Below are 144,179 nucleotides of genomic sequence, written 5' to 3'. Positions count from 1 at the left end.
CCTTCCATAGCCCCCCTTCGCTGCCACTCTGTGGGCTCAGACAACTTTCAGTGGCTCCCGCACCCCATACAAGTACCCTCACCTTATTCCAGACAGGGGTCCATGAGGTTAGCACCTTCGATCATGGCGTTCTTTGCATAGTGCGTGCTCTGCCAGTGCTGTCTCTGCTCTGCCCTCCACGTGCTGTCTCTCGGACCGACCTTCCGCAGGTCACCTCCTGGGTGCGCGCAGTGCACGTCTTCCGTCAGTCACATCCGCACTTACAACGCTGTGTGTACCGGACCCGCCCTTCTGACGTCGTAGGTCAGACCCGCACTTACGACATTGTTTGTTAGTTCTGCGCCTCTCACGTCATCCACCCGACCCGCACTTACGACTGTTAGACCCGCGCGTCTGACACCGTCAGAGCCGCAAATCCAACGTCGTCTGTCGGGTTTACATGTCAGACGTCGTCTGGATCTGCGAGTCGGACAGTGTTCATTTTGTTATTAGTGAGGTGCACCCCATGCAATCAACTCAAAGCTTTAAGTTTTATGTCTGCTTGTATTAGCTGCTGAAATCTGTATTGGTTGATAAAATCCATTACGTCCATGAACATTTACATGAAAAATGACTGAGGTGGGGGTCAAAGAAGTGAGAGAAAATGAGTTCTAATGTGAATTTGAAAAAGAATTGTCTAAAGAAAATCTGTGAGGGGCGCCTGGGTGGCTCAGTTGGTTAAGCGACTGCCTTCGGCTCGGGTCATGATCCTGGAGTCCCGGGATCGAGTCCCGCATCGGGCTCCCTGCTCGGCGGGGAGTCTGCTTCTCCCTCTGACCATCCCCCCTCTCATGCTCTCTCTATGTCATTCTCTCTCTCAAATAAATAAATAAATAATCTTTAAAAAAGAAAATCTGTGAGGATACTTTAAAAAGTTAAAATATCTCAGTCTGCAATTTGATAATTTTCGAATCGGAGTTTCATAAACTGAGACAGACATTACAAACACAGAACTTGCATTGTTTTATGGATATAATCGATGGCATTTTATGCGGGCAACAAAATTCTACCCATTTCCTTATTTATGTGGAGAAACGATGTAAGGAAGGAGACACAAATCCCTACAAGTACTAACACCCATGAGACTTTTACTTTTTACTCTATTTTATGAGTTGTCAGAGAAATCACACTCTGTGATAATTTAAGAGATAATGAAAGGCATCCTGAGGATTACAGTTGTCCATTACTGTGGACATGTTGGCAGCATGGTTTCCTGGAAATATTTTTTTTTTTAAGATTCTTTTAACTTATTTATTTGACAGAGAGAGAGGGAGGGAGTACGTGTAGGCAAGCAGTAGACAGAGGAAGAGGGAGAAGCAGGCTCCCCACTGAGCAGGAAGCCCAATGCGGGGCCCAATCTCAGGACCCTGGGATCATGACCTGAGCAGAAGGCTGACTTAACCGACTGAGCCACCCAGGTGCCCCAGTTTCCTGGAAATATTTTAAAAGCAAAAGTATTGTAAACATTTTGTATTCACTGCTGATTCTTGCTACTAGCTGCCTTTTATTTTTATTTTCTGACTAGAAATTCCTACCCTAAATGTTAGAGAAATAAAAGTAGTATTTTCACCATTAGTCAAAGATACATATTAATACTTAAGATTAAAAGTAACCATTTTTTGTTCTAGACACTGTTCTTCACTTGAGATTATAAATGAAGTTACATTCATTTGAAATATATAGAATATTATAATCCTAGTTAAACTATGGCATAATTTTGTAACATGGTATTATTATACGAAGTTTATAAATTTCCTGATAGGAATACTTGATTTCGTTTAATGTGACTAAGTCATTTCTCAATTTCTCTGAGCCTCTCCCCCCAAATAAATAATTATATGATAAAATAAAAAAATGATTTATTAAACAGGCATGTTCTAATGGAAATAATATTTTTCTTGTCATAGGTTTTTTAAATCTAGATATAAATACCTATCATGAATACCAAGACTTCTTAATGGAATGTCTGTCAACATTGATCAAGTGATTCACGCATTTTTAGAATCACAGGAAAGATACCTAAGTGAACAAGAAATGTAGAAGTCTCTTTGATTTATTTTAATTGCTTTATATATTTTGGATTGAATTATTTAAAAGAAATATGTTAGCATTTAGTTCATGAAAAAAAGTTCAATAGCTAACTTATCTTGGTATCTTGTCTTAGATACCTTATTTTGTAGTCACTTCAATGTTCATTTATTTTCAGCTAGCTATTTGTTTTCCAATCATAAAATATTTTACTCCCATAAATACTACCTTCATTAAAAATTTTGCATCCTTCAGGCCATAGATGAGACAGACCCAATCTTCTCCTCAAAAAACAATCAATTTAAGAGTATGTTCATGAACATAAAACTTTAAAATACTAAAGGCATATTATAATACAAAAATTTACAAAACAATTATAGAAAGTAAAAAGTCCTCTGTAAATCTCCCCAAGTAGAAAAAGATAATTATATGAAATGATGCTTCCATTGAAGTGAAAATATCCTGAGGAAAATCATAATTCTAATTTGCTGGATGCAAGATTTTATTTTTCAGGTTGTGGGAGAGGGCGAGTACAGCCAGGACATGTAAAGCACTTACTATGTGCCAGACACTTTAAAGGACTTTGAATTTATATGTATTGTAGTCTTCATAACAACGTCGTGACATAAATACCATTATTACCTCTTTTTACTAATAAGGAGATAAGTACAGAGAGGTTAAATAACTCGGCAGTTACCATACAACAAATAAATGGCTAAGCCAGAGTGCAAACCCTTAGATCTAGATCCAAAGCTTCTTTACTGAACTACTGAGCTATGACATCAACTCACATATATTGGATTGATACACCCATATTTTAGGGAATCTAAGATACTCTCATGCTGGCTTTTTTTTTTTTTTCAAAGATTTTATTTATTTGACAGAGAAAGAGAGAGAGCGGGAGGGAGAGCACGCACAAGCAGGGGGAGTGGCAGGCAGAAGGAGAGGGAGAAGCAGGCTTAGGCTTCCCGCGGAATGGGGAGCCCAATGTGGCTCCGTCCCAGGACCCTGGGATCATGACCTGAGTGGAAGGCAGATGCTTAACCTACTGAGCCACCCAGGCGTCCCTGGCTCGCTCTTATTCTTACCACAATCAACAGAATTTTTCACACAACCATGTTATGTCAGCCCCTTATCCAATTAGGAATTGTAATCATATAAACCACAAACTTTGGTAACATGTATTCTTATTTTAGAGAGGTTAAATTGTGAGAGGCAATGCATGTGAGAATTTATGAAATAGAGAGACGGTAGTATTTAAATATATTTAAATATGCCTTATTAGTTTTGATAGGACCAGACATTTAACATTTTCGTAGAACCTGTTTCTCCAAGCCTGTTTCAAGTCTTTGCTCAGCATTCACCATCAGTGGCACCTCTGGAGCACTCTAATTTAAAATTTCAGTGTCACCTCCCACCCACAGTATTCCTAATTCAGTATGCCCTGCTGTGCTTTTCTTCCTTTTTATAGTTTTTATAATTTTGTAACATGCAACAGGTATAATTAATTATGTGTATCATTAATGTCTGCCTTCACTGATCACTGCCTCTTTAGAATACAGAATCCTTGAGGGAAAGACTGTTGTTCACTGATGTATATCTAAACGCATAAAACATTGTCTGGTACATTACAGGAATTCTTTATATGTATTTGTTACATGTTCAGAAAAATCAATCAGTAAACATTAAAAAATAAATTCATACTGTATGATCAGTGTTCCTGTAAAACATGACCAGAAAGACATTTTTTTACTTTTATCTGGGATGTATTTGTACAATTTTCTTGAGTATAAAAAGTGTACACTTACTTCTATGTATTTAATGTAACATTAAAACTGCCAATACAAATCATCAGTGATCATCTATAGAATAATTCTTCTATCAGTTTACAATCTGATTAGGGAAAAGTCACTCACTAAGCTGAACAGTGAAAAAATAAACCAACTGACACATTTACTTAATGTCTCTGAGCCTCAGTTTCCTCATGTATAAAATGGAGATAGAAATAGTACACATTTCATAGAGTCATCATGAAAAATATGTGACATAACTTACATAAAGCATTTTTAAAAATAGTGTTCACTATTACGGTGTTACAGAAGAAAGGATGACAACTTCATCTGGATGCTTATTTGAGAGATATTTATAGAAGCACCTTGATTTTTTTTTTCTCAGATTCACTTAGCTATTGATTACTTCCCTTTATTTTTTTTTTTTAAGATTTTATTTATTTGGCAGAGAGAGACACAGCGAGAGAGGGAACACAAGCAGGGGGAATGGGAGAGGGAGAAGTAGGCTTCTCGCTGAGCAGGGAACCCAATGTGGGGCTCGATCCCAGGATCCTGAGATCATGACCTGAGCCAAATGCAGACGCTTAACAACTGAGCCAACTAGGCACCCCTACTTCCCTTTAAAATATCTTAGAATGGCAATATATAACATATGTAAATAGACTATATCTGTTTTTATCACAACATCCTAACCAAACTGCAAAAATATATCTGCATGAACATTTGTTTTCCCCACCAATAAAATTTCACTAGTCAATTTCATGCTAGTTGAAAATGATGTCTTTGAGACTAGTAGACATCAAAGGTGTAAATAATGTAGATTCTACTTGCAAATGTGTAGTACAATTATGATAAAATCATAATCTGATTTGTATAATAAACAAAATAATTTTTCCAACTTTGCCATGGTAGATCAACATCAATTTGGATGAAGACCTCATACTGTAGTCCCTAAACAATTCTGAGAATGGAAGGATGAGAAGCAACTTATTACATCTCATACAATGAAAATGATATGATTGTCTTAAGAATTTGACAACCCACAGTGTCGTAAGAATTTGACAACCCACTGATTATATTTTTATGTAAATTCGACATGGTCACCATTTTGAATTCTTTGGATACAGAAAGACATAGAAACAATTTAACAATTAGCCTGTAGGCAAAAAATTAAACCAGACAAAACTGTTCCAAGCTTTCAGGACCATGCAAAGAAAGATAGCCTATTTGTCATATAAAATACTGTCTATTGACCCAGTTTTATAAGTTTATCAATCATCAGTCCTCTTAATACCAGAAGTTACACAAGTTGGCTGATACTTTAGTGCTCTAAATAAATGTGATCATTTTTTTGTATAAAAATATTCCGTAATGCTGTGATTCTCAAACATCGGTATATACTAGAAACAGGTGGAGAACATGTTTAAAATGCTGATTTTCTGTACAATCTCAACTCTTTTGTGATTCAAATTCAATAGTTCTGGCATGAGGTTGGGAGAATTTACATTTTAATAAGCAAATTCATTAATCTTTGTGCTGTTGATGATAGACCACACTTAAAGCAAGACTGCACTAAGCCTACTAAGCCTACCATTCAAAAATTTACCTTTTTTTTGGTACAAAGAAACAAGAAGCTGAACTAATGTGAAAAAAAAGATATATAGGTGCTTTGGGGACAGTAACTTCACCTGATATTGGAGCCCTTGACACAAAATATCACTCCTCCAAAACAATATGCTACTGTGTCTGTGCAAAACAAAGTACTATACTCTGAGGGATAGAAAACCAGTTTGAAAATCATGGGTGATATGGGCTAGAGCTGAGGATTGCTGCAGTAGCAAACAACTCTAATATCTGAGAGGCATAAAACAACAAAGATTTACTTCTTGTTTATGCTCCTTGTCTATCATGGATCTTTGCTTATTGCAATCACTCAGGGACTCAGGATGATGGAGGAGCTGCTGTTGCACTGGGATTTTGGCCTCAATGTCAGACAAAAGGGGAAGGCTCTAAGAGTTCTTGCTGTTGCAAGTAAATACCAAATCCTGGCTTCAGCAATTAGATACTTGTGACTCATTGGCCAAAGCGAGGTACCTAGCTATTTCCAAACATGAGAGAGGAGTGCAATCCTTTTATGAGTCTGAAAGGTGGTGAGATGGAGGAAAATGGGAATAGTTGGCTAACAGCAATTTTGACTGCCACAAGTCACCATATTGTCTTCTGAGAACTGCTCCTAAAGCCTAGGGCTTGAACATCAGTGAACCATTTAGCTGTCGCTGAAGACACTTTATGACTCAGGGAAATCTATACGTGAAAAATGCTGTGCATGAGCTGTTTAAACATCAACACTGTCTACTTCAAACAGATGGCAGAAATGTAAAATCTGCTGAAATGGAAGGAAGAAACTTTAATTATTGAAAGCTATTGTGCATATTATTGACATAGAAACTTGTCCTATTGACTAATTTTTTTTTTACTAGATAATGACTCATTTTCTGACCAGTGCAGCTTCACTAGTTTTTCTGTAGACAAAATTCATCATCCCAAACTGCCTTTTGATTAGTTTAATTAGAATTTCTGCATCACTGTCACTAAACAAGAGAAACTTACGGAGTGGAAAGAGGTCAAAGATTTGCCTTAACACTCAGTTATTCAACACAGAACAATATAAAATTTGTTCAGATAGTGGAAGATAACTGATTTTTTAAAACATAATTTCTTTCCTAAAAAATACATCTTTCCTCTAAAATTTTAATAGACTCCATTTAAAATTTTGTGATATTCTTTATCTTTTGAAGCAATACTTTCTTCTTCACTCTTTTAAAATAATGCTATTGCTTTTATAATTTTGTTTAGTTTTATTTTATGATTATCAAGACACTACCTTTTCACTATAAATGAGGAGTCAGTATAACAACTGTCTGTTTTTGTCTTATTAATGTGTATACCTGAATCTGTTCAGTTCTTTAAAAGAAACTAATGTCAGTAAAAAATTGGAAAGTTTTCATTTGAATTTCCCTGATGGCTAATTATGATGAACATTTTTTCATGTGTCTGTTAGCCATTTGTATGTCTTCTTTGGAGAACTGTCTGTTCGTGTCTTCTGCCCATTTTTTCACTTGATTATTTGTTTTTTGGGTGTTGAGTTTGAGAAGTTCCTTATAGATCTTGGATACCAGCCCTTTATCTGTATATACCCAACTTTTACATCAACATGGATGGGACTGGAGGAGATTATGCTAAGTGAAATAAGTCAAGCAGAGAAGTCAATTATCATATGGTTTCACTTATTTGTGGAACATAAGGAATAACATGGAGGACTTTAGGAGAAGGAAGGGGAAAATGAAGGGGGGGGAAATCGGAGGGAGAGACGAACCATGAGAGACTATGGACTCTGAGAAACAAACTGAGTGTTTTAGAGGGGAAGTGGGTGGGGGGATGGGTTAGTCTGGTGATGGGTATTAAGGAAGGCATGTACTACATGGAGCACTGGGTGTTATACGAAAACAATGTATCGTGGATCACCACATCAAAACTAATGGTGTATTGTATGGTGACCAACATAACGTAATAAAATAAAATTTAAAAAAAATCGGAAAGTTTTCACACTGTGCTTACAAAGGGATAATTTTAAAATGTTTATCTAGTTTAAGAGGAGCTTCAGTTTCTACATTCTAAGAATTCACATGCCTAATATATGAAATATATATACAAGTGATTCTATTTTTTTATTTTATTTTTTTTAAGATTTTATTTATTTGCGAGAGAGACAATGAGAGACAGAGAGCATGAGAGGGAGGAGGGTCAGAGGGAGAAGCAGACTCCCTGCTGAGCAGGGAGCCTGATGTGGGACTCGATCCCGGGACTCCAGGATCATGACCTGAGCCGAAGGCAGTCGCTTAACCAACTGAGCCACCCAGGTGCCCCTCTACAAGTGATTTTAAAGGGTCATTTATTTGAATAACCTCTTTCATTGTTTTATTAATTGCATAGCATCATTTGGTCTCAGGTATTTAAAGGAAAACTAAAAAGGTAGAAAGGTGACTAAGATATAATGTTAGTAATTATGAGTTCAAACAGATTATTGATGAACCTGAAACTATGCCATAGGGCTAATGGACAATTTAGGATTCTGTTTTCTTCATGCTGATCAAGCATGCTGACCTAATATACATTCCATTTAATACTGAAAGTGAATTCAGTTTTATATGGATCAGATTATTAAATAATCCTTATAGAAACCAAGAGAACAAACCATATGACGATTTTAGTCATAATCCCATATTTCATATTAGTGATAACAATTTCTACAGTGCATTCAAATTCACCAAGAAATACATTGAGGAGGTTCCAGAATTTACTAAGTCACCTGGCAGCCCTGCCAGCTTCTCCTTATTGCTGAGTCTCAGATTCGATGTATTATGTTTCAGATTTCTGTTATGGGACCATACTACTTTTAGTATCAAAATCTCTGCCAGTCAGCTATTGCTGCATTTAATAAAACAAAACAAAACCCAAAAATATTATATCACAATTTTGAGATTCAGAAATTCAAGTAAAGGAAACTGGGTATAGCTTATTTCTGCCCCTTTGTGAATATTAAAAAGTTAAAATACACAAAATAATTTTTAATAAGGTAAAGGATAAGTGGAAGTAAAATGTTCCAGTGTCTTTGCTGAGAAGTGATAAAAGTACCAATTTCTATATTAAATAGCAGTGAATCAGGGATATGACATGGAATCTCTAATATAATCATTAAAAATTGTTAAAGGTTGTTAAAACATCAGGATAGTAGAAAAAAAACCCTAAAGTCTATGGTTACTTAAAGCAAAAAAGTAATAAAGGATGTAAAATGGAATATAAATCAGATGGGTCAAACAGCAAAAATATAGCAGGATATTAGATTTAAACAAAATATACCAATAACTACAATAAATGCAATTGAACCAAATATACTTGACCCTTGGGTGCCTGGGTGGCTCAGATGGTTAAGCATCTGCCTTCAGCTCAGGTCATGATCCCAGGGTTCTGGGATCGAGTCCCACATCAGGCTCTCTGATTGGAAGGGGGCCTGCTTCTTCCTCTCCCTCTGCTGCTCCCCCTGCTTGTGCTCTTTCGCTCTCTCTGTCAAATAAACAAAATCTTTTAATAAAAAAAAATATACTTGACCCTTGAACAACATAGGTTTGAACTGCATGGGTCTATTTATATATGGATTTTTTTACAGTACTGTAAATATATTTTCTCTTCCTTATGATTTTCTTAATAACACTTTTTTTTCTGTAGCTTACTTTATTGAATGAATACAATATGTAACACATATAACATACAAAATATGTGTTATATGTATTAATTGACTGTGGTAAGGCTTCTGGTCAATAGTCTATTTGTAGTTAAATTTTGGGGAAGTCAACTGTTATATGCAGATTTTCAACTGTGCAGGGGTCAGTGCCACTAATCCTCATTTTGTTCAAAGGTCAACTGTATTTCAAATGAAAGAAATACCAGATTTAAAAAATCAATCATATGCTGCTTAGAGTAGACACATCTTAAATACAAAAATACATGAATATTGAAAGTAAGCTTTTAATGCATGCAAATTCAACCAAAAGGAAGATGATATAGTTGATGTAGGAAAGACATTGTGTTCGAAGCCGATGACCAAGAAAGAATTCTTGAGACATCTTTGGTGCAAAAGGTGATTTTATTAAAGCACGGGGACAGGGCCTGTGGGCAGAAAAAGCTGCACTGGGGTCATGAGGAGTGGCCCATTTTATACTCTCAGGTCGGGAGGGGGTTAGGGATAGCGTAAGTCTCTAAGGAGTTTTGGAAGCAAGGTTTCCAGGACCTTGAGGGGGCTAGCTATTGTTAAGAAAAGGTCATTTATTACTGTCTAATAAAACCTTAGTCATGAGACCCTTCAGATGTATATTGGTGGGTCATATGCTTGGGGGATGACTGCCAACATGTATCTTGGGGGCATAGAAATAGAGGAAATTCCAAAGGAATTTTTATATGTTAAAGTAGACTTACAGGATCCTGGGGGTCAGGCTAAGATTGACTTTTGCTCTAAGCAAAGTATTAACATCAAGGCAGCTGAGTTTCTAGAGGAATATCACTCTGCCTGTTTCAAGGACTTGTCAGTGGGCTATAGGTAGTAAGGAAATTTAATTTTTCTTTTGCCTTTGTTTCCCACATCATAGTTACATTAATATCAGATACAGGCTTTAAACAACAACAAAAAAATAGTAATAAAGAGGGATATGCAGTAATGGTGAAAGGGTCTTAAAATTTCATGTGCTAATAACAGTCTTAAATGTATAATGGAGACAAATAAACATAATTCACAAGGAGAAAGAGACAAAACACCAATCATACTGGAAAAATTAGCACTTTGTATTTTTGGAATTGAGGGAGCAAACACAAAAAAAATTATTAAGAATATGAAAGATTTGAGAAACAAAATTAATCATGTTAACCTAACTGACATATAGAACATTATACCAAACAATTTCAGAATGCATACTCCTTTCGGGAGCACTGAAATATTTACCATAATTGACCAAATGCTGGGCTAGATTATACCCCTCAACAGGTGTTAAATTATACATAGCATATTATCTTACCAAAATGGTATTAAGCTTGAACGCAGAAATAAAATATAACTAGGAAATACACAAAAGGTTGTAATTAAATTATTTACTTCAAAATAAAAAGCCATGGTCAACAAGGAAATCATAACGGAAAATAAAAAGTATTTTGAAAAGAATGATCATTAAATGGAACACATTAAAACAGAAAGGTCAGCACTGATATAGCATTAAAGGCAATTGTACAGACTTTACGGACTACACGAGAATGAAGAGAACTGAAAATCAGATCTAATTATGTCAAATACTGAGAAAAAACAAAAATTAAAAACTATGAAATAGAAGGGAGGCAATAATAAATACAAAAGCCAAAATTTATGAAATGCCAAAGAAATGTCCAACAGAGAAAATTAACAATACCAAAAGTTTGGGAGTTTTTTGGTTATACTATAGTAAAAACTAACACAAGATAAAATAGAAAATTTGAAAAATGTTTATTTTAACTACTTCTGTCCTGCCTCACCTCCACGTGGTTGACCTTTTTATAGGCTCCCAAGTATATACAACTCAGAAGTACAAGTTTGAGGAAGTTAACATTCCATTTGACAACCCTTAACCAATGTTGCATAAGAGCTAAGAAGGAACATTTCTCATTTCCAGGACTAAGGCAGACAATTCTGAGGTGCATTCTTCATACCTACTTATCAGGTTACAGGGAACTATACCTCAGGTACTCAGAGTATTTAACACCTTGATTATGCAAATCTGCATTGACTTTCCTTTTCCTCTTAATTCCCTCACTCCTGTTTTATGGGATACTAATTAAATTACCTTCATCTAAGGCTCTGTCTCAGGATCTGCTGGTTTTTGTTGGGTTTTTTTCCAACACAGGGAAAGACAGTCCCATATAATTTCAAGTAATTTGGATCTGTAATTAAAAACCTCTCACAACAAACTCCAGGCCATATGGTTTCATAAGTGAAGCTACTAATCATATACAAAATCTCCCACAGAATAGAAAAAGAGGGAAAACTTCCAAACTCATTATATAAAGTGAGCATAACCTTGACATCAAAACCTGACAAGGAGATTAAAAGAAAATTGGGCCAGTCTGTCTCACAAATATAGATAATGAAAAATTCTAAACAAAATATTAGCCCTGAATCCAATAATACATAAATGAGGACAATGGATCATACCCTTCGTAATATAAATGTAGTTAAGAATTTGAAGAACATCAATATTATTCACCATGTTAACAGAATGAAGGAAAAAAATTATACAATGAATGCAATACATGCAAAATAAGTATTTGAAAAACCCAATGTGCTTTCATGTTTAGCATGCTATAAATTGAATGACAATTCTATAATTTTACAAAGGTATCATATTATGTCCACATATCCTAGAGCACATACCATCGATAATGGTGAAATGTTGTAAACTTTTCCTGTAAATTTGGAAATAAGAATGCCTGCTCTCATCAAAACAGACTCATTAATAAGAGGAAAAATTAAAATCATGTGCAAATTGATAGAATGTAATGAAAACATAGGATTATTTCTGTAACAATCCTGCCAAGATAAATAATGTAATCTAATCTGAGGATACATCAGACAAACACCAACAGAGGGATCTTTTACAAAGGAAATACCTTGTAATCTTCGAATATATCAAAGTCAAAGTGATGTGGGAAACAAAGGCAGAAGAAAAATTACTAAATTTCCTTACTACTTACAGCCCATTGACAAGTCCCTGAAACAGGCAGAGTGATATTCCTCTAGGGACTCAACTGCCTGGATGTTAATACTTTGCTAAGGGCAAAAGTCAATCTTAGCCTGACCCCCAGGATCCTGTAAGTCTACTTTAACATATAAAAATTCCTTTGGAACTGCCTTTATCTCTACCCCCAAGATACATGTTGGCAATTATCCCCCAAGCATATGACCCACCAATATACATCTGAAGGGTCTCATGACTAGGGTTTTATTAGACAGTAATAATGACTTTTTCTTAACAATAGCTAGCCCCCTCAAGGTCCTGGAAACCTTACTTCCAAATACCTTAGAGACTTACACTATCCCTAACCCCCTCCCACCTTGAGAGTATATAACTCCTCATGACCCCAGTGCAGCTCTTTCTGCCCACGGGTCCTGTCCCCGTGCTTTAATAAAACCACCTTTTTGCACCAAAGACGTCTCAAGAATTCTTCGTTGGCCATCGGCTCCGGACCTCACCAACATTCTAAAACTACATCATTTGGTGACCATGAAGGAAACCCTCTCACTCTAGAGAGTTTCTTTCTGTTCTCACCTTCACTTAATAAACTATCACTTCACCCTTTTGTGTCCGCAAGATTCATTCTTCAACTCTGCTAGACAAGAACCCTGCCACCCTACAACAAAAGGAGTCAATGGAAGACTGAAGAATAAAGAGACCAAGAAAGATTAAAGAGATGTGACAACTAAAATCAATTTGTAATTCTGAACTGGAATTTTTACTATAAAAGGCATTATTGTGACATTTGGTAAAAACTGAATGGGATGATTTTTAGGTCATGGTGATATATCAGTATTAATTTCCTGCTTCTGATGGTTGTAATATGGTTATTTATGAGAATGTCCTTGTTTACAAGAAAATATTCCAGGCTGATAGGGCTTCAGCTCTGCAATTTATTCTCAAATGGTTAAGAGGGAAGAAAACTCCTTTGTACTGCTTGTGCAACTTTTCTGTAAGTTTGAGATAATTTTTTAAAATCCTAGAATTTATAGGGGAAATCTACATTGATAAGGTCATTTTACCTTTTTAATCATTTAAATAACTTATTGATTTCAAATTTGGCTTTTTTTTAAAGGAATCAGAGTTTACATAGATGATCCTTTCCAGAGTCACAACTGGGTGAAATCAGTTAGTGTTTCAGTATCAGCTCTTTTTTAGGCATAAATAAAAGAATGGGTATTTACTTTTTAATTGTACTCTCAATCCTATTACTAAGCATGAATATATATTTTTGGTCTTTTGCTTGATGTTCTAAAATTCATTACATTTATTAAATATATACATAAATCTGTATTGGTATAATATATAACTTGATATGATGCAAGAGAAAAATATAAACAGTGTCTGAAAGACTATGCTGTCTATTAAGAAACTCTGTTTCTGAAAATGGTTGCTAATTTAATGACTATTAATGTGGGAACCAAAAGCAAAAGAAAAAATTAAATTTCCTTACTACTTCCAGTCCATTGACAAGTCCTTGAAACAGGTAGAGTGACATTCCTCTGGGAGTCTGCCTCAGTGTGGACACTTTGCTAAGGGCAAAAGGCAATCTTGGCTTAACATTGTCCTGACACCCCAGGATCCCGTGAGTCTACTTTAAACATATGGAAATCCCTTTGGAAACTTCCTTTATCTCTACCCCCACCCCCACCCCTAGATATATGTTGGCAGTCATCCCCCAATCATATGGCTCACTGATATACATTTGAAGGGTCTCATGACTGAGGTTTTACTAAACCGTAATACATGACCTTTTCCTAACAATAGCTAGCTCCTTCAAGGTCCTGGAAACCCTGTTTCCTGAATACCTTGGGGGCTTGTGCTGTCCCTAACCCCCTCCCAACTTGAAAATATATGATCAGTCACCCGTCACAACCGCAGTGTAGCTTTTTCTGCCCACAATTCCTGTCCTGTCCCCATGCTTTAATAAAAGCACCTTTTGCACCAAAGAGATCTCAAGAATTCTTTCTTGACCATTTGCTCTGAACCCCAACATTTCCACATTAACTATGTTTGCAGGTTTTTTTTTTTTAAGATTTCATTTATGTATTTGAGAGAGAGAAGGACAGCACAAGCAGGGGAGCTCAGAGGGATAGTGAGAAGCCGACTCCCCACTGAGCAGGGAGCCCAGTGTGGGGGGCTCAATCCCAGGACCCTGAGATCAGTTAACTGACTGAGCCACCCAGGCACCCCTGTTTATGGGTTTTAAAGAGCTACCTTTGATATGATTTATGGTTTGAAGGGTGGATTTTATTTTACATTTTTTATTGCTAAAATTGAGTAGAAAAGTGAGTGAACTACACTGTATATTATTAAAATATTTTGGTTTTTTCCGATAAGAAAGGTATTTATACATATCAGACTTACAGACAGACCATTAATTTTCACAAACCAATCTACTGTGAAATTTCCCCAAACCAATCTACTGTGAAATTTCCCCAAATTATTTTCTAGCTATATATTTATTTTATTATAAAGAGTTTTGCCTGATCAATAAAATTGTGCATATACTACATATGCTATGTGAAATGGAAGCTAGGTTTTCACTGGAGTAATAATGCTATTAAGATTAAGAAACTTAGCTGAACTTTGAATGATCAGTAGGATCAGTATTATCACAGTTATAATTACTTCCACAAAATATCATTTCTCCTTTTAATATGCACTTTGTGTGAATGACATGACTTATGATTATCTTGAAATTATTTTGGTAATCTTAGCAATCATTGCAAAAACTTCCCATTTAAATGAGAAATCATTTCCATTAACTCATTAAGGGTGTCTTTATCAAATGCTTATTATTTTCCACACATGATACATGGAGGGTATTTAGATTGAAATAAAGATGCAGTTAAGATATGAGTATGCTCTTTTTAAAAAAATTTTGTTGGTTAATATACAGTGCAATATTGGTTTCTGGAGTAGAATTCAGTAAGGTATGAGTATGTTTTTATGATCCTAAAAAATTCTTTCTCCCTTCAAAAGACCTGAAACAAAGTAATTTTAATTTTGTGACTTAAAATAGTTAAATATCTATTGTCTGTCTACAGTTTTTCACTGCATGAGATAGTGTTGCATCAGATTCACAGATATAATAATAAAGTAGGGGAAACGACTTAAAATTAATGCAGTTTACCTGTGATAATTCTCATAAGGGTGAAGCAAAGATAATTGGCTATCATCAGATAAGGGATAGATCATAAAGGGGATATAGGGCCTTGAATAAATTTGTGGGCCAGGGAACCAGGATTACTTACTTGGGTTTTGTTTCTAAATCAATGGGAGGATTGTTGATGCTACTTTCTTCTCATCCTTTTCCATGACTTTCCTATAGTGTTTTATGTCCAAGTAGTATTTTTAAAAATATTTTTAAAATACCTATTTATGGAAAGTGAATTTTCTCTTGTTTAATAACTGGTTTTTTGGGTTATTGAAACTTAATTTAAAAGGCATATTTTAAGTAACAAACAATAAAGGTGTTCAACAGATATAACAAAACAAGTAGCGCATGGTCATGTCAAATATGAAGATGATGGCTCCAAAATTAATGAAATTTGAGTTTGAGGGATTAAGATGTTCAAGACTAAGATTTGATGGAAGAGTACCCGGGCAAAGAAGGAAGAACATTTCATTCTATGTGAGGGTCCATTAAGGGCAAGTGCCTCATGTCAGGCACAGACAAGAAAGCGAGCCATTATGGCTGAAATGAAGGTACATAGCAGGGTGAAATATAAGCTTAGACACAGAGTAGGGATTGGATTCTGTGCGACTATGTAGACCATGTGAAGAATTTTTGTATTTATAAGAGCAATGGGAAAACCATTAAGCATTTTCAGTGGAGAGGTGACAGGTGTAGTTTTGTAATATGACATGATTGCATGCTTTAAAGCAAACAATTACTAAAAAGATACCAGAAAGAACGTAGTAAAAGGGATAATAATTTAAATGACACAATACTACCACTTCTTTGTATTTTAGAAACATAAAACAGTTTCTTCTGATTAAATGCTCACTGTGGTTTTCTTTTTTCCTTCCTCTGCTTCTCTCCAGAGGGTTTCTGGGTTCAAGCATTCATATTGCTCTTTGAGTCCCCACTGGTCTCTGTGGCAGAATGGTTTTCCTCATAGGTTCCTGACCTAGTATCTACTGAAGTATAAATGGTTCTATTCTGCTGTAAACTTCTCACCCAAATCTGGCTATACTGCCCCAAACATTGTGGCCCTATTTTAATTCCAACATTCTTTAGATCCACAAATATTCTCTGCATTTCTGTTCCATCCCTCAACAGTCCCCCCACCATTGCTATCCAGGAAATGAGAGTGCATCCAGATGCTCTGTGGAACGTGTGTACCCCATGCGGGATCATTTGTGTCACCTACATTCTTCTCTGTACCCACTGCCATCACTCTTATCTACAACTGTAGAATATAGCACAAGGCCAAATGGACACTTTCATGAATTTCATCCAGGGAATTGAGTCACTAGTTCCAGTGTTCTCATATTTCCTCTTACCCTTCTGGAAGTTTCTACTGTATCTCCAGAAATACCATCAAATCCATCCACCAGAACCACAAAAATGTACACATATCCTTGAGTTTCCTCACATAAATAACATAGTAAGGAAATTGGTATTGGATCCTTTGCCCTTCATCCTCTACTAAGGACAGGATTCTGCCCACACCACCCCGTTTCCATGATATTCTGATTTCTCTTTATCTCTTGCTTATAGTGAAACAAATATACAAGGGCATTAGTCCTGGCTCAGAATTTGTTAATATGAGGTTAATGAATTTAGAGAAACCTTCCAATTTGACATTATTATATTACTAGGGAATTTTTTTTTAAAGATTTTATTTATTTATTTGAGAGAGAGAGAATGAGAGAGAACACATGAGAGGGGGGAGGGTCAGAGGGAGAAGCAGACTCCCTGCCGAGCAGGGAGCCCGATGCGGGACTCGATCCAGGGACTCCAGGATCATGACCTGAGCCGAAGGCAGTCGCTTAACCAACTGAGCCACCCAGGCGCCCACTAGGGAATTTTTTAAAAGTTTTTTCATTGGTCATAAAAGCTAAGCACTGACTTTTTTTTTTTTTTTTCTCTTTGCATTTCTACAAGTTTTAATTCTCTCTACTTATTCTGTTTCTACCCCATACATACCATGTATATGATATTACTTAACCAAACAGAAGTTGAATGTAGGGACACTCAAAAATAAAACAACTTACTATATTTCAAAAGAGAGTTCATCATTACATAGGAAGACAGGTACCTATTGTAGTGATCTAGAAGGGAGAGGACTGGACTAGGTTGGTGGTGATAGAAATGGTAAAAAGTAAATGGATCTAAGAGACAAATCTGTCCATCACCTATTTATGTAAATAAAATTTTATTATAACACACTTAATGCATTTATGTAGACTGCGTGGCTGCTTTGCATTACAACAGCAAAGTTTAGTTATCATGACAGAGACCACATAATCAACAAAACCTAAAATATTTACTGAAAGGTTCTATTCCCTGTCATATAGATGAAGTGCCCATTGTTTACCTATAACCCTCACGTCTTTTTCAACAGCAGAGCATCAGGTGACTGAAGTTCAATTCTTTAATGGTGATTTGGTAGCTCCAAAATTTTCTAACAGATAAAGTAAGATAAAGACAAGTTCTTTAACTTGTGACTCACCATGGATTTTCGGTCAGAACTAATTTAATGCAGTAATAATAAGTACAATGTCAAATTACGGTTAATTATATCTAATAACAATAAAAAGTAAGAAGAGGAGGAGGGAGAAAGGAGGAGAAGTAAATGTAGTTATTTCTCTCTCAAACACTATAGCAGAGTATACAGGAAAAAGAGAATGCTTTTATTGTTATTCAGGATTCTGTTTGTCTGTGAAGGGTGAGTGGATCTCCCTTTAGTTTGTAAGTGTTATCCTGACCAAGCTAGTCTGGGCCACTCTTTCTGGAGGAATCAAATAGAAGTTCAATCCACAGTGCTCAGTTTGTGGCCAACAAAGGAAAAAAGATTGCCTTTTTTTTTTTTTTTACAAAATTCTTGGTCTTGTTTGTACAACATGAAATTCAGACTAATTGGGTTTTGTAGGAGAAATAAATTTGGAATTTTTAGGAGAAATATACTTGACATTCAAATATAGCAGAATTCTATTTTAAAATGGAATTGCCTATATTGTCATCTATAATTTCAAAAATTCTCTTATGGTTTAAGTTTTACTTATGTTTACTTAGGGTTTTTTCCATTTCCTCTATTTGTTTAAAAACTACTTTATGTGCTTTGTTTAGGCAGTAGTTTGAAATAGCAATTAGGAAACCATGATTTATATGCTTTGAAGTAAGTTTTTAAGGAAAGTTCATAGAACTATAAAAATATTTGTCCTAAGAAGTTTCATTTTACTAAGAATTTAGAAACTAAATAGCCTGAGGAATGTAGGAAAACATGGACATTTCAAAAAGATAATTTAATTCTTATGAACGACATGAAATAAGGTTAAACCATTTTGTAATCTCAATCCCAGAGTCAATTCCCTTTGAAAATCTCCGTAGGAGTCTTTGATATTTGATAGGAATCTCTAGATTTGGCCAAATAAAATGCATTTTAGATTAGGCAATTTAAAAAAAAATATGATTGATTGCTTTGCTTTTTTAATCAAAATAATAAAAGTTTTAGCTAGTATAGAGGGAAAATGATTTCAAAGGAAATAAACCATTTATGGGTGAATTTTAAGTATGTTTTAAATTAACTGCTCAATGTTGAACATATTTCTCTCATTTTATTCTGTTTAAGAATGTTTGCAATAATTTAAACATCTGTTCTTTGTTCTGAATAAATTTACACTAATTTACTCCCAAAATTATTTTTAGATATTCTTACTCTCATATAATCATGATCAACTTAATTGATCATGAATCAATTTAAATTAAATTGATTAATTTAAATGTAATATATTTTGAAGACATGAAATGATTTTAGGATTTTTTCACATGAAGGGACAATGTATACAAGTTTGCATAGTCTTATTTAAATTAAATATAAATATAAATTTATGTTGACTAACATGATAAAATAAAATTTAAAAAATAAAATGAAGGAAAAAATAAAAATAAATACATATAAATATAAATTTAGAATAAAGTTAAATTTAGCAGGTTTCAACCAATTTTACAGCACAAAATATGTTCCCTTTTGAAATTATTAATAAACCAAACAATTAGAGCTTTGATAAAATTTTGTGAAGTCCCTCTTTTCTTCTCAAGTGGCAATTCAAAGGTACAAACTTTCAGATTGACTTCTCAGATAAATCCTAAATTAATTCACCAAAGGAGTTATTTTAGAAATCATCAATACAACTGTCTCTTCCAGTTTTAAGTTTTGTGATCCAAAATTCCAAATTAACATAGTTTTCTAATCAGAAATCTGTACATTTTGGTTTCTGATATTAATATAGATGCCTTAGCATAACAAAGGTGATTATTCTAGGCCCCTTTAAGAAGTTATGTGTTGCACAATAGTGGATTTAAAAGAGCAAAATTTTTTGTTTAGTTTTTTTTTTTTTTCTAATTAGGTTTATAAGATACATGATCTTATTCTCCACAGAATGAACCTAGTAAAGTTGTTCCAGTAAAAGTTAAGATCTCAAGATTAGATGAATCCACAGGTTTAGAAAAGGCAACATAAAGGGATCCCAGTGGGTAGGAATTTGGCATGAAAAAAGCACTGTAAGAGATGACAGATGTATGCTTCATGTAGATAGAGCAAAACAGCAAAAGGAAACCATCATCAGACAGTAGAAAGCAGATATGCATAGAATGTCTCAAAACCAGGAAGCCTGTTACATACTCAGCAAGTGCTGGTTCTGTAGGCTAATCCAGCCTCAAGAACAGAGCCTTCCAGGGATCTCGTTATAACCAAACTCAAATTATCAGCCTCACTGTAATCAATAAACAATGCTAACAAGGAGTACAAACACCCACAGATCTCCTCAGACCCATGGTCACAAAGCAACACCATTAATCAATATGTTTCATATCGTGACCAGAGAGCAGTGTCATAAATGTGTATTTCTTATTTCAGCCGGAGAGCTAAGGCTAATCCCAGACTTCCTTAAATTCTCCCAACACGGTCAACCTGCCAACTGATAGCCAAAGCCTCCTTAGGACAAAAGGTTCAAAATTCTTAGTTTGTCAATAGTACTTGCCTTATAACATTATATAGTAAGAAATTATATAGATAATTAAAGCTATATACAGATTCCAAACATTTGTAATACCCAAATGTTTGGTTCTGGTATGGAACTAAACAGACAGCTACACTGTCTAATACCAGCATAAACTTTTTCCTATTTTTGTACTAACTATAATTTTCACCTCCCTACTTATAGAGCTTTCTCTACTTTATGTATACATCTACTGAATGGTTAAGAAAACAATCAATCTACCATTAATTAAGTCTAAGACTTCTTCAGGCCAATTGTCCCCCATAAGGATAATATCCTGAGGGGGCTTTAATTCAATCTCCTAGTATATATTGCAAATTCAGATATTAGAAAAGACCCCCTGTATTCCACACAGAACACTTATGTTGGCTTTTATTTAAAGACAAATGAAAGAGATGGGGCACCTGACTGGCTCAATTGGTAAGCATGAGACTCTTGATCTCAAAGTCGTGAGTTCAAATCCCACACTGGGCACAGGGCTTACTTAAAAAAAAAAAAGACAAATGAAAGAGAGAATACAGGCAAGCATGGGGTTCCAAGAAACATCCCATGAGCAAGCTTCCCAGGACTCTTTATTCACACACCATGACTTTGCTCTGTCTCCAGCTTAAATCACCAAGATCTGTGCAGTCTTAGCTTGGGAGACCTCAAATAAAAAGGCCCAAGCATGGCTTTCATGCCTCTCTGGCTACATAATCTGCCAGGCTGACTTAACTTGTTAGGTTGGTTACAAACCTTCAGTAAAGAAACTAAGCTTAGAGGATTTCTAGGAGAAGTTTAGAAATTTAAATAAATCATCATAAATCCCACTACCCTTACTTTAGCAAAGAATCAAAGACCAAACATTCAGGAATCCCCCAAATTAGTGTTTCCATTTCATCTGTAACTGAAATCTATCTCACATATTTATGATAATCAATACCAGTATTATGTTTACAATACATGTATTATAATAGTACAAATAGGTAGATAATAGGACATCCGAAATAGAGAACTCTTTTTTTTAAAAAATGTTTTTTGTTTTTTAAGTAGGCTCTATTCTCAGCATGGGCCTGGAACTCATGACCTTGAGATCAAGAGTTGTACACTCTACCAACTGAGCCAGTCAGGCACCCCTAGAGAACTTTTATGATAGGTGACAAAAACCCGGCTTACAGAGACAAAGATGCTAAACACTGGGGGAAAAAATATTGCAAGGACTAAGTATAGGGGGAAAAACATTACAAAACCCCCAGGGTATTGGGTCTGTGCTTTGGAGTAGGGAATAAGGGCAAACTACTCAATTAGGGGCTAGGGAAGAGAAGAACCAAGTGCAAAATTGACTCGCAATCTTGACATTAAATTCCTCACCCAAACTTCCTTAAATTATTCCCCATTCAGAGTCCGTTTTCCCAAGAGCCAGGAGTACAAACAGTTTTATAGGCGGGTGTTAACACAAGAGATTTCCCGATACCACAATAAGGTATAAAACATTCAAGTATTTTTGTTGTAGTCAATGATAATTAAACAGTTTGGAACCATCTGAAATATGGAAGTAGGAGGTCAGATAATCAGAGATAAAAATGCAGAGAGCTGATTGGTGACAGAAGTGTTATTCCCAGGCCAAATGGGCTTGCAAATACTCTTCTTCTCAAATAAACCCTGAAATTGTGCCCCCCACCCTGCAGGAATAGAGTTTGTTCAGGATAATTTTTCACATATATGAGCACAGAACAAGTGCATCTGAAAATAGGGATTTCCTAAAGAAAAAAACCCAGAAGGGTTAATTTCTCAATGCCCAATCTTAAGCCAGGATCACTACTCAAATTAAGACATGACTTATGAGGAGTTAAGTGTGAGGATGTGGAGAAATAGGATGAAGATAGTCATCATACTCTCCAACATTTTCCACTTTGTAGCAGCAAGTTCCCTTTCCCATATGAAAAATGAGGTTTGGGGGATAAGCATTTCCTTCAACAGACTCAATTCATCAGAACATAATGACAGTATTGCTAAATATGTCTTTGCAGAGAAAAAAAATTTTTTGAGAAATCTCCTTCAACATTAGATTTTTAAATTATATTTCTTACAATTTATTATTGAATTATCTCCAAGATCATTAAATGTATTTTCTCATCTAGAAAGTACAGCTTATATAATTTTTGCATCATAGCAAATATTCCATATTTAATGTTTTGTATATATATATATGAAAAATGAAAATCAATTATAATATAAATTAAAATCAAGAAGAAAGAGGCATATTTTAAATAACTGGATAGACTTGTTTTCAATAACCTAACAGATTAGCAGTAAGCAATAGTCAGAATTATACTTTACTTTGTTGTTCTTCACGTTCTGCTTCTTTAGTAAAGATCTATCCTAAAATTCTTCCTAGTTGCATTGGTTTCTTCTGATCAAGTGATAGCATGTACACTATACATAATGAGCTAGCTTTCCTTCTCCCATCTTTCAACTCAGATTACTAAAAACAGAATATATCTTAGATATGACTTATCAAGCCTAAGCTATGTAATTTTATATATTTTGGCCCCCCAAATAGAGTGGTTAAATGAATTGCTTAGGGGTACCTGGGTGGCTCAGTCGGTTGGGCATCTGTCTTTGGGTCAGGTCACGATCCCAGGGTCCTGGGATGGAGTCACATGTCCAGCTCCTTGCTTGGTGGAGAGTCTGCTTCTCCCTCTATCCCTCCCCCTTGCTTGTGCGCTCTCTCTCTCTCAAATAAATAGTCTTTTAAGAAAAAAAAATGAATTGCTTAGGTTTTTTGTTGTTTTTCTTCCTCTTTTTTTTTGTTTTACCTAGTGAATTAGTCATAAAATCAGCAATAAGACCTTGCATCATGCCTTGCAACATAAATGGTGAATTTCATTAATGAAATATTCTATATAGGATGCAAAAAAAAGTTGTGACATCATAAAAATGGCCAAACACAAATTTTGCTATATGAATTTTTTAGCTCTAGTACCTACTCTGCTTACCTACAAATCAAAGTTAAACACCATTTAAAATTAAAACATACTTCCATAAATAAGTGTACTATTGATTTGTTCTATTTTAGCTCTATATATGTTTTCCATATTGTTTCATGTTACATTATACATTGCTACTTTATATAATCAATTTATTGCAAAGACAGACGGCAATTTTTTTTCAAAATCTGGATAATCACATTTTTTTAAAAAAATTTGCATCTTTTATGGTATATTGAGCTCATTTTATCCCTTTAAGTCATCTAACATTTGCTTCAGTGTCATCTAACATTTGCTTCAGTGAAGCCATCTATGTTTTGTTTATATCTTATATTTATTAAAGATAAAATTTTTGTTGCTAAAACTCTCTGAAAGATCTCTATGAATTTCTGTATTAAAATATAACTAAACTTTATTCTTGAATATTAATTTTTCTCAGGGTTAGAATTTCTTCTGCCTTCCATCAGGAAGAGATACAAATTACAAGAACATGATTTATATTTAAAATGTATTAATTAGTTTTTTATCATGTGAATTGTTCAAATGATAATACCAGTGACACCTTACAAGACAAATTATTACATTGTAGGTCTGTAGAATTCCAGTAAGGAATATGTCTTTATGTGTGACCCCTAAGTTAACAATAATGTTTTATCCTAATGCATTTATTTGATACATTTTCATTTACTCTCATCTAAACAAGTTGCTAAAATTTGTTATTTCTGCTTTCAACAAAGCCTCTTTTTGGAAAATATGGATTAAATATATTATACTTGTAATATAAATTTATGTTATAAACATAATAGAAATGATTAATTTACACCAAATTTTGTCTATGAATCATGCCACATGATTCATATATAGCATTATGTATGAAATAGGGAGATCAAAATGGGCCCAATCAAGAAGCAATTTGCATCTTAATCATGAATAAACTTAATTTTAATAAAATCATTAATAAAATTAATTATGAATCATGATAAACTGAATTCCAACATTAGATGTGAAATTGAGATCAATGACTGGCAAGCATCTTAATCCAGAATGACATGGTTATTAAGATTCTGAAGGACGGGGCGCCTGGGTGGCTCAGTCGTTAGGCGTCTGCCTTCGGCTCAGGTCATGATCCCAGGGTCCTGGGATCAAGCCCCGCATCAGGCTCCCTGCTCTGTGGGAAGCCTGTTTCTCCCTCTCCCACTCCCTCTGCTTGTGTTCCCTCTTTCGCTGTGTCTCTGTCAAATAAATAAATAAAATCTTAAAAAAAAAAAAGATTCTGAAGGACAACTGTATAATTTACAATGTATTAGTAAAGAACTACCTTCAGGAAAGGTAGAAATGAGAAACAAAGCCAGATTATGATGCAGTTAATGCGAGTAATTACATCATTGTTTTTCTCTAATATAAGAAGCATTTACCAAAATTATTTAAGGTATTTTATTAGTTTAAGAATAGATTACTAGTTTAAAATAGGATGTTTGGAAATAATATGCACTGACAAGAAGGGAAAAATTTAAAAATCTTTAAAATGTTATCTCTAAATATTCAAAAGTTCTGTTATCAGGCAAGTAAACAACTGAATCGCTATTTGACACTCTCATTGTTAATTCCGGATAGATTGCTGGAATATTGAGTTGATTTAGTTGTGTTCTTTTTTTCCTTTCCTTTTATTTTTTTTCTAAAGTAGGCTCCATGCCCAGTATGGAGCCCAACACAGGGTTCCAGCTCACAACCCTGAAATCTTAACCTGACCTGAGGTCAAGAGTCAGATGCTTAACCGACTAAGCCACCCAGATGCCCCTGAATTAATTTAGTTTTTGTTATTAATAGAATAAGAAAGAGGCCAAAACATGTATGTTGAGGAGAGGCAAGGCCAAGTTATATACCTTTTGCCCATACTACTAAAGTTTAGAGACAAAAAATAGATCAAGTTTTCCTTCTAGGAATACAATAGCTCCAGCTTTTCCCTCGAAGCTACTCTTGCTGGATCACTGGAAAAAAAGAGCAGAACCTAAAGCTTAAGACCTAAAATGATTCCCAAGTGTTCAAGTAAATGGTTTATAGTGCCCAGCACAGCTCTACCCACATCTGATAGAATTCTCCTTATCCAAGAATGCGTAAGAAAAAAATATTGAACTAATGGTGAAGTCAAGGAATACACCAATAGGATATGAACAAAGGATAAAACAAAAAACATGAGCATCAAATACAAAAAGCAAATAAGTATCTATGAATTTTGGAAAAATATTACTGCATAAATCAAAGTAAATCTCAATAGAAATTTGTAATTGAAATACAATAGAACCTTTAAAATTGATGGGGGAAATGACCACTAGTGGTGTTTAAAAAGATAGTGTGTATAAAATATTCATTTAGTGTATATATAAACATATCTATTGAAAGATAAAACAAGATAATAGGTATTTTCCCAGGATAAAGCATTTGTGGGTTATTTTTTGCATACTTTTCACAGACTTTCTGTATTTTTTTAAAAGATTTAATTTATTTATTTGAGAGAGTACAAGCATGAGCAGGAGGGGCAGAGGCAGAGGGAGAGGGAGAATCTTAAGCAGAGTCCATGCTAAGTGCAGAGCCCGATGCAGGGCTCAATCTCAGGACCAGGAGATCATGACCTGAGCTAAAATCAAGAGTTGGAAGCTTAACCGACTGTGCCACCCAGGCGCCCCTGACTTTCTGTATTTTTAAACTTCCTTTACAGTAAATAAATTTTGCAATCAAAAATAAATATTTTTAAGAAATATTTTAATGGAAATAGTGGAGCAAAAAAGCATAAAAAAGTAGCCCATTGTGGAAATAATAATTTACTATTAAAGGATAACAATAGAGAAAGCTCCTTAACTCATTTCTACAAATAGGAAAGAAGAATATGAATATTACATTACTCAGCAAATTGAGAGAACAAGAGTCTTAGGGCACAATCATAAAACAATATAAAACAATCTTTGTTTTTTTTTCTTAAGACTGCTCCTGAAAACTCACTACATGAGACCTTTCATTTCTGTACAGAATTAAATCTGGGCAGCCCCACTGCTATTCACTGTTTGTAACAAAGCCACCCTGATCGTTTTACTGCTGAAACAGTCTCAGTCTATAATTAATGTACACAAACAGGTGTAATAAAACTCTCAATTTCAAAGTTAAAAATCTTCCATATCCTAGCCAGACCAGTTTCTCCTACCCCATCTGACAACTCCAGGGTTGGAGAGATATGGGGGAGAAGATGTAAATGATAATGGGGTCTTTCTTAAATGAAGTTCTCTAATCTATTAGTTCCAATGTAAAGGAAATACAAGATCTACTTCAACACTTATGACTTCCCCCGTCAGCTTTTGGTCCAAATAAGCTCTCTTAATTGGACCCTTCTCTTTCTCATTTTCTCTCCTTCTCTAATAGTTCATGATAGACCCAGTCCTTTGACCAGTCATTAGTGGGATTCCTTTTCCAAACCACCCCAGACCACTACTTTGCTGTCACAAACTCTTATTTTTCCTAGGAAGGAAATAGGACTTCATTTGTCCCCTAAACTTCTAAACTTCAGCAATCTATCAAATTCTCCAAGTAGTCTAATTTAAGTCTTTATCCTTATGTCTGAGGTAAGGGGGAAGTATGATCTCCTTGTAGTAAATTTACAACTTTCCTTGAAAATCCTTTCAACTTTGCTTTTATATCTTCAAGTGGCCAAGAAACCAAGGGCTGCAAACACAATTCTTTTAAAACTCTTGCAAATCGTGATACGTGAACAAGTACTTCATTTTACTATTTCTGCCTGAACAAGGGGATGGAATGACTGGTCCTTTGACTTTGGTAGAAATTCCCTCCCCCGTCCCTCCCCAAAACACATCTTGTATATAGACCTGGTTTATGCCTACTACAGAATAGCTTGGCACCACCTGCATTTAGGGCTTCTTCTCATTGACTTATTTCCTAGCCAGTAGCCTCACACAGCAGTTCTCATGATTTACACAATCAAAAGCTACAGTCTTATAACACATAACATTGTTTCAGCCTGTGCTGGGGTGAGGAACAGTCTCTCCCATGGCCTCCATTAAAAGCATCACTGAGGGAGTCTAGAAATTTCAGCATGAAGGAAACAAAACCAATGGAAACTTGTCTTCCTCCAGATGCTGTCAAGAGGAGATAGAAAGCACGACTCAAAAGTGTGGAGCACATAACACTACAGGATGGACTTTATCTCATGAGAGACAGGAAATAGTGCTATGCAGTGAACAGTGGTTTTGAAGTGCCTCTCTCGAGGTATTCTTCATGACGGAGCCAACATCTGAGTTTTCTTGGGAGTTGGAAATGCCTGTGCTGTCTTTTCCTCCTTCTTGCCTCATTTCCTTTTCTCCTAAATTTTCCTAATTTGAATGACATTCACCAATAAAACATTAGCATGAAAGTTTGCCTCAGGCCATGTTTTCTAGGTAGCTTAGGCTAATGCACCCTGAGAGAAAAGTAATTTACTGAAAAGACTTTAAGAGATTTTTGTGAAAGGAACATGATTTGCAGATGGTCAAGAAATTACAAATGCCTATGACATCATGTAACAGCTATTTACATCCTATAGAAGTACTGTTTGAAAAACACTTCACTTAACTTTGGATCAATTTATTTCAAATCTAAAGTCTTATGATTCCTCACTTTTTAAGTAGATCTATTACATTCAGAGATACTGTAAATCCACTCATTCGACATATGAAAATTCCAAGAGGTCATGATTCTGACTTTGAAAAGGAAGATATTAAGTGGCAATAAAATGAACAGCTTTTTGCATCAAGATATGTGTGCAGCAAGAATCATCCACAATGACTTCCATTTATTATGACCTCATACCATGAGAGCACTGAGCCAGTAACAGCTCAATGTCAGGAAGATGAGCTGACCCAGAAGCAAAGCACCAACACTGGCATCCAAATTGTTTTGTAATGAAACATCATCTCAGCTTGCACCTGGCACATTGCTACTTGCTGACACTGAAACTGGAAACTGCCACTTGGCATTATCTATCAAAGTCTAGAAGGATAAAGGTTCAATATGCAATGCAATACGATCCCAGGGTCAGCCTGTAGTTATGAAGACAATTTTCAGAATTCTCATTGGTGCTGAAATGACAGTCCCTATATTCATGCAATAACCACACTCTGAGAACTTTATAGTAAATGCTAAAATAATTTCTCTGCATTAACATCAATTTAGTGAACTTAAAATTTGGGAGTAACATCTAACTGCTAATTATACTTCAATTGGTGTAAAAAGAAAGTCATAATTATAAGTATGTCATAAACACAATAATAATACCCTGAATGTAGGGATGCCTGAGTGGCTCAGTTGGGTAAGCCCCTGACTCTTGATTTTGGCTCAGGTCATGATCTCAGGGTCCTGGGATTGAGCCAATCAGGCTCCTGGCTCAGTGGGGAGTCTGCTTGAGATTCTCTCCCCCTCCCTCTGCCCCTCTCCCATACTTGTATGCACGCTGTCTCTCAAATGAATAAATAAATCTTAAAAATAATACCCTAAATGTGATGTGATATTTTGTCACTAAATAATCAAAATAATTGGTACAGTCACATGGGAAAAGGTAATGTTTGTTTGGTGCTTCTGCTATGTGAGGCCCTATTCTGAGTGCTTTATGTATTAAATTTCCTTTATTCCCCTGTGGTAGCCAGTGTTCAAGATGGTCGTCAATGATGCCCACATCCCTGGTATTCATACCTTTGTTCAGTGCCCTCCCACGTTGTACTGGGTTTGTTCTATTTGGCCAGTAGCATGCAGGGTAAATGATGGCATGCCATTTATGTGGCTAGATTATTAAAAGGCAAAGCTTCCATTCTGGGTGCTCTCTCTTTCTCTCTCTTATCACTCACTATGAGGTAAGTAAGCTTCAGTGTTGTGAGTGTCCCTATGGAAAGGCTATATGGAAAAGAACTAAAACCTCCAGTCAACAGCCAGAGAGGCAGGGACTTGCCAACAATCATGTGAGTTCTATTGGAAGCGGTCCTCCCGCCCTGCTTGAGCCATGAGATGATTGTAACCCTGACTGTAATGGAATGACCCTGAGCTAGGGGACCCAGCTAAGCCACTCCTGAATCCCTAATCCTTAGCAGCTGTGCAAGATAATATGTTTTTGTATTAAAGTTGCCAGATCTTAGAGTAATTTGTTATGCAATAATAGATAATACATCCACAACAATTTTGAAAGATAGGTGCTATTATATCTTCACCTCACTTGTTGAAAGGAGTTTTCTTTTTCCATTAAACTTTCTTAGCACCTTCATTACTTATCCACTGATAATATACATATATGTCTGTTTCTAGAGTCTCTATTCTCTTCCATTCATTTATCACTGCCAGTACCTCGCAGTCTTGATTACTGTAAGTTTTAGTAAGTCTTAAATGTGTGGTAGAGCAAGTTCTCCAGCTCTGTTATTTTTCAAAGCTGTTTTGGCTATTCTAGGTTCTTAGCTTTTCCATAAAATCTTATAATTAGCCTATAAATTTGTATACACAAGCCTGATGGAATTTTTAGTGGAATTGCATTGAATCTATACATCAATTTGGAAAGAATTAAGATATTAATAATATTGAGACTTCTAATCCATGAGCTCCAAGTATCTCTCCATTTACTTAAGTCTTTTAAATTTCTCTCAGCATTGCTTTGTTGTTTCCCATTGCACATCTTCTATTAGGTTTATTCTTTGTAATTTTTGTTTTTAGAACATATTCCTCACTAAGATATTCAGTCTTCATTACTGCTCTTACATTCTATGTCTTCCACTGCCTCCCTATATATCATACTGTTCACCATTATTTAAAAGTAACACTTTTTAAAAGATTTATTTATTTATTTGAGAGAGAGAGAGAAAGAGTGTGTGTGCAAGTGAGCAGGGGAGGGGCAGAGGGAGAGGGAGACAAACTGAGCCGGGAGCCAAGCATGGGGCTGCATCCCAGAATCCCGAGATCATGGCCTGAGCCAATATCCAGAGTCATACGGTTAACAGACTGAGCCACCCGGGAGCGCCTTGAAAGTAACAGTTTTAAGAGAAATCTGTAATGTTCATAGTCACCAAGTATCACTAATGAAACATATAGCTCCTCATATTTTAATAAGTAGAACTAGAGAGCCATAAAACTAAACCACACCACATAATCTCTTAAAAACCGACATCTTGATTTTCTCTAACATTTCTTTAGGCTGTTTCTAAGAATACTTTTGATTATAATACATTTAAAAATATAATATATTCCATAATTCTATTTCTTTAAAAATATTGTGATGTATTAAGAATCATTTACTTATCATGCATAAATTTAAAAATTGGAATGCTTTGCAGATCCAGATATTCCTGTTGGTCATTAATTAGGAGTTGTATAACTCATTTTTGTGGAAATATATTTTAAAATACATTCTTCTACTAGATGATTCTAAAGGACAGTCAAGACTAAAATTAGGAAATGGCAAAATGGCCAATAGTTACAAACCAATAACCATCACACTGATAGGCGGTGGCTAATTCAGAGGAGTGCAGTGATGCCACAGTCAGGATTGCTGAGCCAGCAAGAGCCTACAAGGAAATGAAACAGCTTCAAATATAAAGGTTCAATGATCAAAATCAATGTTTCTCTTTGATATGTGAAAGTCCTAATAACTACCTTCTGGAGGACATGTGAAAAGAGTTTACCTTGTGACCCTCTCTCCTAAATGCTTTTTTCTTTATGCTTAGACTCAAAGTCTCCCAGGTTCTTCTTTCAAAGTCCATATGAACAGTCAACCCACAATACAAATAGGTCTTATGGATCCCAGGCATTTGTGTATTTTAACAAAGGTCCCCAAATTCCAGACACTAGCAAAAGGATATTACATTTGTTACTCCATTTTGTTTAACCCACACAGAACTGTGTATTAGGGACCTCACGTTCCAAAAGAGGGAAGATGAGAGTCAGAAAAGTAATTAATAAGGAAACCCATCTAGCTAGTGTGCTTATAACCACCATGCTTGACTGTGTTCTTTAGTCACTAGTGGTTCATGTAAAATCAATTAATGATCTCCATCACTGTCATTTCACAATCGGAAAAACAGAGTGCCATTGGGAAGCCTTGCAACGTGAATGACAGAATTTCCACAGGAAGCAGACTATCAGGGCTGAATGGCAGAAGTCTCACAGGAAGTGGGCCACTATACCTATTCCAACATGTTCGTGCTATGCTCATATTTCTTGCTCTTCCAACCCTGCCCTCTTGGCACCATGGGTTTTTAACTCCAATATACCTAAGCGCAGAAAGGCAGGTGCCCACTCTTACCCCTCCCTGCCTTTGAGATTCTGTGGCAACTTTGTGAGAGTCTATTTTGCTTTAAAATGGGGCAACCTATAATTTACTTTGTATTGTAAAACCTCTGCTCTGGATATTTGCTCCAGGAACAGATGCAAAAATATCACAGTTGTACCATCAGGTTTTAAGGAGAGAGTCTCAAACACATCACCAGCAGTATGCAAAAGTGTGTATTGTTAGCAAAGAGATGGCCTTAATTAGTTTTACTCTGATGTAAAAAGAAGTCCATTTCTGCCCATTTTAGCTCCACAGCTTAACTTTTAATTTCACACTTTATTGCTTTTATTTTTACTGTTCTTATCACTTGGACAATGCTGTTATCTTTGTTATGCTTGGTTAACAGCTATTTACTTTGGCAAGGCAGTCTTTGCTTCAAGCAGCTATCCTTTCTGATTTAGTCAACATAGTCTACTTCACTTAATATTCCAATAAAGAGTAATATGGGGAACTAGAAAGAAAAGAATCCATACATCAAAAATTATCCCTTATAATTAACGACTATGATCTTGAACACATGAAAACAGTTTAGGCCTCCTCAAACACTTTTAATGGCAAAGTGTTTTCTTCATTAGATAACAGAATGTATTAATATATGACAGAATATTAGTCATTGATTAAGCAATAATCAATAAATACCTAAACTTAAAAAAGAAAAACTGTGTAGCCGATTACTTCTTCAACTTGTTAAAAGTTTTGCTTTTATTAAATTTCCATGTGTTGTACTCCCCTGGCGACATCATAAATTTTTTAGCAGGGGTTCCCAAATCACAAATATTACAATATAGAAATTTTAATTTTGTCTCAGCAAATTTTGTACAATGTGGCATTCCCAGAGGTTGTCACCATAGAAATATATTCCTCGATATTATGTGTTTTCAACTGAACTTCAAAGACAATAATTTCACTGTTCAGACAAAAAGAGACTTGCTCCCTCTAACAATACATTTTTTCTTTTTCTTCTGGTGCATCCACTCAGAGTTGTGAGGCCATATTTCCAAGTATCCTGAGAACCTGCCCCTGGGTTACAAATTAAGCTTGGCTTTGGTCATTCTGGAGATACTCTGCTGAGAATAACAACTCACATTCCTCGAGTTTGCCCAGCAGTTCAAGGAAAAAGTAAATTAAATGGGAAACATAAAAATAACTTGTCTTCTTCTCTGGTGTTTCTAAGAGCATTTAAAAGTTCTAGAGGTTGTAGAGGGATAAAATATTACTATAAAAAAGTAACTTGAAATTCTGGAAATTGTTTCTATTTATGGAGAACAATGACAAAAAACCAAACTCAGTGCTTACTGTGTGCCATAGTATGTGCTGGGTGACTACATAAAGTGCTGAGGAATCAATTAGGAGAGAAAACAGTCTCTCGATTCAATGGCATCACATCCTTGCAAATCCCTGAAGTAGTCTCATCAGATGAACTCAGATATAAAAATTCACAGAGCAACCAAATAGTTTGTCAACTTACCTACATAGTTTTTTTTTTAAGATTTTATTTATTTATTTGAGAGAGAGAATGAGATAGAGAGAGAGAGAGCATGAGATGGGGGAGGGTCAGAGGGAGCAGCAGACTCCCCGCCGAGCAGGGAGCCCAATGTGGGACTCGGTCCTGGGACTCCAGGATCATGACCTGAGCCGAAGGCAGTCGCTTAACCAACTGAGCCACCAGGCACCCTTACCTACATAGTTTTAAAGTTCACTTTTTCCCAAAGTAAAATGTGTTGTTGGCTGTTTCCAAAATACCTGCTAAAACTGAAAATCAAGAGTTTTTCCATTTTAATTTAAGGGTAATTCCCAAATACACATAGAAGTAATTTTCTAAATTACACTTTTATGTGTTTGGAAAGAAAGAAAAAATGTCCTAAATTAGGAATACCCAACAAAAGAGCAGAAAAATGGAAGTAATAATCATTTGGTATTAACATAAGAGCTACTCTTGACTCTTTCATTCTTAAATATTTCATGGGCTGGTCTTATTACTCTCTTAACAGTCATTATTCTTACTGATATGATACTGCATTTGTTTTTACTACAATTCAAAACCCGGAGATAATTCACCTAATCTGGGAATTTGCATCAAGCAGCTACAGAGTTCTTACTGATAAAAGAGTTCTTACTCTCAGATTAAGTATTGCGGATATTATATGCAAATAAATACTGTGATTGTGTGTGGATAAATACTGCTGAAACCTTTCAGCTTCTGATTGCTGTCCCTGCTAACATTCAGATCAGCTCTTACTTTGGTATAACAATTACTCATAAAATACACCTAATCTTTTTTTTAATCCTATTTTTTGAAATATCGATACCTTGCTAGCTAGCAAGATATAAATATACCAGGTTTCTTTCAGACAATTAAACACTAAAGAATTAAATTGGTTGTCTGCCTGTGTAAATAGCCTTTGCTTTATTTAACCTCTTTTGTAACCCTGGAGTTGTCTATACTATTAAAGAATTAAACCCTGAGTCATATAACTTGCAGGGACTATTTGGCCAGAATTTACTGACTAGATAAAAAAGAAATCTCTAACACAAATTTATGGTTTAGTCCTCTCACCTTCTACCTGTGATTTCCAGAAAACAACTTAATCTCCTCTTTTATAATGTTCCATTCAGGCTATATTTATCCTCTCAGAGGAGTTACAAGATTTTCTTTATTTTTCTTTTCAGACCATTTATGTACTGAGAATGCTTAACTCTGACACAATATCCATAGAAGAAAGAGTTCTTCAAGGATCTGTGACAAACAGAGGTATAGAGCTCATCCACAAACCTGGGTGCTGTCCTATATGCAGGACACCAGAGCAGGTTGGGATACCAGGAACATAATATAGACAAAAAGATGTGTCTTAATGTCGTACTTATTATGGCTCACAAATCCTTATCTAAGAAATTACTAAAAACAAAATACTGTTTTCAAATTGCAAACACTGATTTTTTTGTTGTAATATTTTTAGAGAAATATTAATACAATATTGATAATAATATAGATATTGATATTAATACATCTATTGGTAGAGAAATACATAGTGTTTCTTAAGGGAATTCATATTTCCATATCAGTTATGATCATGTCGTACTCAAAAATATACTAACATGGGTAATCTGCAAATTGGATCCATTAATTTATTACACAAATCAAAATTAATTATATGCCTCTTAGGTATATGACTCATATACTCATATATTATAGAGAAAAGGCACAAATAAGGTGAACAAATATACATATAACGAATTACAGCTTATTTTAGACAAATTTTAAAATAAAATCTTTTTAATGCTCTGTGATTTTGCACTTAATTTCCATCCTGTCTATTGTGTCTCATACCCCAATAACTTCTAAAATGCCATTTACCAGAGAGTAAACTCCAGAGTCCCAGGAAATGTTTAAGGCTACACACGAAATAGATTTTATTCTTCCCCTTAAGAGCCATTGTTAAGAGATTACCACTTGCCCATTAGATCTATTCCATCAGGAATATTGGCCATTGGTGTGACTACCAAAAGCAGTTTGCTTAGCAGTCACTTCTGAGCATTTCTCAGGTCATTAAAAGCCAGTAGAACATGGTGTAGTGGAGCAATCTGGTGTCAAACATGAACAAAAAAAATAAATTTGCTCTGCTTCACAGACTCTGCAGATAATTATTGCATAAGTTCATATTGTGGAAGGTAAAAAAAAAGGGTGAAAAGTGCTATCTTTCCAGAAGTCAATACTGTATGCTACCAAATAAAATACCCTTTATTAAAAGAAATTTTGTCTACATTTTATACACAATGTGCTGTAAGCTAACTTATGAGTGGTCATAGAATGCCACCTGGCTGAATGCTCCTTGCAGATCTTCTGGAGCATGCCTCCTTTAATCAAGAACATTTGGATCTCCCTTGAGAAGCCTTGCTGTGATTTAAAGAATTTGCCCACAGCAATTACCAACCTCACACATCACACAGTTTTGTTAAAGATCCTTCCACTGCTCATTAACTTCTCTATGATTGCTCAGAGGAATTTTAATTTTTATCCCAAATGTTTCCAATGGATTATGCAATTTGGCAGAGGAATATATAGTTTAGGGATTGTGTACTATATTAACAATGTGGGGACTTAAAGGAACTTAGGTTTTCCTAAACATGGCAATGTTTAGGAATTATGTAATGAGCTATGTGGCATCATAGAAGACAGCCTTCACTTCAGTATGAGATGGCTTTTCCTTTCTGGTTGGAAATTATTCTAGAGTCTTATTTTTATAATTTTTTTTTTTTTTTACTGTAGGGGAAAGCCATGGCAATTTTCATTCACCTAAGACAGGTTATACTTTTTTTTTGATTATTAACTTTTTTAAGCAATAATATTTTAACAGAAATAGTTGTCATATGAGTCTCACTTTGTACTACCTTTACCACCAAGGATAATTTATGTTCACGGAGTGTCTCTTATAATCATTATTATTCACCCACATTGAAAGCTGTTATATAGAATTGCTTTGTGATTGTCAAATATCCAGTCAGTCCTGGGTTTGAAAATATGGCAAAACTGCCCACTAGACACTAAAGGCCAGGGTTTAGACTCAATCAGATAGTCCTTCCCATGAGAAAGTTCCTTCTGTCTTACTAGGTTCTAACATGGATCCCAGAGGAGGACAAAACACGATGGTTGACATTCCACTAAGACCATCCAAAGTGAGAATGAAGTAACACCTGAAAAGGAAATTAGGGTCACCAAGGAAGGGGAAATGACTGCTGAACAGCCGAATTGGCAAAAAAAAATGGATATTTCATAATTAAAGTAAATCAGTGCTTCTGTTTCAACATGGTTATACTCTTAGGTTCTCCATAAATATGAAGCACCATTATACATTAGTATTTTAATAATATAGGCTCTAGAGTCAGACAGATGGTGCCTCACATCCTAGCTCTACCATTTCAAGCGGTAAAACTTTGGCACATTTCATAATTTATTTGTGCCTTATTGCACTTTGTCATTAATTTCATAGAAGTCATCATGAAGATTAAAAAACTACATAATTCCAAAGGTAGTCAGCTAATTAGTTAGGTAGTAATTACTATTGCTGGTATTATCTACCATTGTTACAGGTTACACTTATAGAGTACTTGGCACCAAGCAAGCGCACAGTAAGTGCTAGCTAAATTTGATGACAGTAAAAATAACCATTATTTGTTTAATTAACAAACAAAATATATACAAATGGATATTTCTGCAAATGAGAAATAACTGGACTAGGAACTTCCTTTAGTTAAATAACAATTTAAGTATTATAAATCACACATGCAAAAATTGCACATTCAGGGTGAATGAGATCATTTTGCCTTTTTAGAATAACAATAATAATACTGCTAATATTATTATTAAAACTATGTTTACATAAACACCTATTTTGATCCAGACACAATCTGTAGTGTCTTCTAATCCTGAAAAATAATGGTAATTGTGAAAAATAATAATATCAAAACTTTCCAAGGAAGTGGGCAGAAGAGGATCCAGATTTTCTGGGGCCTGAAGATTTTAATATGAGAGGTTAAGAGATAATACAAAATTATGAATATATAATTAGTTATAGGATCTTGAAAGGATTCTTTATTAGCCATTTGGTTAGTCTGCCTCTGGAAGGAGGTACTATCATCATCATAATTTTACAGATAAGAAACATGAGCCACAGAGTGTTGAGATAGCGTGACTAAAGTCACACAGCTGGTGAATGTTAGAGATAGACATCAAAGCTGGTATTGTGCTTTCATTTTACAGATGAGAAATCTCAATCTCAATGAGTTTATATAACCTGCCATAGGTCCCAGAATTACTGAGTGGCAGAGGCAAGATTAAAACCCAGATCTGTCAAATTCTAAAGTTCATACTCTCCACACTAAGCTTTTGATGCCAACTCATGAAGAATTCTAGCACAGGATATTGAATATTTTTTTTCAGATTTTCATTGCTTTTGATCAAAGAATCAAAAGAATAAGAGTTAGCCTAGACCCTGAAGGAAATAAGGCTAATTTCAAAGATGAATGGCTATCTTCTAAGTGCACATAAGCAGTTTACTTTGATATGTTTTACATTAGGTATCAGTATATTTCTTATTTGCAACACGGTTTCACAGATACTAGGCATCTATTGTGTCAGAGTATTTGAAATTTCTAAACCAAAAAAATTCCATACTTTTATCCTAAAGCTTTCCAAGTTTTAAATTAAAAATCCACCATAATATAAATATTCTATTTTTTGGAGATATAGACAAGCTTTGTTCCAACTTTAGAATCCAAGGAATTGCTTCATTACTATAACTCTCCATACAACCACCTTTCCCGTGGCATAGTATTGCTTATGTAAATAAGTAAATTGATGGTTCTCCCCTTAAGAACATAAATGAAAAAGTGAATTTATGCCCAGTGTATCTTGATATAATGTTGAGACCAGAATAAAGTTAGTGGGAAATATGAATATTTCCACTAAACTTATTTCTCATAGTGTGTACAGACATTTAAAATTTTATGTAACTTGACAGGCTAGAGGAAGGCATGATAGTAGCCTGGTGTTCCTTTATAGTCTTATACCATTAGGGTGTACATCAGATAAACAGGAGATTTTAGAATTTATCAATTATCTAAGAATTAGATTGATACAAAACAGTAGCCATAACACTTGAGGTTCTTTAACAGGTCTTAGTAACCCTTTAAATAATTCTTTTTCTCTCACATCCCTCAATACAAATATACACCATACTTATAGGTATAATGTTAATTAGTAACATCCTTGAACTGTTAGTTCCCAAGAAGGCACTTCTATGATAAAAGAAGTGTAGCAATGTGCTCATGCCCATGGAATTCTCTGGTTTTACCTTATGCCATGCTGGAGTTGCAGTGGGATATTAGGACAATATCATGATCTTAAATAACGTTACAGACCAGTGCTTCTAATATTTCAGTCAGGTATTGGTCGGTGATTTTCAAAAATACTCACAGAAAAATAAGAAAACTAATGACACTATTGGAAGTTTTTCCTTATTTCTTTCAAATAATCACCTTTTATTCTGATATTATGTTTTTTCTTCTTTTTAGATGTTAAAATAATTTTTCTTTCATGTGGTTAAGGTAAATGAAAGTGTTATTTTTCAGTTGCCTGAGAAAAATTAAAAATTAGTATTCTCTGTAAAGCACCTATTTTCTGAATAATATGGTACTTGACTATACAAATCTAAAAATACAAGAACCAGTATTACATAGAAATTAGTATGACATATATTTTTTATTAAAGGGATAGATATATATCTTAAAACCCTTCTCAATTAAAATAACTAATGCCAGATATCTTCTGTTTTCTCTTTTTTTATCTTCCTATGGGTTGACACCTACGTGGATATGGATTTGCCTTCTTGAACTGCAGTGCTTCTGCAAGCACCACCCATTGGTAGATTTATAGAATCCTTTGTTACAATTATATTATGCTACACAAAATCTTCACAGGCTAGGGGCATATTTTTTGACAAAGGAGGTGTAGCAATGAGCTCATGCTCATAAAATTTACTGGGCTTGCCATATGTCACATATCCTAGGAGGAACATGCTTGATAGGGAATGGTAAGCTGAAGACTCAATTAAAATGATTCCTGAGTGATTAAACCCTGTGCTGCCAGGATCTATCCTGCAGGTTGCTAAATATGCCATAAACAAGTGGCCAACATATTGTGCCAAATTCTCCATTGGCAGCATGCACAGATCTGTGATTCCAAGGCAATGACCTTCTATTTGATACACTACTAAAATTTATATATCTTCCATCAACAGGGCCCCTGGTTCCATAGATTTAAAGGTACCATTTCCCAAAGAAAGAATATTTCCCTGGACTTGGTCATGTTTCCAAAGAACTAGGAGTTGAGACTATCCCCAGCCATTTTGATCTCCTATGCTGCTGAACCAATAAGAAGAGAAAAGGTCACTATACTGTGCAGGGTGCTTGATGCTGATGACGAGGGGGGAAACTGGGTTGCTCCTACTCAGTGAGGCCAATGAGAACTCTGTTTATGAGATGCCCTTGGCTTGGGTGTCTTTTAGTGTTTCCCTGCCCGGTAGTGTTCCTTCCTAGAAAACTCTAAGAACCCAGTAGATACAAGATCAGTTAGGACTCAGTTTCAGCAGAAATGAAGGTTTGGCTTATCCACTGGTAAAGAGTCTCATTGGTTGAGGCAAGGGGTAGGAGAAAAATTGAATAGTGGCAGAAAGCAGCTATAATTGTCAACTTTGGCCTCATTGAAGATGACAGAGAAAAGGACTAGATAGTAGCTATATTTTTATATTACTTAATAAGTAATTTTCTACAACATCCTTTTTTTTTTTTTCTCTACCATCTTATATGGAGAACACAAGAGTACTTAAAGTTTTAGATTTTAGGTAGGAATAAGAACTCATTAATGGCACTCTTTTATGATAAGGTAGTGGATCAAACTTCATGCTTTCTAATGTAGAGACAAACTTTAGAAAGAAAACAAGAGTGAACACTGGGAAAGCAAAAAGAGTAGACTGTCCTAGGTATCTTTGCTCCGGCAGATTCAATTCACCTCCTTTCTCCATTCTGCCCTATTTCTTCAGGAGGCTGATGCCTATGGACTACATCAATAAGATCACCATTCACCCTGGTTTGGGGTTAAATTCAGTCTTAAGGGAGTCCTGGCAGGAAGTGAGAAAGAGACAGAAACGGAGAGACAGAGACAGAAATACATAGAGAGACAGGGAGAGAGAGGAGAGGAGAGAAATATCAACGTATATATCCCCATGGCTCTCTCCATGTGAAATTCCCTTGAATGGTCAATGTCCTTTACATAAAAGTCACATCATCAAGGTGACTCCTCTCAAGGTGGTCTGCTCTATTATGACTTTTTTTTTTCTTCTGGATTCTAGTTTCCTCCCTCCCTTTGCCACTTTAGGCATTGGCGTACTGATAGTAAGCTGCTATAAGGTCTAGATCCCACATTATTCTTGTGTTTCCCCCCAAATTTGTAATTAGTACTTTGGGGAATAAACTCTTTTTGAATTATCTAAATGTATGTGAGCCATCTGTTTCCTGTAGGAACTCTGGTCATCTATTTTCATTTCACCCTAAGAGTAGAACATGCTGAAGACAGAGGAGATTCGGGTCACAAAAAAAATCAGCAAGCAGAATGTATATGAAGGAACAGGGAAACCAGGGCAGAGAGACAAATCCACAAAGTGCAGTACTTCACCAGCAGAAACACAACTTGTTGTATATATTTATATATATATCTGTTGTATAACATATGATTTGTAGCAGACACTTTATACAATATATTGGAACAATAGATAAACAAACATTCTTTTAAAAAAAATAGATACCGCATAAACTTATGGTAGGAACTTTCTGCTGAAAACAATTCATGTAAAAGAGACATTGCAACCCAAATCAGCATGTGTGAAGAATAACACATGACAAAAAGGAATCAGCAACACTTGATTAATATCATAAGCAAAGGACATCCCCTCAGGACAGTACAAGACTACTCATGTTTATATCCTTCTAAGTCTCTTAATGTGTACAAAACTGTAAATGAATAAATATTACATTCTTTTGTATGACATGAATTTTCAATTAAACATTACTGACTATTGTGATTGACACCTGATTTACAGTATAAATTACACTGTGATTTACAGTGTACACAATACACTGCATTTTGATTTACAAACCTTTTTAAGTTTGTATTCATAAGGTTCTAAATTAAAAAAAAAACAACTTAGAAAAAACTCAGATATTGTGACAGGTAGAGTAAGTAGATGCAAATAGTGTAAATAATGTACAGGTTAATAGGTTTATCATCTGAACTGTGTGTTCCTGACCATATTGTGTTTTACTCTTAAGATACTGTGTTCTAGAATTAAGTTGGAGAGGGAAATGATAGCACCATTTTTATATTTTCTTAAGAATTTTTACAAATATCTACGTATGCTGGAAGTTACTCATAAATTAAAAATATTATTTATGGAAAAAACAAACAAGCTACCTTTACTCCATTAAATGATAAGAATTTGCCTCTAATATTGAAAACTTACATTTCTCTAAGAGTTCCTGATCATATTCATTTCCCATTGCACTTCAATTTTTATCTCTCTGTATATATGAAACAGGATTAAACAAGTTATATAATAATTTTACTTATTAGTGTGGTGTTTTGTAGTTTTTAGACAAATCATATCTACTTTCCTTTTAATATACCCCCATGAAACTAGTGATTGTGAATTTCTTATCTTGAACTGAATGTTTTCTATCATATCTCTGAAATAGTTACAGACTTACTTCTCTTAAAGTAAGAAGTTTTGAATCAGTTATATTATGTGACAGATTTATTTTTAAAAAACTGAACAAACTCTCTAAAAAACGGTCAAACTGTACAATAGCTTCATCTATTATGCTATGTGCTGGGTAGACCTCATAATTCATAATAATAATTATGGCATTAAAAGTGCAAAGTATGGTGTGAACTGAAGTTATTAGTGAAACTGGTGATAGAAAAAATATATATGAATATGGAAATAGATATGGATATGATGGAGATAGAGATACAGAAAGAGAATTTAAATTTCAGTCACTCCTTGATGTAAAATAAAAGTCAACTTTATGCTATGTTTATATTCTAAATTTCTAAAAATAAATAATGCTGACTTCTTCAAAAGTCAAACTAAAATAGACTATCAATTTTATCAACAATTTAAGAAGAAATATCTCACTTTTTAGTCAGTAATTTTTTAAAAGATTTATTTATTTTAGAGAGAAAGAGAGAGACAGAGGTGGGGTGGAGGAAGGGCACAGGGAGGAGAGAGAAACACTAAGCATACTCCACGCTGAGCGCAGAGCCCCACCCAGGGCTTGATACCACGACCCTGAGATCACGACCTGAGGGAAAACCAAGAGTCCGAGGCTTAACCAGCTGTGCCACCCAGATGCCCCTTAGTCAATAATTTTTACAGATGCATTGATAAATAATTGTTATTAAGTAAAATACACAATTCAAGTTTCCAAGTCAAAATTATATATAGTTTGATATTTGAATTAAAATTACTTTGAGGGGCGCCTGGGTGGCTCAGTCATTAAGCGTCTGCCTTTGGCTCAGGTCATGATCCCAGGGTCCTGGGATCAAGCCCCGCATCAGGCTCCCTGCTCAGCAGGAAAGCCTGCTTCTCCCTCCCCAACTCCCCCTGCTTGTGTTCTCTCTCTCGCTGTGTTTTTCTCTGTCAAATAAATAAATAAAATCTTTAAAAAAATAAAAATAAGACAAACCATGAGAGACGATGGACTCTGAAAAACAAACTGAGGGTTCTAGAGGGGAAGGGGGAAGGATGGGTTAGCCTGGTGATGGGTATTAAAGAGGGCACGTTCTGGGCACCTGGGTGGCTCAGTTGGTTAAGCGTCTGCCTTCGGCTCAGGTCGTGATCCCAGGATCCTGGGATCCAGTCCCATGGCGGGCTCCCTGCTCGGCGGGGAGTCTGCTTCTCTCTCTGACCCTCCCCCCTCTCATGCTCTCTATCTCATTCTCTCTCTCAAATAAATAAATAAAATCTTTAAAAAAAAAAAAAGAGGGCACGTTCTGCATGGAGCACTGGGTGTTATGCACAAACAATGAATCATGGAACACTACATCTAAAACTAATGATGTAATGTATGGGGATTAACATAACAATAAAAAATAAAAATAAATTAAAAAGTAAATAAATAAATAAAAATAAAAAATAAAATTACTTTGAGAGACTACTAGAGGGAGAAACAACTGAGTTAGAGGCCCAAACTTCAGAGGGCTCTCTCAGGAAGAGTCCGAGAGGGAGGTAAGGCAGTTATCTTGGGGGGTTTTGACTACTAGGAAGCAGTGAGGTGGCCAATACCTAAAATTATTTTCTAAAATCTCATCATCAATATTTTAAAATCTAAGTAACATATACATAACTGCTGTGATTTATTGCAGCATTTTAAGAACCTGGGACGTTACAGATGTTGCCTAGTTTAGACAGTAGGAGGTTATATTATCAGCTTCATATTAGTTAATCATCTACATACGAAGAACAGAATTGTTTGTAATTTTTGTTGTCTTATAACTTCTCCCCTCTTCTTAGAAAACTGGTGGTTTGCGTTGAAGTTTTCTCCCATTGAAAATAATTCTTTGTGACAATTACTATAATTAGAACCTATGTTTAAATTGCAAAGCATTAATTAAATGTGTAGCCTTGACAACTGACTTAACTAGTCCATGTCTGATTTCTGTATCAGGTTACTCAGCATACAGTCCAATTTGTTTAATGTCCTGTCTATCTAGGCAGGAATCTAAAAAATTACATTTCCCAGATTCCTTGCAACTATGGCTCTGGTTGTGATTTAGATTTTTCTAAAGAGATGCATTCATTTGAGACTTAGACTCAAGAAGAAAATCACTAGAGAAGAGAGAAGCGTAAGGTTTCTCTTTTCCTTAAATGGATCAAGGAGAAGCCAACCATTGGACAGCAGTTTTCGGATTCCTCATCTCTAGCCAAGGCAGTGGGTTCCTAGAGTCATTAATTCTGCTGGTTGTTACCTTGCTCCAAGACTGACAAGAGTAGTGTGATTCTAGAATCAGTGACCGGATTCCTCAGATTGTGTTTGTCATAGATGGAACCTTCAGTAGGCTGGTTCTGTGGTGTTCTGCTGGAAGTGATTCTTAGGAGTCCAGCTTATTGACTGATCCTTCCAGCCTTTTCCATGATTGTGTAAGTACCGTTCCCTGTATTTAATCTCTCTTTGCTTAAGTTAGATAGGAGGATCACCATTAACCTCACTTGAACCCATACTAAACATTAATGCATGGGGCTATTAAGCAGATAAAATGTGGGTGATGAATATAAAGCAATTCAGAGTTCAGATCTTGGCCACCAGTAAATGTTAGAAAAATTAGTAGACACATCTCTTAGTGAATATATTTTATTTGTATAACCATATCTCTTCTATTACGGAAGCAAAATCAGATTCTCTGTATGTTTTGCCAGAATTTTGAGTTACTTTTCCAATGTCAATAAGTTATATTTACTTTTGGCTTGTGTGATTTTGCTTCTCTTTATTATGTATTTTGTTTCCACAAAAGCCTAATGCAAACATGGTCAAGCCAATTGAAATTTGAAGAATCAGTCTAGATGGGTCATTGCTGGTGGGGTCAGTAACTGATTTAGATTGTCAAAAGATAAATTGAAAAGTGGCTTATTCTTGTAACTGATCAATGTTGTTACACTGTAATTCATTGATTCCACTGTATTATATATATACTAATATTTATCTTTAAAATCTGGAGTTGTTTCAAACACATATTTAAAGTAATTTTGTTTGGCTCTTCCTTGCATCCAATGAAGAATTGTAGACTATGAAACTACTTCCAATAATTGAAGGAAAATAAATAAATAGATGGCTGTTTATGTAGTCTTATTTCTCAGACATAAAGGCTCAAGAAAACAAAAAATAAAAGCCATTTGCTAAGTTACACAGGAAGTGAATAAATGCATAACAAATTATTTTATATAGTGTAACATTGACAGTATAAACATACACATACACATATATGAATGCCACCTGCATATACATATATGCACTACGTGTACATGAGTTATGATCATGTAAGGGGCAGAACTGAGTTAATTGTATCCTCATCCAATGCAACAAAATTATCAGCTACATAAAGACTCTTCCTCAATTTTTAAAAAAGATTTTATTTATGTATGTATTTATTTATTTAGAGAGCAGGGGGAGGGGTAGAGGGAGAGGGGAGAAAATCCCAAGCAGACTCTGCCCAACGCCAGGCTCGATCTCACGACCCCAAGATCAATACCTGAGCCAAAATCAAGGGTCAGACTCTTACCTGACTGAGCCACCCAGGTGCTCCTCTTCTGCAATTTACATTTCATGCTTTTTCCTTCACCATTGATTTTTGCCCCCATTGCCTCTTCCCATTGCTGTCCACTCTAATGTCCTTGCCATAAGTCTTTCATATGTATGTACCGTTATTTTTTTTAATGATGTTATTTGATGTATGTGTTTTTAATTTGGACTAATGATATTTACCTACAATATAATTTCTCCAATTTTTTTTCTTTCAACATTATAGTTGAAGATCTTTGCTTTATGTTCATCTAGTTCCAAGTCCTCAATTCCACACAGTATTCCATTTCAAAGCATTTTTAATTTTTCTGTTCATGGACACATAAGAGTCCCCAATTTCCTGCTACCACAGTCACACAATAATGGATAATGCCAGCAACATTTGGGCAAACCCTTAGTAGTGGGATTGCAGCGTCAGAGGAAACACACAGTCACAATTCCAATAAGGCTTGGCAGTTAGCCTTCCATAGCAGGTCTTCCAGTTCACACACTCATCAGCAAGATAAACCTGCTCTCAATTTTCTGTATTCATTTCAACACTTGGTATTCTCTGACTTGTTATTTACTTCATTCCCAATGCTTATAACCTCATAGCTAGTAAGAAAATGTATAATTGCATCTATCCAAACCAGAGCATTTTTAATAGTTAACTGCAAAGATAAAAGTTATGTTACTATTATAGTTACTATGTAACTATTATAAGAAATAGTTAAGATAACTGCAAAGTTAACTGCAGAGATATAAATCATAAACAGGTTATGCTAGGCAAGCCAGGACACTCACCCCGTCACACTGATGTTTTAAATATTTGTATTTAGTTATTTGTAAAGTTGAACATATTCTCATAAACACATTAGCCAGCAGATTAATTCTTCTAATAAATACTTGTCCCTGTTTTTCTCCTAGTTTCCTGTCTCTTTTTCTTATTAGTGGGCAGAGTTTACTGTGTATTTGAGGTTCTAATCCCTGGGTATTAGTTATCTTCTCCCACTCTGTAATTTACCTGCTTGCATTCTCTATTGTTTCCTTCACTAAAGAGAAATGTGAGTAGATATATTTCTGTTCTTTGGGGACTTAAACAATACTTTATCACATCATAGTAACAAAAAGTCTCTCTTAATTTTAGTATGAGCACTATATTTTACTTTTCACATTGAGGTTTTTGATCCACCTAATACACACTTTTACAATGATTTGATTTCCAGATAAGCTTTATTTTTCTACAGATATAATAAGCCAGTTTCTCAGTCCCATCTCCTATACAATCTGTCCTTGCCCTGCAAATTCGTTAAGCCACAACAACCACACACCAAGTTCCCTTGTATTCATGGAACACTGGTTTCTGGACTGTTTTGTTACATTGTTCTAGTGTTTTGTTTGTTTGTTTTTTGTCACATGCACATATATGAGGTTTTGGTTGTTATATCTTTACATGGTGTCTTAATATCTGATAAAGGAGATGTCCTTTGTTTAGAACTCTCTTCGCTATCTGTGGGCAGTAACTCTTACATGAAAAATTTTAAATCAAGTAATCAAATTTGACAAACGTTCTTCTGGAATATTCATTTTAATTGTATTGAATTTATACATTAGTTTGAATGCCAGAAGCTTTACAGGGTGTGTAACACCACCACCATGGTGTTCAGAAGATAAGCTAATATCCTCACACATTTTTTTCCTTCTAAATCTGATGGTGGAACAACTGCAAGGTAGAACCCAGGTCATATCTAGCTTAGGAGAGTCTGAAAAATTCTGTTTATGTTTTATAGAAGATAAGCTAGGGAAGCTGGTATCTATGTAAGAGTCCCAGTTCAGAGCATCTGTCCCAACGAGAGTAAGAATTAAAAAAATTTATTCCTACCTATGTCTCATGTTTCCCCACTCCAAAGACACTCCAATTTCCTCCTTATGAAGCAAATTTTAGGAAACAATTCTCCCTCCCATGTTGATTGCTTATAGAGAAAAACTATATGTATATTTTTGGCTGGCACAAGCATTCTGGATTTCTTGGCAGTCAAAGCCCATTACAAATTAATAAATTGGTATTCTTTGTTAGTCTGTTATATGACTTATTTCCAGAAAAACAAACGTTTATCATTAGACATTATAAAAACATCAAGTTTCTAGATCTTAAAATAATGAGATATAGTGCTTGTAAAGCTAGCTGCTATAATTACTTCTGTTAATGTATGCATGTAACTTTAATATGGTTTTACATTCTCCCATCGCCAACTGATGTTTATTTCCCATTCCTTTGAATCAGGGCTGGCCTTCTAACTTGCAGTTTCCAGTATGATCTTAGAAATCTCAGGTACATATTTGAAGAGGGGGGGCCAGACTCCTGAAGAATAAGAGAGATGACAACATGGCCTACAATCAGCACCAAACTCAGATGTGTGAATTGGGCTGTCTTAGGCCATACAGCTCCAGCTGAGCTCTTGGTTGACCAAAGCCATGATCCTGGTGAGAGCAGAAAAAGACCACGTAGCAAAACCCATCCAATTTCTGATCCACAGAATTAGAGTAAATAAAATGGTTGTTGTTAAGCCAGGCTTGGAAAACCACAACCTGCAGGCCAAATCCAGCTTTCAAGTTATTTGTGTATGGGACTTTAACCTAATTTTGATATTTTTAACAGACAGCAATAATAACATGCAAAAGCAACTGCATGTGGTCCACACAGTGTAAGATAGTAATATCTTCTCACACAGTGAGAGATATTTACTATCTCTCCTTTTATACCTGTTTTAGGCCACTATGTTTAGGTTGTTTATATGCAGAAATATATAAAATCCATGTCAAAGCTTGAAACTTGCTTGTCAAATGAAGCAAAGTGGTTCTTTGATAGAACTAAATTTAAAAGAAAATCTGCGTACGTTGAAGGGAATTTTATTCCTTCTCACTCAAACTGCATCCATAAATACTCATATATGTCATTTATAATGAAACTATCAAGATCATGTATGTCTATAAAAACATTTTATAAATTATAAGATACTATAAAATATAAGGTGTAATGATTGATTTTGAGAATAGGCAAATGATCACTAGCTTCTGGATCATAGTGGACTGTATAGCAAAGGTAGTTTCCAAAGTAACGTAGCATTAGCCTTATCAAAACATGAGAAAATTGGGGCACCTGGTGGCTCAGTCGTTAAGCATCTGCCTTCAGCTTGGGTCATGATCCCAGGGCCCTGGGATCGAGCCCCGTGTCGGGCTCCCTGCTCAGCGGGGAGTCTGCTTCTTCCTCTCCCTCTGCCTGCCGCTCCCCTACTTGTGTTCTCTCTCTCTCTCTCTCTCTCTGTCAAATAAATAAATAAATAATCTAAAAAAATTAGAAAATAAATCTGCCAAGAAAAACATAAACTTCATTTCAAGACATATTTTAATGCTTTACATATTTTCCACTGATTTCCTACTTTTTAATGCATGGTCCAGAATTAATTAAGGCAATACTTGCTTATATCAGCTACACAGACATACATGTTGAATCATATTAATTTTGCTTAATTTAGTCTAGCTAATGTTGGGTGTGTATGCAACTTTTCTATTAATAGCATTTAGCCTTACGTGTTTTTTTTTAAAGATAGATGATGATGGATAGATAGATAAATTTAGTTGTTCTTTGGTTACCATCATTTTCAAAAAACTAATATACTCCTTAAGTTATTATTAACTGCTTGGATTCCCAGGCATAAGCTTTTTTTTTTTTTTAAGATTTTATTTATTTATTTGACAGAGAGAGGCACAGTGAGAGAGGGAACATAAGCAGGGGGAGTGGGAGAGGGAGAAGCAGGCTTCCCGCCGAGCAGGGAGCCCGATGCAGGGCTCGATCCCAGGACCCCGAGATCATGACCTGAGCCGAAGGCAGACGCTTAACGACTGAGCCCCCCAGGCGCCCCCCAGGCATAAGCTTTTTAATTATGTTGCTCCGAGTTGTGACCTAAAGACCTTAATTATCATTTATCTGAAGAAATTCATATTATATAAATATTTCCAACATTATGAAATGCACATTTTTACTATGCATTCTTTGCTATACAAATTCTGTTATGCACATTAATATGTTCTAGCGTCTTTGTTCCACAAAAATCAGGATAGTAGGTATGAGATCATGTCATGATACGAGGTTCCTTCCAACTCCCGCCATGCTTAGCTGATGCCCTCATTTACATGCTGTATGGTGATTCACCATCGCTGGCATTCCCAAAAGTAGTTTCAAGGGATCTTAGAACAAATGACCTTTATTTTAGAGGCCATAAGTTTAGTTTAAAAAATGTTATTATTATAAGAGAAATAGAGAATAGATCTTCAGTAGACTGAACACGTATCCCAGTTTGCTGTGTAAGTTCAGGTAAAAATATACCCATTCTTCTGGAATCCCTTCAGATTTAAGCCCCTTCACTATCAGAACACTTCCGTGTTGGAAAATAAATTATACGGTTACTCTAATAAAGTAACAATCTCCCCTACAGACAGTATCATATGTAAAAATGCTCTCTTTAGTACCAGTATCAATAAATCTTAGATTTATACCTACTTACCATGGTAAGTAGTTTCAATTGCCAATTGTCTTTCTTCATTACCTATATTTATATATCCCTTGTTTCTCAGATATAAAGTCAACTTCTTTTCTTTATCTACTATTCTAATTCAAATTTGATCCTGTTTGTTCCACATGACTATCAGATAATTTATACTGATGGAAATACTCTTTCCATTGATAATAAACTAATTATAGATAGTTGCCTATCTCATTACCATTTCCCTTATTAACATAACTGAAATGTATTCATTCCCATTTTACCATGGCAAATGAGGTTCTGGTATGCAACACTTTAGAAATCAACAGAATATCATGGTGGAAGGTTGCATGAGTCACTCTCTATCTATATTAAACACAACCTATCCTTTAAAAAAGCCATAGATTTTATTAGTGTATAAAAAAGATTTTTATGTGTAGGTTTCATGACAAAAAGAAATTTCGTAACTGTTTTTGAATATATATTACTTAAGTGACCAACACTGTAATTCACATGATTTTTATTTTCTTTTTTGTTCCTTCCAAAATATTTATTCTTTGAAGTGAACCCCAATTTTTCATACAACTCTATCACATAAAGTTGACCACATAACTGTGAGTTTCAAGTATTTGCTAGCAAACAACTGTCTCACCAAAACATCATGGTCATAAGATTTCTGATTCATTGTGCATAAGTATACTACTTCATATATGTTTTCCTATCTGTGACTTAAGAGTATCATTTTTGGCAGTCTATATTTTTGAAGACTTTTGTTCAAAATCATCTTCCAAGGACAAACAATGAATGCTACTGATGGATATTGCTTTGTACAGATAGGACAATGTCTCTTCTATCTACCCTCTGTAGAACACTCAACAAATCAGGTTCATAGCTAGATAATTGATTGTTATATAAAGCATCTTTTAAATTAGAAGGGATCATACATAGGAAAGCATTTGTGGTATATTAAGAGAATGTACTGAATCTTGGTTGTTTTATTTTGTCTGTCTGCTTTATTTGATTGTGTTCATTATGCTAAATTTAGGTGTTCAGAAACCCTATATCCTAATTCTGAGCTGGAAATCCCAGAGTATTTTTGTCTTGTTGCATTTCCATTCAATACAGAGTTCTAAAGTAGTGTTCCAATTCCAAAACGAAAATGCGAATACCTAGAACAATTTTGTTTCCTTTGGAAAGTTCCGTGCAATCCCAGAATTAATTGTATTCTGAGAGTCTTGTAGTCTCCCCTGCAAACTGTTTCTTCTTTTGGGCCTACAAAACCTATGAAGCTGAGAAAAACTAGCATGGAGAAAATGGGGGGTTCATTGATATGTAAATATAATCAGGTGCCTAGCAAAATAACTTGCATAAACAATTAACAAGACTCAGAAATATTATGTTACGTGACTAACATAACACACTGGAAGTGCCATCCATTTCAGACTTAGGGATAGATATTTAACAGAGTAATTAGTTATGTCCTTCAGTCCAGGGAATAAGTAAGTAAATTGTTTATCAATTATAATTTATTTTAGATTTAAAGCTTTATCCCTGTCTCAAAATGAATTCTTAATAATATTCCTTATGATTATAATGACTTTTAATATTAAACATTTTACAGTGTTAGTCATTGCCTAACCAAAGTTTCGTAATTAAACACATTTTTATGAATAATTTTATATGTGCTATTGGACATTAGCGATCAATAAAGGAGATACTGTGCTGCCTTCAGAAAGTTTATAGCCCCGTAGGGCAGATCTAAGATAATGTAAAATAAGAGGTTCTAACTGAGTATAGGAATCCTTGAGGAAAGGATGCTTGGTGTGGAATAGGTTAGCCTGACAATGGGGTGGTGGGTGGGACATGTTCAAAGCATGGAAGGACAGGTGTAGAAACTGTTTCAGCATAAGGCACTTTTGCAAGAGAAACTGATCTGTATAGGCAGTTTTAGCTGGTGGTTATGGTATCTGGTTATACGGAGGTTGTGATAAAGTGCTTTCTTTCAAACATTTTTTTTCCTAAGGGAAAAAATTTTAAAAGTTAAACTTTCAGTATATATATCAGATGGCAATGGAAAAGTGTCTATAGGATGAATTTATTCCATATTAAGCATATAGATTTTTAGTACTTAAGTGTATATGTATACATTTATATGCATATATGATTTAAAATGTTTTGTAAGTAATAAAATACTTGCAAATTTTTAAATGTGCTACCTATTAGCCATGTACCATACATAGACTAAATCCTCTATCTTGAAAAAAAAATTATTGTTCAAAAAACTTTTTTAGTTCTGCATAGTCTTCTTAATGAATTATTTGTACTATTTGAAATATGTCTGTAAGTTTAGGAAGAAACTTACATCTTATAAATTAAACAAATGTTTTCCTAATTATTGATATCCTATATAGCTTGGACCTAAACCTAATTGACAGTTACTTAACATTGTGGATTTTCTTCTTTTAATAAAGTGCTTATTTAGAAAATGTTCTAAATTATTGCCTTTATGAACAAAACAGTCATATTTGGTAAAGCAACAGTGACATCCAGTGACAACTGAGATTTATTCAAGGAATATTGTTTAGATTTGCCATATGAACAAAAGAAAAAGTGTCAGTAAATATCATACTGCACACTTTTTGTTTTAAATGTTTTAAGAATGTATCCATATGCAGCATATGTTAATAAATAATCAATCAATCAATCATTGGGTGAAGATAAAAATCAGTTGACCATTTAGAGAATGAAAAAATAAACCATGTACTGGGAGAAAATATTTGCAAAGCATGGCTGATAAAGGACTTGCACCCAAAATATACAAAGAACTCTTAAAATGCACCCAAAATATACAAAGAACTCTTAAAATGCAACGTCCTATGTCACAAGGAAATTGCAAATTAAAACAACAATATATCACTACACACCTATTAGAATGGCTAAAATGCAAAATAGATTATACCAGATGCTGGTAAGTGTATATAGCGCAACAGGAATTCTCATTCTTTGCTGGTGGGAATACAAAACGTTACAGCCACCTGCTGCCAAAGTTTGGCAGTGTCTTACAAAGCTAAAAACAGTCTTACCATTCGATCCAGCAATTATTCTCCTTGGTATTTACTGATATACACTGAAAACTTATGTCCACACAAAAACCTACACACAAATATTTATAGCAGCTCTATTCATAACCACTCCAAACTGGAAGCAACCAAAATATCTTTCAGTAGGTGAGTGAATAAACAATTGTGGTACATCCACACAACAGAGTGTTATCTAGCCATAAAAGGAAGTGAGCTATCAAGCCACAAGAAGGCATGGAGCAAAGTTAAATGCATATTTCCAAGAAAAGGAAGCTAGTCTAAGAAGACTATGTACTGTATGATTCTAATTATATGACATTTTGAAAAAGAAAGCTATAGAGAGATTAAGATGTTTGGTGGTCATTGGAAGAGAGGGATGAATAGATGAAGAACAGATGATTTTTAGGGCAGTGAAATTATTCTGTATGACACTATAAAGGTTGAATACATGACATTATGCAATTGTTAAAACCCATAGAGCTGTACAATACAATTGTCAGCCTCAATGTAAACTACAGACTTTAGTTAATAATAGGGTATCAATATTAATCCATCAATTGTAACAAATGTACCTCACTAATGCATGAAGTTAATAATGATGGAAACTGTTTGTGTGAGGTAATATGGAACTCTGTACTATCTTTTCATTTTTAATGTAAATCTAAGCTCTCCTCAAAAGTAGTCTATTGGGGTGCCTGGGTGGCTCAGCTCAGGTCACGATCTCAGGGTCCTCAGTGGGGAGCCTGCTTTTCCCTCTTTCCCCCCCTGCTTGTGCTCACTTGCTCTCTCTCTGTCAAATAAATAAATAAAATATTTTTTTAAAATTAAAAAGAAAAAAGTAGTCTATTAATTAAAAAACAGTCAATCAAACAACAATCACAATATTAATCTCTTACACCGAATTAATGTCTTTCACTGAGTGGTCGATCATCACCAAGATGTTTCGTGGCATTATTCATAATTCTTTTTTTTAAAGATTTTATTTATTTATTTGACAGAGAAAGAGACAGCAAGAGAGGGAACACAAGCAGGGGGAGTGGGAGAGGGAGAAGCAGGTTTCCCGCTGAGCAGGGAGCCCGATGCGGGGCTCGATCCCAGGGCCCTGGGATCATGACCTGAGCCAAAGGCAGATGCTTAACGACTGAGCCACCCAGGCATCCCGCATTATTCATAATTCTGATGAATATATGGAGCAGAGAATATTGAATGAAATGGTGAATGTGTAGGTATACTGCAAAATTGCAAAAATTAAATCAGGTGCTGAATGTATTTGGGATGTAGAGGACTTCACAATCATGCTACTTTGTTCTGTACATGTCCTTGAGTAATTCAATATTTTTATTGTAATTTACAGTTCCTAAAGGCATTGTGGGAAAAGTTAATACAATGGATAAAAAAAAAATCACAACTTAATGCAATCATGATGGGATGAAAAAAAATGGAATGCTCACCATGAAACTAACAGGGGTACATACAAAATGTTACATCAATTACAAAAATATAAGGGAGATATAATTTGATAATAGTTCACACTGAAAAGTAAATGTTAAGAGATTCTTAGCTGACCACAGGTTTAATATAGCCTATTCATAACAAGGGTTTTTATTTAATCTGCCTTATTTTTTTTAATTTCTATTTTTCTTCTGTTTTTATTATTTATTTATTTATTTATTTTTTCAAAAACAAAGGGAGGAAATAAGTCAACTGTGAACTCCAGCTGGTTAGACTGCGTCTGGAGTACTGTGTTCAGTTCTTGCTGCCTCATTTTAAGAGAGCCATTGACAAGTTAAAGCATCTTGAGAAGAGGTAAGGTGTGGATTACAAATAGTACACTTTAACTTTGAAAAAATTCTCTTGACAAACATATTAACCATTCCTCAGATCAGAAGCCTTATTCAACCTTTCTTCTGTTGATGGATGGTCTCATTGTTCCAGTTTTTTAGTTTTATATTGAAATCATGCTACCTGCAACAAACAACTTTGTATGTGTATTTAATTACTATTGCTTTAATTTTTACATGATATTCTGCAGAAACGTTTTTTAAAATGGAAATGCTGGGTTAAAGATTATTTTTTGTTTGTTTAATAGATATTACAATTTACTTTTCAAAAAATTGTAGCAAATCATGCAAGAAAATGAGAGTCTCATTTTCCCTATTGTGTCATAGCACTGGATATTATCAAGTTTCGTAAATCTGAAGACAAAAGTGTTATTTAATTATTGCTTTAACTTGCATTCTTATGAGGTCGAAAATATTCCTAGAGATTTTGTTACTGTTTTATTTCTTCTGTGACTTGCCTATTATATTAGGGTAATCTAGGCTATGCTCTGGTAATATATTAACACAGAAACTTTGATGGCTTAATGCAAAAGAATTTTATTTCTCAATCATGTTACATGCCCAAAGTGGATTAGCAGTAAACTTAGACCCACAGTCACTAAGGGACTTAGACTGGAAAAGGCTCTACAGTGTTGTATCTGAACGACCTATAGTATTTGGTCTAAGAGAATTTCCAAAAACTCAAAGAATTATGGAGGAGACATATCAGCTCTTCCCAGCCTTAGCTTTCAAATAGTGTATCTATGACCTTACGCTAACCAGTTTTATGGTACCAATCTGTTAGTAATCTGGGAAATACAAATGAGCTATATTTGATGAATATTTGATGCTATTAACCATGTCTGCAACTGCCATTTTTCTAGCTTGATATTTGTCTTTGCTTAAATCAATTTATCAGAAATATTTGTAGGAGATATTAATTTTGTATAATTTATGTTATAAAGATAAATTTGTTTAGCCTTTATTATTATTTGTCATCAGCTGTTTTGTGGTATCTTTTGCCATACAATAAAAATGTACACTTAAATATATCCCTTTTATACTTTTATCCCTTTTATATTTTCTGAATACCTCCTGTGCTCAGTAAGATCTATAGCACTTCATTTTTCTATTATTTTTGTAGAATATTTATTCATTTGCTTTACACTTAAATATTTACTTCATTGACATTGATTTTTAAACGATGAAGTAAGAATCTGGCTTTTCTTCTGCCAGATGATTAATCAATGCACGGCAACATTTTTAAATAAGCAATTTCCCACTGAATTAAAATATTTCCTTTATAACACTATATTAGATTCCTTTATAGGCTTTTTATATATTCCACTATTTATTGGGCACCTTAATGAGACAATACACTTCCTTTTGCATATGATGTTTTCATACTCAATTTTAATATCTAGTAAGGCAAGAACAGAACCTGCTCTTTCAGTTCTTCTTCATAATTTTTCTAGATATAATTCTTCTGAATTACAAAATCCTATTTAAAATCTAAGGTAAAATCAAATTACTATGGAATTGCTTGAAATTATTTATTAATTTTGCAATCACTTCGATTTAGTTACATGGTTTCTCCATTTTGTGCAAGTCTTGTTTAATGTCCATCAACAATACACTGAAAACAAATTATACAGATTTTCCATTTTTGCCACTAAATTTCTTTATGGTATTCCATAGTTTACTATTTATGTGTTTAATATTTACTACCATAACAATATTTTTATTTCCATTTCTTAATGGTAATTGTTAATAGAGATAAAATGCTACACTGATTTTTTTGTGTGTATTAAACTAAACAATCAACAAATCTCCTTATTGATGTACTTGCAGTTTCTTCAGTTTTCTAGGTATGCACTCCAGTTACCTATACCTAAGAGTAAGTTTCTCTCTCTATTTTAATGCATATACAAATTGGGTTTTTTTTTTTTTTTGTCTTGTTGCATTATCTAGAAGAACAGCAATATCCAACAGAACTTTCAGTGATAATGGAAATTTTTTAAATCTTCACTAACCAATGGGTAGGTGCTAGGCCCACATGGCTAGTCCAACTGTGGAGCTGACTTTTAAATTTCATTTAATCATAAATAATTTAAATTAAATTCTCACATATGAAAAATGGCTACTGTGTTGGACAGTGCAGATCTAAAGTACCAAAAAGAATATTGAAAAAGATCATGAAAATGGACATCCCTGTCTTTTTATTATTTTTAATTATCTCAGCATTTCACTATTTTATGTGTTGTTTGCTGGTTTATCTGTGTATATGTGTGTGTGTATGAATATTCTTCATTGTTTTTAAGCAGTTTCTGTACATTCCTCTTTCCTTACTAATGTCTAGAAATTTAATTCAGATTGGATGCAGAATTTAAGCAAATATTTTTTGGCATATGGTTTTTCTTTTTTAATGTGTATGTGTAATTGCTTAAGATTGGTACCTTAATTCTGAACAAAAATAACATTTCTGCCTAAATCCTTTCTGTTTCTGGTGTTATTCTTTTCACACTATGAGAAATTGTATTTCTAATCAATGTATTTAGAAAAATAATAGTGCTAAATGAATTATCCTAGAGCTTCCTAATGTGTTATAATATTAAGGTTATGATAAATGATAAAATGACTTAAGAAACATCCCATTTTTCTATGCTCTAGAAGATTTCATATTACATAAAGCTTTAAGGATTTTTTTAAATAAAGCTTTAATGTTTTTTTTTGAAAAGTAATAAGCTTTAATGTTTAAACAGAGCTCAGTTAGTAAACAATAAGAGACCTGTTTTTGCATTTGTGATTAAAAATTAAAACACTGAAATAGAGTATGAACTGGGAAAAATAATATTTTTTAGTGAGTGAAAATTTTATTCCATGCATGAAAGTTTTTACTAAATTTAAATAATGGGGCACCTGGGTGGTGCAGTTAAACATCTGACTCTTGGTTTTGGCTCAGGTTGTGATCTCAGGGTCTCTCAGGGTCGTGGGATCCAGCCCTGTGTCAGGCTCTGCGCTGAGCATGGAGTCTGTTTGAGAGTCTCTCTCCCTCTACCTCTGCCCCTCCTGCTCATGTTCTCTCTCTCTTTCTCTAAAATAAATAAATCTTAAAAAAAATAAATTTAAATAATATCTTTAAAACTAAAATATATTCCTCTTTTTGACTTCTAATCGATTACTGAGAAATTAAAGAACAGATCAAGAAAATAAAACATTACATCAGAGTTACAATATAGTAGTTACTTAAATTCTTCTGCAGAACTTTCAGTTGTATTAAAACTCACTTATTATTGGACACTTATTTACATAAAACTTATTTTATAAGATTTGTAACATTTGTACATTGTGCATTTATAACAATGTAACAAAGGATGACAGATCAAACTTAAGTAACTATAAAAACTATTGTAAAAAATATTGGTTTGGGGGCACCTGGGTGGCTCAGTTGGTTAAGCGACTGCCTTCGGCTCAGGTCATGATCCTGGAGTCCCTGGATCGAGTCCCACATCGGGCTCCCTGCTTGGCGGGGAGTCTGCTTCTCCCTCTGACCCTCCTCCCTCTCATGCTCTCTGTCTCTCATTCTCTCTGTCTCAAATAAATAAAATCTTTTAAAAAAAAAATATTGGTTTGGGGCGCCTGGGTGGCTCAGTTGGTTAAGTGACTGCCTTCGGCTCAGGTCACGATCCTGGAGTCCCTGGATCGAGTCCCACATCGGGCTCCCTGCTCCGCGGGGAGTCTGCTTCTCCCTCTGACCCTCCCCCCTCTCATGTACTCTCTCTCATTCTCTCTCTCTCAAATAAATAAATAAAATCTTTTAAAAAATGGTTTTTTTCCTTCTATAGAAATCTGGAGAAACTTGTAATCATTTGCAATATTTTTGTATAACCAGCAACTGGTTCATAATTACTCTAAATTTCAGAAAGAAAATTGAATGTGACACTTGTACCAACATGAGACAATTAAAATCGGTTCTTACTTGAAATATTTCGTTTCTAACCATGGTCTTAACAGAGGGAAGCGGGAAAGCTCTTATTGTAGGTAAAATAAACATTAGAAAGTCAGTGAGCTGAAAGTTCCTTTTTTTGTTGTTGTTGTTGTTCTCCATAGATTAAGTCTTGAGAGTTTTAAGTCCTCCTTTTCCAGTCCTCTCATCCCTGGGAGAGGTTGGGTCCACTGTAGCCTCCTCAAAGTTAATTCTGTCACTCCCCATGGAACCTCTCTCCTCTCAGCAATCCAGTAGAGCTCAACAAGGAAACATTTAAAGCAAAACCAAAAAGCCCACACTGGAAAGCAATTGCGGCAATGTCTGAATCTGTTTTTGAACATCCAATATCCCCAATGTTATGTATAATTTAGCTTCATGGTCATTTAAAAAATGATTTTGTCATATTTTGCTGTGAACCTAAACTACTTTAGAAAAATTAAGGTTATTAATGAAAAAAAATTTTGTCATACAGAAAGGGAGATGTTAAATAATCTACTCTGGGTGTCACATACTAGGTAGACCACTGGAATGATTATTTTAGATTATGAAATCTAAGATTATGAAATCTTGTACTGCACTTAGAACATAGAAAGTGTTTAATAGACATCTGTAAAGTTACTGCACCAAATATTTACATAGGGAATGACATGATCAGAGTTTTGTTTGTAAAGGATCACATTGATATCAATCTGGAAACTAAATTACTGGAAGCTAACCCTTAGTCAGAGAGACAACTATGGCAAGTTGAATAACAAATGAAGAACCAAGGTGGTAGCTTTGGGGATGGAAGAGATGGAAAAGATCAAAATACTGTTTAGGAGCTACCATCCACAAGACATTAAGAGAAATGGGAGTTAAGAAACTTCCAGGGTATCAAGAAGGATAGATTTAGGAAATCAATGATATAGTCCAGCTTTATACATGTTCCTCTTTCTCTGATCATCCACTGATTGCTGATCCTTCCCTAGTTTTTATACATTTCTTTCTTCTAATCTAAAGATGGCACCTGAGTTATCACTCTCACATCCTTGCTACCAGATACAACATATATGTATGAATACCAGATATTTTTCTGTTTCTAATACTTTTCTTCTAAACATGAATGTTATATATATAATTACCTACTGGATATATCTGCTTGGATATTCCAGGGACGTTTCTCTAACAATTTGCCAGCAACAGTAGTAAATTATGTTGTCCTAATAAAGTCAATGCATTATGACAATTTTATGAAATAAAATGCCTTTATAAAATAAAAGGGTGACAGAAAGTTTGCAGGTAGGATAATAACTGTCATTTGGAATATGGGGCAAATGCAAATGTACACACTCTAAAAAGATATGTAATCCAAGACAGGATTATCGCAAGTAATCTCACTGTGAAGCTGAAAACATTTTCAAAATTATTAGCATCATAAGCAACCCTTAGCATATGTAGCCAAGAGGATGATTAGAGTCCCCCAAACCTCAGAAAATAGAAAAAAATACCAAAGAAATAAAAAGGCCAGAAAATAGGTATGTGTAAAATCATTAAATAAAAATCAAGAAACTAAAAGCATAAAACAAAAAACACCAAATCAGTGTGCCTGGGTGGCTCAGTTGTTAAGCGTCTGCCTTTGACTTGGGTCATGATCCCAGTGTCCTGGGATCAAAACCCATATCGGGCTCCCTGTTTGGTGGGGAGTCTGCTTCTCCCTCTCCCACTTCCCCTGCTTGTGTTTTGCTCTCGCTTGCTCTCTCTGTCAAATAAGTAAAAATAAAATCTTAAAAAAAAACAAAACAAAAACAAATCATGAGAAAAGGCAGAGTTGAAAGAAAAATAGAACTTCTAAGATTAAAGTACAAGCACTGCCATTAAAAAATTATTGAATCAGCCAAACAGCAGATGAGGCACAGGAAGAATTAATGAATTGAATACGAGACCTTGAGATATAACCAAGAATGCAGCACAGGGAGATAAATAACCTTTACGTCCTATTTCACTGAGAAAATAAAAGCCAATAGAAGAGAACTTCCAAATACACCCACCACCCTATCTGCCCATGTTTTGCCCCTGTACCCATATACTCTCCAGCACCAGCCACATAATTTGGGGGGCCTAGTGCAAAAGGAAAATATGGACTACTTGATCAAAACTTAGGGTGTTGATAACAGAGTATTAAACTAAGCACAGGACCCTTCTTAGTGCGGTGCCCTGCATGATTGTAACACTCCCGGGTCCATGAAGCCAACCTTTAACTCAGCCATTACTTCTGTTTTTATGGATAAGCTCCTTGTCTCTGAGTTAAGGTCAGTACATCAACAGGTCACCAAATTTCAGCTCCTCTTTGTTATTCAAACTTATTCTTCCCCAATTAATTTGTTAATCCAATGGACTACCAGTCAGTATTCAGTGTTTTCAAGAAATTGGTACACCAATACTAAACTGCATACGGAAGATGTAAAGGGCAAAAATAGAGCCAAAAGTACTTTGAAATATTTGAAACAGAGGGTGAAAATGAAGATTTCGAAGCTAAAGATTTTAAAGTAAAATTTTAGAAGAAAATGTAGAACAATATATTTATCATGTTGTTGTAAGTAGAATTTTTTTAAACAAGATTTTAAAAATATAAATCATTAAGGAAAAAAATGATCTATTAATCCTTATATGGATATTAATCCTTATATGACAAAAAGAAAAAACAAAAACAAAAACAACCCACTCTAAACAAACTCAAAAGACAAGATACCTATTTGGAGAAAGGATGTCTAACTCATATAGCCAATAGAAAAATTTTCCCAAAATATATAAGAAACATCTATTATTTAAATAGGAACAAGGCAGGATGGAAAACCAAGTATTTTAAAGGGTCAAAGGATATGAACAGGCATTTTTCAGACGAGTAAACCAATAAACACCAACACTTCCTTACAAGAAATCTAAGAAAAATAAAATCAACAATAAGACAACATTTCTTAAATATCAGTATATCAGAAATTTAAAATTCTGACAACACTTTTTGCAAATATGTGGAGAAATAAGTAGTCTTATATAGTGCTGAGATTATTTTGTAGATCAATTTAGCAAGAGGTTGCATAACTGAAAAACTGCTTATCTTACAATGTAGCAAATCCATTCTTACATATCTATCCAGAACATACACTTAGATTTGTACAAGGTGTCATGTGTAAGAATGTTCACTGAAGCAAAACCAAATGTAAGCAAGCTAATCAAACTGCCCCTAAGTATAAGAATGAAAAGAAATGTCATGATGTGTGAAAAAGGAATGTTGCAAAAGAATAAGCAGAGTACAAACTCTGCATTTTTTTCAAAAAACACTTGGCCGCAGGGTGGGCACTTGGCTGGTTCAGTCCGAAGAGCATGCGACTCTTGATCTTGGGGTTGAGTTGGAACCTCATGTTGGATGTAGAGATTACTTAAAAATAAAATCTTTTTAAAAATAAAATAAAAAGCAACTGGATAGATTATTTGTGTAAAAATCATATATAGCATTGTACAACATCGTAAATGGAGGGGCCCCTGCGTGGCTCAGTCGGTTAAGCATCTGCCTTCCACTCAGGTCATGATCCCAGGGTCCTGAGATGGAGTCCCGCATCAGGCTCCTTGCTTGGCGGGGAGTCTGCTTCTCCCTCTCCCTTTGCCGCTCCCCTGCTTGTACTCTCTCTCTCTCAAATAAAAAAATAAATAAAATCTTTTTAAAATAAATAAATAGGAGAAATTCATCCCAACTTCAGGCTATTGACTACTTCTAAAGAGGAAGAGAGACAGTGGAATGGACCGGAGTTAAGTTTGTTTCAGACAGTAAAATGAATTTGGGTCCTTATTGATTACGAGTGGTAAACATTAATAAAGCATTAATAAAACAAGTATCATGGGAAATGTTTCAAGATGGAAAACAGCCTCCTAACACAGGTGGCATAAAGGAATGTTAAAACTCACTGAAAATTATTTCCATGCTTAGTGACGTGTAGGTAATGAAGCCTGAAATACCACGCAAAGTAAATGCGTATCAGTTGTCATCCATTTTTGTGAAAGGAAAGGTACACTCGCTGACTTTAAGATAAACATGAAAAATCTAGATTGCTCTTATCATTTATGCATTTCATTACTTACTTTTGCGAGAGAAAGAAAACCAAGTATTGTTATGCTTTCATTGTATAGTCTGACATTGGTTTTAATGAATGTCACCTGGATTCTGAATGCCTTCCACATCAAAAGAGAGAAAAATGACTGTGGTCAAAAAAGTGGAAATACTCTTCTCAGTCCAGGTGAGTTTTTGGCAGGCACCCCACTTTCTAAGCTCTCTAATGAATCATTACTATAGGGATCTGACACAATCCTAATAGAACTCAGAAAAAAAAATCATGCCATGAAAATACCCTCTTCTGAATTGGCTTTGTTGTTAAGGGAATTGAACTTGCAAGTATAGTACTTTTATTAGCCCTGCTTTTCTGTGTCTGCAAAATGGACAACACCTGTTTATCACTATGTTTCCATAGGGATACAGAGGATGTGGTTTTGTGATTGCTTATTACATGTTGAGATACCAATTAATCAACCTTATTCTGCTTACTTTCTAGAATGTCTGTCTAGCCTGAAACAAAACTCAGTTTGTATTTTCCTTGTTTCTTCTTTTAACTCTACTCATTAGATTTTGGGAATACTGTTGGTTGCATTGACATTTTCCTATTATTCTTCTGCTTCCTTTTGCTCCCTAAACATTTTCCCCAAGGCCAGACCTTTTCTTCAAGTCTTCTGATAAATCTCTCTGCAATTATGACTTCATCCTACCAAAACCATATGTTAATTCAGCCAAAATTTGTCATGTCAATGAAGAAAATTGAGAGAGTTTGTGTGTGCGATCACATGGGCAAGAGCTATGTCATATGCCTGAATATGTGCCCTGAACCCTTTGGAGAAAAATGTTAAGTTCCAAGAAAGCAGGAATGTTTGTCTGGTTTGTTTATTGCTATAGTCCCAGAGGCGGCATGTAGTAGGTGGTCAATAAATACTTGGTAAATGGATTATTCAGAAAACACCTCTGTATAATGGTGAAGTGGAAAGCAGCAAGGCATTAATGATGACCATATGTTGTTAATCAAGTTAGCGCATTATTGCATAAGATATTTTCTATCTGAGACAAATACACTTCATAAAGATGAAATGGTAAAATACGTTGTAAATCTATAATTTTTATATGGCTGAAAGTTGACAAAATACCAAAACATCTCAATTGAATTTTTATTCTGCATATTTGGGTATTTGGTGAATTGGCCGGTGATGTTTTGGATGAATAACAAACTAAATACATACATGATTCATAAGTATTTATATATCTATTCCATGCCATTGATCTTTCTTGCCTTCATTTCAACAAAGTTAATAATTATGTTATAATCAAAATATTGGTATAATTTTGTTCTACTTTAAGTGTATGCAATTTGAAATATTTTGTCAAATTAAAATTAAATTAAATCTGAACATTTAAAAATTTCATGTTTTCAAAAAGTTTTTTCTTCTAGAGCATTGAAAATTTTAAAATATGTTGCAAAGTGAAAAATTTTAACAAATATCAAAATTTAAAAACATTTACATGACTGAAATTTTAATATGATTTTTGAAAATATGACAGTCTTACTAAATGTTTTAAGAAAAAACTGTCAGCAGTTCTGGGTCATCTAGTTGCCAATGAAAATATTATTATTATTTTATTATTTTATGCTTCACGTGTTACCTATAGTCTTACTTATTAACAAATTTCAGACTTATCTAAATTATTTAATATACCAAACTATTCCTCACAGTCATGTGCAACTGTGCAAATACCCCACTAATCTGTGTGTCCCTCCAGAAATGGGAGATGGAATCAAATGAGAGGCCAGGAAACCAATACTCAGTCCTACTGTGAAAATAATACTTACATCTGGAGATCTATTCCATTCCTTCTATGTGAGAGAAAGGATTTGACAAAGTAATCATTTTGATTTTATATCTTAGCTTAGCGCTTCTGCCACTCAAATCCTCTCTGTGCACAGAGCAGAAATATGGGGTAGCTTACAATGGAGAGGTCTGCAGGCAGTACCTCGATTAAATGATCAAAGTGACTATCCATCATCAGTAATGAGACAAATCAAAATCACATGCCCCCTGCTGGAATGAAATCAGGACAGAACAGCCTCACTTACGTAACAGTCCAAGAAGAAACGCACAACCTTATCAGCAAACCTAATTAAGGACATTCTAAACTTGCCTATAATTCTCAAAGTGTCCATAAAAGTCTGCAGTATTAAAAAAATAACTTATATCTTTATGTGGTAATATGAAATTAGCTCTAAGATATAGGTTTTAAATTTTTTTAAAAAGTTGGAGAACAGTACTTCAATTTTGAAAAAAAAAATTATATACACATATAAATAATTTCCAGAATGACAAACAGTTAATAGTGCCCACCTCTGGAAGTGGAATCAGGTGGAGAGTGAGAGAAAGATGTTTATTTTCTACTTCCCACTTTTCTGTACTGTATGATTTATTTTTCACCCGAACAGATATTTTATTTTTTTAATTTTTTAGAAGATTTTATTTATTCATTTGAGACACAGAGATACAGAGAGAGAGAGAGCATGAGCAGGGGGAGAGGCAGAGGGAGAGGGAGAAGCAGGCTCCCTGCTGAGCCAGGAGCCCCATGTGGGGCTCCATCCCAGAACCCTAGAATCATGACCTGAGCCAAAGGCAGACGCTTAACCATCTGACTCACCCAGGTGCGCCTGGACATTTTATTTTTAAAAAAAATTTAATAACTGTAAAAATTTCTTTGGCTATTGTAAATTTTGTATCTGAGTCTCAGAAAATGGAAAATATTGTCAGGGAAAAAAATATTGTTTTAAATTTAGTCAACACAAGACTGATCATACTACTGATCATGATACATGAGGTGTCTTTCTGTCCTTAATCATTAGCTAGCTATGGCTGTTAGGCAAGGCTCTTCAATTCTTTAAGATTTAATTACTCATCTTTGTAGATGAGATTTATAGGTGAAATTTCTTGTAATTCTCACCTTAAATACTCTTAAACATAAATTAAGACATTTAACATTGTTGTCAACAGAGGGCAGTAATTAACCACAAATAGCCCCCATGTTCTCCATGAGCCAGAAATAAATCATTTTCATAGAATTTGAAGGAAGATGGTATACAGAGTATCACAGTTCTCTCACTATTTTTGAAAATTTTGATTCTATTCCAATTTTCTCCCATTCAAATAAAGACTCCAAGCAAACACTGCTTTTTCCCAAACAACTTCGGTCTGCATTAGGAAGATGAGACATAAAAGAGGGCAGAATATAAAATGAGTTTTGTGATGACAAGACAAAGCCTTGTTGATGGGAATCAGAATGTCATTTGCTCTGCCTTCTAATCACTTGCATGGTGGAAGTCATTACAGTAGTGCCCACGGGAAAGATCACAAATGAGGGATTACTGGAGATTTGGTTTTTAAACTATACTTGGCTACTTATTGCCTGTAAGTGCTAAACCCTGGTCAGTTGAATTAAGCTTTCTGATGTTCATATTCCTTCAAATTTAAAATAGTAACAATGGCTACCCTAAAGGATTGTTTAAGGATTCAAATAATTATTTGTAAAAGGTATAGCAGAATACAAGGCATATATATATTAGGTGCTCAATAATTTTTATTAACACCATCATTATTATTACTGCTGTTATTATCATATTATCATACAGATTTCCTTGTTTTAGTACAATGCAATAGAGAAAATATTGCATTTTATCCTTAAACGTGTATATGTACATATATATAAGTGTGTGTGTATATATATATATACACACACACATAATATGTATATATTCCTTTAACAAATAATAACTAATATTTTGTTTTCTTGAGCCAAATTTTGGCAATTTGGCACATGTTTTAATAATTAAAAATAAACATCCGTTTACCTTTTACCTCAATTGTAAGCTTTTTAAAAGGGAAAATCTGGGATACTGATTTTGAACTCTTATAAATCAACAAAAAATATGCACACCAAATATGTAAAAAATGAACAAAGGATATAAATAACACTTCACAAAAGAAAAATGAAAATGTTTAATAAGAAAATGAAGAGCTTCATTGTTCCTCAGTGGACTGCAAATTAAAATTTTTGTATGTTTTGCCCGTAAAACTGAGAACAAAACCTTGAAAAGTATCGTTGAGGGAGTTGTTATATGAGTACTATCATAAGCGGTGAAGTTCGGTTGGTTAAATACTGATTTAAAAATTTTAACCATAAAATTCCATTCTAGAAGTTTTAAGAAATTAATCAAGATGTGAAATGAATAAAAATTTGTTTTTACATTTCAGATATTGAAATTAGTGAAAACCTCTACAAGAAAAACTAACACAATTTTGTATAAATTAAGGAAATAGAATTTTACATGAAGCTCTTGGAATAACTTTTTTCTAAGCAGCTTTAAAAGGAGATATTTTATAAGGTGAGACATTCTTTTTTCTCTGTAATCATCATTACATCATTAGCGACATTCAGTTTATTGCTCTAAAATGAAGGTTTCAAGAAGACAAGCGTTTTACTTGTCTCGTTCTTTAGTGTTTCCTTAGATTCTAGAACAGAGTTTGTTATACGGTTAATACTCAGTAAATATGTCCATGTTGTATATTTACATGTTGTTTTATTTTACACTTTGAAATTTTTCCTAAGAAATTTGTAAGTGAAAATATTTTAATAAACATATATAAACTTATGAGAAATAACTTTTTAAATTTCTAAAACAAAGTTTATCTGTTAGCAATATTTTTATGATTTTACAAAAAATGTCATCAAATTCTGCCTGCCAACCATTCTTGCTTTTGTAGCTGTGTCTTATATCATTAGACAAAGGGAGATAGCCACCCAGGCGCCCCTAAAAGTTGAAGGTTTCTAACAGGACATTGGTTTACTAAATAATGAAACATTTGTAGTTAAATAGCATGGAACTATTAAAATAATGTATTAGAGGGGCGCCTGGGTGGCTCAGTCGTTAAGCGTCTGCCTTCGGCTCAGGTCATGATCCCGGGGTCCTGGGATCGAGCCCCCCATCGGGCTCCCTGCTCCGCGGGAAGCCTGCTTCTCCCTCTCCCACTCCCCCTGCTTGTGTTCCCTCTCTTGCTGTGTCTCTCTCTGTCAAATAAATAAATAAAATCTTTAAAAAAAAATAATGTATTAGAAGACAATATACTGTGAAAAAAGATGTTAAATGATTAAAAACAGGCTACATACGGATAGACACAATGTAATCTCATTTGGAAAACACAAACATATAATGTACATGCACCTATATACAGCTATCTATGAGAATATATAGAATAAATTTTGTAATGCCTATAGTTGGACAATATATGTGAGTAATGTCTTATTTGAGTTTGGTCTTTTCTATACTTTTCCTACTTTTTATAAATACCAGATACTTTTATTTAATCAGTTATTTTATTTTGCCAATATTTCATTTTATTTCAAATGAAAATCATTTGAAAGAATGCCCACTCTCTGTATCTAGATGAACCTTGCAGAGAAGCCATCTAACAGGCCCGAAACTCAGAGTAGAATTTCAGAGGAAGAACGTGGGATATGCCATCAGTCAGTGTAGGACCAGGCAGCTGGATAGAACACCCAAATGAGATTAGGTTTGCCAGAATTGGGCTTGTGGGAGAACAATGGTTCTAACTCGAAGTAGATTTTGCCCTCTAGGGGATATTAGATATGTCTGGAGGGGCACCTGGGTGGCTCAGTGGGTTAAGCATCCAATTCTTGATTTCAGCTCAGGTCATGAGATCAAGCCCTGCTTTGGGCTCTACACTGTGCACGGCCCCTGCTTAAGATTCCCTTTCTCCCTCTCCCCCGTCCTCCCCCCTCTCTCACTGTCTTAAAAAAAATGTCTGGAGACCTTTTTAGTTATCACCATTAAGGGGGAATTTGCTACTGGCATCTGATATATGAAAGCCAGTGATGTTGCTACAATGCACAGGAAAGCCCACTGCAACAAAGAATTATCTGTCCCCAAATGTCAATAGTGGAAAGGTTGAGGAATCTGGGATAAATACATAATTTAACTGCTGAGAAGGCCAAAACATTTGAGAAAGTTGTAATAAGCCAGCTATGCTATTACCTACTTTGCAGAAACCCAGCCCTTCTCAGAATGAAATTCTGTTCTTATCTGAAAGAATGAGTGAAGAGTCTAAGGACCTGGGTCTTCCTCAAGTTAGTTGATCTTTGTGTGGAGAGCTGCAGTTACAATCAAAGGAAGAATGAGGATGGTTGGCTGTTCTCTTGTACTCTGAAGTGCAGGGCAAGATCATAGTCAGCCAGGCTCTCTGAGGGCAGGGTCTATCAAGAGATTATGTGCTTCTTCCTGTGCTGCATTATATTTGTTCCAAGACTTATACTTGACGTTGCAAGACTTAAAGTGGTATCAAGATGACATACCGAGAATGCTATTTCAGCTTTCCATTTATTAGTCACACAGTTCACATTCAACTAAGCTGATGCTTCTGTCTGTAAAGAGTAAAGTAGCCCTACCCCCAAAAGAACTTCATTCATTCATTTTCCTCACAATAAAAGCAAAATGGAGGAAAAAAGGAAACCCCCTCTGACAGTAAAATTCTAAAGGTATTTGTGCATGGGACAGACAGCCAAAGAGAGTGTTATGTTCAAATTCATACAGTCTGCCAAGGCTTGTCACCTCCTTTGTGAGAAAGGCTCTTAAAAAGAAAAATCAGTACATTTAGAAGAGGAGCGCTTTTATTAGTTCTATGTAGTTATTACATGAGCACTTATCAGTTATCAATTCTATGAAACTGGTAGTAAAGTTAGCCAGGAAACATTTTTGCCTTTCATGAAAATTGACTTTGAAAATTATAAAAGAGAACAGCCTCATACAAAAGTAAAAGACTCCCTATTCTTTTAGTCACATTGTAATAAAAATAGCCAAATAGAATAATGTTTCAAGAACTTATTCTTTTTTTAATGTTGCCTTGATGCTGTATTTTTTGCTTTCATTTAGGCAGATTTTAGAATTTCAAAAATTAAACATTTTGGAGACAATGAACAGTGGAAATGTTCTCTTTCTAGTCTTTTGTTGTTATATGTTCTAATTGATTTTTAACTTAAATATTCATAATCAAGGAAAAGTATAATAAAATATCGAGAATCCAAGTAATGATCATCTACAATTAATAAATGCTAACATTATCATCATATTTTCTATATATTTTCTATAAAAGTATTTACATTTTGCTGCATAGTATTTTATATAAAATATAGTATTATGTAGTATTGTTATATAAAAGATATAAAATGTTACAAATACAATTGAAGGCTCTACTATATTTTATAACTTTTCCCAGTTGTATTTTTCTTCTTTTCTTTCCAGAACAACCAACTAACATAAATGCATGTCCTTTCACTACATATATATCTTTACTTAATATACAGTATCACTTCTATGTGTTTCCAAAGTTAGGTAAATGATGTTCTTGATTTTTGCATTTTTTTTTTTTAAGATTTCAAGGTAATCTTTACACCCAATGTGGAACTCAAACTTACAACACCAAGACCAAGAGTCAAAGACTCTACTGACTGAGCCAGCTGGGCGCCCCACGTTTTTTACTTACTGATTTATTTTTGAGTTCTGAACATGTTCACAGATACTCATGAATACCTACTTTTCAAAATAATATTCTATCAAATGATTCCCACAATGAATTTATTTATTCCATGTTGATTGGTTTTTTAATTGTTTTTAATTTTACATTTTTATAAAAATATTGCACTTGATATCATTGTAAATATCTACTGATGCACAAAGCAGTGTGTAATTTTTTTGCATAAGAGATGTAGAATTTCTCTATTTCTAGATTATATATAATTTAGAAATTGCTAGATGTGGCTTTAAGAAAATTTTTTTCTATTTTACTAACAAGGGCAGTAAGTATTTATTATTATAGCTATGGAAACATATAAGAAAGGTAACGTAATGTCTAAAAGAGAGAGGTAGTGTGACCTAATAGTTAAATTGTATTCTCAGAATTCAAACTATCTAGATTCAAATCCCACTTTCATTTATTAGCTTTTTGAATTTGCACAAGTGAATGAACCATTTATCTTTATGTCCAAATGGGAAAATAACATTACCCATTTCATGATGGTTTCTTAAATATAACACATGGAGAATAATGTCTGGCACCAAGTAAGCCTTAAGTAAACACTAATTATCGTTGTTATGTTTGTTATTTATATTATTGTTTTTATATGTGTAGCTATATTAACCTTACTGTTAATCAAGGAGTAAGAAGGACTCAAGGGTTTTCAATACTGGAGGTGATTCTCCAGGTCTTTTAGTTCAATTCTCTCATCCAATGTCAGGATGTCTTTGGAACAGCTTCCACATATCACTTTCCCTCCTTTATTACTTCAAGGAATGGACACACTCCTTATCATAGAATGGCTCATCCTATCTTTTTAAACTACAATTGGCAGGAAAGTTATCCTAATTTTAAGCTAAAAATATGAGTTCCCAATATCTTCATCCACCTAATTATTTTCTCTCTAGAGCAGTATAGATTAAATTTACTGTCGTTTCTACACAATCATCTCCTGAATACTTTAAGATAATATATACTATGACTCCCCACACTTTGAGTTTCTCTTCTAAAAATTAAATATCCTAGGTTGCATCACTATTTTTTTAGACATGTGTATTTTTAAGATATATCAATGTGTATGCCTTAAAAAACCAGGTTTTCTCTCACTACTCTGAACACACTCTGCTTTGGCAATTGCTCTCTAAAATTTGGTCCAGATATGAGAGCAAAATACTGCAAAGTGAAGTGGGCATGTTACTTTCCTTATGCTAGATGATATAGATCAATTATTGTGACCTAAGATGGTATGATGCTTTTTTTAACAGACGTGTCACTTCTATGGGACTTATTTCACAGAAGTAGATGTATAACAAATCCTATACTCATGAATGAGAAGCAAAAGAATTTACCTTTTTATTCATGCGTTAGTGATACAGATATACATTCCAGATTCTCACGGAAGGAGTTAGACAAACTAAATGAGATTAGGAAAAAAACACATTAATGAAAGTGAAGGTTCTAAGTAATCTCACCATGCTATCTAATAGAATATCTGATTCTAGATATCTACAAAGAAAAAACTAGGAATTCAACTTGTTTTGTTTTTCCTCTGAGACATTACATTTTAAAAATATCAATAAGTAATAAAATAAATAAATAAAAAAATAAAAATATCAATAAGTAGCAATAATTATGAAATGCAATGCCTAAGCACAGATGACACAAAAATGTAGCTTTCCCTATATTCTTAGTTAATATGTTTTGTCTGATAAGGAAAATCATTTGCTCAAGATGTCTGCCTGTTAATAATGCAAGTTATGACTGAGTCCTGTGAAGATCTCCTGAGAACACTAAATAACCCTCAGCCATGATGAGACCTTCAAGGTCCCACTGTTACCACTACTTCCCAATAATCATTCTCACGAAAAAGAAAGAATTATACTATTAATAAAAATATGAACTAGACAAAACAAAAGTAATGTAATGACTCCAGTTCTCAAGTTTGTATGTAAGCACTTATTTTGATTTCCATGTGAAGATTCAACCTAATTAGAGAAGAACTTGTTTTTCTATAACTTTAGTCAGTTTGCGACCATAAAATTCCTAAAAACCCTTTTGTTACTACTTTATTGCTAAACAAGAGTTTACTTCAAGCTGCAACATATTTCAAATTGACTGGTTTTTAATTTTGTTTATGCCGCTGCTTACCATCAGTAAATTTCCAGAAAACATTCCCCCCAAATTACTTCATATCCTGCAATGAAGTTCATAGAAAAAAAAGAATAGGGTTCAGAGAGACAGAAGAAATGCAGTTCAAGGGTCCAATTTACTTCAGTATCCACGGTTATATAATATAATAATATGGATGCAGTGAAGATAATATATCTTTGAGGGAAGAAGGTATATAAGTAGAGAGTGTATTATTCATTTCTGCTTAAGTTATGCTTGAGAGCAAACTACCCCCCAAATCTACAGGGTTTTTATCAAGAAAGGGTTTATTTTCAGTCACCTTTGTGGGTCATCTGTGTTGGTACTCCATTTCTTCTTTATTATGAATCCACAATAAAGGGTTCAAATGAATAACCCTCATGTGGGACATGAGAGTCACCTGTCAGAGAAAATGAAAAAAAAAAAAAAGAAGTATAGGACTAGAAAATTCATAAACTTCCCATAAAGCTTATAAAAATCTGTTTAGCTGTTGCTTATTTGTTTTTTTTTTTTTTTAAGATTTTATTTATTTATTTGACAGAGACACAGTGAGAGAGGGAACACAAGCAGGGGGAGTGGGAGAGAGAGAAGCAGGCTTCCCACCAAGCAGGGAGCCCGATGCGGGGCTTGATGCGGGGCTCAATGCGGGGCTGGATCCCAGGACCTTGGGATCATGACCTGAGCCGAAGGCAGACGCTTAACCACTAAGCCACCCAGGCGCCCCATATTTGTTTTTTATCTGCTCATTCTATTAGCCGAGGCTATCAATATAGCAAAACTTGATGTCAATGTGGAGGGAAAATAGACTCTTTTCCCTGGTTATAAAGGAAGGACCCCAAGGGAGGAGCAGCAAGAATGTTTGAACAAATAATGTAATCTATCACAGAGAAAAGTAGAAAAAGAAGTTAAATATTCCCTTTCTCCCTGACATATATCTAGTTCCCTGTTTCCCTACGAGAAGAATTGCTTTTGAAATTGCTTTTTTGGAAATCTTTTTGGAATTTAAGAAAATTGAGATACTTAATGGATAAAACAAAACAATTTTTTCACATTAGTAAAAATATGGGCTTCATAGCTAAATTTGTTTTGTTCATAATGAAATAGAGGCAATTTTGCACCCATGTCGGTACGTGTCATACCTATTACACAGTTTCTATGAATAGAATTTGATAAAATTTAGATATCAGTCTTTTTTACATTTGAAATCTGAAAACGTATAGGGTTTCCATTTGTTGATCAGTTTTCAGAAATCCATTTTCGGGAAAGTGAACTACAAGCAGTACATGATTTAGATTCTGAAAAGGGATGAAGGCTGAGATGAAGAAAGAAGCTCAAGCACTCATCTCTCACCTAATCCAATTAAAGATCTGTGTAGTCACACTATGTGATAAGGAATTGGCTGAAATATAAAGCAATAGAATATCTAATCTTCCACATACTTCAGAGTAGACAGAAATGCATGAAATGAGTGTTCTATGTGATAAAATTTGATTTTAAGATGTTTATAAAAACTTCTGTATAATTTGGTTTCTAATATCCTGTCTAACTTTGTGGTTCTCTATGTTGCAACAATGTGTACTCTTGTGACAATTCCTTTAAGGAGCTAACTTCCTTCCAGATTTGTCTCACTCATATAGAGTTACCTGAACTTGTTGAAACATTCAATTTGTCTTAATGGACAAGATTCTTAATGAATAAAATTAGGAAATGTTTTCTGATACATAGGACAAATAAAGAAAAAAAAAGACTGTTTGATAGCTTGGATAAGAAATAAACTCATAGTAAGAGCCTGGAATGTTATTTGAACTGTGTGAGAGTTGGAAGACAAAAATTAACAGAGAATGGTAAAGAATGAAAAGGAAAGTACCCAGTATTTGGTAGGTACTTGAAACTTCCAGATACTGGTAGATACAAAGAGCTTTAAGACAAAATGGCAAATAGTTGAATTGCTGGTAAGAAAAAAAATTTTTCTCCAACTAATTTCGACTTAGACTTGTATACAGTGGAATGTAAACTGGTGGTAAAACCATAAGAAGGCGCTCAGGCAAAGCTCAGGGAAGAGAAAAGCTGAGTCCACAGAGCTGTTAGTGACAGACTGTCTTAACAATAATTTTCCATCATGTCCCCAGGCTCTCTTCAGGACAAGAAAATGCCAGTTTGTGTAAGCTATATGGAAACAAAATGGTAAAAAGTTTTCATTGATGCTAAGTGCAGCATAGATATGAAATTGAAGATCTCTAGGAAATTTATTTCAGCTCAGCTGTCGCTCTTTCAGATAGAGTTCTTTACATAATAAAAAACAGATTTCTTAAATGACTTCAGGGTGTTAAAGAACAAAAATTAACCAAGTAGATATGAAGATCTAATGGGCTTTATCAAGCAATTCATGAATTTGGCAGCATCCCATCTAGAAAATAGAGGAGAGCTCCAAGAAATTGGAGGAAAAATGGAAGGTTTTTATAGGAAGGAGGGTGGAACAAGAAAGTTGTTAGCAAATGAAAAGAAAGGATTGTTTCAGGTAAGGTCACCTTTCCTTAGGTTTAAGGGCAGGAGGTCTTATTAGGTGAACTGTCTGCCACTGGGGAATGTGGAGGGCCCAGGTGACAGATCACCTCACTGGTGCTTATCAAGAAGTTCCTGACTAACCAGTTAAGATTTACATTTCTGCGGGGAGGTTGAAATTGCAATTAGTTAGGTATTAAGCCCCAGTTTAGTGACTTGGCCTAAGTGATGCCATTTTGGGCCTGTGGTTTTCTTTTTAACAAGGGAAATAGGGATTGATACAAGGATATATGTTTCTGAGTACTTAGGAGAACTTGAACTAGACCTAGAAAGGACTTTGCTGTAGAGCTCAGGCATCCTCTCTCACCTCTCCTGCTCCCAGTCTTGCTCTTACTTTCATTCTTTCCCTGACTCCAGGAGGCCTCACGTTCTGTTCTCTTTCGTTCATTCTTTTCACCATTCTCTCTCACCTGGCCTTCTGCACATAATCATCTTGCACACACCACTACAGCTGCCAGACCTTTCTTCTCTCAGCTTTTTAGTTAAGAGTTTGGCACTTCCTGTATACTTTTTCTATAGCTCTTAGTTCAAGTTCCAAAAAAGAAATCTGACTGTAGATTAGCCAAAAAATTAATCAGTGTTCATTCCAATGCAAAAACAGGCAACTTTCCTCAACAATCAGAATAAGAAGGGAACACTGAATGTGCTTGAGTGGCAGGGTATGAGGTAATAAAGGATCACAATTATGCAGCAACATTTCATTGTTAAAACTGAAATTTCAACACACAGCAAAGCTTTATTTTGGTGTGAAATACAGAATATGTGTGAGAAAGGAGCACAAAAGAATATTTAAACGTCTGTACTTTGAAGTCAGACCACATGATTTGAATCAGAGCTCCACAAACCATACTCACCCTCCCAAACCCGTGAAATGGCCATTGAAAGGGAGTGGAATTTGTCATCCCCAAAATAAGCTTCTTTGGCATGAGGATTATTTAGGCTGTTTTTTTCAGTTTGTTGGTTTTGTTTTTGGGGTGTTTTGTTTTGTTTTGTTTTGTTTGCCAAGTTAGAAAGATAGAACATATTTTATTTAATATTTCATTGGCTTGGTTTATAACTATTTATTTATTTAAATTTATTTAATTTTATTTAATTGGCATGTAGCTGATAATTTTACCTCAGTTTCAGGTAGAACACAGTGATTGATCATTATGCTCACCACTGTGTGCTGCCTAGACCTAGAAAGGACTTTGCTGTAGAGCTCAGGCATACAACATCATTATAACACCATTAACTATACTCCCTATGCTGCACCTCTTATCCCCCTGACTTATTCATTCCATAACTGAAAGTCTGAATCTCCTACTTAGGGTGACTATTTTTTTTAAAAATGACAGACCCAGGGGGCGCCTGGGTGGCTCAGTTAGTTAAAAATGACAGACCCAGGAAAAGCTTTGAAAGTGAAGTTACCCTTTCTTAAGGGACATTTACTTTATGTCTATCCAGGTTTCTCCCTCTCTGTAGCAGAAAGAGGAGGATAACTAAATCTCTAGAAATTTTTTTTTTTTTTTTTTATCAACGGAGAAGGCAAGGACTTAAATTTGCAACCTAATCCTTGGTTACTTACTGTCTTTTCCCAATAGCTTCCCATAACTGGCTCACCCACCCCCCAACATTATCTTTTGTCTTTAAAGATGTTTAAGGCGGTGGCTTGGGCCATTTCAGTTTATTCAGTTTTTCAGTTTTATTCAGTTTTCCTAGGTATCCCCCAGGTATACAGAAGGTATACATGTGATTAAACTTCTGTTGTTTTTTTCTTGTTAATCTTTTTATTACAGAGTTGTCTCAGCCAAGAACCTAAAAGGGTAGAGGGAAAATTATTTTTTTTTCTCCTACACCATTGTCAGGAAGGAAGAATTTTATTGGTCCTTCAAGGTCCTTCTAGGCGGAATAAAAATTAAATTGACATGAGACAGATTAATGGGAGAAAATCAAATTAATTTTGTACATATGGGTGATCCACAGACATGGAAATTCCAAAGACAGTCAGGCAAAATGAGGTATATGTGTCATTCTGAACAAAGAGAAGGGAGTGGGGGTCTGGGACTTCAAAAGAAAGGAATGCAATTTACCAGAAGATAAAAAAAGAGCAAATGTTTGGTAAACAAATGTTTGCAGGATTATCAGAAACAATGAGACCCAGTAGACTTTGATTCAACAGGTCTTGCTAGGTTCTTCTCTACCATGCCTATTCATGTTGTAATGTAGTTATTTCTAGCAATAGCTCTATTCCTGGAGCAGGTCTTCTATCTAAATTCTTTTAGGCGATTGTATTGGAGGTAAATAGCCTTTTCTGAATCTGCTGGGTTTTGATTGCTTTTAACTAAAAAGTAATCTTCATGCCAAAGTAGGCCATCTTGGGTGGCCTGCCCTGGGCACATACATCATAGAGGACCTTCTTCATAAGCTAATTGTGAGAATTAGATAAGGTAATTTATGTACTAGACACCTAATAGTTATTCAATAAATATTAAAAACACAGAAGAAAAGTTACCCCTTACCCACAGATCAAAGAAATGAAGTAAAAAAAGTTGAAGGCACAAAGACAATCATTTTGAAATGGAAAAAACAAGAAACTGATGGATTTTCTGATCAAATGACTTAGGCCTTCATGGCATAGTAGATTATGACATGCTGGGAAAGCTCTAGTGATCTTAGTCTGATATGACCATAATTCCATTATGAAAATACTAAAGGTTAATCTCAATGACAGCAGCCTACAGCAGAGCAAACGGACATATTTAAGTATTTATAAATCAGGTGAAATGTTAATATCATCATCATCAAACAATAAATAGTAACAAATACAATAGTTAACATTTTTTGAAGGTTTGCTATGTGTGGAGCCTGTCTCAAGCACTTTACATACGTTATATGTATACATATATTTATACGTATTAATCCATTTACTACTTAACTTATATCAAACTTAGGAACTTTGATTATCATTATTTTAGGGAAAAAGAAACAGAGGCACAGAGAGTTTAAATAATTGACCAAAGTTGCAAAACTAGCAACTAGCTGAGATGCAGGGTTCACAGCCCGACATGCTGCAACAGAAAATGCAGTACATGGCCTCTCTAATCATAGGAAACTTCAGTAGCCCCCAGATTTTGTCATAAGTATACCGATAATGTGGATAAAATAATTTGAAGAAAAAACAAACTGGAAAAAAAAGTTTATTTTATTAAGTAACATGTAAAAATACTATATATATTGCTTTAGAAATATATAACTATGGGGGAAAAAGTGTTTCGTTTTTTTAACTGATTACAAAAGGAATCCTAGAAAGTAAAAGAAAGAGTTCTTCGAGGAGAGTAATTGTGAATTCTTAGTGTAAGCTGTTTCCTTTGTTTAGTCCATAAAAGAAAAGCCTTTCAAAGAGTTTGGCAAAATTAGCCTAAATACTGTTGGAGTGACCTAAACAGGAAGCCAGTGATCTCTGAAAGCAGCTCTGAGGCTCCCCCTTTGCTCCAATAGACAGGAGCGACTTTGGGCTGTATAATCGTCAAATTCTTACCTCGCCCTTTCACTGCTGGCAGGATCAGATTACATTTCTTTCACTATTCTCCACTCCCCAGTTCCTTGATCTGTTTGTTTAAAAGAAGTAGAAAAGATAAATCCTCTCTTCAACGCCTGGAAGGGAAAACAAAATAACCTCAACTCGGCTTTGAAAAAATCTTTCCAAGAACTTTCTTGAGAGATTTTACTCGTGAGTATTTGGCAATATACTTTCTAGCCCATGAGAAATAACCTTTATTTCTTTTTTCTTGGGAGAAAAGCAGGGTCCTGAGAGGCAAAGCCTGGTAGGGGAGGACCATCGTCGTTTAACCTACAATGAAAATTGACCCTTCTCTGTAAACAAAGTAAACTCATATTGCAATGCAAAATTAAGTTCTCAGCACTTTGTCTTCTTAAGCAAATATATATGCAGTATATCTTGATGCTTTTAAATCCTTGAACATTTTTGTCAGAAGTTGGTGAGATGTAGCCTTTCTTAAATTTTTCAGCTTGTAGTGGCAATTCTTTACTTATTGTATCTCTTTAATTGGAATTTCCTGAAGATTTGGTTTACTTTTAAATATTATTTATTAACACGCAAAGAAATATGATCAGGAGACTCTCTAGCATGTTTAAAGAAATTTTTTTTCATTGCTTTTAATTGTTGATAGTTAGAATGAAGTATAAACATTAGAATTCTTGTACTCTAAATTAAATATTTTATGCCTACAGTAACTAATCTGTCTAAGGAAATGCTTTACAAGTCTTTGAAGACCAGAGCTCATATCCTAAGATACTTAAATAAGAATATGTAAGAATAAGAATTGCACTACAGATGGTGCTATTATGTTAATTAAAGCAATAGATCACATACCTACATGATGTTCTGTCATGTTCATGTTGGTTATGAAACGACATTAAAATTTGCTTCTGGTAGTAAATAAAAGCACATAATATAGAAGTACACAACCACAGAACTATAATGAGACAAAGTTATTTTAATTATGGAGAAAGCTCATTTGTATATTACCAAAAAATGAAGGCCAAGAGCAGTGCCATGTAGGAAAAAAAGAAAAGATAAGCAACAGCCACACTGAGTCACAGTGCTCTGGAAATTAGTCACAAAATGACTTTGTAAATTGTGTGATAAACACAAAGGGCAGAACCCAAGCAGGAAACATACAGCCCAGAGAGTCATATTTTATGTGTAAAAGCATAATATTTACGTCAGAAGGGAAACGTGTCAATTTTGAGATATTGCAAAGTTTTTAAACCTAACAAAATCCTTTCCTAAACATTTTTAGATTTTTTCTAATTCATCATTCTACTGATAATTATTTCAAGACATATTATCTGTATCTCATCTTATCTTTAAACTAAAAAGTGAATAATGTCTTTGAAAATGTGTTGGAGTATGCAATTTAATTTGGAGACTATGGGTTAATAAAAATGATATAAAATATTCATAGGGATCAACAGAGATTAAAAATATTAATGTACATACAGATAATTAACATTATAGACATAAAACCAAAACTTTAAAATACTTTTAACAATTTGAATAGTTATACTGGGAAACCAAATTTGTCTTTAGGTGACTGACCATAGAATCTTGTTGGAGAATTTTAATGACATACCCATTACTATTTGGTTCCTCTTTCTATAGGTGTGCTGAATGGCACAAATTTTGTTTTGTTTTGTTTTTTTTAAAGGTATAGTCTGATATATTTAAGAATTTGTTTTACCTCCAATGACTAGATCAACATCCCTCTGGGAAATGTGGCTCCTGTCCAAATGAATTATGCCCTCAGTTAGTGCTTGCTGGTCTGATTGACTGTCTGTAACTCTAGGGCTTCACTTGCATGTTGGTCATACAACTATTTTGACTAGAAGCTTCTTTTATAAACATTTTTGCTAAATTAAAAGATAAAATTATGTAGTGGAAAATTGTTTTTGTATTAAATTACAGTTTTCATAACATTAATTTACTCTTTTCTTCAGAATTAATTTCCTGATCTTTGTTATCTGTATTATTCAAATTCAAAAGATAATTGGACAAGATGACTAACTACTGGAAGAAAAGACCAAGTTCCAAAGGCTTTACTTATTCCCAGAATACATAGCAACTAACCAAATAGTAAATGTGCTATATTTATATATTCTTCAGAAATGGTTGGTTTAAGTTCAGTGTCACAAACTTTTAAGACAGATTTCACCTCCTATCACTACCTAATTAGCAGAAAAAAAAATGCAAAGTAAAAAAGTAAAGGGCAGGAAAGACAATATGAAAAAGGAAGGGAAGTACCTAGAACAGAGTTTTCAAAAATATTTATTAGTATACATTGGATAAGTTGAATGATAATATTGGTTAAAATAAATTAATTGTATTACCAATTTATTTTTGCTATGTAGACATGATCGAAGACCTGTACTATTATCTAATTCACCTATTTCAATAAAGGCTGTCTCCAGCCCCCTCCCTTTTCTGTTTTCCATCTAAAATATTTAACTTGGGAAATTAGTTTACAAAAATATTCTTAAATGCATTTTACTTTTTATAGAAATATACCAATACTATAATTCCTTCTGATTGTTTTGTGCTTTGGAGAAATCTGAATTCAAGAAATCGAGTAACTAATGAAGTCCTTGATTCTGAATATTAAATCTCAACAAAATGAAGAAAAGGTACAAGTTATTCCATAAAGTTCGTTCATGCTAGACCATCTCTATTGGGTCTCTGAGATCCTCAATGACTGGTTTCTTGGTGTGATATATCATTTCCAGGAGCCCAGTCTTCCCATTACTCTTCTTTCCTTGTTTTTACTTCCTTTTCCAAGTGGCAAGTATCATGTAGAACCAGAGCTTAAGATTCAACTACCAAGGGGCACCTGGGTGGCTCAGTCTGTTAAGTGGCTGCCTTCAGCTCAGGTCATGATCTCAGGATCCTGGGATTGAGCCCCGCATTGGGCTCTCTGCTCAGTCAACAGTCTGCTTCTCCCTCTCCCTCTGTTATCTCTCTCGCTTTTTCTCTCTCAAATAAATAGATAAAATCTTTGGGGAGAAAAAAAAAAAAGATTCAACTACCAAAAGGTTGAGGGTGACCTAGTCTTTTCCACAATTTTTCTTTCCAGAACTAATAACAAAAACCACTGGACCCATGTCAAATCTGCTCTATTCATCTCTTTTCAGGCCTTCCTTTGGGATTCTATGTTCTCTCTCAGTTGGAACAAACACATTTTAAATTTATTTTAAAAACAAAAGAGTAAAAGGACACCATGGTCCATAGTAGAAGTCTCAGTGATGCAATATTTCTATCCCAATTGTTCTGTCTGGTGGGCCAGTTTCCTGAGGTGACATGGACTTATTGCAAGGAATTCCCAAATCAAAATGTAATGGTAGCATTCTCTCTAGACTGAATAAATATTATATGTTGTTGATTAGGCTATTTCAACATCAGAAATGTGAAAGTATCAATCAATATGGCACTAATAAAATGTAGTGTTTTTATCACCAAGCATAATGTGCCACGGATACACTTCAACTGTATCACACCCTCAGCACCACCACTCTGCTGTCAATCTGTTTATCTCTCTTGTTCATGATTCTTATCAATGTCTAACCTATCCTTGAACCCCATAATAACCCATCTCTAAGCTTCACCTCATTCCTCATTCCACAAGGCTTAGAAATGGAGTAAATCTTGGTAACAGGTTGAGTCTTCAGAATAATAGTGTTTGTTGCAAAATTTTGATATTTTTAAAGTTCATTTAGGAAAACTGAAAGTATCTTAGAAAATGAATCAAAATGATTATATCAAAATATCATATGCCTACTCTTGCTCTTTTTGTGCCAACTATTTTCAAATATACATGAAAACAAAAGGAATAAATTTCTGATTCATGCTATATGAATGAACCCTGAAAACATTATGCTAGGTGAAATAAGCCAGACAGAGAAGAACATACAGTGTATAATTCCATGTGTGTATCCAGAATAGACAAGTTCACAGAGCCAGAGAGTATATTAGAGGTTACCAGCATCTAGAAGAAGGGATGAATCACCATTCATCATTATTGCTTAATGCATACAGAATTTCTGTTTGGGGTGATGAGAAATTTCAGAAATAGGTAGTGGTGATGATTGTACAGCATTGTGAATGGAATTAATGCCACAGAGTTGTACACTTAAAAATGGTTAAAATAGCATATTTCATGGTGTATCTACTACAATAGAAAATAGTAAAAGAAAACTATTAGTAAGAATTCAGTTTGAAGAATTCTAGATTCCTAATAATACTCCCTTTACATTTTCTCAATAGAATAAAAGTACACATATTATCATGTTTGATACCTGAAGTTTTAAAAATCAAAATAGATTCTTCCTGTTTTATTTCCTGATGAAAATAGGAACATATTTTTACCTAATATGGCTGTACTGAAGGCTAATTTTTTTAGTCATGTTATCTTTTTTAGTTTTAGTACCAGGGTAATTTGGGCCTCACAGATTGAGTTGGCAAGTATTCCCTCCCTTCTGTTAAATTTTCTGGAGTAGTTAATGTAAAATTCATATTATTTCTTCTTTAAATGTTTGGTGGAATTCACCAGTGAAACCATCTGGGACTGAAGTTTTCTTTGTAGAAAGGTTTGTAATTATAAAATTCAATTTTTAAAAAATAATTATAGGGCTATTCAGATTATCTATTTCTTCTTGAGTGAGCTTTGGTAGTTTATGTCTTTCAAGAAATTGGTCCTTTTATCTAAGTTTTCAAATTTATAGGCATAAAGTTATTTATAATATTAACTTATACTAGAATCTACAGTGATGTGAAACCTCTATTTCTTGACGTGAGTAATTTGTACCTTATCTATTCTTTTATCAGTCTATAACAAGGTCTTTGAACTTTTAACTTGTGTGTTTGTATATAAAATGAGCTTTTAGGCAACAGATAGCTTGATCTTGATGTTTTATTCAATCAGGCAATATTTGCCTTTATTATTATTATTTTTTAAGATTTTCTTTATTTGAGAGAGTGTGCATGTGCTCCAGCAGGGGAAGGGGCAGAGGGAGAGAGAAAGAGAGAGAGGCAGACTTTCCTAAGTGTAGAGCCCAAGACAGAGCTTGATTCCATGGCCCTGAGATCACGACCCCAGCCGAAATCAAGAGTGGGATGCTTAACTGACTGAGCCATCCAGGCACCCCAGACAATATTTGCCTTTAAATTAAAACATTTACATTTGATATGATAATTGATATGTTTGAATTTAAGTCTCGCATTTAGCTGTTGTTCTATTGGTCCTATCTATTTTTGTTTTCTTTTTTACTTATTTGGGGTCTTCTTTTGAATTTAGTACTATGTATGATAATATTTTATCCCTGTTGGTTTATTTGCTATCATTCTTTTTACTTTAGTGGTTGTTTGGGGGCTTAGAATATACAGCTTTGATATATCCCAGTCTACTTTCGAGAGATATTAAGCCGTTTCTCTTATAGTATAAGAAATTTCAAACAGTATACTTCTACTTTCCCTTCCCTGGCCTTTGTGCTATTGTTGTCATACATTTTGTTTCCATATATGTTATTAGTAACACACTACAATGTCATTATTCTGGTTTCAGTGAGTTATCTTTTTTAAAATAAACTTTTTAATTAAATACATTTAGATTTACAGAAAATTTATGAAGCTAGAAAGACTAGCCATATTTTCCAAACTCCTTTTACTAACATATTAGTATATATTTGTCAAAATTGGTGAGGTAATTATCTTTTAAACAGATTTAAATGTTAAAAAAATCTTTTATATTTGCCCATGTAGTTACATCCTCTGGCATCTTCATTCCTTTGTATAGATCCACATTTCCATCTGATGCACATTTCCTTCTTAGGCACACTCCTCTCTTTCCATGACTCCAATTACATGTATATTAATTAGGATGTTTAAAGTTACCTCACAGCTCAATTATTTATACCAGTTGAAGCAAACATAACCCAAATGATAAATATTGTAGACTATATTTATTTAGCATTAGAATTTGATTTTATAATCACCTACAAGAGCGTGTACATTATTCGAGTTTCTACACATCTTGTTTGAGTTCTGTGGTTTTAATCTCATTTAGCAAGGTTGTTCAGTCTATGAGAAAAGGAAACTGGTACACAATGAGAAATCATTATATATCCACATCCTGATGTTAACGTGGTTTAACAAGAGGCGCCTGGGTGGCTCAGTCGTTAAGCGTCTGCCTTCCGCTCAGGTCATGATCCCAGGGTCCTGGGATCGAGCCCTGCATCGGGCTTCCTGCTCCATGGGAAGCCTGCTTCTCCCTCTCCCACTCCCCCTGCTTGTGTTCCCTCTTTTGCTGTGTGTCTCTCTGTCAAATAAATAAAGAAAATCTTTAAAAAAAAAAATGTGGTTTAACAAAAAATTGTGAGAGAGGCAGTTTTTCCTAGAAATGGCTAGGCCCTTCTTTGGGTGCCAATAATTTTATTCTTTCTGGTTCCAGACTTCCCAGGATTAACCTCTTTTTGTATGTTTTGTATGTTTTCTCTTAAGGAAATCCTGATGAATGTATCAACTGAGGAAAGATGTTTAATGAAGGAGAATTTAGATTAGCCTCAAATCACATGGCAAGAGAGTTTTTTTTTTTTTTTTTTTTCTATTTGTGGTCAGCTTCTTTAAAGCCATTTTAGGTCTGCATTAATTAATTAAAGCCCTTTAAAAAGTTAAAGGTCCCTGAAATGATCGTTTGCCATTTCATTGTTTTATCAACATTACTCTTCCCATTACCACTTACTGCATTCCATATTATCATCTCCGTATTCAGGAAGGAGATACAAGTGACCATCTATCCTTGTAATAGTTACTGGATGCCTCACTTAAAAAGACAAGAATGAGTGAACATCCATGGATGGTCTTCATAAATGTATGTGAAAAAAATATCTGTGCACATGTGTATTTGTATTTTAGAAAGAAGTCTGTAGTTTCCCTCAGGAGCCTACATATCACCATGAAGGATATATCTGAGATGTGATTAAATATCTAAAGAAAACAGTATGTAGAGTTAGGATCAAAAGGAGTATCAAGTAGTAATATGTCCTGGAGAAGGCAAAATAAAGAAGTTATCTTTATAAAGTTTTTTTTAAAGATTTTTATTTTTAAGCAATCTCTATATCCAACAGGGCTCAAACTTAGAACCCTGATATCAAGAGTGGCATGGACTATCACCTGAGACAGCCAGGTGCCCCTCTTTATAAAGTTTTTGTGTGAGATAAGCCATATAAAGTTATCCCATGAAAAACAAATCTTTGAGAAAAGATCTTTTTGAGGAGCTAAAGAAGAAATTAAATCATTTTAAGATCACTTTCAGTTCTATCATTACACTTGAATAAGCACATTCAATTTTTAATATCTTCAAAGCTGAGCATTAACTATATGCTTTTTATTTATTTATTTATTAGATTTTATTTATTTATTTGTCAGAGAGAGAGAGCTAGAGTGCACAAGCAGGGGGAGCAGCACGCAGAGAGAGAAGCAGACTCCCAGCTGAGCAAGGAGCTTGATGCAGGACTCATCCCAGGACCCTGGGATCATGACCTGAGCTGAAGGCAGATGCTTACCGACTAAACCACCCAGGTGTCCCACTATATGCTTTTTATATATTAGATCCTTTGCATGATACAAAAAGTATGCAATGTCATACATTTTAATAATGTATAAATGAATTTAATTATTAAGATTTAAAGTAGCTTACCAAAAAATCAAAACTCTGTTCTCCATTCTTAGAAAATTACAATCAAAGGAATTAAGTAGGGCATTTACAAGAAGATATTATCTGATTCCTGATTATATGAGTATGTAGTAGATTGAATTTGGATAGGAAAAAAGAAATGACAATTTGGACAAACTAACTCGTCTTTATAAAAATGTAAAATAATGAGCATTCATTGTAAGAAGCCAAGAAAAAAAAAAACTATTTGTTGGATGCTCTGAGTAAAAAAGGAAGTGGCACCATCGCCTTTCATTCTCTGGCCCATAGTTCTTATTCTTTTATGGGTCTGACATTTTATAGTCTTGAATGGAAGTAGCTGAAGATCAACATGCTAATGATTCCTGGAAGTCCATGACTCAGCTCCCTGGGGGCTCCCTGTTCCTTTACAGCAATGATTCAGGGAAGTTGAACTCAGGATGTCATCTAAACATATGGGTACAGTCACCAACAACTGCAGTTCCAATCTTTTTTTATTTAATTTTTAAAAAATATTTAGTTTATTTATTTGAGAGAGAGAGAAAGAGCATGAATGGTGGGGAGGAGCAGAGGGAGAGGGAGAAGCAGACTCCCCACTGAGCAGGGAGCCCTATGTGGGACTCCATCTCAGGATCCTGGGATCATGACCTGAGCAGAAAGCAGACGCTTAACAAACTGAACCACCCACGTGCCCCTGCAGTTCCAATCTTGACTAAGCTCACACTCCTCCAGATACTTTTCATTAGAGCACAATCATAAATTATAGAATTTTTTCACATTAGGACTTATTTCACCAGCAGTTTAACCCACTGAAGAATGAGAAAATTTATCATTATTGGTTCATCATGTTTATTATACCTAAGGATAAAAACTTTAGATAATTTTTGGAACTATAACACTTTTCCAGTCAGAACAAGAGATACTTGCTTCCTGTCCTCTTCAAAGGCCCTTCTAGCTGGACTTAGAATCAAATTGACATGAGACAGATTAACAGGAGAAATCAAATTTAATATCATACATGTGGGGAATCCACACAGACATGGAAATTCCAAAGATGGTCAGGGCAAAATGAGGTTTATATGTCATTCTGAACTAAGAAGGGGGTAGAGGTCTCAGACTTCAGAGGAAAGGAATGCAATTCACAGAACAATAAGAAGAAGAACAGATGTTTGGTAATTAGATATTTGTCCTGTCATACAGATAGATCACTCAGGATAAAATTTATCTCTGCTAATAACCTTCATTCTGGGAAAGACCCCCAATTTAGATTCTTCTATGTAGTTAAGGGATGACAAAAGTTTTTCTTGAGCCCTTAGGGTGTTGACTGCCTTCAGCTCAGAATCATGCCAAAGTGGCCCATCTTGGGGCAGTCTGCTCTGGGCCCCTGCATCGTAAGTGGGCTAACATTTTGCTCTCCTTTTTTCATATAAATTGAGATCATCAGAAGCAGAAAATTGAGAAGACTCTAATATTTTGTCTAAACAGAGACAAAATCTGCAACAGACTTTGAGGGGAAATAAGAAAATTGACCTGACTTTGATTCTTGAAATAAGAAAAGGTCATATCAACCTGATTTCCATTAGCTATGAATTACAGTTCTAATTTGAATGGTCCCAACTGTCTTTCTATGTCTTTCCAAAGTTCATAAACCCCTGCCCATAGATGTCATCTTCAATATGAGTTAATAGAATCATTAGATTTAATAAATAATTGGGGCGCCAGGTTGTCTCAGTTGGTTAAGTGTCTGATTCTTGATTTTGGTTCAGGTTGTGATCTCAGTGTTGTGAGGTGAAGCCCCATGTCAGTCTCTGTGCTCAGCGTGGAGTCTGCTTGAGATTCTCTCTCGTTTTCCCTTTGCCCCTCCCCACTCACGCTCTCTCTGTCTCTCTAAATAAATAAATAAAATCTTAAAAAAAAAAGAATAAATGATTTGTATAACCAAAAGATGATAGATTCATTAGAATTAATAAATTAGTTATATAACCAAAAGATAATAGATAAACAGACATAGAGAAGCAAGGTCTGCAATGCCATTTTCCTATCTTACTCTAAAATGGGTACCTAGAAAAACAAATACAAACAGTAGGAAAAATAGAAGCAACCATAGATTTTTCTATATCGTTCTCTTCTTTAATATGGATACTACTAATAATAGAGAAAGCCACAGTTAATATATTTAGTTCTTTTCTGTCTCCTCACACCTAAGTTTACAGTATTCGTTTGTGTTTTTTCCATTTACTTTAAAAAAAATTTTTTTTATTGTTATGTTAATCACCATACATTACATCATTAGTTTTTGATGTAGTGTTCCACGATTCATTGTTTGTGCATAACACCCAGTGCTCCATGCAGAATGTGCCCTCTTTAATACCCATCACCAGGCTAACCCATCCTCCCACCCCCCTCCCCTCTAGAACCCTCAGTTTGTTTGGGAGACAAACCATGAGAGACGATGGACTTTTCCATTTACTTCTATTTGGAGATATTAGCATTAATAGTTGAACAGAATTGAATTCTCAGAAACCTCGATTTTGGTTTAGATATAGAACATTAACTTTATTTGTTTTTTTCCCCTTAAAGAAAAGAAATGAAAGCAGTATGCCATGACAAGCTTTGCTTTTAACTAAACTGGGTTAGTATGGGAATCAGAGTCACTGTGATGAGGAAAGATGAACTCAAAGAAATGAATGCCGCCTTCTTTTGAAAAAAAAAAATGTCTTACAAATTTAACTGTAAAACCTAGAGAAATTATTCTATGAATATTTTTCTAAAAGACTTTTGGTGATTATGGGTAAATATATCATCAAGAATCTTTGGTAGTTGTCATTATTTCCTTTATTATGTGTTTCTACCTGGTTTCCCTTTGACTGCTGTAGTTTTAGTATTAAGAGATCTCTATCACATTCTCTTCAGACTTTAAGGATTTTTAGAAATATTTTTACATATTTACATTTTCCATATTCATAACTTTTAATTATCTCTTTATTCTCCTCCTTCCCTCCCATCGCTTCTTAATTTTCCTTCTCTACTTCCGGGTCTCTATTCTCTCTTGACTAGCAATAAGAAGTAATATTTCTTATTATTGTTTAGAGGGATATTGTTTTTCCTTTTTAAAAATATACACACAAAATTAAAAATATTTTTTAAGATTTTATTTATTTGCTGGGGGGCAGAGAGAGCACAAGCAGGGGGAGCCGCAGGCAGAAGGAGAGGGAGAAGCAGGCTCCCTGCTGAGCAGGGACCCCCCCCCCTCGATGTGGGACTTGATCCCAGGACCCTGGGATTAAGACTTGAGCTGAAGGCAGACGCTTAACCGACTGAGCGACCCAGGCGCCCCTAAAATTTTTTTAAATTATTTTAACTGATGAGTTTCTTCTTGACTTATTTTACTTACAGGACTTAGGCCCAAAACAGAGAATAAAAATCCCCTAGTTAAAATTTGATGCATGTTGTTTTCTAGAGATTGTAAATAATCTGAAAAACACTTTAGGGGAAAAAAAGAGGAAGCTATTTGCAAGAACAGTGGGTCTTTCTTGTGAGAATAGAAAGTGAAGTTGCCTTTTCCTTGAATGGTCACAATTCCTATGTTTGAATTGAAGTTCTGCCAATTTGCAAATGTAAGAATTTGGGGAAAAAATCTGTTTCTGGGATTCAGTGTTATTAAAAAATGCTTATCCTTATGGTTTCTTTTTTCTCTAACTGTATATAGTTGTATCTCTATGTTCTCCACTTCAGTTTTTGTTTATTCTTTTTTAAATAAATCGTTAACACATGTATGCTATTTGTTTGCAACATGAAGATATTCACTCTTTCTCCCTGGGTGTCACCATTTCCTTTCTATGGGATTTTCTTTACTTTTATTTCTTACATTATAAATGACAAGAAGTTAGGCCTACATGGTGAACAGCTTTTAATGTATTATTCTTAGAAGAAACTTTATAAAATCATATCTGACAACTGCTCCTGAATGTAAAAGAAAGAGAGTAGCAAAGCTTTTTATCAATGAGACTGTCACAATCTAAAATACTGATAAATGTTATGATTTGACCTATTAACTAACATTAGGAAATTTCACATTACACAATTCTCCGGAAATATGACTTCCTGTAATAAGAGCCAGACTTAAGAGATGTTTTCCTAGAGGATTGGCCAATCTTTAGGTAAACATAAGTGGAGTCAATAGCCTGCAATTATTTCAGGAGGTTTTTGTTGTTTTGATTTTGTTTTATTTTTGAACCACTCTGTTTCTAATATGAATTTACTTACCAAATCAGAATGTTTTGCTTCCTTGTTTCCCATATTTTATCTTTACTCTGCATATACTTCTAAAACATAATCTAAAAATTTGACTCTTTTAGGGGTTCCTGGCTGGCTCAGTCAGTAGACTGAGAAGACCACGCAACTCTTGATCTCAGGGTGGTGAGTTTGAGTCCCGCGATGGGTGGAGAGATTATTTTAAAACATAAAAAAATAAAAGACACTAAAACTTTTTTAAAAAAACCTTAAAACTTTGACTCTTGTATAGCAAAACATCAGGCATTATTTTAATGTCAAAACAGTTTTAATGATAAGAAAAGGGGATTCTGACCTGGGCTTTGTAGTATTGGTATTATTTTCTCATCTCCTAAGCATCCTTCAATCAAAAGCAATTGAAACAAATTGATTAATAACCAGTTTGTGAAACTGGTGAAACAGTAAAAACAGAAAAATAACTGCCAGTTAGGTTACATTTGACTGGTGGTAGGACAAAACCACAGCACCACTAGCTTAAATAATAAGGCTACTTAGCTCATTATATTGTCTTACTACTACAAAGCACAGAGGTAATATGCTTCAAGACTTGTTAGCAAATCTAGGTTCTTCTGTCATTTTATTTCCATCATTTATAGCAAGTAGTTTTTTCTTAAGATTTTATTTTTTTATTTGAGAGAGAAAGAGAGCACAAGCCGGGGGCGGGGCAGAGGGAGAGGGAGTGGGAGAAGCAGACTCCCCGCTGAGCAGGAAGCTTGAGGTGGGCCTCAATCACAGGACTCTGGGATCATGACCTGAGCCGAAGGCAGACACCTAACCAACAGAGCCACCCAGGCGACCCTAGCAGGTAGTTTTTATTTCAGGGAATTCTCAATATTACAAGATGGTTGCTTCAGCCATAGGCATCATATAAAGACAAATGAACAGGGACATCGTGTGGCCTTTCCCATGTGACTCCATTTAGAGCAAGGATCTTTTGCAAAAGTACCCCATCCCCAGCCCTGGAAAATAGCATACTTTCTTTCTCATATCACTGGCCAGAGATTTATCATACTGAAATAATTAAACCAATCACTGTAAGGGAAATGGAATCACCGATTAATGTGGATTAATGAAGAGTTCATTATTTATACATTTATTCCTGGGGCAGACATAGGCTATCTTTCCCTGAGAACTGGATTTATGAACATATTGAGGTCAGTAGTATCAACCAAAAGTGGTAAGGAATGGTTGTTCAGTATGCAAACAAACAAGATAACTGAAACAACAGTTTAAAAAGTTCAAAAATATGGGGCGCCTGGGTGGCTCAGTCAGTTGAGCATCCCACTCTTGATTTCAACTCAGGTCATGATCTCGGGGTCGTGAGATCAAGCCCCACGTTGCGTCAGGCACCTTGCTCAGCTGGGAGTCTGCTTCTCTCCCTCTCCCACAGACCCTTCCCCTGCTCATGTACATGACTCTCTCTCTCTAAAATAAATAAATAAATCTTTAAAAAAAAGTTCAAAAATAGATCCATAATCTCACTGGCCTAATGTATCCTCCCTTATTAAAACATATTTTTCTGCATGAACAATTTTTACTTAGTTTACCTTAAAATAGACATATATTTTTGTATTCAGCTTTTAAAATTCACATTACCATGATTATTCCCCACTTTATCTTCTACTCATTATCATTACTAATTTAACTTTGTGTAATACTATATCTGGTAGATGGATGTGCTGCCATATCTAATAATTGTCATGATGTTGCATATCTATATTAAAAATGTAACATCTTTATGCTAAAATAAGCATGAGTTTGCATTTAGCCATTTTCATATATTTAAATTTCCAAGTGTGTGATATTGCTCACTTAACATATCATCTACATTTTTGAACAAAGAATGTACACATGCAGGAATAATTATTTGATGATTAAATAACAAACCACTTATATATTTCCTCTTGCCAACACTCAAAGTCTTGCCCTTTTTGTCTTTTACGTCTGTCCAATTGATAAAATCCAACTCTGAATCCTTCAAAAGCTTAATTTTATATCTGGAGAGAAGGAGCACTGATTTTTGAAGGCACAAATTATTATGAATTTATAATTTTGATTTCCAGAAGCCCATAAATCTTTTAATAAGAAATTTTCAATATCTCCTTTTATTTCATCTAGAGAAAATATCAAACCCTCACATTTTTTTTTAAAGATTTTTTAAATTTATTTATTTGAGACAGAGAGAATGAGAGACAGAGAGCATGAGAGGGAGGAGGGTCAGAGGGAGAAGCAGACTCCCTGCCGAGCAGGGAGCCCGATGTGGGACTCGATCCCGGGACTCCAGGATCATGACCTGAGCCGAAGGCAGTCGCTTAACCAACTGAGCCACCCAGGCGCCCCAAACCCTCACATTTTTAAAAGTCCACTGCTTCTTGACATTTTGAACAATCTCAGCCTCTTATTCACCTAGAATATTGAATCACAGCAAGAAGATCTACTTTCTACTTGGTCTCAACAACTCTCTCACAAAACACACACATGTACATGCACATACCCGAAAATGTATCATATCCCTCTATCCACCCCCATCTGAAAAAAGAAAACCTCTTGTTTTAATGGAATATACTCTTTTCTTCAGGCCGAAGTTAGACCCTCTTCACCTGTTGGCCAGGATCCTCTATTCATTTTATTTTTATTTTTTTCAAAAAATTATTTATTTATTTTAGAAAGAGAGAGAGCATGTGTGGGAGCGGGGGGAGGGGCAGAGGGAGAGGGAGAGGGGGAGAGAGAGAGAGAGAGAGAGAATCCCTAGCAGACTCCCCACTGAGCGTGGAGCCTGATGTGGGGCTCAATCCCAGGACTCTGAGATTATGACCTGAGCTGAAATCAAGAGTTGGGCGCATAACCAACTGAGACACCCAGGTGCCCCTCTATTCATTTTATTTTTGTTTTAGCTTTTGTCTCCCTCTCTCTAATGGCAGAAACATAAAACTATACCCTCCACAAAAGTTTCCCTTAAAATGCTCTCTCTTATTTTTCAGGATACACTTATAAAATGATATCCTAACTTGCTGTTTTCACAGCCTCTGTTCCAGTTCCTTCAATAGTTTACCTGCTGCCGCCCACACCACTGTACTAAATCTTGTAATTTTGCAAGGGTGGTGACAATGTCATTGTCACTAAACCCCATGCATGTTTTTTTAGCTCTTGCCTTCCTTTGAACCTTTTGTGCTTTAGACATTGTCAACTTGCAATAATTTCTTGAAGTGTCCACTTCCCTTAACGCTCATGCCACTATAGCTTGCCAGGTTTCCTCCTGCTTCCCTGGCTATTTCTTAGTCATCTTCTCAGATCTTTTTTCCTCATCCTCATTCTTTGGACTTTAGTTCTAGGTATTCCTTTCCAACCTTCACACTCACCTCATAGAGTCACAGATTACATAAACTAAAGTTTATAAAAACACTTAGAAGAAGAATGCCTGCTCCATAGCAAATGCTATACAAGTACTTGTTAAATCAATTTCATCCACTCCACAGAAGTAATTATCATTTATACTTTGATTCTCACATTTCTATCTCTAGCAGAGATATCTGCCCTGAGCTCCACATCTACATATCGGGTTTCTTATTTCATGGCTCCAATGAATGTCTTACAAATACTTCAAACTCAAACTGCCTCACATGGAATTCATCACCTTCCTAAAGCAACATGCTCCTTTTCTTAGGCTTCTCAACTCATTGCCTGGAACCATCCATTGACCCCTTTGTTAAAGCAGGAACTGTAGCTGTCCTTGATTCTTCTCTCTTCCTCACCTTCCATGTAATTTTAATCATCAAATTATCTTGAATTTACTTTTTATTTTCCTCACAAATCAGGCCACTTCTCCCCACCTCCACTTCCAATAATATTATATATCATACACACCTCTCTCTCTCTCTTTTTAAAGATTTTATTTATTTATTTGAGAGAGAAAGAGAGAGAGAGGAGGGGCAGAGGGATAGAGGGAGAAGGACAAGTGGATTCCTTGCTGAGTGGTACATCCTGACATGGGGCTTGATCCCAGGACCCTGAGTTCATGACCTGAGCCAAAACCAAGAGTTAGAAGCTCAACTGACTTAACCACCCACGTGCTCCTTCAAATTTGGTCTTTGGTCAAGATTTTTTTTTTTATGCTTGTAGATGTGGCTTCTATTTCCTCTAAAGTTTGGGGAAAAAAGAAAATTTGATACTTTATAGATTTTCAGGCACCTTTTTTAGATGTTCCCTTGTGTAGACTTGTTCTGTTCATTCAGTCTTTGACTGCTGGGTGAACTTCTGTGTCCTCTTCTCAAGTGTAAGGGATAGATAGATCTCTCCCGCCCCAGGTTTTTTAAGGCTTTGACCTATGTCCTTCAAGAATGTGCCTGGGTCGGGCGCCTGGGTGGCTCAGTTGGTTAAGCGACTGCCTTCGGCTCAGGTCATGATCCTGGAGTCCCGGGATCGAGTCCCGCATCAGGCTCCCTGCTTGGCGGGGAGTCTGCTTCTCCCTCTGACCCTCCTCCCTCTCATGCTCTCTGTCTCTCATTCTCTCTCTCTCTCAAATAAATTAAAAAAAAAAAAAAGAATGTGCCTGGGTCAAAAGCTAAGGCTTGGGTCAAAAACCAACTTCCCATATGCCCTTCAAGAATGAGCTTGGGTCAAAAGCTAAGGCTTGGGTCAAAAACAAACTTCCCATATATATGGATAGAATGATGTATAAGTATTTATATAGTAATAAATATAATCACTAATGAAGTACAGAGTTTAAACCAGGAATAGAAAACATTTACACAACTCACTAAATCAAAAATTATAATAATGACCACAGCAAAAACTTCTTTTGGTTAATGAATTGTACTTATAGGATTAGCAAATCAGAGAAACTGATTTTTACCCTGTAGTTCCTTTGGTGATATTGCCTACTCATAGTCTCTGATTCACAATAAAGATAATATTTCAAAGACAAATACAGACAGATATAAGTAATTAATATATTGAATTATATTTTCCTGAATTGGATTTAGTGTCTATCCCATAAGTCTTGCTTATTTTAAGGAAGCTTTGGGAAAGTCCAGGATCAAGCTCTGCCTCTGTCACTTACTAGTCATCTAGGCATATGATGTTCGAAAATAAATCACGTATCTCTAACATAAATCCAGTATATCTGTCCCATTGGCTGTACAGCATTATTGTCAAGATACAGAAACCTAATAGATAAGAAACCACTTCAAAAAATGATAAAACATTACAAAAAATAATGTTTTATAATGATATATCTTTGTACTTCTAGTATCATTTCTTAAAATAAATGTGGTATATATTCCATATAGTTAGAACCTCATGACATTTTATCTTTATTTTAATCTCATTTCATAGGTAAATAATCCTAATGCCAACATAACGCTTATAATGATGACTTAGTGTCCCAAGAATGTGGGACCTGGAGGGAAGTTAATAAAGAGTTAAAGAAGGCTCTGACTGACTTGTTAGAATTTGGTATGTGACAAATGTGCAGTTACACAGCCTTAGACCTCTCTTGGGAAACTGCCCAAACATTTGAATTCCCACAATGTATTTATTCAAAAAATACTCTCTTCCTGAGAAAAGTCTGGCTCTCAAACTTCTCACTGAGATGATACAAGTTCAGAAACTCTGCATTCAGGAATAAGAGTTGGAAGCCTATTAACAATAATTTTTAACAAAAATCCATTTCCGGACCCTAGTCATTATGAATATTTGGAAATTTTCCATTGAAAACACTACTAAAAAAAAATGAACTTCAAAACCTAAAGAGAAAAGAGAAAATTATTAGAATCCTTATGGGGTTTTTATCTTTCCTCTTTCCCACCATAAGTTTTATCCTAATTTTTTTTCTTTCTTCATTCATTATCCTTAGTGTTAGTGTGCAACAAACTCACCCAAAATGAGAAACAGCCAAGGAAGCACATAGGTTAAAGATAAAAACAGGCTTCAAGATTTTAGTGGGCAGAAGGGTAGCTCCCCCAGGGATCAGCCAAATTGAGTGGATGGCAGTAATAAACACTAGGAGGATAACAACATTAGGCACTGCTGAGCAGAAAATTGGAATTATTCTTCAAGCTATTTTTTTCTCTTTTCTGGTTGTCACATTTTGTCTCTCCTGTCTTTCACTGGTACACCACAAAGAAGCAGCCAAAATGAAATTTCTTTCTTTTAGACATAGCAAAGTATGCATTGATCTCAGAAATTAATAGTAAAACTTCAAAAAAGAAGTTCAGCAATATGTGAAAAAGAAAATTTGAACTAGGAAGTTTAATTTCCTAAGCACCATGCTGATGATATATAAGTAAACATAATACGTAATTTTTCCAGATTAATTTAAAGATGATAAAATAAGGGGCATCTGGGTGGCTCAGTCAGTTGAGCATCTGCCTTTGGCTTGGGTCATGATCCTGGGGTCCTGGGATCAAGCCCCACATCGGGCTGCCCACTTGGGGGAGTCCACTTCTCCCTCTGTCTCTCCCTTTGTATGCTCTCTCTCTCTCAAATAAATAAATCTTTAAAAAAATGACAAAATAACAGGAGTTATTAATGATAGATCAGTGACTGTCCACATGTTTTTTTAGGCCTTTCCCAAAATGAGGTATTGGAAATCTAATGCTGTAATTCCAGCCTACTATTGGTCTCTTCCATTCTTTGTGAGTTTTTTGCTCTTTAAATCTTGCTGTAAGTTCCCATCCTTGTCAGTATCCATTGCCATTGCCTTTGAGTTCTCTTTCAGTCACCAAAGCCAGATTGCCAACATATTTCTAGCTCCAACTGACTGTGATCCTTAGAAGAATATTCACTTTACCTTAAGATCTATACTGCTTACCTTATAACTTGTAGCCCAGCAATTCTTGGCTTCCATACCTAACCAAATTAGAACAAAAATGTCTCTCAGTTTGTCCCTAAACTCTTCCCAAATCAGTGCTATATTTTCAGTTATTTTTTAGCCCTTCAAAGAGTCTGAGATAATATTCTCAAGAAAGGATAAACTCCATGCATATTGAGCTGCCATTTTTACAGTGTACCCAACACGTTGTCAAGAATTACAGATATAAATTGTAATAGCTACAATTTACTGAACTAGTCACCATTCTAATTCCTTTACAATGTAATCTAATCTAATTCCCTTTAATCCTCACACCCAATGAGATAGGTTCTGGTAAAATACCCATTTTATAGATGAGTAAACAGAGGCAAAGAGGAGATAAATGTACTATCAAATTCAGATAATTGGTCAGTTACTGAAGTGGTATTTGAAGTTTCACAGTCTGTACCAGTTTGCCAGGGCTACCATAACAATGTGCTACTGACTGGGTAGCTTAAACAATAAAAATTTATTTCCTCACAGCTATGAAACCTAGAAGTTGGAGATCAAGGTGTCAACAAAGACTGATTTCCTTCGAGATTTCTCTTCTGGGCTTATAGGTAGTAAGTCTTTGTATGTATCCGTATCATAATTTTTCCTCTTTTTTTTATGAGGACACCAGTCATATTGGATTAGGGCCCATCTCAACCTAGTTTGTCCTCAATTACCTCTTTAAAGGCCTTATCTCCAAATACGGCACAGTCTGAAGTACTGGGGGTTAAGACTTCAACATATGAATTTGTAGGGGGACACAACTGAGCCTATAACACAGTTTCACTCCAGACTCCTTCTGTTAACCACTAAACAAACCTAAAAAACAGAAAAGAAGGAAGGGGGTGGCAGCGGAGGGTAGAAGGAACAAGGAAGGAAGGAAGGAAAAACAGAAGAGAAAGAGAAAAAAAGGAGGAAGGGAAGAAGGAAAGGTATTACTTGGGATTACAGCATGGGACATTACTTAGATTGATTGGATGGATCTTGGTTTCCATAAGGAATATAGCCATCTCTACTACAGTGATATACTTGCCAAGCAAACCAGAGTAACCTTGTAGGCAGGGTGCTTTGTAGACATCGCTGAAGACTGATTGACCAGTTTTTGGAAAGGCATCTTGGTATGGTGATATGACCATGAGCTCTGGAGTTACAGAGATATGGGTGCAAACTTAGCTCTGTCTCATTCTATTTGGAAAAGTTATACCCTTTTTCTGAGCCTCAGTTTTCTAAAGATGGGTATAATATTTCATATAGGATAAGATTTTTCAGAGGATTATAGTTGATATGAAGTTCATAGATAAGCTTATATCCTCAATAAGTGAAAATCTCAAGGTTCTTCCCCTTTCCTTTCCATTTCTGGCTCCTCACTTCCTAGATTCATACAGACCATTTCCCTTTCTTTCACATACTCTCTAAAGAATATTAATATAAATAAATAGTGAAATAACAAATAATACATTTCTTTCACCTAATTACCTCTTTTCTAAATATACCTTTTGGCATCTCTCCTACATACTACCATCTATACCATTGATTGGATTTTAGCAATCGCTCTTGTTCCTCTTTTGATTTGGAAAATACCTACCATTTAAGCAAAATTTTATAAACACAAAATCCACTCTATTTACCTTTTCTTTTACAAATTTTTCAATTGGAATATTTCATACTTCCAGAAAACAATATAAAAAATACCATTAGAAAAAGAAATACGGGGGTGCCTGGGTGGCTCAGTGATTAAGCGTCTGCCTTCAGCTCAGGTCATGATCCCAGGGTCCTGGGATCAAGCCCCACATCGGGCTCCCTGCTTGGTGGGAAGCCTGCTTCTCTCTCTCCCACTCCCCCTGCTTGTGTTCCTGCTCTTGCTATCTCTCTCTCTGTCAAATAGATAAATTAAAAAAAAATATGGATGGATGACCACTCCATCACATTTGCTTCTAATCTCTTTATTTTTTGGTGGGATTGGCAGAAATAAATAAAACTACATGGATATATCCAAAGATCCATACTGTAACCTAATTTTAGCCCACAAAATATATCTTAATTAATTCATTTATTCACCAAGTATTACTTAGTCATTATTTCGGGTACTAAACATAGATCTGTGAATGTAATATAAAGTGTCTATGCTAAGAATGGAAAATGCTTTAGTGATGGAGACAGTGAACATGTACAAAAATAAATAGGTAAACGGTGCTAAGTGCTATTCAGAAAACAAAGCAAAACATTACTAGTAGGAATGTGAAATGGTACAGCTGCTTTGAAAAACAATCTGGCAGTTCCTTAAAAGATTAAGCAGAATTACTATATGATACAATAATTTCACTCTTAGTTATATACCCAAGAGAAATGAAAACATATGTCTGCACAAAAACTTGTGCACACATGTTCATAACTTTATTCATAATACCCAAAAAGTGGGAAAAACACAAATGCTCATTAACTAATAAATGGATAAATTATGGCATCTCTATACAATAGGATATTTTCAGCAATAAAAAGAAATGACGTACTGATACATGCTATAGCATGGATGAACCTTGAAAACACTATGCTAAATGAAAGAAACTAGACACAAAAGGCCATATAGTGGATTATTTCATTTATATGAACTGTCTAGAATTAGGTGATATACAGAGACAGAAATTAGATTAATAGTTACCTTGGGATGTGGAATGGGGAGGTTGGGAAGCAAGGAGGGGATGGCTAAAGGGTGGGGGTTTCCTTATAGGATAATGGAAATATTCTAAAAGTGATGGGGGCAATGTTTGTGCAACTTGTAGATACACTGATAGCTACTGAACTATTGAATTGCTTTTAAGAATCAAATTTACTAGAAATAAAAACTTGTGCTTATCAAGACACTTATATGAAAAAGAAGGGATAAACAATAAACCAAGATAAAGTATTTATTATGTATATATTTGGCAAGGTATTTATACCCATAATAGATAAAGAACTTCTACAATTCAGTAATGAAAAGGCAAAGAACCTTAAAAAAGAAAAGCCAGGTTATTGGTATAGGAAATGATGAGGAACTGGTGGTGGTTACTTTTTAAATATGGTGCTCCAAGAAAATCTTTTGGAGGAGAGGCTTTCTGGACAGGGTCCTAACTAAAAGAAGGAGTCTGCTGTTCCATTACCTTGTAGAAGAGTATTCCCATGACAAGAAACTACAGTAGTTTCAAAGTACCACACCTAGAATGAGTATGGTTTGTTCAAGAATTAGCAGTTTCATTGAAGCCAAGGGATTAGTAGGCAGGGTCCATAAAGCCAAATGATTACAGGAAAGATGATAGGAAATAAAGTTGAAGGGGGAGCTGGAAATGATTTATTGGCATCCTTTCCCTTGGTGAAATGACCCTGCCTCACAATGATGATGATGATGATGTAGCAAAACATTTCCCAGCTCTTGTCTTACATCTTTAACTGCCTTTATACAGCTCCACTTAGAAAACATAACCTCAAATACAATCTGTCCAGATTGAATTCCTCCCTAATATGTACACCAATCAATACTTATATTAATTTACCTAACTATAAATTACCTATTGTGTGACTAACACAGTAATTCACTCAGGCTATACTTGAATTCTCTGTTCTTTATATCCTGTATTTACTCAATTACTCAATTTTATCAATACTTAACTCAAAAAGTCTCTCAAACCTGCCCTTTTCTCTGTAGTTCCACTGATAGTTCCCTGCTCATAATTTCAACCTGAACCTCTGCAACATTCTACCTGCCAATTCCACTTAAATTTTGCCCTCTTGACATCTTGCCATACATGCTGGATTTTATTAAAGCACAGATCACATCATGCTTTTTAATATTCCTCTAGTTCAGAATATCTACTGACTTCTCCTTAAATGTAACATTATTTGTCAAGGTATTTTCCAAAAAACACTTTATGGGAAAATAGCCCCTTGTCATATACGTTTGGAAATGCATTTACTCTATTCTCCCATAGAAGATACAATTGCACATTACCATAATAAGGATCCTATAAATGTCCTACAGTTGAGAAACCTATATAAGGTTTTTTTTATATATAAGGTTTTTAATTCAGACATAAATATATATTAGCCTATGAACACTTTTTTTTAAATGTAGCAGCTAATAACATCTTGCTGAACTTATATTCTGAGAACACATCTTGACCTAAAGGATAAAATTAACACTGCAGCTTAGCATTAAAGTGAATGGAAAATGTAAGTTAAACAACATAACTGTAAATTATTCTGTGGAGTATATAAAATGTGTTAATTAAAATGCATAAATTTTTAGAACTGGAATGGAACTTAACGAAAATGTAGTCAAAATCATGTGTTTTATAAATTGGTTTAAAAATATAGGGGTGCCTGGGTGGCTCAGTTGGTTAAGTGTCTGTGTTTGGCTCAGGTCATGATCTCAGGGTCCTGGGATCAAGCCCCGCATCGCATCAGGCTCCCTGCACAGCAGGGAGCCTGCTTCTCCTTCCCCTCTGCTGCTCCCCCTGCTTGTGCTCTCTCACTCTCTGTCAAATAAATAAATAAATAAAATCTTTAAAAAAATAAAAATATAAATTTCCAAAGGTTACTTAACAGGTTGCTGGCAGAGCTAAGTTTAGGATTTTTAGTTTGTTGTCCCAAAATATAAATTCTATTTTTATCCAAGTTAAATAATTTAACATATGTTTATTTTCCACTACTATGTGCCTGGTGTATGCAAATATACCCTGACAATTTATCTAGGCATTTAACATTGCATTTTTATTTAACTCAGTTGGTTACATGTAAATTCCTAAGGGTCAAGGCTTCCTCCAGATTTCTTAATCTCTCTTACTGTCTAACATATTATTACACACAACTAGTCACTGACACAACACATTTATATAATATATTCTTGCTTAAATAAATTCTGATATTGATTAGAAATTAAAAGGGATTAGCAAGAGTGAGGGCCTTCTTCCTGGTTCTCGCTGAGAACCTTCTCGCTGAGTCCTCACACAGTGGAATGGATGAGGGATCTTTGTGGGGTCTCTTTTATAAGAACATGAATCTTATACCCTAAGACCTAATCATCTCTGAAAGACCCTACCTCCTAATACCATCACATTTGGGAGTTAGGATTCTATATAAGAATTTGGGGAACACAAATAATTCAGATAGCATAATCCCAACAATGGTGAAGGTTCAAGTCATCAACACTTTATATTGTCAGTTTTTATTAAATTTTGTCATACTATCTCACAATGGTGTTAATTTTAATTTTTATGATGACTAATTATGTTGACTATCTTTTAAATATGCTTATTTGCTATTTGCCTATAATCTTCCGAGAAGTGCCCGGTCAATCTTTAACCCATTTTAGTTGGATATTTATTTGTAATTCCTCATACATTTTCAATGTATAATCTTCAGATACATGAATTTCAAACACTTTCTCACAGCTTGCCTTTTCAGTGTCTTAATGGTGCTTATCTTGATGAGCAGGAGTTGATTTTAATGAAATCAAATTAACAGTATTTTACTTTATAATTGGTGCTGTCTGTATCCTGATTCAGAAACCTTTGCCAACCTCATCATGAACATATTCTCCTATGTTTCTTTTACAAGATTTAATGTTTTATCTTTCACATTCAGATCTTTGAATTTCTTTGAATCAATTTTTCTATATGGTACTAGGCTAGTAGGGTAGTAGATATTTTTATGGGGTCAGCTATTCAAGAAATAGAGTGCAGAAAGGCAGAGTGAGTTAACCAATGCATAGCTTCAGTTTGGATTTGCTGTCTTGATGGCCATTTTGCAATGTAACTCAGTGATGCAGCTGGAAATTTTAAAAAGGAAACTAATTACAATGATCTGTAATTAAGTCACTTCACTCTAATTGATCTCTATAGATTACAGTTTTATCAGTATCATAAGAAGTTGTACTGTTTTTTCAGTGATGTGCCAAAATCAATCTTTCACTCTGGGAGGTTATTCTAACTTGAATTCAAGTTCTGGATCAGCCATTAATTAGTCTGGGTTGCTACAGTGCATACTCATCGTTTTATCTGCCCGACACCCTTCCTTTTTCTGGAAGCAACAATCCACTCCTCCTGGGAGCCACACTTGTCCACTCCATCCTAAAACCGTATACTTACATAGAGATTTGCAATGTTACCACATTATCCCATTCCCCAACCCTAAGAAAGTCCATTTCAGCTCCTCCAAATCTATGCTAGTCTCCTAACAGCTTTTCACCTCAAATGTATTGGTCCAAAAGTGAAGGGGGCATTTCCTACAAATTGAAACCATCAGTGCTATTCTCAAGCTATTTGACACTAGTCATAAAGAGAAGCAGTCATACTGTTTTGATGGAAGGATCTTTTAAGCTTTAAAACCCTGGAAATATCAGTGCTACGCATCCTCCTACATAGAGAAAGCTGGGCTGCACTGAAGGAGAGTAACACTTGTTAAGGAGTGCAATAGCTATGAGAGACTTCTAACGGCATTCAGCTCCCTGACTCTCAGATCCAACCACAAACCTCCCTTTCTAATCCTAGCTTGTTCCACCTTCTCTAGAATGAATAAGCAAACTGTCTGAGCTGGCTTCTGATCCTTGTAACCACGGAAAGTCTAAAACTACTAAAATTAGGCAACACTGTAGGCCAATAGTTTTAAAGAAAGGAACTTGGTGGGTTTACAGCCCAAATTCTCATCAAGGTCTTTAGGCACCCAACTTCAGCCTGTTCCCTAAACGATGGGATAGAAAAATAAGCTATATTTTGCACTCAAAATATCACAGGGCCATATATCTCAAAGAAACTAATGGAAATAGAAGAGTCCTTGAAAAATACATTTTCTTTTTTTTTTTTTAAAGATTTTATTTATTTATTTGGCAGACAGAGACACAGTGAGAGAGGGAACACAAGCGGGGGGAGTGGGAGAGGAAGCAGGCTTCCCGCGGAGCAGGAGACCTGATGCGGGGCTGGATCCCAGGACCCTGGGATCATGACCTGAGCCGAAGGCAGACTCTTAATGACTGAGCCACCCAGGCGCCCCAAAAAATACATTTTCTTTTCTTTTCTTTTTTTTTAAGATTTCATTTATTTACTTGAAAGAGAGAAAGAGCAGGAGAAGAGAGAGGGGCAGAGGGAGAGGGAGAAGCAGACGCCCCGCTGAGCAGGGAGCCCAACGCTCGACTCGATCCCAGGACCCTGGGATCAGGGCCCTAGCCAAAGGTAGACACTTAACTGACTGACCCACCCAGGCACCCCAAAAACTACATTTTCAAAAATAAGATAAAGACTAGAAGTTTAGGTGATCGACTCTTCAAAATTATATACATATATATATATATATATATATATACATATATATGCATTCATATATATACAAATATACTTGTGGATTCAAATAGTTAATGATATGACACAGAGGTATATAACATGGCTACTGACAGAAAAATCAAATACATGTTAACATTTACAAAGTGTTGTGAAAAAATAGGTTGTACATTTCACTAGTGATTTTAATGAAGCTTAAAGCAAAATGGCATTGCTTTATTATTTATTATAAAACTACATATACCTTAACGGTGTATATGGCAGCTATGATTCATTATAGGAGTAAACAGAGAAGTCTCTAAATTATTTTAGATGGAATATCTGTTCTTGCATTTGTGAATCCTTACTGATAAGATTTCTCTTTCATTCCTGACTTATAACATCAGTGGCTGAACATGTGCATATGTTCCTTCTTTTTCTCTTCCTATGCTATATGAACACCCATCCTTGAATCCAAAGTAGAAAGAGCCTTAAAAAAATTTCAGTGTGGTTTTTCCATTATTTTTTACTGTGGAACTCTAAATCATTTTGAAAGAGGAAGTCTCACTCTCCTTCTGAAATCTGTTTCCCTTAGAGTGTAAATATGTTGGTTTATCACTTAAAGTCACTTTTCTATGAAAATCTTTTGAATCAGATACCTACCTAAATTGAGGGTGGAAGACTGGGGTAAAGGACTTGCTAGAATGCTAAAGATTTCTTTTTTCAGCAGTTCTGCCTGCTATCTCATAGAAAATCTGGTTAAGAAATTGGTTATACAAACAAATATATTTTATAGGAAACAAAGACAAAAATTTGGAAAATGTCTTTCTTTTTGAAGAGAAGGACTGAAGCCATGGGAAAGAGAAATCAGGAATTGAAAGTTGCATTAATGAAATAATAGAAAAATGCCAGAGATATTAAAATATAATTCTGACTGAGAAAGAAGAATAGCTGTGAGAAAGATGTGCAAATAGAACTGTATATGAAAATGGATCTTAATACATAGTTAGGCATGATGATCAATTGTTGCCATTTTAATTTGTATTTTCAAGGTTGAAACATGAGCTGCATACTTGAATATTATTAGACATATGCACTGAACACATGTGTGTCTACAATATTAAATGCTACATGCACATGTTTTAAATAGGACTCATGGAATTTGCAGACAGTACAGATTAAGTGTCATAGAAATTTACATTTGGAGGCGTGCATAAGATTCCTGCTAGTCTATAGATAATTTGACATTAACTCTTAATTAAATATATCTGGGTTCTGTATTTCAGAGATGATTTATACAATGAAGAAAGAACAGATTTTTTGGGTGTCTGTGTATCTGCTGCTTAATTGTGCCTCTGCCCTTCTTAGTGCTGTCCTTGAAGCTGAAGAATATACAGATATTACAGGTAAAATATAAAAGCATTCATATTTTTCGGCTAAAGATCTCAATTTTAATCCCAAAATGTAATATATTTTTCTCCATTGCGTGGGAAAATTAGCTTTTACATTAGTGACTTACATGTCTTACATGTAATTTGCCCCCCCCCCAAAAAAATTTAGACCAAAAAAAAATCACTTTAGAAAGGAAGACTTCTTTTTTTTTTCCAGGCGATAAGATTAAACATTGAAGTATCTCTGGACAATTGCAAGGAACAAAGTATTGTAGAAATAGCTGTGAACCTTGATGCCATCCTTTGGCTGGGAAAAGTGTGAGAAGGGAAAGGAAACTATAGATATTCTCTGCTTTTTTGCCTTATTCTCAAGAACTTCCCAGATGAGTCCAGTGTGAGAATCTAGTAAAACAGGACATTAGGAGATCTGGCCTAATACAAATTAGTTCTAATCTCATAAAGCTCCGTATCTAAAAATAAAATATTAACAATCAGCAATAGAACAAGGAGAAGAATGTACAGTGATTGTTTCTATATATTTCTTTCTTAAAAGTACTATTTTGTGGAAAATTAGTAAATTATTGATAGAAATCTCAAGTCACTGGTAATGGTGTGACAATATGAACAAAGTGATAGCTTCTATTGGTATGTATGTTGATGGTGTACCAAAGACTTCCATAAATACATTCTTATTTCATGTATCTAAGCACCCTTGAAAGGGATTTTGTTCAATGTACTTCCCTTTGATAAAGATTGAATAAATATATCTTATGTGCTTGAAATTGGTAGGTACTAGGGAAACAGTGATGACTCAGACCAAGTTCTGAAGAATCTCACAGTTTCACAGGGGAGACTATTAAATTGTCACTGGAAAAAATATTGTTATAAAAACTTCCTAAAGATGAAACACTAACAAAGTAAACACTATAACGTGCCTTATAAAATGAGAATTTGGGCATTATGAAATAAGCTCTAATTCTTCATTTGTCTCATTTATCAAAGGAGATGGTTTCTAATATTCTGGAAGCTGAGAAGAGAAGAAATGTAGAGAATAAAGTCCCCACAGAGAAAAAGCAGGCAACCCATCTTGGAAAGTGGGAGGAGAAAGGATCCCCAATATTCACCTAATCTGATGTCCCTCAGTTAGGCTGAGAAAATGCATGCCAGGTAATCAGAAGTTTCCTGACATTGTTGCTGCTGATACAGTCAGCCAAGAAACCAGAGTTAACCCATTAATAATTAAGCTGGAGTTTAAAAGCTCTTGATAAATTCAGAACAAGCAAAGCCGGCTAAGAAAACATTTTTTATCTGAAAGCTAGACTTGAAGATCACCTAACTGACTGGCTGCACAGTCTTAACCAGTTTTGGGTTTTTTTGGTTTTGTTTTGTTTTCAGTCTTGAAATAGCATGATCCCACATCAGAATCAATTCAATTCTGAAGATACCATTTATCACACTGTGCCAAGGTCATGCCATCTTTTTATAGAAGTATACCATTTCATCGAATAGTGTACTATCATCTTAGAGGAAAACATACACGATCTTATCATTTTTCTCACAAGGCAATAGTAGGCTTTTTCTCAATCAGTCTAACCAGCAGGGAGGATGAAATATAATAAAATTTTTTATAATAAAAAACAGTAGTGATAAGCTCTTTTTAAAAATTCCTTTAGAGTGAGAGAGAGAAGATTAAGCAGGGAGCATTTAGAGAAAGCTAAGTGTCTTTCGTAAGATGTACAATCAGGCAGATCTAAGTTTGCATGTGGGGTTTGCCACACAGTAGCTTTGCAAAATTAGACGAGTTAGGTAAACTCTGACTCCCAGTGTCTTAATCGATATGTAAGTGATGCAAATAACTATGTTCATATGGTTGTTATATAAACTGCATAAAAGCACCTGGCACATTTTTCGGCACGGAGAAGGCAAAGAGTGTATGCCTATGTTCTTCCCTGCCAGAGAAATCAAATCTTTTCATGAGAGAATCAAACAGCATGTAGACTCTTAAATAGTAAGTTACCTTAAAGCTCTTGGTTCCCAAACAAGTTCCAGGAGAATGAGGACTCTAACAGTCGGGGACATGACATGTCCCCAAATATTATCATGAGCCTACTATCCAACGTCCCAGGACAGGGGGAGGGGAGAGTGAGATTGTAATCCTCAGATTGTGAGACATAAAATGCAAGAAATCAATTACAAAAATGATACAATAAAAACCATAATTCTGTTCATCTGGCTGCATCAGATTAAATTCCCTATTACACTGCCCTGCATATGTTTTCTAGTTACATGGGGTTAGGCAGATCCTTATCACTAACACTTTCCTTCAGTCTCCGTTTCAAGTCTCAGGAAAGCTATCCCTGACTCTCCAGACAAGCTTAGCTATCTTATTATGCACAAACACAGCACCTTGAACTTCTTGAATGTTTATAAATCTTCAGTGTCTGCATGCTACATGACAGGGAAGGGGCGGGGCTACTGCCACTTAATTTACTATCATATCTGCCATGACCCCACAGTGCCTGACCCATGATCAACACACAATTGTTAACTTTCAAAAAGATTTATCCAAGGTAAAAAATGAAAACCAAGACAGACTTCCATCCCTTTTGGGTGGAGTGGCATGGTACTACATCTGAGAGACCACACCTCATCACTCCCCCACTTCAGGGATGCTCTGCCAAGGGTGGGTCATAAGCTGACTGCACGAAAGAATATTCTAATATATGATTCAGCTAAGAAAGACACTAAAATGTGAACAGTAAAGATGAATAATTTGATAATAAATTAATAAAATATAGTTTAAAATTAGTTCTTAGTGTTTCACTTGGGAAATTGCTATAAAATCACCTACTTTCATAGCTGAAACATTTTTAGTTTTTATAAGGTGCATTTGAGAAAAAAATGTATTGAGTGTAAATTTTAGAATTAAATCTATGTGCTTTACCTAAATGCCAATCTAGGAATCTCAGTCATACAGACTGTGACAATATCACTCAATTATTAAGAATGTGTGAGACACATCTGGTATAAAACTATGTGGCGTATAAAACTTAGGGTGGGAACAGAGCAATTAATTTCTACAGTGCTGTTTTATAAGTTGTAAATGGAGAGAATACCTCATTCAGAAGATTGTTGTGATTACTAAATAATGTAATTACAAAATGTCTGGAGCACAGTAATTAGTAAACAACATTAGCTAGTATTAACTACTACAAGGACAAATATGGGGAACCAGCTTTCATTTCTGTGGCTGATGGCCACCACCTTGTGGCACAATTCCTAAATAGCAAGTTGAACTCGGTGTGGTATATGCTTAATGGAGAAAATGTAAAATAAAAGTTTGGCATGATGAAAAGGACTATCAAATATATCAAAAGTCGAAATCAGAGGCATCATCAATGAAAAAGAACCTTATGTAAATTACTATTTATAAGAACTAGTTCTCCTAAATATCTATAGCAACTCAGGTATTAGATAAAGCCCCCTGGGTTCTACAGGTAGAGTATTAGACTACAGGCTCCTGTCTGAGGTACTGTGTCTATAAAGATCTGAAGTCACATTAATATGGGAATCAGGGACCATCATATTATCTAAGGAGTGCTATAGGAATTTCTGAAGTAATGGTATATAGCCATAAGATTCAGAATATCAGAATATTATTATTCCTAGCTCCTTTCTCAAAATTATATATGTGACCTCTGAGATTCTGAGATCTGATTCTAAGATCAGATACTTATAGAACTGACAGGTCAAGTTTTTATCGGTCGCATAAAAATGTGTCTAGAGTGTACAAACGTATTGTGCTAATGCAATGATGCTTGTCGTGGGTAAAATGCACTGCTTAGGGTCTTAGATGCAAAGTCTTCTAGCTTCTCACAACTCTTAACAAGTCAGAATGTCAGTGACAGTATTCTAAATCTTTAAGAGAATATAAGCAGCAGTCATAATTATCACAAGTATACTACTACTCAGAAAAGGTTTTTAGTTATTTTTTATTTCAAACCGACAACTGTAATTTCAGTGATGAATGGAAAACATGTTTTTTCATAAATCACTTTTTTGTTTATATTCACCTATTTGCCTATGGAAGATATTTTTACCAACTTTCTAAAATGCTATTTTATATATAATGTATATATAAGTGCTATAATATATATTAAATATATAATGAATTTATGTAGAGAAAAGTATTTGTGTATGTAATTTAAGAAAATTAAGAATTCCAGGGAAGTCCAGGAACATTTAAGGAAAATTTATAATTCTGAAGTATCCATATCATTAGGTGCCAGAAACTTTTGATATGCCTTGAGAGACATTTTAAAGCCAATCATATTCAAATAAGTTCATCAGCATAAAATATTAGGTACATAATTAAAAAGCAAAGAAATGAGAATAATTTACATATGTCAATGAATAGTTGTTTACTCATTTTGGTAAACTATTTACATATATATTATAGAGATTGATTGGCTTTAGGGACACTATATAATTGGTGGAAAATTATTTTAAAAAATCCCATAGATCAACATCCAAATGATATATTTTTTGATTGTACATAACCCGCACAGGTGCATAAAATTCAACATTCCTTAAAGGTTTGACCAGTAATAATTAGCTAACTTGAGAACTAACCAATTCATGAAAATTGTGTTTGGTGCTAAAAATATCCACGTCTTTTGTAGATGAAGGTCTGTGTGTCATAATAAATAAATCTGTTTTATGTTATTCTATCTTATCAAATTTGGGTCAGAAATTTTACTGTTATATCATTTCTGTAAGCTCAACTTATTTCAACTGAAAAAAATTGTCAATTCAGTTATCAAAGAAATCAAAATGGTGATATGGCATTTTATAAATTGAAGTTTGATTTTAAGTTTAAAAGTGGAAGAGTGGTTGAGATAAAATTCACATGTTCATAAATAATTACTGTCAAATGAATGAAACAGCATAATAATAATTTACGTACAGAAAGCGGTATTTTTAACCCTTCTAAGATTTCAGGGTTTACTTATCATTTTAGACCCATATAGAAAATAAAAAACAACATTCCAATTATTTTATCATCAAGATAAAATAACACTACTGACATGTGGCTACTACTTGACATTAATTCGATATAGATCATTAAGGTAACAAAAGGTAGAAGACATTTGATAAAATTATCTAATCCAACTTTTATGATATGTTTATCTTCTCTTTCAAGAAATTCCCAGAAGTTTTGAAACCACAGGACATTCAAAATTGATTTCCTTCTAGATGGTTATATATTCACACTTGTTCTTTTATTTAATGCTTTTAAAAGGTTTTATGTATTTTTAAATGATGACATCCTTTCATCTTCTTTCAAAGTAAGTTATTTTATAGTGCATTAAAACCCTTTCTCGGAAGATACCTAAACTTAATCAGATTGTTTTAATTTAGCAGCATACTGCTGCCCTCTAAAGGGCAAATTGGCTTAGGCCCCTCAGAAGTGATCATAGTGAATACTGAAAGTCTTGGAAAATACATTATAGACAATACTCAAGGAGTATTAATGACATTATTTGTTCTTGATGATTTTGATAGTACCAACCACAATTTTCAGTGTCTATCTTACTGATAGATTCTATAAGCAAATGCAACTTACTTAAAATTAAGCCTCTATTAACATTAGACCTCATAAAATTTAAAATTTTTGAGTTTTCTGTATATACAAGTCCCTTCCCAAGATATGAAATTCCTCTGTGACTAAAATAAGTGATTGAATATTGAGGGGAAAAAATTCTCACTCAAGATCAAAAGAATTGCCTCATTCTATTTTAAAATACAGACAGCATTAAGTTTTCTCAACATTGTTAAAAACAAACCATGGTAAGTAAAAGAATGGACCATGACATATATGTATTTGTAATACCAAACACCAACATTTCCATTATTTGGGAATGGCTTAATACAGTGTGATGTATGTGTGTGTGTGTGTGTGTGTGTGTGTACATATGAATATGTATGTACTGCTTTTAAAAAGTTGTTTATGTGCAAAAAATGACACAACTGTGGATTAGGGAGAGCAAATCAAAGAGCTGTCCATTAATGTCTGCCCTTAAAAACTGCTGAATTTAAAAAGACATCTTTACTTACTCGTAACGTCAACACATTGGTTACCGTACAACGACCATGCATTTCCATACTGGTCAACTGGTGTATGTTTAAGCCAAATCCCTAAAGCGAGTCTAGAAAATTATTCTACTCCTAAAGTTTAATTGTTGATAAAATCTGTTTCATTTGGTGTGTTTATAAACTTTATTTACCTTTTTGATAATTTTTAATAACTTGTCATGTTTTCTTCAGCCTGTGTTATTTCTGTTGTGCTTTTTAAGAAAAATTACGACGTACTGAAAAGGAAATAAAGAACACTATTACTATGTGGATGAAAGGTTCTATATCTTTTATTTTTAACTTGTAGATGTTGAGTTGCCACCACTGAAACTTTTACATTCATTTTGTGCTTTGAAAGCGGATAATGGCCCATGCAGAGCAATGATTACACAATTTTTTTTCAACATTCACACTCAACAGTGTGAAGAATTTATGTATGGGGGATGTGAAGGAAATCAGAATCGATTTGGAAGTCTGGAAGAGTGCGAAGAAAAATGTATGAGAGGTAGGTTTCTAGAGACACTTATCACCCAGGAGCCTTTAGGCTCCTTTAACTTTTTAAAAAAGTTTAGGGTTATTAGATCTAATTATAGATTTGATAATTTTAGGAAAAGAAGTTAGAACTATTTGAACATTCCAAGGAATATTCTTTTCACATTTTTGGCATTCATGTTCAACTACTATTTTTCATTTTTCATATTAGTTATTACAAATTATATTAAGCCCCATTTGTTATCCTATATTTTTCTCTATAATAAAGAAGAAAAACCTTTAAGTTCACTGATTTTATATCTGCAGTGAAGTGGGTATAATTCAGCCTCCTGGGCAGCTATGAGTTGGCATGAAAGAAACAGTCATATTGACTTAGTCTTCCCTTTATCAGTATAGTGATCTTATAGCTATCTCCTGTCAAAATAATGAATCTGAGAATCCACTTTGAGGCTTTCAGTAACTACTAATTAGAAAATTCTAAACTGCATCAGAGAGCAGAAATATATATATGAAAATTAAGTCATTCTCTTTAGGGCCTTAGAATATTGTAGAAAAGAAAATATGAACCTTACTGAGCCATGTAGACTTTACCAAGCCCAACTTTTCATATTTTTACTAATTTATAATGTTTAAAAGTATATCATATTATATTGTTGGTAAGTTTTATGGGACACTTTTATTTTGCTTTAATCCTACTAAAACATTTCCCCCTGAATTTTACAAACTATAATGTGGTTTTATCTCATCTCACTGAGATAAATTCCAGATAATTGCTGGTCAAAATTTTAAATGCTTTTATGTCTGTTTAATTCTCCTGAATTGTGAACTACTTAAGGGATAGAAGAATCTGAATGGTCTTTATCTTCCCAGGGTCTAGTCCCAAATTTCCCCATGGCATGTTATTAGAGCTAGTTGAATTAAATGGTAGTCTATAGAGATGGTATCTTTAGTTAGTAACACTAGGTGTCTTGCTTTTTGCAAAACAGACAGCTCTGCATTCTCACTTTGATAATGCTTTCCCAAACAGCTTTTACAAAATAGCCTTGGCATCATGATGCTCTTGGCCTGTCGGAAAATCTCACTGTGGTGAAAAGAGAGAACTTCTCCCCTGTGTGACTCTGTGAGGTTTTTTTTTGTTTTGTTTTGTTTTGTTTTGGTATATTCCAGAGCTGACAGAAAAGGATTGATGTGAATATATTTCTTTGAACTTGAGCACTTATTTCCTTCTTTCTTCTCCATACAAGTGCTGGAAATGTTACTAAGAGAGATTATGCAGTTCAGTGGTCCTCTGGTGGGCCCCTGGTTTTGGTGATTGCCTGGTCATTTTCCATTCATTATACCTCCTTCTCATCCATACTGGGCCGAGTATCCTTTTGTGTTGAGTTGAATAGCACTCAGGTTCAGCACCTTGGCTAGAGGCCTGGTTGCCTCATTCTTTGTAATTCTCACTTTCTCCTTTAGCAGCCTAACATTTTCATCAGCTGGCCTCTTTCCCACGATACATACCTGTTTCTTTTATTTCACCATCATATAAAAATTACCCTTTTCTTTAGAAATTAATCAAATATAATTATTTCGTTCTTCAGTGACCTCCTTGCTTACAGTATCTTCTAAACATCATTACTACCTAGCATATAAATATGAGTCTCTGGCTTCCATCTCCTTATTACATCTGCAAGAGCCACTTATTGTTTGAATATATGAGTGTTGTGTATAGTAAATTACTGTTAAGGATATAACTAGTATATATAAAAAGGATTGCTAGGTTTTTAAAAAATCACCTAAAGAGACAATTCTATCTTCAGCTATGATGGAAGCGCTGAAACAGAACTTTCTCTCATAATATAAATGATTAGAAAATTAGACAAAATATATGAAGCAACTGTTGGCAGACATGGATCAAAAGGCAGTGCAGGAGGCACCTGGGTGGCTCAGTCGTTAGGCGTCTGCCTTCGGCTCAGGTCATGATCCCAGGGTCCTGGGATCGAGCCCCACATCAGGCTCCCTGCTCGACGGGAAGCCTGCTTCTCCCTCTCCTGCTCCCCCTGCTTGTGTTCCCTCTCTCGCTCTCTCTGTCAAATAATAAAAAAAAAAAGGCAGTGCAGGATTGTGATCCCTTAGAGAAGGGAAACATGTGAGGTGAGTCCAGTCTCCCCAGCTTTCTGCAGGAAGGCACTTCTGAACCATAGCTAAAGGAGGGGAGCCCAAGCACAGGATGGTGGTCTCCCTGGTAGAGAATATGGAGATTGGAGATTAGGAGACTGAGGTCAATGGGTTTTGGGGCATAATATGTGGGAGAGTATGGACATATGTAGAGAAAAAGCTAAAAAGTCAGAACAAGAGTCCCTTTGAGTTTGTCACTGAACAACAATACTGCATGCATTTGGTGAAATTCCATAAGTTAGAGAAAATAATTGTAAGGATTTGTAAATGGAACATCTCCCAGAGCATCCACATGACTGGGAGAAAACCTAATTACATATATGAAAAATTTTAGGAACTTGCAGATGACTTTAGAAATCTCACTGGATAAAAGGACAATGTAAATATTTACACACATGCTGGCAATGAACAAATAGAAAATTAGACAAAATTCTTAAAAAGACAATTTCATTTAAATAATGGAACATGAAATTCTTAGTGATGGATTTAAATAAAAAAGTACATAACATTTACAATGAAATCTATAAAACATTGTTAAAAATTCATTGGCAAATAAAGAAGACTTTAATGAACAGAGATATAAAACAATAGATTGAAAGGTGCGCTTTAGTTGAGATGTAAATTCTCCCCAAACGGATCTGGAAATTTTATCCTAGACCAAATTCCAGCACATTTTGGTTTATATATTAATTAGTCAACTCTAAAAATGATATGCAATACAAAGGACCTAGGATGGCTAAAACAATTCTGAATAAAAGAGCAAATTTGGAGGACTTTATCTGATTTCCTTTTTTTAAAAAAAAGATTTTTTTTATTTTAGAAAGAGAGAGAGAGAGCACATGCACACATGTGAATGAGCAGGGAGAGGGACGGGGCGGGGGGGAGGTGGGGTGGAGAGAAAGAACCTCAAGTAGACTCTGAGCTGAGCTCAGAGCCAATGTGGGCCTCAGTCGCACACCCCTGAGATCATGACCTGAGCCGAAACCAAGAGTCAGATGCTAACAGCCTGAACCACACAGGTGCCCCAGACTTTACCCGATTTCAAGAGTTATAGCACAGCTGCCGAAATTGAGCAGAATGATGTGAGAATAAGGATAGACAGAAATCAGTGGAATAGAATAGTCAAAAATAGACTACACCATCAGAGTTAACTGATTTTCTAAGATGGACACATTATGTTATGAATAGAATAACAGTTTAATAAAAATAAATGGGATGAAAGCTTGTTTTGTTTCAGTCCTGAATGTTGTTACTCTCTGAAGCTCAGTTTCTTCCTGTGCACACTGAGGATGTGATAATCACATAGACCAAAATCATTAATGTTATGTATACTGATATTTATATTACTTGTTCAAGGGAAAGATCCCTTCAAGTAAATAATGTGACTGTAGGCTTGAAAGCACTTAGAAACTTTAGAAAATAATGACATCAAATGTCATTTTATCCTGCAGTGCCTGTTAATATCTCTATCTGCTAAATTACATATTTTTTTCATTATGTTCATAGTTTAAATTTTTACACATGTGTAAAACATGCTGCTTAGTTACCATGATAAGGTATGAATATTATGGAAGCAGCCAGTGAAATCAGTGGCCCTCTTTATGCTGAGAACCTAATTATTTTACAGTTAGCCAAGATCAATGTAATTATTTTGAAAAATTTTTGGTTGTTTTTTGTTTAATATGTGTTAATTACTTAACATTAATCCAACTTGGAATGGAATCAGAAAACAAGTTATCTTTTAATATTACATGAACATTGAAATCAAGCATTTCTATGTTCCCATCCAATGGCTACCGTCAGTAGGCAAAACAGTAAAAATGATTATTTAGCACTCTAGTCTGATGTAATATTTATCTGTATATATTCTTTCTTTGCCCTTATAAATTAAAACTGTAACAAATTAATTGTACATTAAAATATTTCAATATAAGCTTATTATGACAATCCACTATCTAATTGAAACACGTCAACAGTTGGTTATTTACAATGAGAAAGACTCCTGAGGTTTCCTTAATATTTAAAATACAATTATATATATATATATCTTTTTAAAAAGACTATTTAATAAAATATAGGAAAATCTTTTTAAGAAGGCCTCATTACCTTCTCTTTCAAAGATATTTTATATTCAAAAGAATAACCTAGCTGCTGATTTTTGGCTGAAAGGGGCATATAAGCCAACTCATTCCCCCAACTCCCTGTCTCTCTGGCCATACAACTAATTATAAACTGCCTTGACCAAAGCTTTTCTCTGCAGAACATGATTATACAACAAACATCACTCAGCCTTCCTAATGTTTACATGAGCAAATTAAAACTTCACTTATTATATTGATTTGAATTTCATTACCTATCATTTAAATTAGAACTTAGCATCCGTACTTGAATATAGTGAGTCAAAGACAAGCAGCATTCTAGTTTTTGAGTGGAGAAATTCCATTAATTCTTTGAGGTTAAACCAAAAAATATGTCACAGATACCTTTTGCCTCATTTCTCTTCTGTACTTGGAAATAATAATAAAAACTTGTGATTGGGTTGAAACAATGCAGCAGGGGAAGGAATCAGGAAAGGAGATAATTCTGGTTTCTTCCACCCCTACTACCAAGTCTCTACAGAAATTATCTGTTTTGATATGCAAAGTATGCTGCTTGAATTACTTTCATATTTCACATTATCTTAATGTTTTTCAATCATAGGTGTTTTGAATAGCAAATGTAGTTCACCATGAATTCTTATTTTTGTCAATGTGTTAGAAACTTTCAACACCAGTTTTGACATTATGTTAAAATGCAGATGGCCTCATATCTATAAAAATTAAAATTATTTAATCTTTAGAGAAAATAAGAAATTTAAGCTATTTATTGATATTATGTATAAGAATAATTTTAATGGTAATAAATACATCATCCTAGTTTGTTAAATTGAAATTTATATATAATTTATTTATATAAATTTTGATAATTGACGCACATACTGTTTTTTCTTGCAGTTTATCCACAGGCCAAGACAGAGACAACATTAGAAAAAGGTAAACATTCATTTATATGCTAATTAGAATTTATACAAGACACTTAGAAATTCAATTCTTAGTTTTCTTTGATATGGACTCCATCATAAATCCATACAATCTTTGAAATGGTGTTTTATTTCAGTGGATATAATGAAAAATTTAAAATAACATATATGATATTTGGTATGGAAGTCTTCAAACACTATATTTACTCTCATTCTAATGCAGAATGATATTTAGTATTAGATCAGTCGAATTCCACAGCCATGCACATGCTATTTTAACATCTGTTGAACAGTAATTTAGATGCTGTTAGTTCTCAGATCTCTACTCCCTTGATAATCTCAGCATTGTGTATCTTTAGCAAGTTATATCCAGTATTTCCCTGAATTGATATATGTCTTTGAGTTGTCAAAGTCTATATGCAGAAGTAAATGGAGATATTTAACAATAAGTGATTGCTCTTGTCAACATTAGTGTGTGTACATAGCTTTTATGATTTAAATTATTTATTGGTTTTAGCTAAAAATAATTTTCTGATTAAAATGTTACATTAGCACATGAAAAAATATATCAGTAGATCAAGAAAGACACTCCTTTTAGTAAACGTCTAGAAGCTGACTTGGTCCAATTACCATTTATGTCATCTACATTTGAATGACAAAATACTGAACAAAGGGATCAAATTATTTAACTTGGGAAATGAAAGAGTTACAAAATTCAAACTGTATTTTAATTTTTCTGACTTTGATTTAATTGTGTGAGAAAGAGTTGAATGCTTTTGTGACTGATACTGAAGACTTACTAGACTGAATCAAAATTTATAAAATAAATTCACTTGCAAAGATTGTACAAACACTATCAGTGGATGTATTTATTTACAAATTTTAAAATAGCTTTCTATAAAATTGAATTAATCTTTACTGAAATGTTCAATGTTTCAATTAAATGAAATTCATTATCTGTAGTATCAAAGAATACAGGATATTTACCAATAGAGGGTTTTATCCACCAAGTAAAAGATGGTATTTTTGTGAAAGGAAATACCAACATTTAAATGTTAGGGTATTTTTTCAAAAATGTGAAATTAGGAAAAAAATGTATGCAGATAAAATTTACTATAAAATTATGCTATTTAATGTATATTTAATGATTTGGAATTCAATCATTCTTTTTCTTCTAATTCATATTAATTGATATTTTTCCAAAAATGCAATATTTTATTTTTACCAAAGTTAATTGGCTCCAAACAGTCAAAAACTGACAGTGTATGAAAAACAATCTTATAAATTATAAAGCACAGTATAAATTACTAGGTGTGAGGAAAACAAATATGGCATGCAGAGGGGCATACCTCTGCTATGAACTAGAGGAATCACTTCTGCTATTTGAACTATTTCCTTGACTATAAAATGAGCACATTCAGGGAAACAGAGCTCTTTTACCTTTAACAAGTTCTAAATCTACATTTTTTATGAGTTTTGTCAGATTGGTACTAACTTGATTAAGAAAAAAATATAACATTTCCTTAAATACAAAGTAAAAATGTTCTCCATTCTGTGTAGGTTTATGGATTTCTTAATCCTAGAATAGTGGTAGTATTCAATAGCAAAATAACGTCTCCTAAATTTTGATTATAACCTACTGAGTTCATTACCTTGCTTTGCTCAGCGAGATCACCAAGCCTCCAGAATCCCCAGTCTATAGAGTTCAACTTCAGCATTTATAGGAGATATGACAATAAGTAGGAGACCCAAGGATGAGGAATTTGCTTTGTCAAAGGAAGATCAAAGATCAAGAGGCAACTTGAATGAATTACATTTGTCAAGAGTCAGGGAGGAAGGTTGGAAAGTCACCTGGCTTAGCAGGTGGTGAGAGAGCAGTAAGGTAGATAATGTAATTAGTGTCCTAGTTAGGAGTTCCTCTTCTCTTCATCTTTAACTGATATTACATATGGAAATTAGAGAATAAAGCTAATCAATACTATTCACATGTGTTAAACAATGTTCAGATGCCAAAACCCATCCATAATAAAGACCTCTAGACATATCCACTTCAAGTTAACTTTGTGATATGCTTTTGGAACAGTTACAAAGACAACCTCTTTGAAATAGTTTGGTTAAGACAATTGTCAAGTATGCAGCCTCAATTAAAAGTTAATAGTAAAACTTAATGTGGTTTGTGGAAGTTTGTAGCTTAAAATCTGTATTCTGTGTTTTAACCAAGCATCAGTCTAGAGCAAGGATTGTGTATGCAGATTTAGTACGACTGTTACTTTATCTGAGGAATATAGGGCATGAATTTCTTGATTTGTAACCTTATTTTAAACTGTAGGCCCAAGCGGAATTATTTTACAAGTGTGCAATGTCAACTTTGTCCTAAAATTTATGTCCTAGAATGGAGCCTCATAAATAATAGCAACTTCTAGTTGCACAATTTCTTAATTATACTTCTCAGCATAATTTCTTATTATTTTCTATTCTTTATATGCAGTATATTTTACCTACTCCTTTTTGTTAAACACAGAATTCTTATATTCTCTGTTAAGATGATTTAAAATTTCATAAGAAGTACATACTAAGGCCAAAACAAATCGAAATAATAGCAATTGAATGTATTTTTCCTCATTGTCTTATAAAAAAGTTTTACAAAAATTTAAAGGATTATTTTTTTTCCTTGTCCCATAAATTACACTTAACCACAAATTGTTGCTATGGGGATAATAGTAACATTCACCTTGAGAAACAAGAGGCAATAAACAATAAACAAAACTCTCAAATTGGTACTTTGAGAAGTTATAGAAGATAGATATTTTACACTACATTAAAATGGGATGTTTTATTAATAAAACAATGCTCTCATGGAGATCAGCCTTTCCAAAGATTTGCAACTGTTGCAGAAATCATTAATATTAAATATATGCTTTTTTTATAGTAACCTCCCGAGTGTTGCTTCCCTGAGATAGAACAGGTTGCTTTAAAATGGAAAAGGATATTACAGTTCATTTTTGCCACTCTGATAATACAGTTGCAGGGATAAAGTGGGGAAATTGGAGCTTTCCCCAATTTAAGCCCCATATATCTTGCAATCGTAATTTTGAAAATAAGTTTAATTCTCTTCTTTACAGAGTATGCCTGTAGACAAGGCTTGTAATGTAGATCACAGTAGCACAATTGCTGTGACAGCTGTGTTTAATCTGGTTTGGAGCGCTATCAAAGAATGGGCATTAGATTTTTTTCAAAAGCCTCTCCAATCCCTGAACATGTATTTCCTTTCTGCCTTTGCACGGCTGGAGTCACTCCAATGTCAGGAAGAAGAAAAACAAGAGACACACTGGTGGAGGATGTCATGCCTAACCTAATACAGATTCCAGAATAAGAATTCAGGAACTTCTAAGAATAGCCATGAAAGCTTCCACACGCCTCAAAGCTTCTCCTCCAATATTTTTAAAATTGAAACCGTTGTAATGAAGCAACACATTACACTTCTTTCCCTAATGGGAGCCTATACCTGAAAAATATGAAATATTCCTACTTCTTTCCTAAATGTCAATGCCTGTACGCCTAAAAAAATAACTGAACCAAAATTTTGCCATAACATTTTGTAACATTATGAATTTTGGAATATTTCTTCCAAACCAAGGGTAAAATAACATATTTTACTCTTTCAGTTCCTGAAATGGTTGATAGTTAGATGCCCTATTAATTTATGATGAGAAATTTAGAACTTGAAATTCCAGTAGCAACAATATGTGACAATAGATACATCTTCCTTATTCTAAATGTCACAATAGACATAGTGGACAATTTTAATATTGTGCGGTTGTGGATAAAGTTCCGTTTTTACCTTGTATCTTTAACTTTTCATGTTTACTCCTTAAATAACTTCAACTTGGTTATTTTGTACATTTAATCAGTGTAATTCAATTATTCACAAAAAAGTATATTACTTTCTGACATTTTTATAATTTCCAGAAAAGCCAGATTACTGCTTTTTGGGAGAAGACAGTGGAGTCTGTCGAGGTTATATAACTAGGTATTTTTATAACAATGAGTCAAAGAAATGTGAAGATTTCAAGTACGGTGGGTGCCTTGGCAATCAAAACAACTTTGAATCACTGGATCAATGCAAGCAAACCTGTGAGAGTTTAGGTAAGTTTATTTCCCATCTCATTTTACTTCATTTACAGGCATTCTTTAAAAAATAAGGCAACTTAAAGGATGTTCAAGTTTACCTAGATTTTTGTTTCAGCCATACAGATGAAGTAGCATCCACTAAATTTGATAAAAATCAGTCACTGTGTTAACTTAAAAAAAAAAAGGAACAGAAAATTAAGACATGTATAGGGGAACTTATTTCCATAGATTTATTTTACGTTACATTATTTAATTTTCTTTCCTGAGAATTTTAGTGCAATGTAAGCATAAGAATAGGGCTGCTGAAATCCCTTAGGTTTATAACAATTTGAGGACAAATAGTTCTTTGGAACCTACCACCTAAAATCAATCAGTTTTACCTGACCATGAAATTTATTAAAGGATGCCTTAAACTTTAACTGTTACCTTTTTTTGACCAAGAACTACAAAGTTACTCACAGAAATATGATCTTACTAACAATATGTATAAATATAAAGATTTACTGTTCATTAATTTAACATAGCAATGTGAATAAAATTTCTAGAAGTCTCCTTTTTAAAGATTTATTTATTTGAGAGAGATTGTGTGTGTGCGCGTACATGTGCGCATGAGCTGGGGGAGGGGCAGAGGGAGAGAATCTTGAAACCGACTCCCCGCTGAGTGCAGAGCCCGCTGGGGGGCTCCATCTCAAGACCCATGAGATCATGACCTGAACCAAAATCAAAAGTCTCAATGGACTGAGCCACCCTGGTGTCCTTGGATGTCTACTCTTCTTCTTCTTCTTTTTTAAAGATTTTATTTATTTATTTGACAGAGAAACCATGAGAGAGGGAACACAAGCAGGGGGAGCAGGAGAGGGAGAAGCAGGCTCCCCACTGAGCAGGGAGCCTGATGAGGGGCTCGATCCCAGGACCTGAGCGGAAGGCAGACGCTTAACAACTGAGCCACCCAAGCACCCCGATGTCTACTCTTCTTAACACAACCGCTGTGCTTTGCTTTGTGTGTATAATTATGGACTTATGTCAATGTTGTATTTTAATTGGCTGTATTTTTTTTTCCAGTGAATGATCTTCAGTTGGAACAAGCTGTGAATAATACAGTACTGCCTGAGTCTACGGGTAGTACAATACCATTTAATCCTGTGAATAGTCCAACAACGTTTGATGTTACAAATACCGTGTCCCCGCCTGATTCTGTGAATAATGATTCCATCACTCCCCAGCCTACCAAGGTTCCCAGCTTTTTTGGTAAGAATCTTTTTTTTTTTTAAATTGCTCCCAGAAAAATATTTTGGTAACAATAGAAGTGGAATGTATATTAGAACCTTGCTTTTTTTTAAAAAAATATATAGCTCTTGTTCTCTAATAATAGGTGTGTGGAAATATTGAGATTCAAAATGTTTGTCTTTCAATCCCATCAGGGTGATAATTTTCCTCTATTTTAAAGTATGCCTTGAAGGAGGCTTCTGATTGTATATCATATGAAAACTTTCCTATGATATTTAACTCTATGCCAAATTTATCTTATAAAATAATGCTCAGAATTATCAGCATCAATGTCTGATGGTAAATTATTATAATGGCAGCATTGAGTCAAAGGCAGTAAAGTGCTCTTTAACTGAGCACGGCATTGGGCAAGGTCTCAGGTGTTTAGTCACAGGACAAATTAGGAATTTGTTGAATAACCACCACCAAAGGTTATGTCACTCTGAAGAGAATTGTCTTTTGGATTTCTGCAAAATTCTCTTCTGGGCTATTCCCTGTCAATGTATTTACCAAATTTAAACAAACATACAGGAAATATGCCCACAAAAAATGCAGAGCTGGAAAATAGTAAAAATATTGGAAAACATAACCAGAAACTACAAATATCTGGGCAGTTAAAAACAATTGAGAGAGCTGAAAGTTAACAGGATAAATATAAGGTCCAACCTAAATTTTAAAAATCACATGTGCTCATTCACGAATTGGAGATCTCACTTCGAAGCAGTCCAAGTGAAAGTTTCAAATGTAAACGTGATACGAGTTGAAAGAGTTCTGTAGCTATTAAAATTGTAGGGTAAAAAGAGACAGTGTGTGGAGCAGGGGTTCTCCACAGCAGCCGTGTGTCAGAATCCAGTGGGAATCAGAATCTGAAAGTCTTTGAGCATCTCTTTACACAAACAAATAAGCAAGCAAGCAAACAGCAGACAGAAGTTCTGCCCAGATGGATTTAAAGCTGCACATGTTGACTATTCCCTACCTGGAACGAAGGATGTAAATATCAAGTTCAGTGCCACACTGACCTGATCATGTCTGAGGGCTTTGCTTCAGCTCTGAATGCCATACCTTAGAGGCCACAAAGAGAACTGGAAACATGTTTACAGAAGGCCTGGAAAAGTGCAAGGAGATGTGAGATCCAAAGAGGGAACATTATATATGCTCTCAGTACTTGTAGCACTATCATGTGAAAGAAAAATTAAGTTCTATACATCCCTCACCCCCCTTCTCCCCACATCCCTACCCTTCCTTATTTCCCTCAACCCCGCCGAAGAATCAGGATTGATTCGTGAAATCTAAAAGTATAAGTTTCTTTCTGTAAAGTGTTTATTTTTTAATGTGAGGTCTTAAAAAATCAGTGGGTACCACAGGAATGAGAGTCCCTAAACTGCAGGTCTTCGAGCAGTGTTCTAATAGCACTTGAGATGTCATGAACAGCATGCAGAATTTCAGAGGGAGTTTGAAAACGGTATATTCAAATGCCTTCAGGTCCTTAGATTGGATTCTATAATTAGAGCAATGAATTCAATGCCAGATGAATTTGAGTCTAGTTTTTAAACACTACTTTGTTTGTAATAATGATAATAAATAGCTTTGTAGTTCTGATTTATCTGTGAAATTAAGTAATTTCATTGCATTGTTTCTTTGTGTCCTTTCAGCCCTGTGTCTTTCAGTGACATTTTGTTTTATCCAGTTAAGTATCACATGTTGAAAAGCATGCTAAATCTTATTGTGTGAAAGATGTGAAAGTTTAGAATGACAAACTTAATGGGTTTAAAGAGACATGTGATACAATATATCTACTAATAAAATAAATGCATGAAATCAATTTTCAATATGTTTCAATATTTTTTGTTTGGATTGCTTCACTAATTCAGATAGAGATCTATATTCATTTGTCATTATAATGAATGGAGTAAGAAGAAAGTTTTGCCTTAAAGTTTTATCAAGTATAAAAATCATGATTTTTGGCACGCACACTGCCAAAATAGAAAGGAGGAGACAAAATATGTGTGAGAAAGTAAATGAGTTTTAAATACTGTCTGATAAATGTCCTAAGTTTTTATATAGTTGCACAATGAAAAGTATAAAAAACAAACAAATGGTTATAACAGTAAATTATTAACTAAGGAAACAGTAAAAATTCACAACATGAATCTAAAAGAAAACAAGATTAAATGGATTTTTATTGAAAACAATAGACATTTAATTCTTTCATAGTAAGTGCATTTAAAATTAGGGAAAATCTTCCTCCTTTGTCTAGAGAATTATTTTTTTTATTGTATATACTTGCCTCAAAACCTAAATTTCTCTAGCCAATTTGACCCTTTTTCTTCTTTTTCTAGGAGTATTCATTTCTCATTCTTTTGTTTTGTAACATTCCTAAGTTAAAGCATGAAATAATGTTGCAATAGCTACTATAGGAAGTTTGATACGAAGAGTGGCTAACATGAAAAGGGGGACAATGAAGCTGTGCCCTCACTCTTTTTAAGATCTACTTGATCCCTCGTCCACCTCATCCAAGAGGCAGAAGGTGGAAATTCAGCCATCCCTCCTCACTAAGACCTAGATGAGCCCTCCTCGACCTCATCCAAGTAGCATAATGTCAGAAGGCAATTGTGCCCCTACTTTTCCTATACCCAGACTATCCCTTTCCTACTCCACCAAAGGCTTTTGCTGAGGTCTATGAAGACACTTGATATTCCAGCTCAAAAATAATTACATCTGTCAGTGCTTGCAATTATATTAATATATTTTACTATAATTTAAGAAAATATGATTCTATGCTTATGTAAAACCTTGTGGTTCAAGGTTTTAGCAAATGTATAAGCTTCTCTGCATTAGGTTCTTTTGAAAAGATGTAAATCGTTTTAATTTTGATTCAGTGCATAGGAATAATAACATGCCCCACAATAAAAATAGGATAGCATTCATTTAAAATTCTTTCCGTTAAATAACAATCCTTAGAGTATTGGAATATTCCAAAAATATAGCTAGATTATGCTATTGTTATGAAGGAGAATATTTGTAAATATAATTTTAATGTTTCTCTTCATGATAATAGGAAAGAAATCTTTTAGAAGTTTTGTTCGCTGTTTATTCTTAACTACCATGATATTGCATATAAGCTTGAGAATTTTTTTTCCAGTGAGCCCTCTTGACTGAAAATATTTGAATGCTTACCAAGTGCAATCTAGGTTTAATTTTCTCTGTTTATTTCCAGATTTCCTTATTAGTAGGCTATATAGGTATCTCAAAGATTGAGGCTTGCTCTTCCTTAAAGAGATTTTTATAAAATCTTTTGTAAGCAGATCCATATGTACAAGTGAGAGCAAAGTATTTGAGTTTGGATTGGCTGAATTGATGAGTATATCCACGTAGGTAAAATAAATGTTTGTTCTCACTACATGTGTGAGAGAAATCATCCTAAAACAATCCCTCTAAACATATGTAGTTCTGTACACAATCTTCAGAATGAAAAACTACCACAATTAGTTTTTCTTGACTTTTCCCTTGAGACTAGCACTACAGTATAGTAGATAAAAGACTCCGAGCCTGAAGAGTCGGGCTCAAATCCCAGTACTTCCACTTATTAGCTGTGCAACCTTGAGTTACTTCTTAACCTCTCTGAACCTTATTTCCCACTGTAAAATGAGGATGGTAATAATATAGTACTCACCTTATAGGTTTTGTTGTGAGGTAAAATCAGTCAATATACATGGCTCACTTAGCATGGTGCCTGATACCTATTCCATGCTATGGAAATATTACTCATTATCATTACCTGTGGGATTCAGAGCAATACCCCTAACTTCCCAGGCCTTAGTTTCTAACCTGCAAAACAACTCTTTGTAAGTTCTTCTTTGCAGAAGTTGATGTTTCAGACACTCATAAGATCTCTACTTAGGGCGCCTGGGTGGCTCAGTTGGTTAAGCGACTGCCTTCGGCTCAGGTCATGATCCTGGAGTCCCAGGATCGAGTCCCGCATCGGGCTCCCTGCTCGGCGGGGAGCCTGCTTCTCCCTCTGACCCTCCCCCTCTCATGTGCTCTCTGTCTCTCTCATTCTCTCTGTCTCAAATAAATAAATAAAATATTAAAAAAAAAAAGATCTCTACTTATTCAACTAAGTCCATCAGTACACATACAGTCACAAAACTATAATTAACCTTTCAAAGGGAAAGGACAATAGATCTAAATTGATACATATATGGAAACTTACACAGTTCAAATGTGTTTAGTAGAAACAAGTTGAGAATATTGTCATGTAGAAGTATCATGGGGCTTTGAAGCCATAATCATTATATCAATAATCATTAATAAATAGTTATATATCAGACACGTTAAAGAAAACATTTCTTATATGTATGTATATAGACACATGCATATATATGTATGTATATGTGCTTATGTGTGTATATGGAGAGACAGAAAAAGACAGAGACTAAGAGAGTCATATACAACATGTATTAGGTACAACATTTTTGACATTGCTGTCCTAATTCCATACATCCATTATATTAGGGTTAGAGTATCTTTAATCAAGCAAGTTTATGTATTTCTCTTGCTTTACAGAAAAATAAATTAAAAACTTAACAGATACATTCTTTCTGTGTTAATTTAGCCTCATCCACTTGTCTTAGATTTGTCTGCATTATCTGTTGGCCCTCTAACTAGTCCAGATTTTTGTCTCACTAAATACAAGATTTTTCTGTCCCTTCCGAATAGACATTGTCATTAAGTAGAACTTATCTACTCTGTTATTAGTAAACACAAATTATCCATTCTTATGGCTCCTAATGTTTTGTTTGGTTTCTCCTTCCTAAAATTCACTGGCCCTCCTATGTAAGCTGCCTTTTCACCCCCACAAGGAAGTCTTCTTCCTCTCCCTTTCTCCTGGCTTCCTATTTTGATTCCCTTAATGCTTGTATTAGTTGATGTTGTTTTAGCTCTGCCTCACTGACTAGATTACAAGTTTTTTGAGGAAAGAGACCAATGTTTTATGTTTTGTAGATCTTCCCTTCTTTGTATTCAGATCAGTGTTACGCATGGGACAGGTGGCTCATATTTTTTATTTATTAATGCTGTGATCCACAGTTATAAAAGAACAAATGATAGTTGGAAGAATGTTGATCATACTTACCAAGTCCTTCTGACCACCTTCTGCCTTCATTCATCCATGTCCACTTTAGGATAAGGTAGCATTTTATGCACATGTTAATATTTCTGATTTATATCGTATATGTGATACCTCTGAGAGCATACCATTAATAAAGTTTTAATATTTATGTGCACATAGTTAACATAGTCCTCTCAATGGAGCTCATTGGTAAAAGTCTATCAAAGAAAAATTAATGTTCTCAAGGGTTCATACTGATCCTGGGCTTTTTTTTTTAAGGAATTATTTATTTATCTGTAACTGTTTATTTACATGCAATTTAGTTAACATATAGTATATTAATTAATTTCAGGGGTTAATTTTATGATTCATCAGTTTCATATGATTCCGGGCTTTTTGAATGGACCTGACCCATTGATTAACGAAGTGATTTGGAGCGCCTGGGGGGCTCAGATGGTTAAGCATCCAACTCCTGATTTTGGCTCAGGTCATGATCTCAGGGTTGTGGGACTGAGCCCTGCATCAGGCTCTGCGCTCAGCAGGGAGTCTGCTTGAGATTCTCTCTCTCCCTTTCCATCTGCCCCTCCCCTCATGCTTGCTTGCTCTCTCTCTCAAATAAATAAATCTTTTTTAAAGAAGTGATTTCTTTTCTTGGTTCTCATAGCGCCTTTACTTCTCTATGTCAACTCTTAATAGCTGCCTTGGGACTACATCAGCTATATGATATTTTGGAAAAACAAAATTTTCTGATAGACTTCAAAAGCCTACTGGCAACTCAGTCTTGTACTTGGTCTCTGGCAGAGAAAAGGAACACCTATATATTTGACATAGTCCTTATTGCTTCCTGGAAGCCACTAAGTCAAGGGAAAATGATTGAGTATCATTCTGCAAACCATTTGGGTACTTGAGGCTCTTTCTCTCTCTCCTGACTGTATTCAATGTATAACCTACTGGTTGGATTCCATATACATGTGAAAAAAATGGAGAGAAAAGAAAAACATAAACATAAAACATAAACACGCACATACATACACATATATCTTATAAAAATTTTTTGGTGATCATTGGCCTTTTGGAAGAGATGTTATATAAACTGCCTGAAAGTCAGACACCATCACTGATACAATTAATTTATAGATTTGCAAGAAAACGTTGTCGCCTATTTGGCCTCTTGTTGAAGATTTGCTTACACATTACAACCACGGAAAGTTTCTGCAAAGAAAATGTCCCCCATAATCTAAGGAGTTCCACAGTTAATCACTAGCACTGTCAACAATTCTGAAAAACCCCACTTCATCAAAAACCCACTTAAATAGTCCCACAAAAGCACCCTGTTTTTCATAATGTGTTCTCAGACCCAGAAACATAGATATTCCCTCCTAATTTAAATATGAATCTGGTATGTCATCCACTGATTTTCTGACAAGCTGGCTTTCTAAAAATAGGTAACTTGTGGAGAGGATCCCCAAGACCTTCTACTTCCTGACACCAGAGCTGGTGAGAAACAAAAAAATGTAGCACTTCCCCTCTGCCAAGACTGCTGCCAGCCAGATACAGTCACCCCCAGTGACCACTGACTACTTTTGCTAATCCTTTTCTTCCTGGACCATCTCTACTTTTAAGAAGGATACATTTTTTCGGCCCCAGTATGAGATTCCTCCAGAGAAGTGTTTCTGAAATTTGAATACAAAGAAAAAACCCCCACAGATTTCTAATTTGTATATCAAATTATTTTGTATGACACTGATTGTATATGAACAAGTAAAATACTGTATCTCATTATATATCTGATCATTATATAACTATCAATCAAAACTTATTCACAAATGAATACAAGCTACAAACAAATGCATTAACAATACTAATTTGATGGCACTTTTTAATTGAAGTACAGTTAACCTACAATATTATATTAGTTTCAGGGGTCTAATTATAGGGATTTGACATTTATATGTAGTATAGAATGATCACCATAAATCTAGTTACCATCTGTCACCATACAAAGTCATTACAATATTGATTATACTCCCTATGTTGTACTTTACATGACTCATGACTTATTTTATAAATGGAACTTTATACCTCTTGATCATCTTTACATATTTTGAGTATTCCTCCATCCCCTTGCCCTCTTGCAACCACAATTTTTTCTCTGTATGTATAAGTTTTCTTGTTTTGTTTTTTAGATTCCAAAATAGGTGAAATCATATGGAATTTGTCTTTTTCTGACTTATTTAATTTGGTATAACACCCTCTAGATTCAACCATGGTCTCACAAATGGCAAGATCTCATTCTTTTTTATGGCTGAATTGTATTCCATTGTGTGTGTGTGTGTGTGTGTGTATGTGTGTATACACACACCACATCTTTATCTATCCATCTATTGATGGGCATTTGGGCTGCTTCCATATCTCGGCTATTGTAAATAACACTGCAGTGAACATAGGGGTGCATATGTCTTTTCAAATTAGTGTGTTTGCTTTCTTTGGATACTCAGCAGTGGAATTATTGGATCATATGGTATTTCTATTTTTAATTTTTTGAGGAACCTCCATATTGTTTTCCAAAGTGGCTGCATCAATATACACTCCCATCAACAGCACACGAAGGTTCCTTTTCCTCCACATTCTTACCAACACCTGTTATTTCTTGTCTTTTTGATACTAGCTATCCTGACAGGTATAAGATTGCTCATTGTGGTTTTGATTTGCATTTCCTTGAGGATTAGTAATGTTAAGCCTCTTTTCATATATTTGTTAGCCATCTGTAGGTCTTCTTTGGAAAAATGTCTATTCAGGTCGTCTGTTCATTTTTAATCAAATTGTTATTTTGGTGTTGAATTGTAAAAGTTCTTTATATATTTTGGATATTAACCACTTTTCAGATACATCATTTGCAAATAGCATCTCCCATTCAGTCGGTTGCCTTTCAGTTTTGTTGATTGTTTCCTTCTCTGTGCAGAAGCTTCTTAGTTTGATGTAGTCCCACTTGTTTATTTTTGCTTTTTGTTGCTTTTGCTTGAGGAGACAAACTCCTACAATATTGGTAAGACCAATGTCCAGAAGTTTACAGGCTATGTTTTCTTTTAGGAGTTTATGGTTTCAGGTCTTACATTTAGGTATTTAATCCATTTTGAGTTTATTTTTATATATGATAAAGAAAGTGGTGCACTTTTATTCTTTTGCAGGTAGCTGACAGTTTTCCCAAAACCATTTATTGAAAAGACTGTCTTTTCCCCATTGTATATTCTTTCCTACTTTGTATATTCTTTCCTACTTTGTCATAGATAAATTGACCATATTAAGTTTGGGTTTATTTCTGGGCTTTTTTATTCCATTGATCTGTGTGTCTGATTTTAAATGGCACATCCCTATTATTATATGAATTTGGTATTTACTGCCATAAAGCAGGTTAGGAATGAGGAATAGGTTAGAAAATCCTGTGCTACTCTATGTTTTAATTCTCCACCTTACTTTTATTTGAATAATGACCAATCTTTGCAGGAATAGGTTTGGAAAGCATTATTATTAAATGTATTAATTAGGAAAATCCCACCTCTATCTTTTCTAGGGACACGGTGGAATGTGGTTTCTAGTCTTCTGTCACATCTTATTGCTATTAAATGGATAGCTGACTGGCCAATGCAAATATGATCACAGAGTATACAAACACCTGGAACTTTGGTCTATTATTTCTAGAATCAGCCCAGATTGAATATACAAACACAATAATTCTTGCCTTTAAATATTTGGGCTCTTCAAATACTGTTTGGCTCAGCACTCTTACTCCCAAGACTTGTTTCCAGTTTCTTCATTTGATGGCCTATTTGGATTAGATACCTTTTTCCTGTTCAAACTTGATAAACTCCAACTTCATGCATGTAACTTAGAGTAAGAAGTATAGAAGACATTCTGAACCTAAGAAGAGAGAATTTGGAAACTGGATATAAAAGGAAAGTTGTGACAGCTTTCTCTTTACCTGATAATTATTAAATTGTCTTTGCTCAGTTATTTTTATTTTCTAGTAGTTTTCAGAGGATGCATCATAATGGTGAAGAGCACTGGCTTATGGGAGGAAAGATGTAGGTTTAAATTCCAGTCCTGCTATTTGCCAACTTTTTGTGGCCTTGAAAGAATTACACAACTCTTGGCCTCATGTGGAAAGTAATAGCTCATAAAATTTTTGATGATTATGATGACATATATAAAATTCTTATCCCTATGTTTAGCATACAATAAGGGCTGAAAAGTATTAATATTTGAAGGTTTTAATGATTACCCAGTGTCATTGGAAATTTATAGCAGGAAAAAATAATCAGGGATATTATTTGTATACATTTTATTAGTGATCATTTTTAAATATAACTAAAGCCTGTAACCTTGACCTGAAGTATCTTCATTCAATACACTTAATACTATGATTATTTGAAATAAAATAAAGCCCTTCTAAAATTCAAACGTAATTATAAAACACCAATACATATTTTGTGTCTTTGGATTGTATTCTCTAATCAGAGGACTTGTAAACCTGTGTTTCTAATTTTATCTTATGACCTGAGGCACAAATCCATTATACTTCTTAATGCCAGTTCAGTTCAACAAATACTGAGCGGCTCCTATATGATGGGAATTGTCACAGGGACTGGGAGTCTGTGAATAATAAATAAGAAAGATGGTGTTGTCCTTTACAGGCATGCCTGTGAAATGGGGTGAGGGGATAGATACAAGGATGATGTCAATGCCTACACTATATGCTAAGACAGCTGCACAAGTGTTGTGGGGGGACAGAGTCATGATATTGTATTTCCATTGAAGGGTGTCAAAGTTAAAATTTTGTCTTTTTCTAAACCTGTGTTCTATCTTTTATCGAACATCTTGGATTTATTTGTTTAGATGCTGGCTAATGCATGGGCATAGTTCACAATTCTATCTTTATTCAGGGATTTTTCTAAGTAAAGCTACAATGAAAGAAAGCCATGATAAAATTACAAATTATGAAACTGTTATGACTATATTTCATACTATAATTCTATTTTATAATATATTAAAAATATTCCATTTTCTAAGTCAATCAGTCTAAAAATACCAGAATTATCTTCTCTCTACCTCTCTCCCTGCTCACAGTCAATGTGGTACTTAATTTTATTCATTTCCACTATACCTGCTTCAGTTAGGGTCATCTTATATTCTCCTTTATTGCAAGTCTCCTGCAGGATTCAGCCTACACATGCCTGGCTGAGCTTGCTTCATGCATCACAAAAGAGCAAGCAGAACTTTTTCATCCTTCAATACTTTTAGTTGTTCATTAATGTCTATATCATAAAATCCAGGTATATTAGTAATCAGAAACCTTCTTAATTTGGTCTAAATCTACTCTCCCAATCCTGCATCCCACTATACTCTCCATGCACTCTATTTTTCAGATAGCCTGGAGTTTGCAAAGTGCCCCACACTAGGAATATTCGGACTTTTTTGCTTTCCTTCACCCATTTCCCCCTCTATCTCTTCCACTTGTTAAAATTTCATTCTTCCTTAAAAGCTGATCAAGGGAATAAATAAGTGTTAATTTTCACTTTTTACTAAAATCTTACAGGGTTTTCAATTTTGCAGATGGCTTAAGGAAAAATTTTTCTAATTATAAGACAATTATCTTAGGATAAATTATACTTATAACAGCTTCCTAGTTTATAGTTTTACCATGTATTGCTTGCTTTATGGCTTTATTTAGAAAAATCCCTGGATAAAGATAACTTTGTGAACTCTGCCCATGGAGTCAGTATCCAGGCAAAGAAATCCAACCCAATAGATATATACACCACTTCTCTTCTGTTTTAATCTGTGGAGGCTTCCCTGTTGGGGCAAGGGGTCTTACAGTCTATTCCCCATGACCTTTCAGTTACAGATGTCCTAGAAGCCTGCTTTTTACATTTCAACCTCAGCTAAGTTACTGTACACATAGACAAAAGAAAAAAGAAAAAAGTTCCACAGTACTAATTTTCCCATTCCCTGCTGTTTTTCCTTCAATATAGAATGTCAGTTTCTGCCCATTTCACACCAACTCTCCCATGTTAGTGAATGGAGATGCTGCTTTTCCTATAGTACAGATTTACTATCTCTAAATAGTATACTTACAGGTGACAGGTTTACTCTCCATTTCTAACCATAAACAAATTCCAATCTCCAGCCTTTTCCTTATGACCCCAGGACTCTGGGGTGAATCAAAAAATATTTTGATTATATAATCCTATTTCTAACATTATATATTTTATTTTATAATTTGAATATTATAATAGCAGATAAATTGAAAAAAATAGAAAGGAAAAAGACAATTGGCCATATTTGCATTTCACAGAGACAATCACTGCCAACATTCTAGCATATTTCCTTTTCATATTTCTTTGCTATCTTTGTTCTCTACCACATCATGAAGTAAATAAAATACAGACTGAAAGTAGCTACTAGAGAATCCCTAGCAGTATAGAAGAAGCTCAGCATAAAAGTATCTGTTTTGGGGAGTTGCAACCTTGAGAACTGCTAAGCTCCCTACCTAATAAAAACATCTCTACAGTAATCATCTACTTTTGTGGGTATGAGGAGAGAAGAAAAGTGGATACAAATAAATGCATTGCAGTAAGGTGCACATTTTATTAAGTAATTGATTAGGTACTTTTAAACATCATTCTGAAGTATAAATTTATATAAGCTTTTGGTAGAAAATTCAGCAGCGTCCACCAAATTATAAATTGAGTATAGCTTTTACACAATTCTAATTTTAGAAAGATCTTTAGAAATATCTGAACTAGTGTACAAGGATGCTCATGAGCCATTAATCTGGAATTGAAAAAAATAATCTACATCCACATGAGTAATGGGTTGACTAAATGTACTGTAGTCAATTGAAGAAATGAACACTGTACATATTAAAAATGAAATATATATGAATATGGAAACATTCACAAAATGTTATCAAGTATAAAAAGAAACAATAGTATGCTAATATATGTTTGCCTACGCAAACAATTTGGAGGAAAATATACAACAAAGCATTGATAATGGTTAAGGGACAGGGGTCAAATTATTGAGAACATTTGTTTTATATTTGTTATACTTTTGTATTAATTCAGTGTCTTACAATGATAAGTTATAATTAGAAAGTTAAAATATTTATATTTTTCTTTACTAGAAAATTATAGGAAAAAAGAATGTGTTATTCAAAGGAAAGATTTATTATTCAATTCCCTAAAACAATCTCAGAAGACAAAAAATTTCTCAGCAAGTGATGGGGTAATTCATAAATCCTAAATTGTTTGGTAAAATAAAAGCCTAAGTATTATATAAAATGGGAACAGAAAGACACCATGGTAAGGATTCAAAGGGACTATAAAATTTAAAGTTTACAGTATAAGTTTCAGAAAATTTATATAAACCACTTTAAATATAAAACTGATTTTGGAGTGCCACCTTCAGTTTAGCAGTCATACTAGATCATGGCAGTTCCTGGCAGAATATAAGTGGATCCTGAATTCTGAAACCTATCACATACCCTCTAAATGGAAGCTATCCAACTTGTTATTAATGGCGAGATCAAGACAGAATGCATTTGGTTATTAAATTCCCTCTGGAAAATGAACAGAAGTCAGGTTAGTGTCTTTTTATTCTATCTTAAATACCTGTGAATAATTAAATCTAGACCAAAAAAATTTCATTGTGTAACTACTTCAAAACCTTTATATTTTCTTTCATTGTAGATATCATTGTCTGGATTTTGAATAGGTGAGTGCCTATGTTTATCTAGAATACATATGTTCATTGAAAACAGTCAAGCTTATCCCCTCATGAGGTGCAAGAACTTCAATTTCCTCACCGTTAGAGATAGAACTGGATGGTAATCAAGGACTCAAAAAAATGTTAGAGCTAAAAATGTCTTTGAGAAACCATCTGCTTCATTATTTTAATCATATTGTTGTTGTCTATGTTAAAGCAATCTAATGATAGTCTTTTTTTAGAGAGGGAGAGAGAGATGGGAATGGGGAGGGGCAGAGGGAGAGGGAGAAAAAAATCCCAAGCAGGCTCCATGCCCAGTGTAGAGCTCAATCTCACAACCCTGAGATCATGGGGCTCGATCTCACAACCCTGAGATCATGACCTGAGCTGAAATCCAGAGTTGAATGCTATAACCAACTGAGCCACCCAGGTGCCCTGATCCAATGATAGTCTTAGCTACTTAGAGTTCAAATGATTTTAGGAGAAATGAATTAGTTTACATACAAGTATAATTCATGTTCTGAAGAATAATGGCCTTATAAAAACTCCACAACTGATAATTATAGTATTAAAAACTTTTACAAGTTAACTATAATACATTCTCAGTAATTAATTTCAAATTTTAACCCACTATCAAAATACTTGTATTTTTAGTGTTAGAAACCACAATAATTATCTGGGTCAAAAGTGAGTTGTATTTGATAATCTGTGCAGGTAGTGATTAAAATCAGGGCAAACAAAGCGAAATAGATGAACAGCTATGAACCTCTCTAATGGCATCTGTGCTGGTCAACTATCTGTTTGCCTTCAAACTAATCCCCCTGCCTTCTTCTTGCACTGTCCCATACATATATTGTACTCTTTCCCTTGGCTGTTGAGTAGATTTGGTGAGTGGCAGACATTGTTGGAAGACTCAGTGACCAAAGGAAGACAGAAGCTAGGGTACCTCTCCCCATCAAACCTGCCGTATATCCTCCATGGTTTCAGAGCCTTCTCCATTGTTATCTTCAGTCTAAGTATTGTAGCCCCAGATGTACCAATCTAGCTTGTTCAGTGTCTTGTGATTGAGAACTGCTAAGCTCCCTACCTAATAAGTGATTTGATTTGGTCATGGGGCCAGGTTTACTACAGGTTAAGGGAAAATAAGGATGGATTTATTTCATGTCATCAGAAAATTCTCTCTGTCCTGGAATAAGGAACTTTAGGTAGAGCATTGCTATTAAGACATAATAATTAACATGTGTAAAGAAGTGTACAACTTACAGGTACATCTATATATATTATCTTCAACTTACTGTGAGCTAATAAATCTTGTATACAAAATGCAAAAGTGAAATCGAGGTATAAGTCATATCATCATACTCCTATATCAGCTATGAAGTATCTTTGGGTGCTTGCTGAGAATTTAAAAAAATAGCAATTTTCTCTGTTTCTCAAATTAGGCTAATTGCTTGAGGAGTACTTTTGTTTCTGAATACAGGTGATGACTTTGGAAGCTCATGGAGATAGAAGTGGTAGCAACTGATAACCATCTCATATTCTAGGTTCTGGGTTAATGAGAATCCAGAGCATAGACACTGGAAAAGTTTGCACATAGTAGGGCTCAATTATAGTATATCTCTACTATACTGTTAGAAAATTCCTCTTACATAAACCATTACTGGGGACAGGAGACTTCAACAGTTTCTAGAAAGTTAAGCATACATTCTCACCAAATAACATTTTAATTTTGATTTATGATGGCAATAATCATGCACTATAACTCCCAAATAGGATGACATAGAAGATAAATTAGACTACATGATTTTGAATGTTTTAGTTTTATAGATTCAAAGGTCTTCTTTTAAAAAAAATTAGTGTTTATAGACCTAATCAAAGACCTAAATTATACAATATTCTTTAGGTGATTACAGTTCTTGAATTTTGACACAGAATTTTCATCTTTCTAAAATGTCTTGTATATTCTTTCTATAGTATTCCCACTCCTATTTTCCAGAATTTCTCTTATTACAGGAGCCATTATATCAAGACACTCTAATCACTTAAATTATCAAGAAGGCAGGAGGTAAATGCAGATTCTTATTTTTTCATGTCTAATTAGGATTATTGTTCATTAATTCAGATTAGATCAAATAATTTCTGCATTTTCCCCTCAAATTGTTTATTTCTTTTATAGTCTTTCATCTAGGGTTCACGTCATCAGACCACTTCTAGCTTTCTGCCCAACCTATTTGCCTTCATTGGCTGGATTCCTCAAAGTTCTATTTTCTGCCGATTTTGTATATTAGTATACCATCTTTGTCTGCATTTGCTGTGCCACAGCTCACAATTTGGCAAAGCCATTAAAGTTTTCTTATATTGATTTCTCACCATCTATCAACTCGCCTGCAGTACTGGTTTACTAATATTAAGTGGTTTAAGTCTGCTGCTGGAGTACCAGCTTCCCCTCACAGGATTCCCCAAAGAGCTAAAAACTACCATTGTACTGAAACTATTTCTCTGCTTTACCTTAAGAAAATGAGCGATCCTTTTATTACCCTGGTTGTATTTTCTTTCTTCAGTTTCTAAAGTAGTTGGTCCCATCGACAGACCAGCTTGTCTGCCTGGTTTAAACCTGTAAATGTTCTATCTTACTGGCTTTAGCTATATTCCTTCCTTTGCAAAAACATCTAACTCATCGAGAACTGATGCTTCGATTCACAAGAAAACTTTATTACTAAATCAAACCATCTCTTCAGGGATCCTTCTCGGGAAGCTTAAAGTTGAAATTTGCTACACCTGAGTTCCTATGCTTTAAATTGTGATTATGTTACATCATTTAGAACTTTAGTCAAAAAACAACAACTACTCTTCCTCAGCTTCAGTGATGTCATTCAATGAATAAGGATTGCTCATCAGGACTTTTTTCCTCCCGAAGTTGAAAATTCATGAACAAAAATGATGTGTAAACATTGATAATTTGTTAAAGTGAATATGGTTAACAAATTTTTATAAGTTCAATTTTTGAATAGTGGTTTGTCTATTATGTACAGCTAGTTTTTTACATTATGAAGAGTCACCAAAGTACTTCTCTTTAACAAATATATCTACTTTTCTATTTCTTAGAGATAGGTCTTACTGTAGTGGACAGTTGGTGATTAGTAAAGCATTTTCCTGGAGTTGAAATACATGAATTTCACTGAGTACTACTTTTATTATTCAGATTACCGTTTTACATAAATATACTATAAGAGAATAAATAACCAATAAATATAAAAGTTTCAGATTAACTATCATATATAATTTACCATGTTTTCTTGATGTTCTTAGAGTATCACGGTCCTTCCTGGTGTCTGACTCCAGCAGACAGAGGATTGTGTCAAGCCAATGAGAGCCGATTCTACTATAATTCAGTCATTGGGAAATGCCGCCCATTTAAGTACAGTGGATGTGGAGGGAATGAAAATAATTTTATTTCTAAAAAAGCATGTCTTAGGACTTGTAAGAAAGGTATAAAGGACATTTTTCCCATTAACTCACTAGTGTTTAAGATAACAATTGCATTGAAATTATGAACAAATTTTAATAGGGGAAAATATGAAATTAGTTCTATTTATAATAAGAAACAATATTATAATTTAGGTAATACATGTCCCCCTTTCAACTACATTTAGATGATATTGCTGAAGATGTTAACTACAATTCCTCATAATATGTCTTTCACAGAAAAATAATCTACTTGAAACAAAACATTTTATTCTTTTAATATTTACACACTAAGCTTTCATTTTAAATTATACCAAAATATTTTTAAGCATCTTATAATGCACATTTAAATGTAGTTACTAATTTTCTTCTGAATATAAAAATGATGCATGTTTATAGAGTATTAATACATAAATGAAAATCACATATAATTCCACCAACCATTAAAGCCATGTTTGCTTTAATAAAGTGAGCACGAATTTCTAAGTGAAGAAGAGTAATAAAAATTCAGAAACATGCTTATCCATTTTTGCTAATTCTTATATATGACTTCCTTAGAAATAGGTTGTTCTGCATAAAGACAAATTCAAGGCTTTTAAGCCAATTTTTAGTTCTATATATTAAAAGATAATTTGAGAAAATTTAGATAAAATGTTTTACTGTATTACTTTATTATGTATAATAAATTTGTTTCTCTTCCTTCTATAGGTTTCATCCAAAGAATATCAAAAGGAGGATTAATTAAAACCAAAAGAAAAAGAAAGAAGCAGACAGTGAAAATAGTATATGAAAAAATTTTTGTTAAAAAAATATAAATTTGTTACATTATTACATCAGTTCTAAATATTTTGGATGAAACTTTTCACTATAATTCTTATTTTTTCTTTCCTGAAATCCTTTCAATGAATATTTCCATGAATTTTCTATGTACATATTAACCACTATTAATAATCTATATCAGAATTTATCTAATCAAAGTACATATTCAAGGGCTGACTACTATGAATTTACTTATTCTCTCAATCCCTTTCTATTTCCCATTGACTACAAATTACCATATTACTGGCCACATCAAATCAGTCCATTTTTTCATTTGGTGATCATCTGTTTGAGAATATGTTGTCATTTATTTGTTTTGATCATGTAGATGATGATCTCCTTTATAGCCTATGCACAGATTAAAAAATACAGCTATTAAAGATCAAGCACTTTTTGGATTTCACATCTAAAATGGTGACAAGCCCTTCCTTCTGTAAGGATCACTCAATTATACATTTAACTAGAGCTGGTAATAATACAATTCCATCATGTGCTTCCCTCCCTGGACATACTTTTTCTCCTTTTTTATAAACCAGTACCTCAGATCAGTCCTGGGCCAAACCATTATCTGAACAAAGAGAGTCAACTCTATCATGTGCCTGATTCTGATTGATTTAACTATTTTTTATTTGCTTATGACCCATTATATTAGTAAAAATGGTTGAAAAGTTGTGTGTTACGTACAGATCATGGTAAGAAGAAGCTTGGTGGAAAAGGAAGTTTTTGTTTTTACGATTTATTTATCTGAGAGAGAGAGAGATCATGAGCAGGGGGGAGGGGCAGAGGGAGAAGCAGACTCCCCACTGAGCAGGGAGCCTGGCGTGGGACTTGATCCCAGGACCCCTAGATCATGACCCACGCTGAAGGCAGACCCTAATGACTGAGCCACCCAGGCACCTGGAAAGGGAAGTTTTTAATGGCAATCAAAAGGAAATTGTTGAGCCACACAGAGAGGTGAGGTTCACTTTGTTCTGTTGACCACCTGAGCTCCCAGAAAACCTCACCTGCCAGCCTTGTGAAGGAGCCTGGTGGAGCCTTCAGATGCACAGATGTTGATGTCATCTGCCCATAGGAACATGGGAAACTCTAAGCAAGAACCACCGAGCTGAGCCCAGGCAACTCATAGAACTATGAGAGGTGATAATGTTGTTTGTAACCATGAGTTTGAGGATTCCTTATTTATTATTACATAGCAATAATAACCCCTTCTGACTATAATTATCTCTTGAATGCAAAATCTAATCTTAGAAGGGACTGTAAATCCTGTGAAACAACAAAATTCATTCGAGTAAATTTTAAAGATGTCAGCTTTAAAAAAAAAAAAAAAGGAAATTGTTTCAGTACTTCCCAATTTTGTTGTTTAACAAGATTTTCTCTTACCCAAAATAGTTAAGACTATTTAAACCTACTGAAATCTACTCATTTATCATTAGGCTTTGCACATAGTACAATCCAGTAAGTCATGTTTAAGGCGGGGGGAAAAAAAGTCATGTTATTGCTGTAGAAGAGGAAGATTCTACTGGAAAAATCTATGTATTATTGACTCTCAGTGACTTAACCTTTCCTTGGAGTTAATTCACTTTCTCCAGATCTATACATTTCCTTCTTTGCTCAGCTATTCACTCTCTCAACAGCCTCCTGGACATTCTAGTTTCTATAGCGTTCATCTCTAACTTTGCATTTAAATTTGAACTTATCATCTAGAAACAACTAATCACTTCATCCGCTTAGTTTAGCTTTATGACTTTTCTCTAGCAATAGTATTTTAATTTTGCCTGTTCCTCAGCCTTGAAAGTTTGAACCCAATTTGACTTATTTTTCTTCATATACATATCTAATCAGTATTTAAACACTATTGCTTCCTTTTTCGTAAACTTCAACTCCAGGCTTTTTGCCCCTATTGCATTCTTCACATCAGTATTGATTTAATTCCTAAGAATTAATTCAATATATTTCTCTACCACTCAAAATCCAAGGACTCACTAGTTGGTACTTAACCCCACCCTATTCCCCACAATTTTATTTTGATATATATATTTTTGGACTTAACTACTGCTCTTTCTTGACTATTTCAATTTAGTTAAAAGGGTCTACACTGTTCACTGAATACATCTTTAATTACTCAGCTTATTCATGCTGATTTCCTACGTAAAAATATGATCTCTTTCCAACTATCCACATGAATTCAGGGTCCAGCTGATGTGAGCTATAAAATCACTATGTTTTGAGGCTGAATATGAAGTCTTAAGATAGAATTATAAATCATTTTCATCCTATGGCATAAAACTTACATCATTATAAAATAGTGTCAATTTGTTGACTTAAAAATTTTATATCTTGATTTCAAATGTAATAATATACACAATATATACATAAGTAACTGCCTTAAACTGGATCTTTGCTGTGGAATTTGAGACTTTTGGAAATCAAAATCCCCGTGAAATATGCATTGTTATCATTTATACATGGATAGCAACACCTTTAAATAAAGGGTAATGTCTCCTTAGGGTAAGTGATTAGTTGCCACCAACAACATATAAATAACACATTAGTGAGTTGAATGTTTCCTCCAAAAACCATTCATGGGTTCATTATTTAATCAAGAAAGACTCACTAAGATAGTTTGCAATGTTTAATTCATGAGAATATTATTTTTACTCCGTTTTTAGATAAGAAGCTCTCTGGTGGTATGGTCTTGCTTTGTTTTACATAATCAAATACATCTAACTGTGAATTTTATGTAGAATTACATTATACAGAATTTATATATATTTACCTACTTTGTTTATTCTATGTTCAATATCAACAGATCATACTGAAAACTGCTCAAATGATTTTAGTTTTTACATTATAATAAAATATTATCCTGAATAATAAAATGTGACTGTTATGATGTTTTTTATACTTCAAAAAATTTTAGTGTTCTTCAGTTATTACAAAGATTGAGTCCTAAGACAAAGAAAAAAATTGTTCCATAAGCTCCAGTTGACTTTTACCTTCTTTACTGGAATTTGTTAATAATCTCCTTTCAATTACAAATGTGCATTCATATACTAGGACATGTTATTTGTCAAACAAATTAATATACTATGTTTTACCATCCATGCTCCATTCCATATGTATTTCTATCAATCATCTCATACAATTATATAATTATGACATCTATATTTAAATATGTGTCATGTAACTATACATTTTATAAGGGACTTCCAATCTTGACTATTGAAGGTGTCCTGGCCCATTTCCATACCAGAATAAGGAAGAAAA

At 34.5% G+C, this 144,179-nt stretch overlaps 1 protein-coding gene and 1 long non-coding RNA gene across 7 annotated transcripts; one reads left to right on the top strand and one right to left on the bottom strand.

The window, feature by feature from the left end:
• Window positions 1-72,145: 72,145 nt before the first annotated feature.
• LOC135363902 (uncharacterized) lies at window positions 72,146-79,132 on the bottom strand. The gene is made up of 3 exons (XR_010410245.1): window positions 79,015-79,132; window positions 73,234-73,332; window positions 72,146-72,198 (listed from the first exon to the last, which is right to left on the bottom strand). It is a non-coding gene; the product is annotated as an uncharacterized LOC135363902 (long non-coding RNA).
• TFPI (tissue factor pathway inhibitor) lies at window positions 78,955-143,791 on the top strand. Of its 6 annotated transcripts, none has more exons than XM_054506101.2 (9): window positions 79,026-79,206; window positions 91,096-91,156; window positions 106,444-106,563; window positions 112,991-113,188; window positions 118,332-118,370; window positions 122,327-122,503; window positions 123,551-123,736; window positions 139,938-140,117; window positions 140,802-143,791. In XM_054506101.2, the coding sequence occupies exons 3-9, from the start codon at window positions 106,446-106,448 to the stop codon at window positions 140,906-140,908; spliced, it is 1,005 nt and encodes a 334-aa protein (XP_054362076.1). In that variant the 5' UTR covers window positions 79,026-79,206; window positions 91,096-91,156; window positions 106,444-106,445; the 3' UTR covers window positions 140,909-143,791. The 6 variants fall into 6 exon arrangements, with proteins under 6 accessions (XP_064442868.1, XP_064442867.1, XP_054362076.1 ...); XM_054506100.2 differs by lacking the exon at window positions 91,096-91,156 and adding an exon at window positions 81,557-81,680; XM_045868383.3 differs by lacking the exon at window positions 91,096-91,156 and having other exon boundaries at window positions 79,029-79,206.
• Window positions 143,792-144,179: the final 388 nt, after the last annotated feature.

The sequence above is a fragment of the Mirounga angustirostris genome, unplaced genomic scaffold (genome assembly GCF_029215605.1).
Source record: "Mirounga angustirostris isolate CCGP_5_RB_7025 unplaced genomic scaffold, mMirAng1.0.hap1 SCAF_3, whole genome shotgun sequence".
Lineage (NCBI taxonomy): Eukaryota > Metazoa > Chordata > Mammalia > Carnivora > Phocidae > Mirounga > Mirounga angustirostris.
The sequence above is the reverse complement of the archived record's forward strand: the minus strand, read 5'-3'. Positions and strand labels throughout refer to the sequence as shown.

What these genes read in the sequence shown, in the direction of transcription:
- TFPI (XM_054506101.2), top strand. Translation starts at nt 106,446, where the DNA reads ATGATTTATACAATGAAGAAAGAACAGATTTTTTGGGTGTCTGTGTAT. An exon ending in CAAGGTTCCCAGCTTTTTTG is followed by an intron (nt 123,737 to 139,937) that starts GTAAGAATCTTT and finishes TGATGTTCTTAG; the next exon opens with AGTATCACGGTCCTTCCTGG. An exon ending in TCTTAGGACTTGTAAGAAAG is followed by an intron (nt 140,118 to 140,801) that starts GTATAAAGGACA and finishes TTCCTTCTATAG; the next exon opens with GTTTCATCCAAAGAATATCA.